Source organism: Salmo salar, chromosome ssa27 (assembly GCF_905237065.1).
Source record: "Salmo salar chromosome ssa27, Ssal_v3.1, whole genome shotgun sequence".
In the NCBI taxonomy this organism is placed as follows: domain Eukaryota; kingdom Metazoa; phylum Chordata; class Actinopteri; order Salmoniformes; family Salmonidae; genus Salmo; species Salmo salar.
Genome location: NC_059468.1, coordinates 5,562,628 through 5,700,861, shown reverse-complemented (window position 1 = coordinate 5,700,861; position 138,234 = coordinate 5,562,628). Strand labels below are relative to the sequence as shown.

At 41.5% G+C, this 138,234-nt stretch overlaps 2 protein-coding genes across 5 annotated transcripts; both read right to left on the bottom strand.

Moving 5' to 3' along the window:
• Positions 1–34,875: 34,875 nt before the first annotated feature.
• Positions 34,876–47,168, bottom strand: tomm40l (translocase of outer mitochondrial membrane 40 homolog, like). Of its 3 annotated transcripts, none has more exons than XM_045709792.1 (10): positions 47,059–47,168; positions 45,955–46,148; positions 42,610–42,677; positions 41,774–41,866; positions 41,172–41,273; positions 40,857–40,962; positions 40,634–40,756; positions 38,105–38,181; positions 37,909–38,011; positions 34,876–36,297 (listed from the first exon to the last, which is right to left on the bottom strand). In XM_045709792.1, the coding sequence occupies exons 1-10, from the start codon at positions 47,151–47,153 to the stop codon at positions 36,158–36,160; spliced, it is 1,101 nt and encodes a 366-aa protein (XP_045565748.1). In that variant the 5' UTR covers positions 47,154–47,168; the 3' UTR covers positions 34,876–36,157. The 3 variants fall into 3 exon arrangements, with proteins under 3 accessions (XP_045565748.1, XP_014032536.2, XP_045565749.1); XM_014177061.2 differs by having other exon boundaries at positions 46,971–47,106; XM_045709793.1 differs by lacking the exon at positions 47,059–47,168 and adding an exon at positions 46,816–46,970.
• A 1,019-nt stretch (positions 47,169–48,187) lies between these two features.
• LOC106588242 (probable ATP-dependent RNA helicase ddx6) lies at positions 48,188–125,307 on the bottom strand. Of its 2 annotated transcripts, XM_014177060.2 has the most exons (14): positions 124,892–125,301; positions 122,974–123,934; positions 122,729–122,792; positions 122,509–122,613; positions 121,986–122,115; positions 118,721–118,867; positions 114,394–114,488; positions 113,943–114,065; positions 105,544–105,672; positions 73,225–73,341; positions 60,212–60,275; positions 57,769–57,870; positions 57,400–57,627; positions 48,188–57,039 (listed from the first exon to the last, which is right to left on the bottom strand). In XM_014177060.2, exons 2-13 carry the CDS (start codon positions 123,159–123,161, stop codon positions 57,413–57,415), a joined length of 1,479 nt encoding a protein of 492 aa, XP_014032535.1. In that variant the 5' UTR covers positions 123,162–123,934; positions 124,892–125,301; the 3' UTR covers positions 48,188–57,039; positions 57,400–57,412. The 2 variants fall into 2 exon arrangements, 1 of the variants encoding a protein (XP_014032535.1); XR_006762482.1 differs by lacking the exon at positions 60,212–60,275 and having other exon boundaries at positions 124,892–125,307.
• Between the last annotated feature and the right edge of the window lie 12,927 nt (positions 125,308–138,234).

Below are 138,234 nucleotides of genomic sequence, written 5' to 3'. Positions count from 1 at the left end.
AATAATTTTCTACACTTGCTTGTTTTGTCACAAACTTAAATTATGCGAAGTATAAAACAAATTGCAACCAGGATATTCTGCATATTGGACATTTTCTAAAGGCGTTATGAAATATGATAGTCTTTTTGGAAATAGGGATTAACAAACCATCACCAAATTCACAGGAGTTTCACTCCTGGAGTGGATTATCTATTTAACATTGATATTAACCTTTGTCTATTTTTTTTATATATTCATATTTACACTGATTGTGCAAAACATTAAGAACACCTTCCTAATATTGAAATGTATGGATAGCCAGGGGCACTCTCCAACACTCAGACATTATTTACAAACGATGCATTTGTGTTAGTTAGCTTGCCAGATCAGAGGCAGTAGGGATGACCACGTGTTCTCTTGATAAGTGTGTGAATTGGACCATTTTCCTGTCTTGCTAAGCATTCAAAATGTAACAAGTACTTTTGGGTGTCAAGGAAAATGTATGGAGTAAAAAGTACATTATCATCTTTAGGAATGTAGTGAAGTAAAAGTTGTCAAAAATATAAATCGTAAAGTACAGACCCCATAAAACGACTTAAGTAAAAAATACTTTAAAGTACTACTTAAGTACTTTACACCACTGTTCAAATCTGTCCTGCTGCTGTTGGCAAAGTTTTCTTTGTTCTATTTTTGTAAGAGCTTTATGTACACAAACACCATGTGTGTCTCTCTTTTTATTATGTTTAACATTGGATATATTGCACATTTGATAACGCACTCTAATTGCGTCCTTTAGGGAAACGGTTAGATCTGCTTTCCAAACAGTCAATAGTTTGGTAATGGTGATTACTTAAACATCTTTGATTTCTGGAAGGTGGTTTGGCACATTATAGTAAATCGGTCATTTTTAAATGTCAAAGATTTCATTGGACATTCAGTAAGTATTACTCATTGAATCTTTAGGCACTGTGTGCACGTACAACATGAATATGAAAATGTTTGAAATGTAATTGTAACACAAAGATGTGATGAAAAATATTAGTTATTGATTCTGTGCTGGTAAGGTTTCATTCTTTAGATGTCACTGTCTCATTATCAATGCAAAATGTGTTTTGCTTTTTACTTTTGATTTACAGTAGTCTTACAATAGAAGTTCACATTAGATCAGGAGTATCTTGACTGACTTTTGTGCCGAGTTTCTCCACAGTAAGCACGTTTCCAAGCACGTTTCCATTCATGCAAGGAAAGTCATGCCATATAACAAATAATCACGACAGGTGTGGTGGAAACAAGAAGTTTGGTCGTTTGACATGGTGGGATCTTTTTGTGTCGGTACAATTTATTATGCAATGATAAACTGTGTTGTACTACGCTTACGACGTGGAAAAGCATTGTTTTTAGGCAGATTAAATCATTTATGAACTTCATGGTGGTTAAGTGATGGACGGTGATGTGCTTGATGCAAATGTCAAATATATATTACCAGTTTATTTAAATACTGGTAACCTGAAGATCGATGCTTGGCTGCCAATTATCAAAGGAAATGTTGCTATTATGTGTATCTTATATTACCTGCCAAGGTTATTATAGTAAACCTTTCTGATAAAGGCTCCTCCACTAGCGCCATGGTGCCTCCATACACAACGCTATCCGCAGTGGTAGAGTTATCTTCAGACATATTCCCTCAATAGGCTATCACAATAATATATATTTCGATATGCAACCATGAACATAGATCAATAATCGCTCCAATGCGCTGTGCTCCTTCAACAGTGTCCCTATATCATTAATCTTCACACTTCAATGAATTAGGCAGCAGAGATTGGAAATCGGATTCTATGCATTCAATCCTTGTTTGTTGTCATAGGCATAGCACGAATGATTCCAATAATCCGACATGCTGCATGCAATGATCCATTAGTCCAATTTCCAACGAGAGTTAGTTCTTACTTTTGTAGTGGCGATTCCCTATGAACTGCCACTGGCACAGGAGAGAGCCGTCCATAACACGTCCACTAAAATCAGCTTTCCAAACATTACTCTTTTGGGGTGAAGTTCCCATTTATTGCATATATAAATAGCTCCAAAACACACATTCCTATACAAAAGGTGCAGAGAGATGCATTCTATAACCTATAAAAGTGATACGGTAACAACTGTATGTACTCTCCTCTCACCTGTGCTAACCCTTCGTGCTACCTATATGCACATGAGACCCATGACCCCAACATATGTCCTCTAGTGTCCATGACCACTACATCTGTCCTCTAGTGTACATAACAAGTCAAAATAACCCTTGACAGACAACACAACTCATAAACAGGCCAAAATGGCTCTTACTATATACACTGCTCAAAAAATAAAGGGAACACTAAAATAACACATCCTAGATTGAATGAATGAAATAATCTTATTAAATACTTTTTTGTTTACATAGTTGAATGTGCTGACAACAAAATCACACAAAAATAATCAATGGAAATCCAATTTATCAACCCATGGAGGTCTGGATTTGGAGTCACACTCAAAATTAAAGTGGAAAACCACACTACAGGCTGATCCAACTTTGATGTAATGTCCTTAAAACAAGTCAAAATGAGGCTCAGTAGTGTGTGTGGCCTCCATATGCCTGTATGACCTCCCTACAATGCCTGGGCATGCTCCTGATGAGGTGGCGGATGGTCTCCTGAGGGATCTCCTCCCAGACCTGGACTAAAGCATCCGCCAACTCCTGGACAATCTGTGGTGCAACGTGGCGTTGGTGGATGGAGCGAGACATGATGTCCCGGATGTGCTCAATTGGATTCAGGTCTGGGGAACGGGCGGGCCAGTCCGTAGCATCAATGCCTTCCTCTTGCAGGAACTGCTGACACACTCCAGCCACATAAGGTCTAGCATTGTCTTGCATTAGGAGGAACCAAGAGCCAACCGCACCAGCATATGGTCTCACAAGGGGTCTGAGGATCTCATCTCGGTACCTAATGGCAGTCAGGCTACCTCTGGCGAGCACATGGAGGGCTGTGCGGCCCCCCAAAGAAATGCCACCCCACACCATGACTGACCCACCGCCAAACTGGTCATGCTGGAGGATGTTGCAGGCAGCAGAACATTCTCCATGGCGTCTCCAGACTCTGTCACGTCTGTCACGTGCTCAGTGTGAACCTGCTTTCATCTGTGAAGAGCACGGCACCAGTGGCGAATTTGCCAATCTTGGTGTTCTCTGGCAAATGCCAAACGTCCTGCACGGTGTTGGGCTGTAAGCACAACCCCCACCTGTGGACGTCGGGCCCTCATACCACCCTCATGGAGTCCATTTCTGACCGTTTGAGCAGACACATGCACATTTGTGGCCTGCTGGAGGTCATTTTGCAGGGCTCTGGCAGTGCTCTTCCTGCTCCTCCTTGCACAAAGGTGGAGGTAGCGGTCCTGCTGCTGGGTTGTTGCCCTCCTACGGCCTCCTCCACGTCTCCTGATGTACTGGCCTGTCTCCTGGTAGCGTCTCCATGCTCTGGACACTACGCTGACAGACACAGCAAACCTTCTTGCCACAGCTCGCATTGATGTGCCATCCTGGATGAGCTGCACAACCTGAGCCACTTGTGTGGGTTGTAGACTCCGTCTCATGCTACCACTAGAGTGAAAGCACCGCCAGCATTCAAAAGTGACCAAAACATCAGCCAGGAAGCATAGGAACTGAGAAGTGGTCTGTGGTCACCACCTGCAGAACCACTCCTTTATTGGGGGTGTCTTGCTAATTGCCTATAATTTCCACCTGTTGTCTATTCCATTTGCACAACAGCATGTGAAATGTATTGTCAATCAGTGTTGCTTCCTAAGTGGACAGTTTGATTTCACAGAAGTGTGATTGACTTGGAGTTACATTGTGTTGTTTAAGTGTTCCCTTTATTTTTTTGAGCAGTGTATATTTGTTTTTGTGACAAAACCATCAGTACCATAAATATAGTTATTCTGCTATGAATTGGTAAACAAACAAAGGTTGCATACTGCCACCTATAATATGTTGTTTGAACAGGCATAAAGCCAAGGTTTGGCAATTTACTTGGATGGAATTATGTGATCCTTCCTTACCCTGTAGGAAGTCCCACCCAGTTGACTTCTTCAAAATGGTTAAGTCCTCAATGTCACTGCCCATGCTAAAATGGCCTTTGGGGCCCAAGTCCTCTATCTCTGTGATGTAAACGCCTTTGGTGGGAAAATGTGCATGTTTTTTCATGCAGATTTGAGAATATTATCATGAAAATCTGTTGCCAGTTGGATGGAATGCTTATGATGACCATCATGCCATATATCCATGATCATTAACTACACGGAACAAAAATATAAACGCAACATGTAAAGTGTTCTCATGTTTCATGAGCTGACATACGCACAAAAATCTGGTTGCTCTCAAATTTTGTGCACACATTTTATTTACATCTCTGTTAGTTAGCATTTCTCCTTTGCCAACATAATCCATCCATCTGACAGGTGTGGCATATCAAAAAACTGATTAAACAGCATGATCATTACACATTGTGTTGTGTGACAAAACTGCATATTTTAGAGTGGCCTTTTATTGGCCTCAGCACTGACTGCAGGAATGTACACCAGAGCTGTTGCCAGATAATTGAATGTTAATTTCTCTACCATAAACTGCCTCTGATGTAGAAGAGAAATAATAGATAAAATATATCGGTGCTCATCGGCCATTGGACCTAAACATTACACAACAAGTTGAAAATAGCAAATTCAACAGTGAGTGGTTTGGAAGGAGTCGGTGGCTAACTGCAAGCATTGCAAAGCAATCATTAGCCTGTTATTCAGTGGAGTGGCTGTGTGGTCATAAGTCTAAGATTAAGGGGTCTCTTGTCCTAGTTTAAAATGATAAACTTTCAACATTGGCTATGCTGTCAATGAAGCATGATTTGTGCCGCACTCAAAACAACTGTCAACTTGGAACTGCAAAATCTGACTTTAGGGAGTTCAAGACAACTGGGAACTCGGGGGGAAAAACGAGCTATGACTGGGAAAATACATTTGAAATTTCATCCAACTCTGAATTGTAAATCGGGAACTCGGGCCTCTTTCTAGAGCTTCAACCTGAAGATCACTGACATCATCATGATTCAACCTCCCCCACCCCCAGTTGTCTTGAAAGCACTATAAATCCAGAGAATGCCAGACTGTGATGACAAAGTTTGATGTCAAAATTTGCCCACGAAGAACTGCCGTGCCACCTTCCTGTTCAATTGAGCACAGCACAACAATGTGAGTCCAAAAATGTATTTGTAGTTGTATTTATTATGGTTCTCCATTAGCTGCTGCCACACCTGCAGCTACTCTTCCTGCGGTCCAGCAAAATTGAGGCAGTTTATACGATTTTAAAAACATTACAATACATTCACAGATTTCACAACACACTGTGTGCCCTCAGGCCCCTACTCCACCACTACCACATATCAACAGTACTAAATCCATGTATATGTATAGTGCATATGTTATCGTGTGTGTGTGTATGCACGTGTCTGTGCCAATGTTTGTGTTGCTTCACAGTCCCAGCTGTTCCATAAGGTGTTTTTTTTTATCTGTTTTTTAAATTTAATTTTACTGCTTTTGTCAGTTACTTGATGTGGAATAGAGTTCTATGTAGTCATGGCTCTATGTAGTACTGTGTGCCTCCCATAGTCTGTTCTGGACTTGGGGACTGTGAAGAGACCTCTTGTGGCATGTCTTGCGGGGTATGCATGGGTGTCCAAGCGTTGTGCCAGTAGTTTAGACAGACAGCTCGGTGCATTCAACATGTCAATACCTCTCATAAATAAAAGTATTGATGAAGTCAATCTCTCTTCCACTTTCAGCCAGGAGAGATTGACATACATGTTATTAGCCTATAACCTGTTTTTGAGAAATGCAATCATTGAATATTGTAAGAGCATCCATTGTCTGCTTATACGCCCACTTTATTTATCCTACGGTTCTGACTTAGTGTATAGGGAGAACACTGTAAGAACAGCCCATGTTCTGAATTCTGTCGCTGCACATTTCAAAAGTGCTGAACAAATAGTTATATTAACTACGTCCATCCTAGCTCGCCCATTAATGTCTTAATCGAAATTACGGATTGTGTCTTATCCGCTTGTCGTCCCCTTATGCCATAGTTTGTACATCTCAATTGTCATTAGAAACCACATTTGTTTAAGCAAGTCAGCCATATCAGCTATGCTTTTTTAAAGGTAGTAAATGAGGCTGAATGAACTGTTTCGCTGCCAGACAAGGCTCCGCTGATAGCTAGGTGTAGCAGTGGTAAGGAGTTGGGGCTGCTGTTCGGACTCTGCTGTGGGGACAGCTTTATGTAGGCCCTAACAGTTTGTGGGCACCGTTTGTCACCGTTATAGTGCAATTAATGTAATGTTTAGTGTTGTGTAGTGGCTTTGCTGGCATGTATTCCACTTTTTTCTGCCCCACCAAGATTTACATGCTAAAATTGCCACTGCACGCTATATACACCTGGATTGTGTTCTAGTAGAGTAGTTGCCTGAGGGCACACACTTAACCTGTTATGGATAGGGGGCAGTATTTTCATGGCCGGATGAAAAACGTACCCGATTTAATCTGTTTATTACTCCTGCCCAGAAACTAGAATATGCATATAATTGTTTGATTTGGATAGAAAACATCCTACAGTTTCTAAAACTGTTTGAATGGTGTCTGTGAGTATAACAGAACTCATATGGCAGGCCAAAACCTGAGAAGATTCCAAACAGGAAGTGCCCTCTCTGACCATTTCTTGGCCTTCTTTAGCCTCTTTATTGAAAACAGAGGATCTCTGCTGTAACGTGACACTTTAAGGCTCCCATAGGCTCTCAGAAGGCGCCAGAACGTTGAATGATGACTCTGCAGTCCCTGGTTGAAAAACAGTAGCGCATTTGGATAGTGGTCGATCTGAGAACAATGAGACGGGCACGCCCGTGCATGTGAAGAGTCCATTTTACATTTTCAGTCTTTGAACGAAAACGACTTCTCCCGGTCTGAATATTATCGCTATTTTACGAGAAAAATGATTTTAAACAGCGTTTGACATGCTTTGAAGTACGGTAAGGGAATATTTTGAATTTTTTGTCACGATATGCGCCGGCGCGTCACCCTTCGGATAGTGTCTTGAACGCACGAACAAAACGCCGCTATTTGGAATCAAACCAACGTTTGTTGTAGAAGTCCTGGGAGTGCATTCTGACGAAGAACAGCAAAGGTAATCCAATTTTTCTTATAGTAAATCTGAGTTTGGTGAGTACCAAACTTGGTGGGTGTCAAAATAGCTAGCCTGTGATGGCCGGGCTATCTACTCAGAATATTGCAAAATGTGCTTTCACCGAAAAGCTATTTTAAAATCGGACACCGCGATTGCATAAAGGAGTTCTGTATCTATAATTCTTAAAATAATTATGTTTTTTGTGAACGTTTATAGTGAGTAATTTAGTAAATTCACCGGAAGTGTTCGGTGGGAATGCTAGTTCTGAACATCACATGCTAATGTAAAAAGCTGGTTTTTGATATAAATATGAACTTGATTGAACAAAACATGCATGTATTGTATAACATAGTGTCCTAGGAGTGTCATCTGATGAAGATCATCAAAGGTTAGTGCCTCATTTAGCTGTGGTTTTGGTTTTTGTGACATTATATGCTAGCTTGAAAAATGGGTGTCTGATTATTTCTGGCTGGGTACTCTGCTGACATAATCTGATGTGTTGCTTTCGTTGTAAAGCCTTTTTGAAATCGGACAGTGTGGTTCGATAAAGGAGAGTCTTGTCTTTAAAATGGTGTAAAATAGTCATGTTTGAAAAATTGAAGTTTTCGGATTTTCGAGGAATTTGTAATTCGCGCCACACCCCATCATTGGATATTGGAGCGGTGTTCCGCTAGCAGAACACCCCATCATTGGATATTGGAGCGGTGTTCCGCTAGCGGAACATCTAGATGTAAGATTAATGTATTGTGAAATCTATTGTAAAATGTATTTTAATGTTTACATTTTTTATGGACCCCAGGAAGCTGCTGCCTTGGCAGGAACTGTGTCATGGAAAAACCAGGTGTTTATAATGATTTGTACACTCAGTTTATATCAATCAGGTATGCAGGACACATATAGCCTTCATGCCTGAATTCCCCCAGGAGGCAGATCTGAGGGCAGTGTGAGCCACTGTCTCCTCCCCTAGAGGTGGTGAGGACCTGGGCTTTAAACCCCCCGTATTCTTCTTTTTCCCCAGAAGCTAGACTAAGAAGCTGAAACCACAAGTCATTATTAGTAATTATTTCTGTACAATTTCAAAGAAAAGTCTCCTTGCTCGTGAATGTAAAACGTTTTTACATTCTGCCTCAACAAACAAAATATTAACAGATATGCTTGTGATGACAATATTTTCACTCACATGAGGTATGCAATATCCACAGTCTGACGAATTCAGCGTCAGTCCTGGAACCCCTTGTTAGATTTTTTTCACCTATTTTTATGAGCCTTCATTATTTTCTTTCTTTGTAGGGCTGTGGGACCCCAAAGAACTATAATTTTTTAGACCTCACCCCAGGGGTTTGGGTAGCAGCTTGGACATTTTTTGTTGTTGATCCCAGCATTTCTGAAATGAGGACAATGTACATCTTCATAATCTGTCAATATGAATACAAAAGGCTAATTGTTTAATATCATGTCATATTATGTGAATCATCATTCCAGAATGAGGTTAGGAAGCAGAGGATTATTTTGGATATTAAATTGTCTACCCCAGGAACAAGATCAATAAACTGATAAAGAATGCTGATTCAGTTATTGGAGTTAGTTATTGGCCTGACTCCAGACTCTGGAGGTCATGACAGAGCAGAGAACCAGACAGAAACTGGAAATCTGTATAGTACATCTAATGACTGTAGGAGTACTTTTAGCAACTGGCATGGAATGCCAAAGTGCTCAACAGAAAGACTTAGGATGTTAGTTTTACCTCAAATCAAATTTATTTATATAGCCCTTCTTACATCAGCTGATATCTCAAAGTGCTGTACAGAAATCCAGCCCAAAACCCCAAACAACAAGCAATGCAGGTGTAGAAGCACGGTGGCTAGGAAAAACTCCCTAGAAAGGCCAAAACCTTGGAAGAAACCTAGAGAGGAACCAGGCTATGAGGGGTGGCCAGTCCTCTTCTGGCTGTGCAGGATGGAGATTATAACATAACATGGCCAAGATGTTCAAATGTTCATAAATGACCAGCATGGTCAAATAATAATAATCACAGTAGTTGTCGAGGGTGCAACAGGTCAGCACCTCAGGAGTAAATGTCAGTTGGCTTTTCATAGCCGATCATTGAGAGTATCTCTACCACTCCTGCGGTCTCTAGAGAGTTGAAAACAGCAGGTCTGGGACAGGTAGCACGTCCGGTGAACAGGTTAGGGTTACATAGCCGCAGGCAGAACAGTTGAAACTGGAGCAGCAGCACGGCCAGGTGGACTGGAGACAGCAAGGAGTCATCATGCCAGGTAGTCCTGAGGCATGGTCCTAGGGCTCAGGTCCTCTGAGAGAGAGAAAGAATTAGAGAGAGCATACTTAAATTCACACAAGACACAGGATAAGACAGGCGAAATACTCCAGATATAACAGACTAACCCTAGCCCCCCGACACAATCTACTGCAGCATAAATACTGGAGGCTTTGACAGGAGGGGTCAGGACCTAATGCATTAGTTCCTAATGCATACCTAATGCATTAGTTTTTTTTTATGAGCGTACTTGAGGGGTAGCCTACTTAGACTCGGTTCCTCCATGATTGTAAAATGTTGTAGGCCTATATTTTATTATATAGCTTCAATATATTGATAGCAATATATTATTATTAAGCTCCCACTTCTGCCCTACAAAGGCAAAACGCAGGAACTACGCAATTGTTTTGTGTGCAAAATCTGCCATCAAATAATTTCAGTCTAGCAGAGAGCAATTTCTGATAATCCATGATATATTCTAATCAACTGGCTTGTTCTTGTGTCAGGAAACCATTACAGCAGATCAAAGATGTGTTACAAAATTCGTAGTTACTGCGTTTTGCCTTTGTAAGCCATTCTTGCCAAAGTCATATAGTTGTTGGTTGCACAATTGCCGGGTCACATCCCTATTGCCCCTGTAGACTTGGACAGTAAGGCTTCCCAGTCTAGTCCACTGATGCTGTCCCAGCGCACAAACTAAGACTACAACAGTCATTCTGTGTTTTACCTGATTGTCAATTAAGACAGTGAGCTGTGTTGAATATCTACACTCTCAGAAAGAGAGAGTTTTATCAGATCTTAAATGGTTCAATCTGGAACCTTTTTTAGAGGGTTCCCCTACAAGCACATATGGTGCCCCAAAGCAGTGTGAATAACATCTCAATATACTGTGGACAATGTTTCACTGTCGACTACTAAGGCTCAAAGGATTTTCTATTTTTCTCTCTGATCATTCTAATGGTTGTGCAGACCAGTCATTTTTCTGTTGGACAGGCCAATAAATGAACTAGCTACACTATCACAGATCTAATTCAAATGCTAAATACAATTGTTTCTTCTATTATTATACATTATATGCAGAACAATAGTTGCACTGTAATTGTTTTTTCATAACCTCTTACATCTAGGTGTTCCGCTAGCGGAACCCCGTTCCGCCAGTGGGACCCCTAGCCAACAGCCAATGGGATCGTATGGCGCGAAATACAAAACCAACTAAAATACCAGAATTCAATTTTCTCAAACAATCAACTATTTTACACCATTTTAAAAGATAAGACTCTCGTTAATCTAACCACATTGTCCGATTTCAAAAAGGCTTGACAGCGAAAGCAAAACCGATTGTTAGGAGAGTACATAGACCAAAATAACCACACAGCCATTTTCCAAGCAAGCATATATGTCAATAAAACCCAAAATACAGCTAAATGAAGCACTAACCTTTGATGATCTTCATCAGATGACACTCCTAGGACTATGTTATACAATACATGTATGTTTTGTTCAATCAAGTTCATATTTATATCCAAAAACAGCTTTTTACATTGAGGTTCAGAAAATGTTTTTCTTAAAATGTATTCCCACCAAAAACTTCCGGTGAATTTACAAAAATACTCATCATAAACGTTGACAAAATGCATAACAATTATAGATACAGAACTCCTTTATGCAATCGCTGTGTCAGATTTTAAAATAGCTTTTCGGTAAAAGCACATTTTTCAATATTCTGAGTACCTAGCTCGCCATCACGGCGAGCTATTCAGACACCCGCCAAGTTCGCGCAACCTAGAATTAGTATTAGAAATATTGTATTACCTTTGCTGATCTTCGTCAGAATGCACTCCCATGACTGCTACTTCCACAAGAAATGTTGTTGTTTGAAATAATCCATAGTTATGTCCAAATACCTCCGTTTTGTTCGTGCGTTCAGGTCACTATCCAAAGGGTAACGCGCGAGCGCAATTCGAGACACAAAAAGTCAAAAATGTTACATTAACGTACTTAGAAGCATGTCAAACGCTGTTTAAAATCAATTTTTATGGTATTTTTTACGTAAAATTGCGATAATATTCCAACCGGACAATAGTGTATTCATTCAATGAGGAAAAGAAAAAACAGCGTGCTCGCGGGAACCCGCATATCCAATTCAACATAATTAAGTTGATTCATTATATTACAAATGACAACATGGTCAGTTCTGGTACAACGGAATCATGGCCGATTGAGTTTCACAGTCTGTCACTCATCCCACCACTTAAATAAATAATTAGCTAAAAAGTATGTCCATGTGCTTACACGATTGATATTATTGATTATCGTTTTACATAAATGATAACAACAGCGAGTAGATATTTTAACTTCTCTAGGGCCAGTGGGACGATTTCGTCCCACCTACGTAACAGCCAGTGGAATCCCGTGGCGCGTTATTCAAATACCTTAGAAATGCTATTACTTCAATTTCTCAAACATATGACTATTTTACACCATTTTAAAGACAAGACTCTTGTTAATCTAACCACACTGTCCGATTTCAAAAAGGCTTTACAACGAAAGCAAAACATTAGATTATGTCAGCAGAGTACCCAGCCAGAAATAATCAGACACCCATTTTTCAAGCTAGCATAGAATGTCACATAAACCCAAATCACAGCTAAATGCAGCACTAACCTTTGATGATCTTCATCAGATGACAATCTTAGGACATTATGTTATCCTCTCTAGGGTAGGTGGCACAAAATCGTCCCACCTACGTAACAGCCAGTGGAATCCTGTGGCACGTTATTCAAATACCTTAGAAATGCTATTACTTCAATTTCTCAAACATATGACTATTTTACACCATTTTAAAGACAAGACTCTCATTAATCTAACCACACTGTCCGATTTCAAAAAGGCTTTACAACGAAAGCAAAACATTAGATTATGTCAGCAGAGTACCCAGCCAGAAATAATCAGACACCCATTTTTCAAGCTAGCATATAATGTCACATAAACCCAAACCACAGCTAAATGTAGCACTAACCTTTGATGATCTTCATCAGATGACAACCCTAGTTATACAATACATGCATGTTTTGTTCAATCAATTTCATATTTATATCAAAAACCAGCTTTTTACATTAGCATGTGACTAGCATTCCCACCGAACACTGCCGGTGAATTTACTAAATTACTCACGATAAACGTTCACAAAAAGCATAACAATAATTTTAAGAATTATAGATACAGAACTCCTCTATGCACACGATATGTCCGATTTTAAAATAGCTTTTCGGTGAAAGCACATTTTGCAATATTCTCAGTAGATAGCCCGGCATCACAGGGCTAGCTATTTAGACACCCAGCAAGTTTAGCCCTCACCAAAGTCAGATTTACTATAAGAAAAATGTTATTACCTTTGCTGTTCTTTGTCAGAATGCACTCCCAGGACTTCTACTTCAATAACAAATGTTGGTTTGGTTCAAAATAATCCATAGTTATTTCCAAATAGCGGCGTTTTGTTCGTGCGTTCAAGACACTATCCGAAAGGGTAAAGAAGGGTGACGCGCCCGACGCGTTTCGTGACAAAAAAATTCTAAATATTCCATTACCGTACTTCGAAGCATGTCAACCGCTGTTTAAAATCCATTTTTATGCCATTTCTCTCGTAAAATAGCGATAATATTCCGCCTGGGAAATCGTGTTTTAGTACAAAGAGAGAGAAAATAAAAACATGGTGTCGCCCCGTGCACACGCCTCAGTCTGATGGTCCTCTGATAGACCACTTCCCAAAGGCGCTAAAGTTTTTCAGCCAGCGGCTGGAATTACATCATTCAGCTTTTTCCCGGGTTCTGAGAGCCTATGAGAGCCGTAGGAAGTGTCACATTACAGCAAAGATCCTAAGTTTTCAATAAACAGAGCCAAGAAGCCCAAGGAATGGTCAGAGAGGGCACTTCCTGTACAGAATCTTCTCAGGTTTTTGCCTGCCATATGAGTTCTGTTATACTCACAGACACCATTCAAACAGTTTTAGAAACTTTAGGGTGTTTTCTATCCAAAGCCAATAATTATATGCATATTCTAGTTTCTGGGCAGTAGTAATAACCAGATTAAATCGGGTACGTTTTTTATCCGGCCGTGTAAATACTGCCCCCTAGCCCTAACAGGTTCAACAGCTAGCTAAAACATGCTTCCAGGAACCAACAACAATGTTGGCCAGGGCGAATAAAGATCACTTCCAGTATACAAGATGATAACGCAATACACATAACTGATTAAAGTAGTCTAGAATTATGCGGGCTGAAATACAGAAAACATTAGATTGGTCATTTCTTATCCGATAACTTACCTCGCTTTCACTGTAAAATAGCTAGCTATGTCCAAATAAGCAGTTTTGTTTATTTGTACTAATAGCACAAACTCCAAGAGCATTGAGTTAAGGGATTCAGAAAGGGCGTGGCATTGGAGTTTGAGCTATTAGTATATAAAAACGTTGTGCTAATTTGTACATAATCTTGTTGCTTAAATAAAACCATCGGCCTATATCGAATCTCTCATTCCTCTCAAAAATGTTCGAAAAAGCTGTGGCGCAGAAACTCACTGCCTTCCTGAAGCCAAAATGTATACAAAATGCTTCAGTCTGGTTTTAGACCCCATCATAACACTAAGACTGCACTCGTGAAGGTGGTAACTTACCTTTTAATGGCATCCGACCAAGGCTATGCCCCTGTCCTCGTTCTCCTAGACCAGTGGTTCCCAAACTTTTATAGTCCTGTACTCCTTCAAAACATTCAACCTTCAGCTGCGTACCCCCTCTAGCGCCAGGGTCAGCGCACTCAAATGTTTTTTTTGTAAGCCTGCCACACACACACACACACACACACACACACACACACACACACACACACACACACACTATATGATACATTTATTAAACAAAATAATTTGTGTGAGTTTGTCACAACCCGGCTCGTGGGAAGTGACAGAGAGCTCTTATTGGACCAGGGCACAAATAATAATACAATAATAATCAATAATTTTGCTCTTTATTTAGTCATCTTACATATAAAACCTTATTTGTTCATCAAAAATGTTGAATAACTCACCACAGGTTAATGAGAAGGGTGTGCTTGAAAGGATGCACAACTCTGAAATGTTGGGTTGTATTGGAGAGAGTCTCAGTCTTAAATAGTTTTCCACACACAGTCTGTGCCTGTATTTAGTTTTCATGCTAGTGAGGACCGAGAATCCACTCTCACATAGGTACGTGGTTGCAAAGGGCATCAGTGTCTTAACAGATTTGCCAAGGCAAGAAACTGAGCACAGCCCTATCCAGAAATCTGGCAGTGGCTTCTGATTAAATTCAATTTTTACAGAACCACTTGTTGCAATTTCGATGAGGCTCTCTTGTTCAGATGTCGGTAAGTGGACTGGAGGCAGGGCATGAAAGGGATAACAAATCCAGTTGTTTGTGTCATCCGTTTCGGGAAAGTACCTGCGTAATTGCGCACCCAGCTCACTCAGGTGCGTCGCTATATCACATTTGACATTGTCCGTAAGCTTGAGTTCATTTGCACACAAAATCATACAATGATGGAAAGACCTGTGTGTTGTCCTTGTTAATGCAGACAGAAAAGAGCTCCAACTTCTTAATCATAGCCTCAATTTTGTCCCGCACATTGAATATTGTTGCGAAGAGTCCCGGTAATCCTAGATTCAGATCATTCAGGTGAGAAAAAACATGACCCAGATCGGCCAGTCGTGTGAGAAACTCGTCATCATGGAAGCGGTCAGACAAGTGAAAATTATGGTCAGTAAAGAAAACTTGCGTCTCTCAATTTAAAAAAAAAACGTGCCAATTCTTTGCCCCAGCGCACTTCTGTATGTTGTAAAAGCGTTACATGGTCGCTGCCCATATCATTGCATAATGCAGAAAATATACAAGAGTTCAGGGGCCTTGCTTTAAAGTGGCCAGTGATTGGGTCTCAATGTGGGCAGCAGCCTCTCTGAGTTATTGATTGCTGTTTAGCAGTCTGATGGCCTTGAGATAGAAGCTGTTTCTCAATCTCTCGGTACCAGCTTTGATGCACCTGTACTGACCTTACCTTCTGGATGGTAGCGGGGTGAACAGGCAGTGGCTCGGGTGGTTGTTGTCCTTCATGATCTTTTTGGCCTTCCTGTGACATCGGGTGCTGTAGGTGTCCTGGAGGGCAGGGAGTTTGCCCCCGGTGATGTGTTGTGCACCCACTGGAGAGCACTGCAGTTGTGGGCGGTGCAGTTGCCAGTACCAGGCGGTGATACAGCACGACAGGATGCTCTCAAATGTGCATCTGTAAAGTTTTGCAAGGGTTTTAGGTGACAAGCCAAATTTCAGAGGAACTTAAGACTTTCCACCTTCTCCACTACTTTCCTGTTGATGTGGATAGGGGGGTGCTCCCTCTGTGGTTTCCTAAAGTCCACGATCATCTCCTTTGTTTTGTTGAGCTTGAGTGAGAGGTTATTTTCCTGACACCACACTCCGAGAGCCCTCACCTCCTCCCTGTAGGCTGTCTCGTCGTTGTTGGTAATCAGGCCTACCACACCACTGTGGTGTCGTCTGCAAACTTGATGATTGAGTTGGAGGCGTGCATGACCATGCAGTCATGGGTGAACAGGGAGTACAGGAGGGGGCTGAGCATGCACCCTTGTGGGGCCCCAGTGTTGAGGATCAGTGAAATGGAGATGTTGTTTCCTACCCTCGCCATCTGGAGGTGGCCCATCAGGAAGTCCAGGACACAATTGCAAAGGGCGGGGTTGAGACCCAGGGCCTCAAGCCTAATGATGAGCTTGGAGGGTACTATGGTGTTGAATGCTGAGCTATAGTCAATGAACAGCATTCTTACATAGGTATTCCTCTTGTCCAGATGGGATAGGGTAGTGTGATGCGATTGCATCATCTGTGGACCTATTGGGGCGATAAGCAAATTGAAGTGGGTCTAGGGTGGCAGGTAAGGTAGAGATGATATGATCCTTGACTAGTCTCGCAAAGCACTTCATGATGACAGAAGTGAGTGCTATGGGGCAATAGTCATTAACCTCTTACATCTAGACGTTCCGCTAGCGGAACACCTGCTCCAATATCCAATGATAGGCGTGGGGCGAATTACAAATTCCTCAAAAATACAAAAACTTAAATTTTTCAAACATATGACTATTTCACAGCATTTTAAAGATAAGACTCTCAGTTATCTAACCACACTGTCCGATTTCAAAAAGGCTTTACAACGAAAGCAAAACATTAGATTATGTCAGCAGAGTACCAAGCCAGAAATAATCAGACACCCATTTTTCAAGCTGGCATATAATGTCACAAAAACCCAGAAGACAGCTAAATGCAGCACTAACCTTTGATGATCTTCATCAGATGACAACCCTAGGACATTATGTTATACAATACATGCATGTTTTGTTCAATCAAGTTCATATTTATATCAAAAACCAGCTTTTTACATTAGCATGTGACGTTCAGAACTAGCATTTTTCAAGCTAGCTAAATGCAGCACTCACCTTTGATGATCTTCATCAGATGACAACCCTAGGACATTATGTTATACAATGCATGCATGTTTTGTTCAATCAAGTTCATATTTATATCAAAAACCAGCTTTTTACATTAGCATGTGACGTTCAGAACTAGCATACCCCCCGCAAACATCCGGTGAATTTACTAAATTACTCACGATAAACGTTCACAAAAAACGTAATTATTTTAAGAATAATAGATACAGAACTCCTCTATGCACTCGATATGTTCGATTTTAAAATAGCTTTTCGGTGAAAGCACATTTTGCAATATTCTCAGTAGATAGCCCAGCCATCACGGCTAGCCATTTAGACACCGACCAAGTTTAGCCCTGACCAAACTCCGATTTACTATTACAAAAGTTTGATTACCTTTGTTGTCTTCGTCAGAATGCACTCCCAGGACTGCTAGTTCAATAACAAATGTTGGTTTGGTCCAAAATAATCCATCGTTATATCCAAATAGCGGCGTTTTGTTCGTGCGTTCTAGACACTATCCGAAGTGTAAATAAGGGTGACGAGCATGGCGCAATTCGTGACAAAATATTTCTAAATATTCCATTACCGTACTTCGAAGCATGTCAACCGCTGTTTAAAATCAATTTTTATGCCATTTTTCTCGTAAAAAAGCGATAATATTCCGACCGGGAATCTGCGTTTAGGTAAACAGACGAAAGAAAACAAAGCATTCTGTCGACGCGGGCACGCGCCTGAGTCTCACAGTACTGTAACCAGCCACTACCCAAACGCGCTACTTTTTTTCAGCCAGAGCCTGCAAAGCCACGATTCAGCTTTTTGCCGCCTTCTGAGAGCCCATTGGAGCCGTAGGAAGTGTCACGTAACAGCAGAGATCCTCTGTAATGGATAGAGATGGCAAAGAAGGCCAAGAAATGGTCAGACAGGGTACTTCCTGTACAGAATCTTCTCAGGTTTTGGCCTGCCAAATGAGTTCTGTTATACTCACAGACACCATTCAAACAGTTTTAGAAACTTGAGTGTTTTCTATCCAAAGCTAATAATTATATGCATATTCTAGTTTCTGGGCAGGAGTAATAATCAGATTAAATCGGGTACGTTTTTTTATCCGGCTGTGAAAATCCTGCCCCCTATCCATAACAGGTTAAGCACCAGCTGTCAAAGCAGCTCACCGATCACTGCACCTGTTCATAGCCATCTATCTACCTCATCCCCATACTGTATTTATTTATTCATTCATTCTGCTCCTTTTGCACCCCAGTATCTCTACTTGCACATCCATCTTTTGCACATCTACCATTCCAGTGTTTAATTGCCATATTGTAATTACTTTGCCACCATGGCCTATTTATTGCCTTAATTCCCTTATTTTACCTAATTTGCACTCACTGTATATAGACAATTTTTTTTCTACTGTATGTTTTGTTCATTCCATGTGTAACTCTGTGTTGTATGTGTCTAACTGCTATGCTTTATCTTGGCCAGGTTGCAGTTGCAAATGAGAACTTGTTCTCAACTAGCCTACCTGGTTAAATAAAAGGTAAAATAAAATAAATAAAATATATATATTTTTCACTGTAATAACTACTGTAAATTGGACAGTGCAGTTAGATTAACAAGAATGTAAGCTTTCTGCCCATGTAAGAAATGTGTATGTCTTGGAATGTTTGCTGTAACTTATGTCATTCTAGTTACATTAGCGCACGTTAGCAACAAAAGTCCCGGTATAGGGACAACGATCCCATAGAGGTGAATGAGCGAACTAAGACGGACATAGTCAATATAACTATTTGTTCAGCACTTTTGAAATGAACAGCGACATTATTCAGAAGATGGGCCGTTCTTACAGTATTCTCCCTGTACACCAAGTCAGAACCGTAGGAAAAATAAAAGGGGCATATAAGCAGACAATGAAAGCTCTTACAATATTTAATGATGACATTTCTCTAAAACAGGCTATAGGATACATGTACACCACAAAGTCATAACAGTAGGCAAAGTTATGAGGGGGAAAGGGACCAAATTATAAGGGTGTGGTACATAAGCTACTAGCAGCGTACTACACAACATACACTCAGTTTTACTATCTTAGCTACAGTATACATATCTCCCTGGCATATTACATATTTTATGCAGCAACATACAATACATTTTTGGACTCACCTTGTTGTGCTCAATTGAACAGGAAGGTGGCACACCGGTCCTTCTTGTGGGCAAATTTTGTCATCAAAGTCTGGCATTCTCTGGATTTATGGTGCTTTTAAGACAACTGGGAATGTAACAGTTGACGTCAGATTTAGACCAAAATGCAGGAGGGAAATGTGCACTCATTTTCTTTATTATAAACAGACAAGAAGGACTACCAAAACAAACACAACGACTAATCACAGGCTGGTAAGGCACAAGACTATACACAGAACAATCTCCCACAAAGTACTCAACAAACACATACGTGTGTGTGTGTATATATAGGACTCTCAATCAGAGGCAACTAGAAAACACCTGCCTCCAATTGAGTGTCCAACCCCAATTAACAAAACATAGAAATACAAAAGACTAGACAGAACATAGAACAGTGCCCAAAAACCCCCGGAATACATAAATCAAATACCCTACTAAACAAACCACCACCCCGAACCACATAAACAAATACCCTCTGCCACGTCCTGACCAAACTACAATAACAAATAACCCCTATACTGGTCAGGACGTGACAGGGAACTCGAGAAAAAAAAATAAGGTCGAATCATGATGTCAGTGATTTTCAGGTCGGAGCTCTAGAAAGAGAACCGAGTTCCCGACTTGGAATTCCGAGTTGGATGACCGTTAAAAACGTATTTTCCCAGTCTTAGCTTGTTTTTTTCCCCGTGTTCCCAGTTGTCACTAATATCTGAGATTTCCCATTTCCGAGTTTCCAGTTGTTTTGAATGCGGCAGAAGTCAATCAATCAATAAAATGTATTTATAAAGCACTTTTTACATCAGCAGATATACTGTATAGCACAAATAGACATATACTGTATAGCACAAAGTGTTATACAGAAACCCGGCCTATAACCACAAACAGCAAGCAATGCAGTTGTATAAGCACGGTGGCTAGTAAAAACTCCCTAGAAAGGTAGGAACCTAGGAAGAAACCTTGAGAGGAACAAGGCTCTGAGGGGTGGCCAGTTCTCTTCTGGCTGTGCCGGGTGGAGTTTATAAAAAGTCATGGCCATTAAGGCCAGATTGTTCTTCAAGATGTTCAAACGTTCATAGATGACCAGCAGGGTCAAATAATATTCACAGTGATTGTAGAGGGTGCGACAGGTCAGTACCGCAAAAGTAAATGTCAGTTGGCTTTTCATAGCTGAGCATTCAGAGGTCGAGACAGCAGGTGCGGTAGAGAGAGAGAGAGAGAGAGAGAGAGAGAGAGAGAGAGAGAGAGAGAGAGAGAGAGAGAAGAGAGAGAGTCGAAAACAGCAGGTCCGGGACAAGGTAGCATGTCCGGTGAACAGGTTAAGGTTCCATAGCCGCAGGCAGAACAGTTGAAACTGGAGCAGCAGCACGACCAGTTGGACTGGGGACAGACAGGAATAATCAGGCCAGGTAGTCCTGAGGCATGATCCTAGGGCTCAGGTCCTCCGGGAGGGGAGGAAGAGAGAATTAGAGGGAGAATACTCAAATTCACACAGGACACCAGATAAGACAGGAGAATTACATCAGATATAACAGACTGTCCCTACCACCCCGGCACATAGACTATTGCAGCATAGATACTGGAGGCTGAGACAAGGGTGGGTCGGGGGACACTGTGACCCCGTCTGACGATAACCCCGAACAGGGCCAACCAGGCAAGATATATCCCCACCCACTTTGCTAAAGCACAGCCCCCACACCACGAGAGGGATATCAACAGACCAACTTAATACCTTGAGACAAGGCTGAGTATAGCCCATAAAGATCTCCACCACACAAGCCTGAGGGGGGCGCAAAACCGGACAGGAAGATCACGTCTGTGACTTAACCCACTCAAGTGACGCACCGAGGGACGGCATGGAAGAGCACTAGTACGCCAGTGACTCAGCCCACATAATATAGTCAGAAGCAGAGAATCCCAGTGGAGAGAGGGGAGCCGGCCAGGCAGAGACAACAAGGGCGGTTCGTTGCCCCAGTGCCTTGCCGTTCACATTCGCACCCCTGGGCCAGACTACACTCAATCTTAGGACCTACTGAAGAGATGAGTCTTCAGTAAAGACTTAAAGGTCGAGACTGAGTCTACGTCTCTCACATGGATAGGCAGACCATTCTATAAAAATGGAGCTCTACAGGAGAAAGCCCTGCCTCCAGCTTTTTGCTTATAAATTCTATGGACAATAAGGAGACCTGCATCTTGTGATCATAGCATATGTGTAGGTATCGGAGAGATATAAGCCCATGTGATGCTTTGTAGGTTAGCAGTAAATCCTTGAAATCAGCCCTAGCCAGTGTAGAGAGTAATATGATCACATTTTGGGGTTCTGGTCAGGAGTCTAGCAGCCATGTTTAGCACTAACTGAAGTTTATTTTGTGCTTTATCCGGTTAGCCGTAGAGTAGAGCATTGCAGTAGTCTAATCTAGAAGTGACAAAAGCATGGATTAGCTTTTCTGCTTTTCTGTCTTGAGATGTTGCTTCAATATATCCACATACTTTTCCTGCCTCATGATTCCATCTATTTTGTGAAGTGCACCAGTCCCTCCTGCAGCAAAGCACCCCCACAACATGGTGCTGCCACCTCCGTGCTTCACGGTTGGGATGGTGTCTTCGGCTTGCAAGCCTCCCCCTTTTTCCTCCAAACATAACGACGGTCATTTTGGCCAAACAGTTCTATTTTTGCTTCATCAGACCAGAGGACATTTCTCCAAAAAGTACAATCGTTGTCCCCATGTACAGTTGCAAACCGTAGTCTGTCTTTTTTTATGGCGGTTTTGGAGCAGTGGCTTCTTCCTTGCTGAGCGGCCTTTCAGGTTATGTTGATATAGGACTCGTTTTACTGTGGATATAGATACTTTTGTACCTGTTTCCTCCAGCATCTTCACAAGGTCCTTTGCTGTTGTTCTGGGATTGATTTGCACTTTTCGCACCAAAGTACATTCATCTCTAGGAGACAGAATGCGTCTCCTTCCTGAGCGGTATGACAGCTGCGTGGTCCCATGGTGTTTATACTTGCGTACTATTGTTTGTACAGATGAACTTGGTACCTTCAGGCGTTTGGATATTGCTCCCAAGTATGAACCAGACTAGTGGAGGTCAACAATTATTTTTCTGAGGTCTTGGCTGATTTCTATTTCATTTTCCCATGATGTCAAGCAAAGAGGCACTGAGTTTGAAGGTAGGCCTTGAAATACATCCACAGGTACACCTCCAATTGACTCAAATGATGTCAATTAGCCTATCAGAAGCTTCTTAAGCCATGACATCCTTTTCTGGAATTTTCCAACCTGTTTAAAGGCACAGTCAACTTAGTGTATGTAAACTTCTGACCCACTGGAATTGTGATACAGTGAATTATAAGTGAAATAATCTGTCTGTAAACAATTGTTTTTAAAAATTACTTGTGTCATGCACAAAGTAATGTCCAAACCGACTTGCCAAAACTATAGTTTGCTAACAAGAAATGTGTGGAGTGGTTGACTCCAACCTAAGTGTATGTAAACTGTATATATATTTTCTAGACACATTTCATGGGAACATTGCAAGAACATTCATTTGTCCAGTTTTCTGTGTATCAGTTATCAGTTGTCAGCCTGATGGTCTCAAAGAAACGCCCCCCCCCCAAAAAAAAAAATCATAACACATCACGCCTCGTTACCAAGCCCCTGATTGGTAAATCACTAATCCATTCACAGCTCTTTTTGTCTGTTGGCAAGGTTAGGGATACTCTCACACGCAGTGCTTTTAACTTGCATATTTGACACACATGATTACATTGTGCATATTCATTTATACAGTAATTATTAATGAACATGTCTTCACCAAGGATTTGAACTCACAACAATTCAGAGCTTCCTGCTATACCACCATGTCTGTGTCAGCTTTCAGTTAATTCTACCTGATTAGACTGATTTATTTCAACAATTTAAAGACTTTCTGTATAGTTGTCTAATGTTGTCTTAATGGTACTCCTGAATCACTATGATCACTAAAACAATTTATTGAGTGTACTTGTAACAGAGCTGAAATTTACTTCAAAGTGCATTATGTGAATAAAGCTTACACCATAAAGCTGTTTTCAGGGGTTTTAGGGTTTCTTTTGGACAGGGCCTAACTATACTGGCCCAATAAGGACATGCCCTTGAGAGATCCCTTATTGACACAGTCGTTAGGGTGTTTGTCATTGGTGCTGGTGGCCTGGGTTTGAGACCTGCTAGGGGAGTAACCCTACTCTCACGTTCTTCGCAATATACACAGTGAACATAACATTAAGAACACCTTCCTAATATTGAGTTAAACCTCCCCCATTTGCCTTCAGAACAGCCTCAATTTGGCGGGAATGGAATCTACAAGGTGTTGAAAGCGTTCCACAAGGATACTGGCCCTGTCACACCCTGATCTGTTTCACCTGTCCTTGTGCTTGTCTCCACCCCCCTCCAGGTGTCGCTCATGTTCTCCATTATCCCCTGGGTACTTATACCTGTGTTTTCTGTCTGTCTGTGCCAGTTTGTTTTGTTTGTTCAAACCTACCAGCAGTTTCCCTTGCTCCTGGTTTCCCTTGCTTACCGACCTCTGCCTGACCCTGCCTGACCCTGCCTGCTCCTGCCTGACCCTGCCTGACCCTGCCTGCTGTTCAGCTGCCTTACACCCTCTCTGGATTATTGACCCCTACCAGCCTTGACCTGTCGTTTGCCTGCCTCTGTTCAAAGAATAAACTTTTGTTTCTTCAACACTGTCTGCACTTGGGTCATGTTGATTCCAATGCTTCCCACAGTTGTGTCAAGTTGGCTGGAAGTCCTTTGGGTGGTGGACCATTCTGGTATTTGTAGAACCTGCTACCATACCCCATTCAAAGGCACTTAAATCTTTTGTCTTGTCCATTCACCTCCGACTGGCACACATACACATTCCATGTCTACACTAATTGAAGTGGATTTAACAAGTAACATCAATAAGGGATCACAGCTAGGGCTGTGGCGGTCATGAAATTTTGTCAGCCGATTGTCAAGCAAATAACTGTCGGCCTCACAGTAATTGATTGTAAATTAAAATAAACACATTTAGCATCTCCTGGCTTCCAAACATCTACATTTTAAAAAGTTTAATAAATCCATGTATATAGCCTACACCTTCACAATAAATCCATTTATTTTAGACACGTCTAAAGATGCACGATATGAAGAAAATGTAGTCTATTTCAGAAGATCAAATCGGTCACATACGTGATTAGCAGATGTTATTACTGGTGTAGCGAAATGCTTGTGCTTCTAGCTCCGACAGTAATATGTAACAAATAATATCTAACAAATTACACAACATATACCCAATACACACAAGTAGGAATGAATTAAGACTATACATATGGACAAGTGATGTCAGAGCGAAATGGACTAAGATACCGTAGAATAGTATAGAATACAGTATATACAGTCGTGGCCAAAAATATTGGCACCCTTGCTCTTTTTTTCAAGTAACTCACTATTTTTCCTAAAAATACGTTGAAATTGAACTAAGTATTTGGTCTCCACAAATCTTTATTTCACTGTTAATATTACAGAACCTCTGTTTTTGATTCAGAACTTAATATATCAATTTAAATTGACAAAATTATTGACACCCTATACTTAATATTTGGTAGCACAACCTTTGGTCAAAATAACTGCAATCAAGCGCATCCTATAACCATCAATGAGCTTCCTGCACCTCTGTACAGTCAGTTTGGCCCACTCCTCTTGTGCAAACTGCTCCAGTTCTACCAGATTAGAAGGGTGCCTTCTCCTAACTGCTGTTTTCAGATCTCTCCACAAGTTTTCAATGGGATTTAGATCTGGACTCATTGATGACCACTTCAGAACAGTCCAACGTTTTGTCTTGAATCATTCCTGGGTGCTTTTTGAAGTGTGTTTGGGGTCATTGTCCTGCTGGAAGAACCATGACCTGGGTCTGACATTGCGCTCCAAAATACCTTGATATTCACCTGACTTCATGATGCCATGCACACGTTCCAGGCACAACCCCAAAACATCACTCAACCTCCATGTTTGACTGTAGGGAAGGTGTTATTTTCTTTGAAAGCTTCATTTTGTTTTCCGTAAACATAGAGATGGTGTGCTTTACCAAAAACCTCTAATTTGGTCTCATCTGTCCACAAAACATTCTCCCAGAAGTATTTTGGCATGTTCAGGTGTGTTTTGGCAAATTGCAGTCAGGCATTCTTATGTTTTTCTCTTATGTCTTTCTCTCCTGGGTCTCCTACCACATAATCCCCTTTCATTGAGTTGGCGATGGATGGTGCGAGTTGAAACTGTAGTACCTTGTGTCTGAAGGTCAGCTTGAATCTGTGTGGCAGTTGACCGAGGTGCTCTCTCCACCATTCAAACAATCCTTCGCTGCAATCTACCATCAAGTTCTCTCTTGCGGCCACGTCCAGTGAGGTTGGCTACAGTGGCATGGGCCTTTAACTTCTTGATAACATTACGTACGGTGGAAACAGGAACATCAAGGTCTCTGGAGGTGGACTTGTAGCCTTGAGATTGTCCATGCTTGGCTATAATCTTGTGTCTGACCTCAGATAATTCTCTGGTTTTCTTTCTTTTGTCCATGCTCATTGCGGTACACACAGTGATACAAAACAGGAGAATGAGTCCTTTTCTCTATTGAATACGTGATTTTTATACTGCAGGCACCTTCAACTCACCACAGTTGAGTTCAATTCCAAAGTAAATGAGAATCACCTGCTTGAAATCTAATTATTTCTAACTACTTCTAGAAGGTGCCAGTAATATTGTCATGGCCATTTTAGGATTTCTTTGGGAATTATCTAAAATGTAGTAAATTATTCCAATTTAAAAAAAAAAAAATTCAATTGCACACCGAAGCCATACATATGTGGATACCAAAATATGTTTTAATTTCAACAGTTTTCTGGAAGAATTGGTGCTTTATTTGAAAAAAGTGCAAGGGTGCCAATATTTTGGGCCACGACTGTACATATGAGATGAGTAACACAAGATATGTAAACATTATTAAGTGACTAAGATACTGTAGAGTAGTATAGAATACAGTATATACATATGAGATGAGTAATGACAGATATGTAAACATTTTTAATGTGGCTAGTGTTCCATTCCTTAAAGTGGCCAGTGATTCTTAGTCTAAGCCTATAGGCAGCAGCCTCTAATGTGCTAGTGATGGCTGTTTAACAGTCTGATGGCCTTGAGATAGAAGCTGTTTTTCAGTCTCTCGGTCCCAGCTTTGATGCACCTGTACTGACCTCGCCTTCTGGATGGTAGCGGAGTGAACAGGCAGTGGCTCGGGTGGTTGATGTCCTTGATGATCTTTTTGGCCTTCCTGTGACATCGGGTGCTGTAGGTGTCCTGGAGGGCGGGTAGTTTGCCCCCGGTTTGTGAGGGTTTTAGGTGACAAACCAAATTTCTTTAGCTTCCTGAGGTTGAAGGAGAAGGCCCTGTTGCGCCTTCTTCACCACACTGCCTGTGTGGGTGGTCCATTTCAGTTTGTCAGTGATTCTGACTAACTTCTCCAATGTGGTCCCGTCGATGCAGATAGGGGGTGCACCCTCTGCTGTTTCCTGAAGTCCACAATCATCTCCTTTGTTTGTTGACATTGAGTGAGAGGTTGTTTTCCAGGCACCACTACTCCGAGAGCCCTCACCTCCTCCCTATAGGCTGTCTCGTCATCGTTGGTAATCAAGCCTACTACTGTTGTGTGGTCTGCAAACTTAATGATTGAGTTGGAAGCGTGCTTGGCCATGCAGTCATGGGTGAACAGTGAGTACAGGAGCGGGCTGAGCACGCACCCTTGTGGGTCCCCAGTGTTGAGGATCAGCGGAGTGGAGGGGATGTTTCCTACCTTCACCACCTGGGGGTGGCACGTCAGGAACCCAGTTTCACAGGGCGGGGTTCAGACCCAGGGCCTTGAGCTTAATGATGAGCTTGGAGGGTACTATGGTGTTGAATGCTGAACTATAGTCAATAAACAGCATTGTTACATAGGTATTCCTCGTGTCCAGATAGGATAGGGCAGTGTGCATGATGATGATTCCATTGTCTGTGGATCTATTGGGGTGGTAAGCAAATTGAAGTGGGTCTAGGTTGTCAGGTAAGGTAGAGGTGATATGATCATTGACTAGTCTCTCAAAGCACTTCATGATGACAGAGGTGAGTGCTACGGGGCGATAGTCATTAAGTTCAGTTACCTGTGCATTCTTGGGTCCAGGAACAATGGTGGCCATTTTGAAGCATGTGGTGACAGCAGACTGGGATAGGGAGAGATTGAATATGCCGTGAACAAGCCAGCCAGCTGGTCTGTGCATGCTCTGATGATGCGGCTAGGGATGCCGTCTGGGCCGGAAGCCTTGCAAGGGTTAACATTTACATTACATTTAAGTCATTTAGCAGACGCTCTTATCCAGAGCGACTTACAAATTGGTGCATTCACCTTATAATATCCAGTGGAACAACCACTTTACAATAGTGCATCTAAATCTTTTAAGGGGGGGAGGGGGTTAGAAGGATTACTTTATCCTATCCCAGGTATTCCTTAAAGAGGTGGGGTTTCAGGTGTCTCCGGAAGGTGGTGATTGACTCCGCTGTCCTGGCGTCGTGAGGGAGCTTGTTCCACCATTGGGGTGCCAGAGCAGCGAACAGTTTTGACTGGGCTGAGCGGGAACTGTGCTTCGCAGTGAGTCGTCGAGCCACGGAGCAGGAGGGGAGGACCGAGCCGGCCTGGAGGATAGGGGACAGAGAAAATCAAAGGATGCAGAGAGGGAGGAGAGGAGGGTTGAGGAGGCAGAATCAGGAGATAGGTTGGAGAAGGTTTGAGCAGAGGGAAGAGATGATAGGATGGAAGAGGAGAGAGTAGCGGGAGAGAGAGAGCGAAGGTTGGGACGGCGCAATACCATTCGAGTAGGGGCAGAGTGAGAAGTGTTGGATGAGAGCGAGAGGGAAAAGGATACAAGGTAGTGGTCAGAGACTTGGAGGGGAGTTGCAATGAGATTAGTGGAAGAACAGCATCTAGTAAAGATGAGGTCAAGCGTATTGCCTGCCTTGTGAGTAGGGGGGAAGGTGAGAGGGTGAGGTCAAAAGAGGAGAGGAGTGGAAAGAAGGAGGCAGAGAGGAATGAGTCAAAGGTAGACGTGGGGAGGTTAAAGTCACCCAGAACTGTGAGAGGTGAGCCATCCTCAGGAAAGGAACTTATCAAGGCGTCAAGCTCATTGATGAACTCTCCAAGGGAACCTGGAGGGCGATAAATGATAAGGATGTTAAGCTTGAAAGGGCTGGTAACTGTGACAGCATGGAATTCAAATGAGGAGATAGACAGATGGGTCAGGGGAGAAAGAGAGAATGTCCACTTGGGAGAGATGAGGATTCCAGTGCCACCACCCCGCTGGCTCGATGCTCTAGGGGTATGCGAGAACACGTGGGCAGACGAGGAGAGAGCAGTAGAAGTAGCAGTTATCTGTGGTAATCCATGTTTCCGTCAGCGCCAGGAAGTCTAGGGACTGGAGGGTAGCATAGGCTGAGATGAACTCAGCCTTGTTGGCCGCAAGCCGGCAGTTCCAGAGGCTGCCGGAGACCTGGAACTCCACGTGGGTCGTGCGCGCTGGGACCACCAGGTTAGAGTGGCAGCGGCCACGCGGTGTGGAGCGTTTGTATGGCCTGTGCAGAGGGGAGAGAACAGGGATAGACAGACACATAGTTGACAAGCTACAGAAGAGGCTACGCTAATGCAAAGGAGATTGGAATGACAAGTGGACTACACGTCTCGAATGTTCAGAAAGTTAAGCTTACGTTGCAAAAATCTTATTGACTAAAATGACGAAAATGATACAGTACTGCTGGCTGGTGGAGTAGGCTAGCTAGCAGTGGCTGCGTTGTTGACTTTGAACGTGTAGCTGGCTAGGTAACCTCGATAGTTTCAGTACTACACCTTGTCATGATACAAAAGCAACTTTGTAGCTAGCTAACATAACACTAAACAAGACGTTCCTTTGTAGTGTATTTAGTTTCTACAATGCTGCTCGTCGGTAATAGTTGGCTGGGTTTGGAAAAATGGCGTCGCGGGGGACGGAAATAGCTGGCTAGCTAACCTCGATAATTACTAAACTACACAATTATCAAGCTATGACAAAGACAACTATGTAGCTAGCTAGCTAACACTGCACTAGTCAAATCGTTCCGTTGTAAAGTATTAGTATCTACAGCGCTGCTAGTCGGTAACGGTTGGCTAGCTAGCAGTGGGTTAATGATGACTAGGTGTGTTGACTAAGTCTGGCGTCGCGGCTGGCTAGCTAGCCTCGATAATTACTCTAAACTACACAATTATCTTAGATGCAAAGACAACTATGTAGCTGGCTAACTAACACTAACACTACACTAATCAAGTCGTTCCGTTGTAATGTAATAGTTTCTACAGTGCTGCTAGTCGGTAGAAGTTGGCTGGTTGGCTAGCTAGCAGTGTTGACTAGCTAGCTAGCAGTGATGACTACGTTAGGAGGACGAAGATAGCTAACCTCGATAATTACTCTAATTACTCTAAACTACACAATTATCTTTGATACAAAGACGGCTATGTAGCTAGCTAAGAAAAATTGCTCAGATCAAACAAATCAAACCGTTGTAATGTAATGAAGTGTAATATTACCTGTGGAGCGAAGCGTAGTGCGACTGCTCGCTCCAAACCGGAAGTTTCTGTTAACACGTTATAAATGTTTTACTCACGTCAGCCACGGAGAAGGAGAGCCCATAATCCTTGGTAGCCGGCCACGTTGGTGGCACTGTGTTATCCTCAAAGTGTGTGAAGAATGTGTTTAGCCTGTCCGGAAGCAAGACATCGGTCTCGGGGGCGTGGCTGGTTTTCCTTTTGTAGTCCGTGATTGTCTGTAGTGCTTGCCACATATGTCTCGTGTCTGAGCCCTTGAATTGCGACTCCACTTCATCTCTATACTGACTTTTAGCTTGTTTGATTGCCTTGCGGAGTGAATAACTACACTGTTTATATTCTGCCATATTCCCAGTCATCTTGCCATGGTTAATTGCTGTGGTTCACGCTTTCAGTTTTGTGCGAATGCTACCATCTATCCACGGTTTCTGGTTAGGGTAGGTTTTAATAGTCACAGTGGGTACTACATCTCCTATACACTTCCTAATAAACTCAGTCACCATATCCATGTATTCGTCTACATTATTTTCGCAAGCTACCAGGAACATATCCCAGTCCACGTGATCAAAACAATCCTGAAGCATGGATTCCTGTTTGAGTTTCTGCCTATAGGACGGGAGGAGCAAGATGGAGTCGTGGTCAGATTTGCCGAGCGGAGGGCGGGGGAGGCCCTTGTAAGCATTCTGGAAGTTTGAATAGCAATGGTTGAGAGTCTTAGCAGCGCGAGTAGTACAGTCAATATGTTGACAGAACTTCGGCAGCCTAATCCTCAGATTTGCTTTGTTAAAATTCCCAGCTACAATAAATGAACATCAGGATATGTGGTTTCCAGTTTGCATAAAGTCCAGTGAAGTTCTTTGAGGGCCGTCGTAGTATCGACTTGAGGGGGGATGTAAATGGCCGTGGCAATGATGGAGGAGAATTCTCTTTGGAGATAATGTGGTTGGCATTTGATTGTGAGATATTCAAGGTCAGGTGAACAAAGGGACTTGACTTCCTGTATGGTCCTAGAATTACACCATGAATCGTTAATCATGAAACACACCCCTCCGCTCTTCTGCTTCCCGGAGAAATATTTATTCCTGTCTGCGCGATGTACTGAGAATCCTGCTGGCTTTACCAATTCTGACAGAGTATCCAGAGGGAGCCATGTTTCACTGAAACAAAGTATGTTACTTACAGGCCCCGATGTCTCTCTGGAAAGAAATCCTTGCTCTAAGCTCATCAACTTTGTTATCCAAAGACTGAACATTAGCGAGTAATATACTTGGAAGTGGTGGGTGGTGTGTGCGCCTCCTAAGTCTAACCAGCAGGCCGCCTCGAGTGCCTCTCTGACTCAGTTACACCAGCTCTGTCAGGAGGAATGGGCCAAAATTCACCCAACGCTACCAACTACTAATCGAGTGTATGTAAACTTCTGACCCACTGGGAATGTGATGAAAGAAATAAAAGCTGAAATAAATCATTCTCTCTACTATTATTCTGACATTTCACATTCTTAAAATAAAGTGGTGAACCTAACTGAGTTAAGACAGAGAATTTTTACTAGGATTAAATGTCAGGAATTGTGAAAACTGAGTTTAAACGTATTTGGCTAAGGTATGTGTAAACTTCCGACTTCAACTGTATGAGCAATGTGCTTCATATTAGAAAAGTAGAGAAATAAATATAGTGCGCCTAGCCTATAGAAAATTAGTAAATAAAATCAATGATGAGAATAGTACAATTGATACCTGACACTGACATGGTGGCTTAGCAGGAATACCAGAGTACTGTGAACCAAGAGGTTGTGAGGACATGTTGAATAACAATTACTGTATAAATTAACTTGAACAACGTTATCATGTGTTAAGATAAAAGCACTGTATGTGTGAGTATCCCTAACCTTGCCAAAAGACAAAGAGCTATGAATGGGTCAGTGGTTCACCAATCAGGGTCTTGATTGGCTAGGCAACAGTAACAAGAAGTGATGTGTAATACATTTTTCTTTGGACACATAAATGTTCTTGCAACGTTCCCAACGTGTCTAGAACATTAATATCTTATGTTCTGAGAACATAACAATCATGTTCAGTGTATGTTTGGTGGAACGTTGATGGAATATTCTCCTAACCCACAGAAATGTTCTTGCAAAGTTCTCATGAAACGTGTCTAGAAAATGAATCTTATATTCTGAGAACACAACAATCATGTTCTGTGTATGTTTGGTGGAATGTTGATGGAATATTCTCTTAACTCTCCGAAAACTGGACACATGAATGTTCTTCGAACGTCCCATAAAAAGTGTCTAGAACATTGTTGTATATTCTGAGAATATTGTATGTTCTGCTTGACATTAAGGGAATGTTCTAACTTTAACACCAACAATGTTCTCATAAGGTTTTTGTTACATAGATAGAATGTTCCCCTAATTAACAGAAAACTGGACACTCAAAACATTAGGGGAACATTACGGGTAACATTACAAAAACGTTCTCTCCCTAGAACTGTTAGCTGGGAAGACACTAGCTGCTTCCAGGTATCTTTTTTTTTTAATCACACTGGCTACAATATCTGGGATGAGAAACAGAGTTGAATGTTTTATTCACCAATTGTCTTTTTCTCCATTAACAGCCAGTCATGAAGGTCTTAGTGCTGCTTGCGCTTGCTGTTTTCACTGGTGAGTGAAAAATATGTTTTCATTCTTCAACATGTGACTGGTATTTGTATTTTTAAAATGAAGCAAATCGATAATACTAATGTAACAGTAATGTAATATCAATGAAAGGAGTAAATGTATCTCAAATACCCTCAAGTCTAGACTGAACATTTTATAATCTTCGGTCTCTCCTACAGGGTGCAAAAATTATGTTCTGTGGCAGGACCAGTCTAAGCGGATAAGACAGTGGTGCCACACAGTCAAGTTAGTCTCAATATGTAGAAAATAACACAATATAATGGAGTTTGATAACTGTTGAGTAACAATCTACTTGTTTGTTAACCTTGTGACTTGGCTTCTATACTTACCTTTCTCTCGGTCTCTGAGTACCTATGCTGTGAACCAGTACACTGTGGCCAGGTGACTCAGGACCTGCTGGCAAAGCTTTCCCAGGAGGCCAAACAACTGAAGGATCACCTGGAGAAGGAACTGAGCACTGGCTGAAGGCCACTCTTCTCCAGAAGAGTGAAGAGCTGAAGGGAAGCCTGGAGAAGAGTATGTAGCAGCAGCAGGCTGAGCTGGGCCCCTAGCTGAAGTGAGTAGAACCTGGAGGAGTTCCAGAATACCATGATTTCCCTGACCCAGAGCTCCAAGACTGAGCTGACTCAGAGAACGCAGGAGCTCCAGCAGAATCTGGCCCCATATGGAGAGGACCTGAAGACCCAACTGTCACCAAGAAGAGCCAGTAATCAGACTGATTTTACTTGTTCTATTAGAACTGCGTACTGATTAATAATTTTCCATCAAAGTCCAAAAGGGGCAATATGTACAGTATACTGACCAAGTATTGTTTGTCTCATACATAATAAACAAACACACAGATCTCTGTTTCAACAGTTAAATACTAAGCCTAATGCAATAACATAATCAACTTAAAAATAGTATCATATCTGTTATATCAAATTTATAACACTGAACAAAAAAAAAATGAACACAACAATTTCTAAGATTTTATTGAGTTACAGTTCATATAAGGAAATCAGTCAATTGAAATAAATTCATTAGGCTGTAATCTATAGATTTCACATGACTGGGAATACAGATATGAATCTGTTGGTCACAGATAACTTAAATAAAAAAAGTAGGGGCGTGGGTCAGAAATCCAGTCAGTATCTGGTGTGACCATTTCCCTGTGGAATGATGTCCCACTTTTTCTCAGTGGCTTTGCGAATTTTCTGGATATTGGCGGGAACTGTAACACGCTGTCGTACACATGCTCAATGGGTGACGTCTGCTGACTATTCATGCCATGCAAGAACTGGGACATTTTCAGCTTCCCGGAATTGTGTACAGATCCTTGCAACATGGGGCTGTGCATTATCATGCTGAAACGTGGTGTTGGCGGCAGATGAACGGCACAGCAATGGGCCTCAGGATCTCGTCACGGTATCTCTGTGCATTCAAACTGGCAGCGATAAAATGCAATTGTGTTCGTTGTCCGTAGCTTATGCCTGCCCCACTGCCATCCCGGGGTACTCTGTTCACAATATTGACATCAGCAAACCGCTCAACTACATACATGTGGTCTGCAGTTGTGAAGGCGGTTGGACGTACAGCAAAATTCTCTAAAACGACATTGGAGGCGGCTTATGGTAGAGATAAACAGGAAATGTTCTAGTGGACATTCCTGCAGTCAGCATGCCAATTGCACACCTACTCAATACTTGAGACATCTGTGGCATTGTGTTGTGACAAAACTGCACATTTTAGAGTGGCCTTTTAGTGTCCCCAGCACAAGGTGTGCCTGTGTAATGATCATGTTTAATCAGCTTGTTGATATGCCACACCAGTCAGGTGGCTGGATTATTTTGGTAAAGAAGAAATGCTCACTAACAGGGATGTAAACACATTTGTGCACAAATTGAGAGAAATAGGCTTTTTGTGCGTATGGAACATTTCTGGGATCTTTTATTTCAGCTCATGAAATATGGGACCAACACTTTCCATGTTGCGCCTGTATTTTTGTTCAGTGTAAATGTATGTACCACTATTGTTGTTTCACATAATCAGTTACCGGACTCTCCATCTCCTGACCAATATCTACCTGTGACTCAGGACTATATTACACAAGCTGTGCAGGATTCTATCATCAATAGAATAATCACTTCTACTGTTGCCCTCTTGAAAAGGGTCTCAATTTCTTCAAGCAAACTTTCTTGCATATCAGCATATTTGTCAGTATTATGTGTGATTTAAATAAAATGAAACTCATGAACAGCATTCAGCTTATCCTCATCAATTGAAACAATTCAGGCTGTCAACGATGAGCAGAGAATTTGAAGCAATAAGAAACAAAACCAATTCTCTCCATATTTTGTAAGAAATGGCATTTATCCTTTTCCCAATAGATATATACAGGTAATATATACGATTATGAAAAAGATTTTCCTGCCCTCTGCCTCCCCAACCTAAAAAAAAAACCAACAAAAAATAAGTGAAAAGAAGCAGATAGACCATACAGCACAAAATAAATAAAAACAAACCGACCAAAACAAAACTGGACAGGCACTGACCTAAAAACAAAAGTACTATAATTTGATAGTTTCCTAACAGCAAGTGTTTTACAGAGTCCTCTTTTACTGCTGTCTGCTATGTTGGTCTCAGTACGTTAGTCTCTGAAGTATATGGCCATTGTCCAATCTCATCACCACATTGTCCTCAATCTCTGGCCCATACATTTTTACCTCAATTTTGATCATTCGATTGATTATTTTAGTCCTAAAGATGCACCTTATTTACATATCTTTGTTTAACCTTTCAATGATTATATACTACATGGTCAAAAGTATGCGGACACCTGCTCGTCGAACATCCCATTCCAAAATCATGGGCATTAATATGGAGTTTGTCCCCCCTTTGCTGCTATAACAGCCTCCACTGTTCTAGATGTTGGAACATTGGAAGCAAGTCCCCAGAGCATTCAGCCACAACAGCCTTAGGTGAGGTTGGGCACTGATGTTGGGCAATTAGGCCTGGCTCGCAGTCGGCGTTCCAATTCATCCCAAAGGTGTTCATGAAGCTCCCGACAAACAGTTATTGTGCTGAATTTGCTTCCAGAGTGTTGCAATCGAGGACAGACGATTTTCACGCGCTTCAGCACTCGGCGGTTCTGTTCTGTGAGCTTGTGTGGTCTACCACTTCATGGCTGAGCCATTGTTGCTCCTAGACATTTCCACTTCACAATAACAGCTCTAGCAGGACAGAAAGGTGACAAACTGACTTGTTGTAAATGTAGTATCCTATGACAGTGCCACGTTGAAAAAGTCACTGGGCTCTTCAGTAAGGCCATTCTACTGCCAATGTTTGTCTATGGAGATTGCATGTCTGTGTGCTCGATTTTATACACCTGTCAGCAACGGGAATGGCTGAAATAACCGAATCCACTAATTTCAAGGGGTGTCCACATACTTCTGTATATATAGTGTATATTTTAATACATTATTTAGGAAAAATGAACATTTGGAACCAACAATGAACTTCTTAGTAGTCAGATGGGGAAAAATTGAAGTGATGTGAGACTCAGTGGTGAGTCTAGGCTTTGTCTGTCCTTTCTGTGAAGATTGCCTATAGGCTTTCCCCCACTCTGGTAAGTCTAACCGATGGTGATGCCAAAACCACATTGGAACTTGTTCTTCTTATGGTTGAGGAAGGACCCCAGGACCAAAGAAAGAGGCAGAGGAAGCAGCTTCTTCTCTAGTGTGGCCCCCACCACCCAATTACTATCTATGGAGCCTGGAGTATTGGGGAGAAAAACAGAAAATTGGATAACAGTGCTTTCAGAAAATATTCATAACCCTCAACTTATTCCACATTTTGTTCTGTTAAAGGCCAAATTTAAAAATGGATGAAATATATACATTTTGCACATTTATTGAAAATGAAATACTGAAATCAAATTGACATAAGTATTAACACCCCTTTGCTATGACGCTCCAAATTGAGCTCCGGTGCATTCAAATTCCTTTGATCATCCTTGAGATGCCACTATAACTTGATTGGAGTCCACCTGTGGCCAATTCAATTGTTTGGACATGATTTAGAAATAAACATACGTGTCTATATAAGGTCCCACAGTTGACAGTGCATGTCAAAGCAGAAACTATACCATGAAGTCCAAGGAACTATCCCTAGATCTCCAAGATAGAATTGTGATCAGGCATATACATCTTGGGAAGGGTATAAATCTAAAGTATTGAAAGTTTCCAAGAGCATAGTGGCCTCCATCATTGGGAAAAAATATGGAACTATCCAGACTCTGCCAAGAGCTGTACATCCAACCAAACTGCGCAGCCAGGCAAGAGGGACCTTGGTCAGGAAGGTGAGCAAGAACCCAATGCCCACTGACAGAGCTACAGAGTTCATTAGCTGAGTTGGGAGACTATGCCAGAAGGACAGTCTCTAAAGCACTTCATCAATCTGGGCTTTATCGGAGAGTGGCCAGACGGAAGCCACTCCTGAGAAAAAGGCACATTACAGCACAACTGGAGTTTGTGAAAAGGCACATGAAAAACAGCAAAATACTCTGTGGTCTGATGAGAAACATTTAACTATTTGGCCTGAATGCAAAGCGCTATGACTGGAGAAACCCAGGCACAGCTCATCAGCCATCTAACACCATGGTGGTGGCAGTATCATCAGGCAATGGGGATGCTTTTCAGGGGCAGGGAGACTTGTAAGGATAGCGGGAACAATGAACAGAGCCAAATATAGGCAAATCCTTGATGAGAACCTGCTTCAGAGTTCAAACAACCTTCGACTGGGGCGAAGATTTACATTCCAACAGGACAACGACCCCAAATATACAGCCAAAGCAATGCTGGAATGGCTTCAGAACAAAAATGTGAAAGTCCTTGAACGGCACAGCCAAAGTCCAGACATGAATCCTATTGAAAATCTGTGGGAAGACTTGAAGATTGCTGTTCACTGCCGCTCCGCATCTAACTTAACAGAGCTTTAGAAAATCTGCCAGGAAGAAATGGGAGAAAAATCACCAAATCCAGATGTGCAAAGCTGATACAGACAACTCAAAGCTGTAATCACAGCCAATGGTTCTTCTTACAAAGTATTGACTCAGGGGTCTGAATATTTATATAAATTAGATATTTCTAAAAACATGTTTTCACTTTGTCATTATGGGGTAGTGTGTAGATGAGTGAGAAAGAAAACTACAGCCTGAATTCAGAATGGATTAAATAACAAAATGTTGAATAAGTCAAGGGGTATGAATACTTTGAAGGAACTGTATATGAAAATTCAAAAACAGCAAACAATGTAACAAAAGGCTAATATGCAGGAAAATACATATACTTTAAAAATCTGTGAACATACAAGCAGAAGCCATACCTTTGAAGAGCAAATTGGCTTTAGGCACATCGAGCTGGTAGCCAAATGATACACTGGTCTCCTGCATACGGGTGCTAGCCTCAAACTCAACACCCAACTGCAACTGTGGGATAAAAATATTGGTGATGAAGACACTAACCAACACATTGGTAAAAAGTAACAGACACAGAAGGAAACCAATGGAATTGAGCAATACCGTGTCGTTGGCTTTGTGGTAGTAGGAGGCATGTGCCCCTGCTCCCCCTAGTGTCAATGTGGCAATGAAGTTACTGCCTGAAATAGCAAGAAACACAGGTCTTAAAACGTCATAGTGTAACACACACACATCTATCCTATCCACTATGGAAAAATATAAGTTAGTGGACTATTGCTGCATTATATAAAAAATACATGTTTGTAGAGTGTCAAATTAACACATCCCTGCCAGATGTCAACTACAATAAGAACACACAAGGACCTATTCAGTGGCCAGAGAACAAAGGAAGTTGAGCAAAAGTGGAGAAGGACAACACCCTGCTGGGTGTTTGCTGTGAGTGGCCCCCCTCTAGTCTACATCAAAGCTTCTATCAGCAAAAAGGGTGGCAGGTTTGAACCAAAAGGGCACCCAGACTTCTGCCAGAGACATGGACACAACAGCGTTCTGACGAGGAGTGACCATGACTCAGCCAAGGAAGTTCTCCATTGGACAACATTACACCGCACGCAAGTGCCTCAAACTCTTATTTCCTCAAGCAAACAGCATTAACGGACTGAAAAAACAGGCACACACCTGTCTATATAAGGTCCCACAGTTGAAAGTGCATGTCAGAGAAAAAGCCAAGCCACGAGGTCGAAGGAATTGTCCGTAGAGCTACCAGATAGGATTGTGTTGAGGCACAGATCTGGGGAAGGACACCAAAAAATGTCTGCAGCATTGAAGGTCACCAAAGAACACAGTGGCCTCCATCATTCTTAAATGGAAGAAGTTTGGAACCACCAAGACTCTTCCTAGAACTGGCTGCTCGGCCAAACTGAGCAAATGGGGGAGAAGGGCCTTGGTCAGTGAGGTGACCAAGAACCTGATGGTCACTGACAGAGCTCATCTCTGTCGAGATGGTTGTCCTTCTGGAAGATTCTCCCATCTCTGCAGCACTCCACCAATCAGGCCCTTATGGTAGAGTGTCCAGACGGAAGCCACTCCTCAGTAAAAGGCACATGACAGCCGCTTCAAGTTTTCCAAAAAGCACCTAAAGGACTCTGACCATGAGAAACAAGATTCTCAGTTCTGATGAAAGCAAGATTGAAGGCTTTGGCCTGAATGCTAACCGTCACGTCTGGGGGAAACCTGGCACCATCCCTACTGTGAAGCATGGTGGTGGCAGCATCATGCTGTGGAATGTTTTTCAGCAGCAGGGACTGGGAGACTAGTCAGGATCGAGGCAAAGATGAACAGAGCAAAGTACAGAGAAATCCTTGATGAAAACCTGCTCCAGAGCGGGGGCGAAGGTTCACCTTCCAACAGGACAACAACCCAAAGCACACAGCCAAGACAATGCAGGAGTGGCTTCGGGACAAGTGTCAATGTCCTTGATTGGCCCAGCCAGAGTCCGGACTTGAACTTGATCTAACATCTTTGGAGAGGCCTGAAAATAGCTGTGCAGTGACACTCCCCATCCAACCTGACAGAGCTTGAGAGGATCTGCAGATAAAAGTGGGAGAAACTACCCAAATACAGGTGCGCCAAGCTTGTAGCGTCATACCCAAGAAGACTCAAGGCTGTAACTGCTACCAAAGGTGCTTCAGAGTATTGAGTAAAGGGTCTGAATACTTATGTAAATGTAATGGATTTTTTTTAATTTTGAATACATTTGCAAACATTTCTAAAAACGTGTTTTTGTTTTGTCATTGTGTGTCAATTGATGACGATAAAAACAACAATGTAATCAATTTTAGAATAAGGCTGTAACGTAACAAAATGTGGAAAAAGTCAACGGGTCTGAATAGTCACAGAACAATGCAGACGATGAATGGGGGCTGACCCAACCCCAGGAACTATTCCATCACCTAAGCCAATCACAGCACTCCTGACAGGAGGGCTCACCTCTTCCTGTCCAGAAGGGCTCACCTCTCACTGTTCGGTTTTACGAACCACAAAACAATCCAAGGACGCCCCATGCGGGGACCTTGTGGAATTCTGTGGCCTACTGAAATTCTTAATTTTGGACTCTGCTTGCATGGAGAGTTCTCTGAAGACTGTCCCAGACAGATGTGTAAGAGTTTTCCAGCTCAACCTCACCTTCTCCCTGATTTGATGTGAGCGTGTCATCTGTAGGCTTCAATCTGTTACTTTATATTTTAAGTAAGTGTCTTGTTTCTGTTCTTTGAATCACATGCTATAAATAGGTTAGAGAAACTCCCATATACTTTTCTTAGTCATCTATCAAATGTTGCCAACTCCACTATTCATTCATCCTGTACATTTGTTTTATCCTGGCTATTTCTAAATAAGTCCTTTGTTTTGAAAAGATATCTACTGTCTCCAAGCATACATTGCCTTGTCATTTTAACTTAATTGCCTTCAGAATTATAAGTTGTTAACTATTTTATAGTTTCTTGCTGATATATAGTAATAAGTGTACACAGTCCCTTACATGGTTTAGAATACACATTAACTCCTGAAATCGAAAGGGTGGCGCAGAGACTGGGTTGTTCCCATACTTCAGTGTGACTGTGGCCAATGCCTCACCTGTGTATCTGCCAGCTAGAGACATGACTGTGCCTTCCTCTCCTGGCCTGCGATGGTAAACCAGCTCCCCTCCCAAAGCCAGGGATGGGGTTATGGACTGGATGTAGTGTGCTACAATAATACCTGAAAGATGAAGTAGTAAGAGAAAATGATAAGCTTAAGATAAAGTTACAGTTGGTGGTACATTTCAGTATTACAAAATACCTCCCTTCACAAAGCTTACCAGAGCCTACAAGGACATCTGGGTTGCCCAGGGTAACAGCAGCAGTGAAGTCCTCTCCTCGGACCTCACAATCTCCTTGCCAGTTCACAAACTTTTGCTGCTGCGTCTGATGGCAGGACACACATTGATAAACATGTTATCAATCAGTCTGATGTAGTAACTCAAATGGGCTATACACTTCGGAGGCTTGGTGACAGTGTAAGGTCCAGGCGTTGAAGCTCTACTTCAAAGTATTGTTTATTATCACCTAATTTCAACTGCCAAGGTTAATGGCAGACTAAACAAAAACTCCCATAGAAAACCAAATATCTGTACCTGGAAGGCTAGTTTGGACCGGACTCTGTTGGAGATCTGGTGAATGACCTGGGCATTGAGGCTGCCGCTGTTGTCCATGTCTCCCACCATGACTGGGAAGGACTGCAGACAGTAAACAATAGTTACAAAGTACAGGTAAAACTTGTCCAGAATAAGCTAATTTCACAAATACCAGCAACAATAACTGTAATATAGTTGTAATTCATGACTGGTAGTGTGTGTGAACTTGACTGTATAAAAAATATATACTTTGGGATTTTGGCAATGAGGCTCTTTATCTACTTCCCCAGAGTCAGATGAACTCACAGACACCATTTCTGTGGTAGCATGCTAGTAGATGCCCATAGACTTCCAGTCATTGCGCTAACACTAGTGAGCATTGGCTCACGAAACTACATTCTGGACACAGCGACATAAAAATGGTATTCACCAGTTCTTCCGACTCTAGAGAAGTAGTTAAAAGGCCTCATTGGCAAAATCCCGAAGCACCCCTTTAAGCACCCAAATGAAGGGTGACAACTTTATATAGCTGTAGTGTGTACAGGGCTAATGTATCAAACAAATCTTCAGGTTGTGGTATTAGCTAATTGGCTCAGACTCACCTCTGCTGGACCCATCTGCTTAGTTCCCACATAGGTGGCACCGAACCTGTAACTGGAATCGCCTAGGGTGCTGAGCATTACTGTGTGATTCACCTGATGGGGTCGATCAGAGGGAGGACAACATTTCATGTTTCTGTCAGCAATGCTCCTCAAGCAAACATCTGTGTGTTGTGTAAAATGAAAAGACAAAAGCTTCCCACGAGCTTGGTTGTTCTCTTATTTGGTTACGAGCGCAAGACCAGAACTAATCTTAACACCGTATTATCAAAGTTCCTAAACCCAGAGGCTCAACATCGCAAGACTTCAGGGAACGCTTCCGAAGCAGACTCGGCAGACCAGACCGGGGTTTGAGAAGTCAATGAGAGAAGAGAAATTCTTCCTTAGTTAATTTTCTCAAACTAAATGCAAAACCTAAATTCAAACCAATGTCTTAATAAGTAGCTGAACATGTTATTACTCCAACCTCATGAAAGTGACAAACTGACATTTATATTTGTCAAAAACAACTATGTCGAAGGAGTGCCTTTGATTTGACTGCCTGCACATGCGCAGTTTGGCGCGAGACAACCGTTAGACCCGACAGCGTGTTTCTGAGCATGAACTTAGCTAGCCAACGTCGCCATGACATTCCCTACAAGCGTGATGGGGAGAGTTCTATTGGAGAAGCAGTTTCTACACATCTTCAAACTAAACCATCTTTGGTTGTATACTCGAAATTATTTGCCAGGGCAGATCTATCTCTAGATGGAATGAAGAAATGAGGCTCAGGATCATCAAAGGCCATTCACAACATCATTTTACCAGTAGAAAATAGAGATGTAGTGACCTTTACTAACCTGGAAGTGATTACTCAGGCCCTTGTTTACGATTAGTCTTACACCCTCCATCTGCATGGGGAACACCTCTGGAAAGACAGATAGATAGAAAGGGGAACTGATTAAGTTTACGTGTAGGCCTACGACATCAAGACACAGAATCATTAAAAAGGAGTGGTTCACCATTTTGTTATTTATGTATATTGTGTGTTATAGAAAGGGTCCAGACACCCGTTTCTGCGATTTCACTTGGTTGAGAAACTAACCTCACTTCCTCATTCTGCATTACGGGGGTGCTGGAAAAACAAAAACACCCAATAGTGATGCAGGTCTTTAGATGTTGTACACATGAAACTGTGCAATTCCAAACTTTACCCGCAACGTTATGTTCCATATTGTGTGACTCGAGCGCTTTCCCCTACCAGCTGTGCTGTGAGGGCTACACGGAGAGGGAGCACAGCTGCTAAGAGAAACCATCACAAATATTTAATAATGTTGCAGATAAAGTTCAAAATTACACAATTTCATGTGTACAACATCTAAAGACCTGCAGCACTATACTGACAGCTTTGCTCTTTCTAAAATGTGTTTGGGGCCTTCGTTCGTGTTTTTCCAGAGCCCACATACTGCAGAACGAGCAATAAGGAAGTCTATTGTGGGTGCGTTAAGTTTCTCAAAACCAAGTGAAAAAGCTACACAAAAATGATAATAAAAGTGCCTGGACCCTTCTATCACATGCCATTTATGTCAACAATATAGATGTGGTTCTAGAAAAAAGTGAACCAATCCTTTAACACTAGAACTGCCTGGCCTTTCAGCCTATAAGTACCTGTTAGAGAATGTTGCCGGGCATCACCTTCAGCATATGCATATCAACCGGCAAAGTGCAGCAAACATATGCACCAACACTTGATAAAGGATTCATTGCATATAGAAATACACATACATAAAAAGTTGATGGTAGAATTATACAAAACATCCTTGACCAAGTCGTAGAAAAAAAAAAGACCTATGGCCTATTTTTGTTTCCCTCATAATAAAAACAGCGTAATCCATTTGACCATCTTTATTTGTAGATTCCATTAGTAATAGGGTCATAGTAATTAATAACATCCAGGTACAGCTTCTTTTGGCATAGTAGAAACTAAAAGGATAATATCATAACCAGCCAGGTGAAATGATTTGCTGTATTCCTAAACAAAAGCACCAGTGCATTCATTTTAATGGATGAATTGTATAAATAAATATTTGTGGAAATATATTAATGCCAAGATATAAAAACTAATTTGTTGATTGTATCATACACTGTATTGTGCCCTTACATATGAATATTGCTCCCGAGTGGCGCAGCGGTCCAAGGCACTGCACCTCAGCGCTAGAGGCGTCACTACAGACCCTGGTTCGATCACGGGCTGTATCATGGTCTCCCGGAAAAAGTACACCCCATAGACCAAAATGACTCTACATCCATTGTCTTTCAGCCGTATGCGCCGCGGACATACAAGACTGCAATAAATGCTTTGAGTTCATCCATAGACATGTTCCACCTATTTCCTTTTCTGTGAGCATGAGCAACAGTACAATCTGATGTGCTGCAACATCTGCATGTCACATCAACTCATCTCTACCCAAGCCGTGCCATCCCTCCCAGACTCCTGTCTCACCTGGCTCTGTTCTGGTTTTTCTGCAGCGAGGCCCAGGCATTGGAGGCTTGAAGTCAACATCAGAATCAGATGAAGACTCTTAAAATCAGTAACATCTGACAGTTGCAATGCTGTCAGTGAGTCCATTCATTTGAGTCGGCTTGCCATTGTGAACTACATACATTGTATTTTGTACTCAGTGTCTGATTTGACTCTGAGGGGAAATTATATACAATTTCCAGCCTTCCATTATAAAACAATTAGACCCCCAACAACTCCTATAATTTTATCAAAATTACACTATTGTTCTAAATTCAGTCATCCTCTTCACGCTCATCATTCAGTTACTTTAAGTCACATGCAACATTATCAGTTTCTATCGCCCATTGACGAAAGAATAGCATATTTAAAATGTTACGTTTATTACGTTAGTAGTTTTTGCTTAGCAGCCAGAGCAATGCTGTAGCGTGAGTGGTCATGTGCTGAATGCATGGACAGCGCTGATATTCCTAGAAAAAGTAACATTTGGAAATACAGCTGCGCCTCTTGAATTAGGAGTTATCTGATAAAGGTAAGTGTAACTGAAACTGCAGAATATGCTCTCCGATACAATATAGTAATCCAAATGTTGTACCCGCATGTGACTCTAAAGGAGGATTTGATAAAGTGATGCTCCTTTCACTGCATCTGTAAATTACAAGCATGTACAATTTGACAAATGATAGGCCTAATATTGTCACTCATCAGGTTATTGTCAATTGAATCTTGTCTATAGGCTAACTCTTATTATGTGTGAAATTAGTTTTAGTATAGTTTGAATGGGCCAGCTGTGCATGCTCACTTGCATTGTTTGTTTCCCGCTCATAAAATTGGTTGGAGTTAAGGATAGGCTTAACACAAATTCATTACACCATTGTTGTTCTAAATTAAATCAACCTCTTCACCTTCCTTATCATTCAGTTAGGCCTCATTTAAATTTCATTGTGAAGTAATGTGCACAATTATCGCCCATTCGTCATTAATTCAGTGGGCTGGTATCGTTTGCTTTGCTGGATAGAGTCATGGATATGTTTTGCAGTAGGCCTTCAGAACAATACAACATGTAGCATGTTTTCACTTCCCTTTCAATAAATGTGATTAAATCGAGTTATAGTATATAAAAGTCCCATAACAGCTTATTTTTACAAAGTAAAACATGAGAATAGTATCAACCCCCAAGGCGCGCTGTGAAATTATTTGCTGCTGATAAATGCGCATAAAAAAAAAAACATTACACTATTGTCTTTCTAAATTAAATCAACCTCCTTATCATTCAGTTAGGCCTAATTTAAATTCAATTGTGAAGTAAGGTGCACAATTATCGCCCATTCATCCATTTGTCATTCATTCAGTGAGCAAAGAGAGACATCAGATTAGTGCCTGGCTGGATACCAACATCCTACAGCACATTGTTTTGGCAGGTTAAGCTGGGAATAGGTGAGAGAAAAAAAAAGAAACTGGTAAAAAAAAGGCTCTAAATACTTCTCTGTGATTTCAAAATTCTGACAAATGAGCAGTGTCAAATACAAACATTTTGGAAAAGTCAGGGAAGGAGCAGGACATTTTTATTATTTATAAAATAAATGTCAGTGGCCGTTGGCCTACATTTGCACTATTCAATTCACAGATCTCATCTTCATGGTGGAGGACTTTCTCTAGATATTTCATGGACTAATCTGTTTACCTTTGCACTTGCGGTGGCACTCCTCAAACGTGCCAGGGTTGGGCAGAGGGCCTTCTGCCTCCACCTGCTGACTGGGTGCCGCATTGCCTGAAGGCAGTACAGGTGATACTGGGGGCATTGAGAAGCCTGGGCCACCAGGACTACCACCAGCAGGAGCCGGGTTGGGGGAGCTGGCTGCCAAAACACTGCCCATTCTGTGAGAGGAGATGATAGGATGAGACAGGGGTGGAGGTAGAAAAGGGGGAAGATATGTGACGGTTTGTTGGAAGATGCTTGGTGTATTCGGGGGCGGTTAGCTATCTCTGGGCAGTTGACCAGTAGGGGTGATAGAAAACTGGTACCGGAAGAGATGGGGCTGTTTGTCAAAGACAACAAAAGCGCACCACTTGTTTACATGTCAGCATAGATTACATTGTAGAGTTCAATTTACAGAGGAAACGCCTATAAATTACAATTGTGGCCTAGTCATGAATGCTGATCATGAGTTTTATAACATATCCCCAAAGATTGAGTTGGATCATTAGATATTTACATAGAAAGCATGTTAATTAGATACATAGCTAGTTGGCACAGCTGGCATTTACGAAATGGTCATCATTGAATGGGAAGCTCAAAAACCATGCCAGCAATGAAAGGTTTCTTGAAGTAGTTACCATCTCACCCAGTACTATGGTGCTGAATTGTGATTATTTCTGGCTATTAGTGACAGCTAGCAAGTTAAATAATTCAATCGGCTAACATGCATCTAGATGGCCAACCCGTTAGCTAGTCTGTAACTAGTAGTTAGCTAACGAATGATGTAGGAGGTATGTTGTAAAACGACGGCAATGAAACGCTAGCTAGCTAGCTGCATAAGCTCACCACATCTACTATATCCTGATGTTCTTACAGAAAACACGGATGAAACACCTTATCGGAATAATTAAAAGCCTAATTCACAAGATCCTCAGCAACGCAAAAACTACAATATTTAGGCTGTCTATTTTCAATGAAACCTCGCTAAAATTGCTACTCACGTTGTGATTTCCAGAGGACGATGCAACACCCGGCAGTAACGTAAGACCTCAAAATGCCATGCGTCATAACTAAGACCCGCCTACTTACTTGAGGTACCACTTGGATTGGGCAAATGAGCCCACTTCTGAACAACTTGTGGCAGATATACGTGTCAATCTCAGCGTAAACAACCAGCACTGCATCACTGAGGTATAAGAAAACTCAAGCGTGATAATTCGAAGGCATGGTTTTGTTATTTCGACCACACCTCCACTTGTAGCCAACTGGTTATTAGACGATTCAGTCACAAGAGAACTGCAATAAGATTGGACAAATGCAATATCTGCCTTATCCAACCAATGCTTGCTGATAGATTGCAAAATGGACTATTTTTCTGATTTGGAAAAGACAGCAAGGTTCTCAAGGGCTGAAGGTGGGGTCATCACTGTTTGGAGGCTGCTGATTGGTGGACAAGGGGAGTCATTGCGGTTGGTTGCAGTTCAGGGATGTAAAATAAAAAAGTGCTGCCTGTGAAGGTCAGTGACAGCATGAGGGTCTTGGGTCAAATTCATAAAAACTAATGGAATAGCTCCTACACCACTTTTTCCACAGGGCCGGATTACCACATGCTCTGGGATCCCCGACCTCCAGAGGTTGGGGCCCTTCTGGTGGGGGTGGGGGGGTCAGACAGCATATGATAGCAAAATGTATAGAATTGCAGAAAATTTGCTTTAAAACTGCAAAATTCTCTCTCAACCTAATAGCAAATTGTTAACAAAAGAATAAGATGTGCTATAAAAAAAATGTAGAATTGCAGACAATTTGCTTTAAAACATGACAAAATGTGTGGAATAGCATTATAAAACTGGACATTTTACTCTGCACCATTACGAAATGAGTGGACTTAACTTGCAACAATTCTCAACCACTAACAAACACATCAATGTTGTGGGTGTGTGCTTTGTGCTGACACACGTCCGTCAATATCTATGGAAGCTTTACCTTTCAGTTAGAATAATGGCCTGAGCAGTCACTAACTTTACACTTGCCTACCTGGTTAAATAAAGGTGAAATAAAAATAAACATCGCTCTGGATAAGAGAATCTGCTTAATTTGAATGTAAGAATGTAGGCCTAAACACCTGAGTGCAGACAGCTATGTGTAAAAGCATCACAAAAGCACACAACCTGGCATGTACACAAGCCTTCAAAGATAGGAACAATGAAAAACACCACACTTTCAATTGAGTTCATTTTTATTACATTTTATAACCCCCTGTATTAATTCCAATGTCATTAAAGTACAGTTTAAGACTCTGATAGAAGTAGATAATTGAAGTATGCTTCTTGTATTGGTTGTGTTTCTAGGGTTACCGAGGGGGGAGGTGTAATTAGCCAAATTGACATAGTTGCATTTTAAATTGAAATATTGTAAGCAAATTAATGGTGCAACTTTACCCATCGACTTTCTCTATAATCAGATCAAGCATACATGTATGCTCCAATATAGTGGCTGACTACGGCTGTCTAATTTGTAAGACAAACTACCTCGTCAAAGTTTCAGTGTTAAGACCTCCGTTTGTAATTCTCACTCTACATGGGGCTGAACAGTTTTGAAAATAACAAATGAGAAAGTAAAAGGAATAGCCACCAAGGTGTGTACATTCCCACATACAGTGCCTTCAGAAAGTGTTCACACCCCTTGACTTTTCCCACATTTTGTGAAAAGCTGAATTGTCTTGAGTCAATAAGTATTCAAACCCCTTTGTTATGACAAGCCAAAATAAGTTTTGGAGTAAAAAGGTGCTTAAGTTTCATGGACACACTGTGTGCAACAGTGTTTAACATGATTTTTAATGACTACCTCATCTCTGTACCTCACACGTATATTTATCCCACAGTCAAGCTGTCAATTTCAAACACAGATTCAACCACAAAAACCGGCGAGGTTTTCAAATGCCTCTCAAAGAAGGGCACCTAAAGCAGACACTGAATATCCCTTTGAGGATGGTGAAGTTTTAATTACACTTGTGGTTGAATCTGTGTTTGAAATTGACAGCTTGACTGGGGCATAAATATACGTGTGAGGTACAGAGATGAGGTAGTCATTAAAAAATCATGTCAAACACTATTGCACACAGTGTGTCCATGAAACTTAAGCACATTTTTACTCTATTTTGGATTGTCATAACAAAGGGGTTTGAATACTTATTGACTCAAGACAATTCAGACACTGAATATCCCTTTGAGGATGGTGAAGTTATTAATTACACTTTGGATGGTGTATTAATACACCCAGTCACTACAAAGATACAGGCGTCCTTCCTAACTCAGTTGCCAGAGAGGAAGGAAACCGCTCAGGGATTTCACCATGAGGCTAATGGTTACTTTAAAACAGTTACATAGTTTAATGGCTGTGATAAGAGAAAACTGGAGGATGGATCAACAACATTGTAGTTACTCCACAATACTAACGCAATTGACAGAATGATAAGGAAGACTGTACAGAATAATAATATTCCAAAATATGCATCCTGTTTGCAACAAAGCACTAAATAATACTGCAAAAAATGTGGCAATGCAATTCACTTTTTGTCCTGAATACAAAGTGTTATGTTTGGGGAAAATCCAACGCAAACATTACTGAGTACCACTCTCCATATTTTCAAGCATAGTGGTGGCTGCATCATGTTATAGGTAAGCTTGTAATCATTATGGACTGGGGAGTTTCTCAGGATAAAAAGGAAATGGAATTGAGCTAAACACAGACAAAATCCTAAAGGAAAAGCTGGCTCAGTCTGCTTTTCACCAGTCACTGGAAGATGAATTCACATTTCAGCAGGGCAATAACCTAAAAGACAAGGCCAAATCTACACTGGAGTTACTTACCAAGAAGAAAGTGAATGTTCCTGAGTGGCCGAGTTATCGTTTTGACTTAAAATCTACTTGATAACTATGACAAGACCTGAAAATGGTTGTCTAGCAATGATCAAGAGCTTGAAGAATTTTGAAAAGAATAAATGGGTAAATGTTGTACAATCCAGGTGTGGAAAGCTCTTAGACTGACCTAGAAAGACTCACAGTTGTATTCGCTGCCAAAGGTGCTTCTACAAAGTATTGATTCAGGGGTGTGAATACTTATGTAAATTAGATATTTATGCATTTCATTTTCAATAAATTTGAAAACATTTAAAGAAAAACATGTTTTCACTTTGTCATTATGGGGTATTGTGTGTAGATGGGAGAGAAAGAAATCTATTTAATCCATTTTGAATTCAGGCTGTAACAACAAAAATGTGGAATAAGTCAAGGGGTATGAATACTTTCTGAAGGCACTATACAATAACTACAGAAAACACAGGACAACTGAATTCTGAAATGGCTTCTCCCCCTTAATGACCACAGAAAATGTTTTACTCACGTATGTGACAAATTTAACCGCGGCTATGTTTAAAAATTCCAAACAAGTAATTTAGCAAATTAGAATTTTAGTACCAGTCATTCATCCAGTTTCCAGGAACAGAATACACACTTTTCTTTCCAGCTCTTGCAGAATTCAGTCTCTCAGTTTATTGAATGTAGAGTCTCTGCATGTAAGAGGAGTCTGAATTAGAGAAGCACAACACAGTCATGCATGCAATTCAGAATTTGTTCAACTGGAGATACATTTGAGGCTTCGCTGTATTAGCTCTATTGCAATTTGGGAATCAGGGGTATTCTGGTTTCAAAATGATCTGTACCAGTTTATTTTCTCCAAACCCCATGTTGCAATACCATAATTCTTGTTTGCTTAATTGTATTATACCCCAAACCCCTTCTACCTTTCCCCACCATAGACCATATAGGCTAGCTCTTACTTGTGTTCTTAAGGGTATGAACATGATTACCTTTTCCAAACATCTTGGAGTTAACGACAAGTGAACCTTCCCTCCCCCACTTGTACTCAATCATTCACACAGTCACAACTTGACTCAATGGCCAAGAGCACGCACACACAGATCCACACAGGATTAGACAGTGACATACACTGACTTGGCCAGTTTATTAGGTACACTACACTGCTCACGAAAATGGTTAGCTCCTACAGACAACGAGTCACGTGGCCGTGGCTTGCCATATATAGGCAATATAGCATATACAGTCATTGACGCATTCAGTTACTGGTCAACTGAACGTTAGAATGGGCAAAATGAGTGACCTAAGCATCTGAGCGTGTTATGATCATCAGTGCCAAGCACGCCAGTTCCAGTATTTCAAAATGTCCGGCTTCCTGGGCTTCTCATGCAAGACAGTGTCTAGGGTTTACCAAGAATGGTGTGACAAACAAAAAACATCCAGCCAGGGACAGTCCTCTTGGCGAAAACAGCTCGTTGATGAGAGGTCGATGTTGAATGGCAAGAATCATGCAAGCTAACAGGCAGGCAAATAACGGCGTAGTACAACAGTGGTGTGCAGAATGGCATCTCTAAAAGAACAACTTGTCGATTCTTGTCACGGATGGGCTATTGCAGCAGACGACCACACCGGGTTCCACTCCTATCAGCTAAAAACAAGAAGCGGCTCCAGTGGGCACACGATCACCAACACTGGACATTTGAGGAGTGGAAAAACATTGCCTGGTCCGACGAATCCTGGTTCCTGTTGCGTCATGCTGATGGCAGAGTCAGGATTTGGTGTAAGCAAGTCCATGGCCCCATCCTGCCTGGTGTCAACGGTACAGGCTGATGGTGGTGGTGTAATGGTTTGGGGAATGTTTTCCTGCCACACATTAGGTCCCTTGATAGGAATTGAGCAATGTTTCCATGCCCCAAATAATTCAGGCTGTTCTGGAGGCAAAGGGGGATCTGACCAGATACTAGATGGGTGTACCTAATAAACTGAATATACAGACATTTACCCACTGACATAGACTGAATATTCCATCTGAATATCCCTTTGAGGATGGTGAACATTGCCTGTTTTCTAGTCCCCTTTGTGACCACTGATCGCAAAGAACAGTATGTGAAAGGAATTTGAAAAACTCTGCCTTGGGCTAGTTTGGGGTTTACACTATATGGCTAGTGTTGACCTATTCTGTCTTTGCACAGTATGGGTCACAAAGTAGACCAGAAAACAGGCTAGGGACAACAGCCATACGAATATTAAGACATTGTATGTCACTCACAGACAAACAAGCACACAGAAACATTCACAATTGCATACAGAAATTCACATTCAGCCAATTGAACACCCTACCAAACAATCTTACAGAACAGCCATTCATATACAGACACACAGGCAATCACATTCATACCAACAAACAAATGAGACGGGACACTAACTTACTCTTAAAACACACCAACCAACCTTGTTTCTCACACACCAAGTTTCTCTCTATGACACACACACACACACACACACACACACACACACACACAACACTTACTGACAGTCACTCACGCAAAGCACACAAAATGCCATGACGTGACATTACACTTTTTTGGTTTCGGTTCAATATAAATCCTGAAAGTCAGTATTTAAAATTAAAAAAAATAAAAAAAATCTAATATTCAAAACTACCTCCACCATGAAGCAAATTCATATTTTTTTTGTTATTGTAAACGAATTGTGAACACAACGAATCATTTACAAACCAATTTCCTCAAAATGATAGCAACCACCTCGTAAAAAGATTGACCTAGATAACCAGTATGACTGTGCTCGGATAGCATTCTCTCCAGTACTTAAAATAAGCAAACTAATGGTCAAAATATAATACTTTTTTTGTACTTTGGGAGAAAAATTACAAATGTGTTGAGTTTCAGATCTGTTGCAAACCATATTGGTTGGTCCACTGTTGTGCTGGAGTTCTTAAGTACCAGAGAGAAGAAAAGATTCAAGATGACTCGCAAACCCACACAAACCCAGTGCCCCAAACCCTGCTCTGCCCCCCTCCCTGCTTAGCAAGCATTGTCAAAAATAATTTCAAAGAGAAGCAAAAAAAATATCACATATTTTTCTCTGCTTTCATCATCAGCTAAACATTTGTAGCAGGACCAAAAAAAAGATCACAGCTGCCAGTTTGAAGATGCTACAATTTGCTTTCAAATATAATTCTGATGTGAGCCAACCCACCCCACACACAAGAATAGTCCCTCAGCTTTTCACAATCATAACAAAACTGTACGACCGACCCCCCCCCAAAAAAAACTCTGGGTTTTCCCAACCTAATGAATAGCAGAGATAACAAATGAGAGTTCTGCCAAGTTCTCAGCTCTGTATGTATCATATCAAAATACCCTCCCTTCTCCCTTGGAGCCAGGCTGAGGAACATCACCCAAGAGCTCTGAGGTTTTTAAAATAAAAGCTTGGTTTCTTGTTACTTAGTTTTTAGTCTAAATATACTATATTTTGTACCAATTGGCTGCATGTACCATCGGGCTGCACAGTACATATTGGCAATTAATACATTCACAACACTTTGGAGATACATTTTTACATTTGAGTCATTTAGATTGATTCAAATTAGACCCTAAACCGCATACCCACAAAACTGTACCAACATGAAATGTCTACCTCTAAAAAACATATTATATTACTTTGAGGGACCCTCACATTGAGGAAGAAAAAGCAGGTCTTAAAAATATGTTGAACCATGTTGTTTTGTACAAAGAAAACGTCAAGATTGCCTCTAGGGCTATTCAGGCCAATGTTAGAGGGCCTTTTTTACTGAATAATGGGTTTGTTTCCTTGTGTTTTGCTTTTCATATTTTGTGTTTGCTTTTCGTGTATTGTGTAATAGATTTGTATATACAGTGGGGAGAACAAGTATTTGATACACTGCCGATTTTGCAGGTTTTCCTACTTACAAAGCATGTAGAGGTCTGTAATTTTTATCATAGGTACACTTCAACTGTGAGAAACGGAATCTAAAACAAAAATCCAGAAAATCACATTGTATGATTTTTAAGTAATTCATTTGTATTTTATTGCATGACATAAGTATTTGATCACCTACCAACCAGTAAGAATTCCGGCTCTCACAGACCTGTTAGTTTTTCTTTAAGAAGCCCTCCTATTCTCCACTCATTACCTGTAGTGTACCTATGATAAAAATTACTGACCTCTACATGCTTAGTAAGTAGGAAAACCTGCCAAATCGACAGTGTATCAAATACTTGTTCTCCCCACTGTAGATATTTATAGTGTAATTGTTGTTTATTGAGGTGTTCATGAAGGGCTCATATGTGAAAGAGACAGTGGTTAAAAAAAAAGATCCCATGCTGATCTTAATCTCCAACAACACCTTGTGCGTCTTTCAGAAATTGGATGCATATGACTGATCAGATTGTAAATTCTACCTGTTCTTTCCATAGCTGCAGATATATGGGCCTATTTCCTATATAGTGCACTACTTTATGGGTCCTGGTCAAAAGTAGTGTACTTTACAGGGATTAGGGTGATATTTTGACACATAATCACATCACCACCGCAACATAAGTATGAAACCTCAGAAAATAGTTTTACTAGTAAAATGCTACACAAGCTCAGTAATTGGATGCTACTGTGACTTGTGTTTTCATGAACTGCTCCTGTACTGGTCTGAGATCGTTTATATATAGGGGAATTTTTGTCCGGTGCTATATTAGCTTGATAGTAGGCTACCATCCACAGTTTTTACAATGGGCCCAGTCTTATATCATATTATATTATTCACATGATTGATTATTCATAGTGACAGAAACAGTCACGTTGCGTCTAAGTAAAAGCTGCCCTTTTTTATTGCAAAGTTTACATTAAAAGTACTTTCGCATTCTAGATGATGGCAGTCAGAGTTTGAGCCTTGGTTATTGAGCATCTAGAACATGAACAAGATTCCCTAGAAGGAGAGTGCACAATGAACGTTCTACTTGCATAATGGAATTCTGAATCAACCAATGTTACAATTCAGCTTAATTGTGTTTGCATTCTGTCTGTTGTGTGAGAGAAAGACAGATGGATGAACTGATAAGAGCGCATGTGGGAGAGTAATTAAGGCACTTGAGTGACAAAAGGCATGTGAATGTAAGCGGGCAAGATGGCTAGTGTGAATGAGCCAATATAAAAGGGTCCATCTTGTCTCTACAATGGAGGAAGACCGGTTTAAATGTGTGAACGCGTTTGGGCCTTGTGTCCCTGGCAACCGCTTTGGTCCCGCCCACAAAGGGTAAAGAAAAAGGAATCTCTTGTTGAAATGCATTCATTTTAGTGTTAAATGGCTAAAAGTGTTTTATTTTAATATAATCATGAATTCTATCTATAACTGAGTTGATGTCTGATGTGTGAGCCTCCATGTTGAATAACCCCCCCCCCCCCACTAATTTCAAGCTACGTATCACATGCAGTGAAATACTAGTAATTCAATACAACTGCATGGATGATGGTGTCGTGTACCACTGTAAAAACATACGTTTGTTGGTTTTCTATCTAGTGTGAGTGGGAACACTACCACAGGCGTTTGCATCTCTGTAATTTGAGATAAACAAAAAATGTATTTTGTCTATGCATCGCATGTATACCGAGGTAACTCTAGCTACAGTAGCCTGAGGCAAGGCACAAGCAGTGTTACTTTTAATCAGCAGAAATATTGTTGAAAAAAAAATAACATTACTTTGTGTGCAATTCAAAGACCTGAGCCAGCTAGTTGTCATCGATAACAAATCAGGTTTGAATAACGTACCGTAAACATTTATTTTACGGTTGGGACGGACTGCACCTCTGAAAGTGTACATGACTCAAGCTGCTCATTTTGAACGTGACCACTTTCAAGCAACCTAAAGCCATCAATCTATGTAGCTATTTTCCAATACAGGCATTATTTTGATAACCCAGCTAACTATACACACTGAGTGTACAAAACATTAGGAACACCTGCTCTTTCCATGACAGACTGACCAGGTGAATTCAGGTGAGAGGTACTGTATGATCCCTTATTGGATGTCACCTTCAATCAGTGTAGATGAAGGGGAGGAGACGGTTAATGAATGATTTTTAAGCTTTGAGACAATTGATACATGAATTGTGTATGTGTGTCATTCAGAGGGTGAATGAGCAAGACAAAAGATTTAAGTCCCTTTGAACAGAGTATGGTAGTAGGTGCCAGGCGCACCGGTTTGAGTGTGTGAAGAACTGAATCGCTGCTGGGTTTGTCTCACTCAACAGTTTCCCGTGTGTATCAAGGATGGTCCAGCACCTAAAGGACCTACCAGCCAACTTGACACAACTGTGGGAAGCATTGGAGTCAACATGAACCAGAATACCTGTGGAACGCTTTCGAAACCCGACGAATTGAGGCTGTTCTGAGGGCAAAATGGGGTGCAACGTAATATTAGGAAGGTGTTCCTAATGTTTTGTACACTCAGTGTATGTAGTACAGAAGATAAATTATTTAAGTCGAAGTTGGATATTAGTATCCAAAGGATTTATAATCCAACCATTTGTGAATTTATTAATAAGTTTAAAACCTACAAATATAGTATCTTAACTCCAATCAAAAATGCATGTAAGTGAATGAGCTTTCCAACATTCTGAAGCTTTCTTTACCCTTAGTGGTTGTTGCTAAGGTTAACAATAGGCCTCATGTCATTGATGACACAAACCTGTCCTCCTCCAAAGCTGGCCGTAAAAGTGGACGACATATTCGGCTGGAAACAATACAACTTCATCAATATTTTGCAATGATCTTACTTTTTTAAAGACATTGTTCCTCACCTATCTTGGAAGTTTTTCAGCTGATATGTTACCTTCCAATACCAGGATACAATCCAAAAAACATTAGCCTACATGTCTTAAGCCAAAAAAGGACTGATTGATCTCATTCAGTGTGCATTGGGCAAGCTACCTTTGGTGCAAAACAACATGGTTAAACCAATTTAAATAAAGAAATGCAGGCAGCTCTTAATGAAATAACAAGGGGGAATAAGAACAGAACATACAAATCAGCAAAAAGTAAACTCGACCTTAACATCCATGTGCCAGGTTTTGAAGGTTGAGATAAGAGAAGTTGAAGAGGTGCCTGAAGCCTGTGTGCAAGAGCCGAACGTTGTGCAAAAGCCAGGTATGTCCTATTGTCCTGGATGGAAGATAAGGTGGCAAGGATTAAAAAGATGGGTCTCACACTTCATTCACATCACAAGATGGGTTCCCAATTTGAAATATCCCTTATCCCCTTGTGTAGATCCACAATTATTTGATAGACGTAAGAAATATGGTAATGAGCCATATTGCCTTCTAAGGAATTTACCAAATTGCTTACGACCCTTTCAGATCTCAGTTAGGGTCGACCTAAAATATTAGGCATTCTCACTGGCATGTCCGACTGATATGTATAATATGCCCATATAAGCAATAAAGTACTGGGTCCATCTTGTCTTCTGAGGAATTTTACATATTGCTAGAAAGGCTCAGTAGCATGTCAGAGTGAATGACTCACCAGTTGAGGGGTTCTAGGGCTCCTCCTGTTGGCAGCCTGTCTCCTTCAGCTCCTCCTCCACCTCGCAGTCTAGGTTGGCGGTGTGGAACTCGGCCACGTACAGGTTCTTGTCGATACTGCCAGGGATGGGCTTGATGTCGGTGACCAGCTGGTCCTCGATGGACTTCAGGTTGAAGCGGTCCTCAGAGGTGATCAGGTTGATGGCCAGGCCCAGGTGACCAAACCTCCCTGAGAGAGACAATACCACAGAGGGATGGAATGTACATGTTGCCAGGATGTAAAACAGAGCATTCAGATATTAAAAGTTGATAAAAAGCATTGACATAATACCACAAGAAGCACATAAACAACACAAGAAAGTTTCCATACCTGATCTTCCGATGCGATGCAGGTATGTCTCGGCGTTCTTGGGGAAGTCGAAGTTGATGACAACATTGACGGCTTGGATGTCAATACCTCTGGTGAACAGATCTGTTTCAAACAGTAAACCAGAAAACAGTCAAATCAACTGTACTACATACCCAAGTAAAATCTGATATGACCAAACAAAATATACAGACAATTCATATGGACACTCAGTGCTTTACATAAAGAAATGTCATTGGTAGCACTGGTGTTCCCAACTTATAAAAGTTTAAGAGCACAACATAACATTTAGGAGCACCAGAGCATCCATTGAACCCCCCCATTGAATGAACTGTTACTATTTAAAAATGGAACACTAGTGACTTTAATAATGTTTACATCCTGCTTTACTCATTTCATATGTATATACTGTATTCTATTTTAGTCAATGCCACTCAGACATTGGTCGTCCTAATATTTATACATTTCTTCATTCCATTCTTTTACTTTTAGATGTGTGTGTATTGTTGTGAATTGTTAGATACTACTGCACTGTTGGAGCTAGGAACACAAGCATTTAGTTAGATACTACCGTACTGTCGGAGCTAGGAACACAAGCATTTAGTTAGATACTACTGCACTGTTGGAGCTAGGAACACAAGCATTTAGTTAGATACTACTGTACTGTTGGAGCTAGGAACACTAGCATTTAGTTAGATACTACTGTACTGTTGGAGCTAGGAACACAAGCATTTAGTTAGATACTACTGCACTGTTGGAGCTAGGAACACAAGCATTTAGTTAGATACTACTGTACTGTTGGAGCTAGGAACACAAGCATTTAGTTAGATATTACTGCACTGTTGGAGCTAGGAACACAAGCATTTAGTTAGATACTACCGCACTGTTGGAGCTAGGAACACTAGCATTTAGTTAGATACTACTGTACTGTTGGAGCTAGGAACACAAGCATTTAGTTAGATACTACTGCACTGTTGGAGCTAGGAACACAAGCATTTAGTTAGATACTACTGCACTGTTGGAGCTAGGAACACAAGCATTTAGTTAGATACTACTGCACTGTTGGAGCTAGGAACACAAGCATTTAGTTAGATACTACTGTACTGTTGGAGCTAGGAACACTAGCATTTAGTTAGATACTACCGCACTGTTGGAGCTAGGAACACAAGCATTTTGCAACACCCGCAATAACATCTGCTAAATATGTGTATGTGACCAATAAATTTGATTTGTTACCCAAAAATATGGTATATATTTAAATGTAGACTTTTATTCATTTTAGCATTTTACTCAAGAAAGAGTTTATACAAACACAAGTACATGGTTCCCCTTTCATATTGAAATCAAGAAGAAGAAAAATAAGGAGAAATAAACATGTTTACCGCTGTGCAATGTCACATGCATCCCTATCAATGAAGACTAGGTTTGGCCAAATTTTATTGCAGATTTTCTAAAATTGAAACTGGTTCTGGAAGTATTCTAATGATGATTATCAGGTTGCATAAACATGATTAGTGCATTCCCCTCACAATTTTGGCCTTCAAATTTGTTTTCTAAACTAAATAAAGAGAATAGGTTGCTGCTACTGGTCAGAGTCTGGGAGGCAGGCTGCCTCTGCCTGGGGAGAGAAACAGGGTTGCTTGAGCCTACTGCCTGAGGTTCAGAGAAACAGCCATGTCTAATTCTGTAGCCTACTACAAACCAGATATTTTAATGTTTATACTACTCAAAATTGAGCCGAATATGACTGTTACCAATTATCACTGGTTTTGAGAAATAGCGCTCACACACGAGATGCACATCTTGTCACTTCGCAATAGAAACTTTCTCCATTTGAAAAAGAATCCTTTTCAATATAATTATTATTTGTGCTTGAATGAATTTACCATGTTAAATTTGACTGCACAATTTTATTTGTTCCAAGTTAACAAACCCGCAAATATGTGGGCTAAGAAAAGAGGAGAGAGAGCGAGTCTTACGCTACTTTTTTTTACGCAAGTCTTACGCAACTTTTTTTTCTTCACAAATCACGGCCTCTGAGGACCGGATCAAACCAAAAACATAATTGGAGTTGAGGGGGGTTCAATCATAAAATAAGGTATCACTGTGTGGTGTAGGCCTAAAGCCATAGAAAGCCAGTAGCTGCCTGCGCTTTACGTTTATAAATAATTTCCAATCAATCAAACGCATCACGGTATATTATTGAGGGGGCACATAACCCGCAAGTTATGTGCCTGGGTACGACCATGAAACTAATGAATATGTGATTGCTTTTTCTCAGAAAAAACGGTAGAGCGAAGCCTCTAATCTTTACAAAAATTATCTGGTGGATTTTTCTTTTTAGGCGCACTGGTGCTCCCAAATTAATATTCCAGGTCGCACAGCTAAATATTTAGAAGCACATTCGACCAAAATGGTTGCACTTTAGAGCCCTGTGGACACGTACCGGTGCAGACAAGATTTCTGCAGAGTCCATTTCTGAAGTCGTGGAACACACGGTTTCTGTACTCCTGTGAGGATTAAAAGAACACTGCATGAGAGCACTGAACACACAACCTCAGAAAAGCATCTCATGGCTCCCATACACTGACTAGCACAAACTCATATAGTCTCCTCTCTGGTCAGGTTTTTTCTTATAGGACAAATAACATGAATCTGAATCATCATTAAATCTGGTATGGTTTGTAGACCCACTAAACATGTCAATAATAATAATGGGTTGGAACCGGTCTAGGGAACAGAACCAAAAACTGGAAAATATTTTTTTCCAGGAACAGAATCAGAAGCACGAACTAAAGTAATCTATACTGTTCTGGAACAGAACTGTTATTTTAAAACCATGGGAACTGGTTAACAACATTATTTTAAGTTGCGGTAATTTTTTCCCAGTCAAACAAAAAACAAAGCACTTATGCAAAGCCCTCACTCTGTCACTCAGAAACTTATTCCAGTGTCTGCCTGACAGAAAATCTTTGCCAGTGTGTAGGCAATCCTCTGTAGGTACAATTCTGTGGGCCTAATTATGATAATTGTCATAACAACAAGGTGCACAGTGCTTCAAGCTAAGCCTTCTCCTGTATCGCCTCTCGCTCTCTCCCCACCTGCCAAATGTCAGTTGCATCTCTAATCTGTCCAATGCATGTAAATAGCTTGCCCGCTCCATAGCAAGCTGCTCTATTCGCACTGATTGGTGAAGTAATTAATGTCGAGCAACAATGCCTTCAGAAAGTATCCCCCCCCGACTTTTTCCAAATGTTGTTGTGTTACAGCCTGAATTTAAAATGTATTAAATTGTTATTTTTTTCATCACTGGCCTACACACAATACCCCATAATATCAAAGTGGATTTTTAAAATTTTTTTTTTTTTACAAATTCATTAAAAATGAAAAGCTGAAATGTCTTGAGTCAATTAGTATTCAACCCCTTTGTTATGGCAACCCTAAATAAGTTCAGGTTTAAACATCTGCTTAACACGTCACATAATAAGTTGCATGGACTCACTCTGTGTGCAATAATAATGTTTAGCATAATTTTTGAATGACTACCTCACCTCTGTATCCCACACATACAATTATCTGTAAGGTCCGCAAGAGGTTGGTGGCACCATAATTTACAGAAATACATCAAAACACATGTGATTGATACCATTCCATTTGCCCCATTCCAGCCATTATTATGAGCTGTCCTCCCCTCAGCAGCCTCCACTGGTAAGGTCCCCCAGTCGAACAGTAAATGTCAAATACAGATTCAACCAAAGAGCGAGGCACCTATTGGTAGATACATTTTTTGTTGTTGTTTAAAGCAGACATTGAATATTCCTTTGAACATGGTGAAGTTATTAATTTCCCTTTGGATTTTGTATTAATACACCCAATCACTACAACGATACAGGCATCCTTCCTAACTCCTTTGCCAGAAAGGAAGGAAACTGCTCAGGGGTTTCACCATGAGGCCAATGGTGACTTTAAAACAGTTACAGTTTAATGGCTGTGATAGGAGAAAACTGAGAATGGATCAAAGATATTGTAGTTACTCCACAATACGAATCTAATTGACAGAGTAAAAGGGAAGTCTGTACAGAATATTCCAAAACATGCATCCTGTTTGCAACAAGCACTAAAGTAATACTACAAAAAATGTGGAAATGCAATTCACTTTTTGTCCTGAATGTTTGGGGAAAATCAAATGCAAACATTACTGTGTACCACTTTCCATATTTTCAAGCATAGTGGTGGCTGCATCATGTTATAGGTATACTTGTAATCATTAAGGACTGGGGAGTTTCTCAGGATAAAAAGGAAACGGAATGGAGCTAAACACAGACAAAATCCTAAAGGAAAAGATGGCTCAGTCTGCTTTTCACCAGTCACTGGAAGATGAATTCACATTTCAGCAGGGCAATAACCTAAAACACAAGGCCAAATCTACACTGGAGTTACTTACCAAGAAGACAGTGAATGTTCCTGTGGCCGAGTTACAGTTTTGACTTAAATCTGGTTGTCTAGTAATTGTTCAACAACCAATTTTATCATCATTTTCAATACATACATTAGCAGAAATAAAAGATTAAAAAACATTTTCACTTAGTCATTATGGGGTCTTGTGTGTAGATGGTTGGGAAAATTTCAGTTTTAATCCATTTTGAATTTAGGCTGTAACAACAAAATGTGGAATATGTCGAGGGGTTTAGTTTAATTTATTTGCACCAAAGAAAACAAGTGACAAAACAGATAAAAAAAGATATATAACAAATAAAATGTGCAGGTGCAGTTGGAAGCCCAGTGGCAAATTATGAAAAACACACCACAAAAAAAGCAATATACAATATGTCATGACTCTCTCTTTGGTGAGAATCAAAGGTGCTGACAGATAGCCAAACTCTCTCTCTCGGGGGAGTTGGCCTGGTTTTATGGACTTTCTCTCTCTTGCACTGCAGTATGGAGAAGTTAAAAATCCCTTTGTTGTAACAGAGACAGACTTTGCCAAAACTTCACACATCAAACAATGAACATTGGGACAATATGTTTCAATATCCAAATGTTGGGAATTATGACAGATGTAATATGGAAATTAATGTCTATTTTGTGATGTCATTAAAATGATCAGAAAGACTGTATAACATGATAACTGTAACTCTGAAAGTGTACACGTCCTCATGATCAGGTTTGCATCTAAAATAAATGATTAAGTATAAGAATACTTTTGAAAAGATAGAAATGTGATTTTACCCTTCTAAATGAGATAATGGCTTTTCATATAAACCTGGGCCAAGTCGGTAACCACGCCCATGTGAGCACAGACATTGTTTCAACATGACGGAACCGGTTTTCCGACCAGAGTGCATAAAAGGACTCGCTGAAAAATTAACATAATAGACCATACAGCGTGGAACGGTGGCTACACGGTTTAAAATGGTTTAAAACTACCAGACCAGAAAATGGTAAAACCCTCTGAAACTTTCGACGAGTGAAGGTGAAGACTAGACTACACATTCACAGCCTGCAGCTGTATATGTAAAATAGTCTAGGAAACTCAACCAAAGACGAGAGGCAAAGAACAGTTTCCTCTCACCATCATGAGGTATCTATTCTAACAAACATAGGGAAATACAGATGCCTCTCACCACTGTGTGGGACCTCTGATGTATCCATTCTAACGAACACTCCAGAACAAAAGAAGCCTACAACTAAGAAGGACAACCAGAGACTTACATCGAAACACTTCCCATAGACGGATCGAATTCAACAGAGAGATGACAAAGACATCCACGCGTAAATATATACATCGCAATTATTTTAGAATGAGCGGTTGTTCATGTGCAAAGTATTCATTTCGAATCCCACCGCACCTTCTCCGCTATGCAATCTGGTTTCAGAGCTGGTCATGGGTGCACCTCAGCCACGCTCAAGGTCCTAAACGACATCGTAACCGCCATCGATAAGAAACAATACTGTGCTGCCGTATTCATTGACCTGGCCAAAGCTTTCGACTCTGTCAATCACCACATCCTCATCGGCAGACTCAATAGCCTTGGTTTCTCAAACGATTGCGTCGCCTGGTTCACCAACTACTTCTCTGATAGAGTTCAGTGTGTCAAATCCAAGGGCCTGTTGTCCGGACCTCTGGCAGTCTCTATGGGGGTGCCACAGGGTTCAATTCTCAGGCTGACTCTTTTCTCTGTATACATCAATGATGTTGCTCTCACTGCTGGTGATTCTCTGATCCACCTCTACGCAGACGACACCATTCTGTATACCTCTGGCCCTTCTTTGGACACTGTGTTAACAACCCTCCAGATGAGCTTCAATGCCATACAACTCTCCTTCCGTGGCCTCCAACTGCTCCTAAATACAAGTAAAACTAAATGCATGCTCTTCAACCGATCGCTGCCTGCAGCTGCCCGCCTGTCCAGCATCACTACTCTGGACGGTTCTGACTTAGAATATGTGGACAACTACAAATACCTAGGTGTCTGGTTAGACTGTAAACTCTCCTTCCAGACTCACATCAAACATCTCCAATCCAAAGTTAAATCTAGAATTGGCTTCCTATTTTGCAACAAAGCATCCTTCACTCATGCTGCTAAACATATCCTCGTAAAACTGACCATCCTACCGATCCTCGACTTCGGCGATGTCATTTACAAAATAGCCTCCAATACCCTACTCAACAAACTGGATATCTCTCTGGTCACCCCCAAAGCCAATTCCTCTTTTGGCCGTCTCTCCTTCCAGTTCTCTGCTGCCAATGATTGGAACGAACTACAAAAATCTCTGAAACTGGAAACACTTATCTCCCTCACTAGCTTTAAGCACCAGCTGTCAGAGCAGCTCACAGATCACTGCACCTGTACATAGTCCATCTATAATTTAGCCCAAACAACTACCTCTTCCCCTACTGTATTTATTTGTAAAAAATTTTTTTGCTCCTTTGCACCCCATTATTTCTATTTCTACTTTGCACTTTCTTCTACTACAAATCTACCATTCCAGTGTTTTACTTGCTATATTGTATTTACTTTGCCACCATGGCCTTTTTTTGCCTTTACCTCCCTTATCTCACCTCATTTGCTCACATTGTATATAGACGTATTTTTTTCTACTAAAATAAATTCATATTCCCATGAGTATATCTTCCACATGTATGTACGATAAGTCCACTATCTTTGTCTCTCCTGCTCTTTATCTTTCCCCACCCCCTTTCCATTGTGTAACAAGCCGTCATATCACGTTAGTCCACCTGGGGTCAACACAAAACATGAAACATAATACATATTTACATAATACAGAATATTACTAGACGGTTCTGACTTAGAATATGTGAACAACTACAAATACCTAGGTGTCTGGTTAGACTGTAAACTCTCCTTCCAGACTCACATCAAACATCTCCAATCCAAAGTTAAATCTAAAATTGGCTTCCTATTTCGCAATAAAGAATTTCTCACTCATGCTGCCAAACATACCCTCGTAAAACTGACCATTCTACCGATCCTCGACTTCGGCGATGTCATTTACAAAATAGCCTCCAATACCCTACTCAATAAACTGGATGCAGTCTATCACAGTGCCATCCGTTTTGTCACCAAAGCTCCATATACTACCCACCACTGCGACCTGTACGCTCTCGTTGGCTGGGCCTCGCTTCATACTCGTCGCCAAACCCACTGGCTCCAGGTCATCTTCAAGACCCTGCTAGGTAAAGTTCCCCCTTATCTCAGCTCGCTGGTCACCATAGCAGCACCCACCTGTAGCACGCGCTCCAGCAGGTATATCTCTCTGGTCACCCCCAAAGCCAATTCCTCCTTCGGCCACCTCTCCTTCCAGTTCTCTGCTGCCAATGATTGGAACGAACTACAAAAATCTCTAAAACTGGAAACACTTATCTCCCTCACTAGCTTTAAGCACCAGCTGTCAGAGCAGCTCACGGATTACTGCACCTGTACATAGCCCATCTATAATTTAGCCCAAACAACTACCTCTTCCCCTACTGTATTTATTTATTTTGCTCCTTTGCACCCCATTATTTCTAATTCTACTTTGCACTTTCTTCCACTGCAAATCTACCATTCCAATGTTTTACTTGCTATATTGTATTTACTTTGCCACCATGGCCTTTTTTGCCTTTACCTCCCTTATCTCACCTCATTTGCTCACTTTGTATATAGACTTATTTTTCTACTATATTATTGACTGCATGTTTGTTTTACTCGCATGTGTAACTCTGTGTGGTTGTATGTGTCAAACTGCTTGCTTTATCTTGGCCAGGTCGCAATTGTAAATGAGAACTTGTTCTCAACTTGCCTACCTTGTTAAATAAAGGTGAAATAAAATAAATAAATAAAATTAGACAAGAACAACTCAAGGACAGAACTACATACATTTTTAAAAGGCACACGTAGCCTACATATCAATGCATACACACAAACTATCTAGGTCAAATAGGGAAGAGGCGTTGTGCCGCAGCATGTTGCTTTATCTGTTTTTTGAAACCAGGTTTGCTGTTCATTTTAGCAATATGAGATGGAAGGAAGAGCCATACAATAATGGCTCTATATAATACTTTACGCTTTCTTGAATTTGTTCTGGATTTGGAGACTATGAAAAGACCCCTGGTGGCACTGGTCGTATAACTGTGTGTGTCAGAGCTGTGTGTAAGTTGACTATGCAAACAATTTGGGATTTTCAACACATTAATGTTTCTTAAAAAAAGAAGTCTTAGCCAAGAGAGACTGGCATGCATAGTATTTACAGTTGAAGTCGGAAGTTTACATACATCTTAGCCAAATACATTTAAACTCAGTTTTTCACAATTCCTGATATTTAATCCTAGTAAAAATTCCCTGTCTTAGGTCAGTTAGGATCACCACTTAATTTTAAGAATGTGAAATGTCATTATAATAGTAGAGAGAATGATTTCTTTCAGCTTTTATTTCTTTCATCACATTCCCAGTGAGTCAGAAGTTTACATACACTCAATTAGTATTTGGTAGCATTGCCTTTAAATTGTTTAACTTGGGTCAAACATTTCGGGTAGCCTTCCACAAGCTTCCCACAATAAGTTGGGTGAATTTTGGTCCATTCCTCCTGACAGAGCTGGTGTAACTTAGTCAGGTTTGTTGGCCTCCTTGCTCACACACGCCGTTTCAGTTCTGCCAACAAATGTTCTATAAAATGGAGGTCAGGGCTTTGTGATGGCGACTCCAATACCTTGACTTTGTTGTCCTTAAGCCATTTTGCCACAACTTTGGAAGTATGACTGGGGTCATTGTCCATTTGGAAGTGAAACTCAGTTTTGTAAGTGAAATAATCTGTCTGTAAACAATTGTTGGAAAATTGACTGTGCCTTTAAACAGCTTGGAAAATTCCAGAAAAGGATGTCATGGCTTTAGAAGCTTCTGATAGGCTAATTGACATCATTTGAGTCAATTGGAGGTTTACCTGTGGATGTATTTCAAGGCCTACCTTCAAACTCAGTGCCTCTTTGCTTGACATTATGGGAAAATCAAAAGAAATCAGCCAAGACCTCAGAAAAAGAATTGCAAATCTTTGTTAGGGGTTTCAGTGACTTCATTAGCTGTGGTTGCTGATGTGTATATAGTTGAATCATCAGAATACATGGACACACATGCTTTGCTTAATGCCAGTGGCAGGTCATTGATAAAAATAGAAATGAGTAGAGGGCCTAGAGAGCTGCCCTGTGGTACACCACACTGTACATGTTTGACATGAGAAAAGCTTCCATTAAATAAATAATTAAGCCAATGTGTGTATCACTGACTCATCACTTAGGCTAAGGTTCTTGTGGATTAAGATATTTGCGAAGTTCAGAATGAGACTGATATGAGGAAATGATTGATTGATAACTGGTATATCGATATATTCTTGAGTTAATTTGGGAAACTGTAACTCATTAACCTGTTATGGCTAGGGGGCAGTATTTTCACGGCCGGATAAAAAACGTACCTAATTTAATCTGATTATTACTCCTGCGCAGAAACTAGAATATGCATATAATTATTAGCTTTGGATAGAAAACACTCCAAAGTTTCTAAAACTGTTTGAATGGTGTCTGTGAGTATAACAGAACTCATTTGGTAGGCCAAAACCTGAGAAGATTCTGTACAGGAAGTACCCTGTCTGACCATTTCTTGGCCTTCTTGATTATCTCTATCCAATACAGGGGATCTCTGCTGTTACGTGACACTTCCTACGGCTCCCATGGGCTCTCAGAAGGCGGCAAAAAGCTGAATGATATCGAGGCAGCCCCTGGCTGAAAAACATTAGCACGTTTGGATAGTGGCCAGTCACAGTACTATGAGACTCAGGCTCGTGCACGAGGGGATCCCATGCTTTTATTTTCTCTCTCTTTTGTACGTAAACACGCTTTCCCGGTCGGAATATTATCGCTTTTTTACGAGAAAAATGGCATAAAAATTGATTTTAAACAGCGGTTGACATGCTTCGAAGTACGGTAATGGAATATTTAGAATTTTTTTGTCACAAAATGCGTCGTGCGCGTGACCCTTATTTACACTTCGGATAGTGTCTTGAACGCACGAACAAAACGCCGCTATTTGGATATAACAATGGATTATTTGGGACCAAACCAACATTTGTTATTGAAGTAGCAGTCCTGGGAGTGCATTCTGACGAAGAACACCAAAGGTAATCAAACTTTTCTAATAGTAAATCGGAGTTTGGTCAGGGCTAAACTTGGTGGGTGTCTAAATAGCTAGCCGTGATGGCTGGGCTACTCAGAATATTCAGAATATTGCAAAATGTGCTTTCACCGAAAAGCTATTTTAAAATCGGACACCTCGATTGCACAAAGGAGTTCTGTATCTGTAATTCTTAAAATAATTGTTATGTTTTTTGTGAACGTTTATCTTGAGTAATTTAGTAAATTCACAGGAGGTTTGCGGGGGGTATGCTAGTTCTGAACGTCACATGCTAATGTAAAAAGCTGGTTTTTGATATAAATATGAACTTGATTGAACAAAACATGCATGTATTGTATAACATAATGTCCTAGGTGTGTCATCTGATGAAGATCATCAAAGGTTAGTGCTGCATTTAGCCGTGGTTTTGTTTTTTGTGACATTATATGCTAGCTTGAAAAATGGGTGTCTGATTATTTCTGGCTGGGTACTCTGCTGACATAATCTAATGTTTTGCTTTCGCTGTAAAGCCTTTTTGAAATCGGACAGTGTGGTTAGATAAAGGAGAGTCTTGTCTTTAAAATGCTGTAAAATAGTCATATGTTTGAAAAATTTAAGTTTTGGTATTTTTGAGGAATTTGTAATTCGCGCCACGCGTATCATTGGATATTGGAGCAGGTGTTCCGCTAGCGGAACGTCTAGATGTAAGAGGTTAAATAAACTTTTCCCATGATGCCCCAAATTACTAATGAATTTGTTGCATGATTAATTTAACCGAGTAATAATTAAACGTAGGAGGTAATTAAGTACAAAAAAAGTAAAAAAAAAAAAAGATAAAACCTACTATTCATAAATTAATTGATCAGTAATCACGAGAAAAAAATGGTTTTGTTTAAATGTGTGTGCACGTGTGTGTGAGAGATAGGCTATACGGATGATATTACTGAGCAGTTTGTTTCATCAGGCTGACCCCCAGTCTGTCCGTAGAGCTCCGAGACAGGACTGTGTTGAGGCACAGATCTTGGGAAGGATACCAAAATATTTATTTGGCATTTAAGGTCCCCAAGAACACAGTGACCTCCATCATTCTTAAATGGAAGAAGTTTGGAACCACTAATACCCTTCCTAGAACTGGCTACGCGGCCAAACTGAGCAATCGGGGGAGAAGGCCCTTGCTCAGTGAGGTGACCAAGAACCCCATGGCCACTCTGACATCGTACCGCTGTGGAGATGGGAACCTTCCAGAAGGACAACCATCTTTGCAACACTCCACCAATCAGGCCAGACAGAAGCATCACGTCTGGAAGAAACCTGGCACCATACCTACGGTGAACCATGCTGTGGGGATGTTTTTCAGCGGCAGGGACTGGTAGACTAGTCAGGTTTGAGGGAAAGATGAGCGGAGCAAAGTACAGAGAGATCCTTGATGAAAACCTGCTCCAGAGCCCTCAGGACCTCAGACTAAGGCGAAGGTTCACCTTCCAACAGAATAATGACCCTAAGCACAAAGCCAAGTCAACACAGCAGTGGCTTCGGGACAAGTCTCAATGTCCTTGAGTGGCCCAGCCAGAGCCCGGACTTGAACCCGATCTAACATCTGTGGAGAAACCTGAAAATAGCTGTGCAGCGATGCTCCCCATCCAACCTGACAGAGCTTTAGAGGATCTGCCGTGAAGAATGGGAGGAACTTCCCAAATACAGGTGTGCCAAACCTGTAGCGTCACACCCAAGAAGGCTCGAGGCTGTAATCGCTGCCAAAGGTGCTTCAACAAAGTACTGAGTAAACGGTATGACTACTTATGTAAATGCTATATTTCATTTTTATGTATTTTTCGCAAACATTTCTAAAACCTGTATTTGTTTTATCATTATGGGGTATTGTGTGTAGATTGATGAGGGAAAAAAAAGATTTAATAAATTTTAGAATAAGGCAGTAACATAACAAAATGTGGAAAAAGTCAAGGGGTCTGAATACTTTCTGGATACACAGTAGATTGGGGACAACAAAGGTCCAATTATTGAACGCTGTGGCATGTCACAGAATATCTTGGCCCTGGTAGATGCACAGCCGTTTGCATAAACAAATTGTTCTCTATCATAAACATAATTATATAACCAATTATATGTATAATCATGAAAACCATAGTATTGCAATCTAGAAAGTAATATTTCATGATCAACCGTGTCAAACGCTTTGGATACATCTTAAAAGATGTCAAGAGAGTATTCATAGTTGTTTAGGGCTGTAAATATTTTATCCACAAGTTGCAAAAGAGCCATATGTATGGAGTAGTTTTTACGAAAACCATATTTTAGCTCATATAGAATACAGTGTTGATTTAAATGTTTCAATATTCTCATAGACACATTTTTCAAGGATTCTGTAAAAAACATGGTAGTACAGATATTGGGCGATCATTTGTAAAATATGAAATATTTAGGAACATTACGAGTTTGCGAGGCTCATTAATTGAGGAAGACACTGATTTCACCAAAAAGGCCCCAATCTCATCATGACCTGCTGCTGATCTTAAAGCGCTCACAATTAATTTAGTTAAATATTCTACATCTACTGCTACTTATCAATACTATCTGTTCATTTCCAATGGCCAAAGAGAAGTGGAAAATTGGAAAGTGGTCAGAAATGTCAGTATAAAGTATACCCGTATTAGCCACATTATTAAAATAATTTGTAAAAATATGATCAATAAGGGTGGCAGACGAACTGGTCAGTCTGTGGTCTTATAGATGAGGGGACACAGATAGATGGAGTATAAAGTATTCAACAAGTCAGATGAACTGGTCACTCTGTGGTCTTATAGATGAGTGGATACAGATAGATGGAGTATAAAGTATTCAACAAGTCAGATGAACTGGTCACTCTGTGGTCTTATAGATGAGGGGACACAGATAGATGGAGTATAAAGTATTCAACAAGTCAGATGAACTGGTCACTCTGTGGTCTTATAGATGAGTGAATACAGATAGATGGAGTATAAAGTATTCAACAAGTCAGATGAACTGGTCACTCTGTGGTCTTATAGATGAGGGGATACAGATAAACGGGTCAGTCTGTGGTCTTACAGATGAGGGAATACAGATAGCTGGAGTATAAAGTATTCAACAAGTCAGATGTCATTGAGTGGTTCTCTTCAATAAGTTTATGTTGTAATCATCCAATAGAAAACCAATTGGATCTTCATTATTAATCAAATCCAAGGTAGATGCAAGGACAAATTAAACTCCCAATATTGGAATCGGGTAGATGGATGCAATACCACTTTACCACTCAAAAATGAACAGGAGAGAATTTGTATGAAAAGAGATTCAACATCAATGTAATCAGATGTAAGTGCAAGATACTTTATGAACAGAAATGGACACTCCTCCTCCCACTTTATGTTGTACAGTGGTGAACAGCATTAGGAGACATGTCATAAGGCTCTTCAGTCAACCATGCTTCTGAAAGGGCAACAATGCAATTATTCATGATAGAGAGAAGACAGATAATGAACAAAGTGGTCATGATTTTTAGGAAGACCGCGAACGTTCAAATGAAAGGTAGAAAATAAGCTTGTCTTGGAATTAGATCGACTGTTATACAGGTTGTTACATCTTTTAACATGATAGTAATCACAAGTGATCATCATCTCTGGTAAAATTCAGGAAATTTGAATCAGGATCAACACAATCATTATATTTATTGTTTGCTTCATTAATATAGAAATTGGTTAAAGACCATGTTATCAGGGTTCATATCCTGCCCAAATAAGAGAGATACACAGTCGGAATCATCCAATGAGTGGAACGGAAACATAGAAGTGCATGCTTCACATGTCCAACACAACCACACATTTGTGATAGTTTTATCAATAGGGATGCACTTCCTATGGAATGCACATTGACACAGTCCACATAACACCACTGAAGACTTCAGAGGGTTATGACATTTAGAGCAATGTGTGTTTTAGGTCATGAGGTTAGGTGAAACACGTGTGTGTGTGGGTGGTGTAAGAATATTTTGAAGATAAATACACAATGCAAAGGATGAGAGGACTAAAGGTTAGGAGGACTAAAGGTCAAGAGAGTACTAACGATCAACAGGGAATTATCAATGGAAATAGTTGCTTTTCAGTTCAACATCTGTTTAGAATCTGTGTAGGAATGTCAGTCCTGGACTCCTAGCTACATGTGCCACGTTTTCATTGGTCTGAATCGGCTGTACTGGAGCAAGATACTTGTTATTTGGCCATATTTTACTGCAAAAAAGTCTAATTGGTCAACCACAGGCTAGGGCTGGGAGTTATAAATTACACCCTGTCAGTTTGTTCTGTGGAGAGAATCCCTGAGGACAGGGAAGAAATGACCATCTACTTCCAAGCATGATTTGTCCTCTTTGAATAAACCTATTTTCCTCCCCCTGATTTGCTTTGGGGTCTGTGATATTGAAGAATAACATCAACTGCCAACAGTGGGAATTAATACATATGTGTCTGTGGGTGGGTGCGTGAATACTTTCTGAAGGCACAGTAAATGTAAAAAAAGAAAAATATTTCAGAGGTATAAAAAAGGAACATAAAGGAACGATATAAACCGTTATTTATTTTTTGTACGAACCCGTTCAGAACTTTAATTTTCTGGTCGGAACAGTGGAACGGAACAACAACAAAAATCTGTTCAGAACAAAAACGATTGGAAAATAATTTTAGTTCCAACCCGATAATAATGTTTAACCTCTTTTCAGGAGGATGCAGATTTTTCTCTTGTAGGACAATAAGCGTGAATCTAAATGGCTCACCTGCATCATCTTGGCGTGGATGTAGAAGCAGGAGTAGCCCAACTGGGTGATCTTCTTGGCTAGCAGCTCAACTCTCTGGGTGGAGTTACAGAAGATGATGGACTGATTGATCTGCAGCTGTGAAAAACAAACCACAAGGGAAAGGAAATGATAAAACTAACAAACAATAACAAATGCACTTTATATCTCGGTTTTTATATCTCGGATCCGAATCCCCCCCGGACTAAAGAAGCTTATGCGCATGTGCGGAACACCTTCTACACGTGTTTATTCTCCACGCATTCTCTGCTCTACTAGTCTGACTACCAGTCACTTTAGCTAACATTCCATTTGTCACAAGTCTAATAAATACATTTAATATAGCCTAAACCAACACAATAAATCCATTATTAAAGAAACATGATATGAAGAAAATGTATCCTATTTCAGAGGAATAGAATAGCATATTCTGAGTTGTCCTTACAGTGAGGGAAAAAAGTATTTGATCCCCTGCTGATTTTGTACGTTTGCCCACTGACAAAGAAATGATCAGTCTATAATTTTAATGGTAGGTTTATTTGAACAGTGAGAGACAGAATAACAACAACAAAAAATCCAGAAAAACGCATGTCAAAAATGTTATAAATTGATTTGCATTTTAATGAGGGAAATAAGTATTTGACCCCTCTGCAAAACATGACTTGGTACTTGGTGGCAAAACCCTTGTTGGCAATCACAGAGGTCAGACGTTTCTTGTAGTTGGCCACCAGGTTTGCACAGATCTCAGGAGGGATTTTGTCCCACTCCTCTTTGCAGATCTTCTCCAAGTCATTAAGGTTTTGAGGCTAACGTTTGGCAACTCGAAACCTTCAGCTCCCTCCACAGATTTTCTATGGGATTAAGGTCTGGAGACTGGCTGGGCCATTCCAGGACCTTAATGTGCTTCTTCATGAGCCACTCCTTTGTTGCCTTGGCCATGTGTTTTGGGTCATTGTCATGCTGGAATACCCATCCACGACCCATTTTCAATGCCCTGGCTGAGGGAAGGAGGTTCTCACCCAAGATTTGACAGTACATGGCCCCATCCATCATCCCTTTGATGCAGTGAAGTTGTCCTGTCCCCTTAGCTAAAAAACACCCCCAAAGCATTATGTTTCCACCTCCATGTTTGACGGTGGGGATGGTGTTCTTGGGTTCATAGGCAGCATTCCTACTCCTCCAAACACGACGAGATGAGTTGATGCCAAAGAGCTCCATTTTGGTCTCATCTGACCATAACACTTTCACACAGTTGTCCTCTGAAACATTCAGATGTTCATTGGCAAACTTCAGACGGGCATGTATATGTGCTTTCTTGAGCAGGGGGACCTTGCGGGCGCTGCAGGATTTCAAACCTTCACGGCGTAGTGTGTTACCAATTGTTTTCTTGGTGACTATGGTCCCAGCTGCCTTGAGATCATTGACAAAATTCTCCCGTGTAGTTCTGGGCTGATTCCTCACCATTCTCATGATCATTGCAACTCCACGAGGTGAGATCTTGCATGGAGCCCCAGGCCGAGGGAGATTGACAGCTCTTTTGGGTTTCTTCCATTTGCGAATAATCGCACCAACTGTTGTCACATTCTCACCAAGCTGCTTGGCGATGGTCTTGTAGCCCATTCCAGCCTTGTGTAGGTCTACAATCTTGTCCCTGACATCCTTGGAGAGCTCTTTGGTCTTGGCCATGGTGGAGAGTTTGGAATCTGATTGATTGATTGCTTCTGTGGACAGGTGTCTTTTATACAGGTAACAAACTAAGATTAGGAGCACTCCCTTTAAGAGTGTGCTCCTAATCTCAGCTCGTTACTTGAATAAAAGACACCTGGGAGCCAGAAATGTTTCTGATTGAGTGTGGGTCAAATATTTATTTCCCTCATTAAAATGCAAATCAATTTATAACATTTTTAACATGCATTTTTCTGGATTTTTTTGTTGTTATTCTGTCTCTCACTGTTCAAATAAACCTACCATTAAAATTATAGACTGATAATATCTTTGTCAGTGTGCAAACGTACAAAATCAGCAGGGGATCAAATACAGTGAGGGAAAAAAGTATCTGTATCCTCATCCTCCTTCAGTAACTCTGTTATGTCTAGTTCTAGTTCTATATCTGTATCCTCCTTCAGAAACTCTTATGTCTGGTTCTAGATCTGTATCCTCCTTCAGTAACTCTGTTATGTCTGGTTCTACATCTGTATCCTCCTTCGGTAAACTCTGTTATGTCTGGTTCTACATCTGTATCCTCCTTCAGTAACTCTGTTAGGTCTGGTTCTATATCTGTATCCTCCTTCAGTAACTCTGTTAGGTCTGGTTCTATATCCTCATCCTCCTTCAGTAACTCTGTTATGTCTGGTTCTACATCTGTATCCTCCTTCAGTAAACTCTGTTATGTCTGTGTCTATATCTGTATCCTCCTTCAGTAACTCTGTTAGGTCTGGTTCTATATCTGTATCCTCCTTCAGTAACTCTTATGTCTGGCTCTATATCTGTATCCTCCTTCAGTAACTATGTGATGTCTGGGTCTATATCCTCATCCTCCTTCAGTAACTCTGCTATGTCTGGTTCTATATCTGTATCCTCCTTCAGTAACTCTGTTATGTCTGGGTCTATATCTGCATCCTCCTTCAGTAACTCTGTTATGTCTGGTTCTATATCTGCGTCCTCATCCTCCTTCAGTAACTCTGTTATGTCTGTGTCTATATCTGTATCCTCCTTCAGTAAACTCTGTTATGTCTGGGTCTATATCCTCATCCTCCTTCAGTAACTCTGTTATGTCTGGGTCTATATCCTCATCCTCCTTCAGTAACTCTGTTATGTCTGGGTCTATATCTGTATCCTCCTTCAGTAAACTCTGTTATGTCTGCTTCTATATCTGTATCCTCCTTCAGTAACTCTGTTATGTCTGGGTCTATATCTGTATCCTCCTTCAGTAACTCTGTTATGTCTGTGTCTATATCTGTATCCTCCTTCAGTAACTCTGTTAGGTCTGGTTCTATATCTGTATCCTCCTTCAGTAACTCTGTTATGTCTGGGTCTATATCTGTATCCTCCTTCAGTAACTCTGTTATGTCTGGGTCTATATCTGCATCCTCCTTCAGTAACTCTGTTATGTCTGGTTCTATATCTGCGTCCTCATCCTCCTTCAGTAACTCTGTTATGTCTGGGTCTATATCTGTATCCTCATCCTCCTTCAGAAACTCTGTTATGTCTGTGTCTATATCTGTATCCTCCTTCAGTAAACTCTGTTATGTCTGTGTCTATATCCTCATCCTCCTTCAGTAACTCTGTTATGTCTGGGTCTATATCTGTATCCTCCTTCAGTAAACTCTGTTATGTCTGCTTCTATATCTGTATCCTCCTTCAGTAACTCTGTTATGTCTGGGTCTATATCTGTATCCTCCTTCAGTAACTCTGTTATGTCTGGGTCTATATCTGCATCCTCCTTCAGTAACTCTGTTATGTCTGGTTCTATATCTGCGTCCTCATCCTCCTTCAGTAACTCTGTTATGTCTGGGTCTATATCTGTATCCTCATCCTCCTTCAGTAACTCTGTTATGTCTGGGTCTATATCTGTATCCTCATTCTCCTTCAGTAACTCTGTTTTGTCTGGGTCTATATCTGTATCCTCCTTCAGTAACTCTGTTATGTCTGCTTCTATATCTGTATCCTCCTTCAGTGACTCTGTTATGTCTGGGTCTATATCTGTATCCTCCTTCAGTAACTCTGTTATGTCTGGGTCTTTATCTGTATCCTCCTTCAGTAAACTCTGTTATGTCTGCTTCTACATCTGTATCCTCCTTCAGTAACTCTGTGATGTCTGGTTCTATATCTGCGTATGCTCTTCTAATCTTTGCAGCACTCTCTACTGACTGTAGCTCTCTCTGAATCACTGCAACTAAAGTGGGGGGGAATGTACTTATGTCTGTCGACATTACAGTCATAACTGCATATCTAAATATCAGCATGTTACCTTTTGTAAATATTAGCATATCAGCATGTATTTACTTCATGCAAAGCTACTTTCTCACATATCACATTAGGCTACAGCCCTTTGACACTGTAGGCCTATGTGACAGTCTCATAGTATAGTTATGTTTTCCTATTCACTTTTAATACATTTGCTGGAGCAAGGAAATAATTATTATTTATACACAGCAAGTCACTTGACAATAATGGTCTACTCTCCCTTTTTATTTTACCTGTCATTTTCCTGTCATGTCGCAGGAATCCCTGGGACTTTGCTTATTTTCTTTAGAGCTGCATAACCAAGTCCAAGTTTGTGGGCTAGAAGAACCATCCTCACATTTATATCAAATGCCACATCTCCCCTGGAGCACTCCTGCAGCCTGGAGGAAGTGTAAACACTCCTCCTAAATTCATCACGATCACCTTCACAGTCTGCAAATTCTACCATGACAGAATTACAGAATCACTGGTTGGTGGGGTCTACGGTGATTTTCAGTCCAATGTTGAGACACTTAAGGCAAATTAAATCATGTACAAATTGGTTTATTTGTGACGTGGAATAAAAGCCACTGTTGGCTGTCTGCTGTCTGGATGATCGCTGCTAGTTGTTATCTTAATCTCAACTAATTTGCGTCTCGACGTGCTGCTGCCGGCTACCTCCTTTTCCTCCTCTACTTGTACTGCCACTGCCTCGATCGGCTGATCAGACACATTTTTTCTTTCATTCACTGCTTTTTTCGCATTGGCTGACTATTTCTATTCACATACTGTAGGTATAATTCTTCAAGAATTTCTAATTTTGTCTCTCTTTCGTGGATTCTTTGTGGGAGATATTTTCAAACAAGGAAAATGCGTTTGACAGAAATGCCTTCTTGAACATGTGAACTTTCATGTGCCTTAATAACAAGCTTGTATGCCATCTGTAAATACAAATAAAATTGTGAAATTACGAGCCTAGTTGGTTTAGCCACAGAAAAGACAGCGGCAGGTAGCCTAGTGGTTAGAGCATTGGGCCAGTAACCGAAAGGTTGCTGGATTGAATCCCCAAGCTGACAAGGTAAAAATCTCTTGTTCTGCCCCTGAACAAGGCAGTTAACCCACTGTTCCCCGGGAGGCCGTCATTGTAAATAAGAATTTGTTCTTAACTGACTTGCCTAGTTAAATAAACGTTACATTTTATTAAAAAATAAAACCTTCCCGCTAGCCATGATTGGCTGAGATAATGAGTGGGCTAGACATGCCGAGAGATGAGTTTGGATTGGTCTGCCATATAGCATGCTTCTGTCTATTTGAGCTGGTCAGTATGTGTAGGTAATCCTGTCTAAAGCTGCTTTTTTTAATGTATCGTGTAGTAAAACGGATGCTCACCACTTTCTGGAGGACCGTGTTTTGAAATCAGTGAATTCGAGTATGATAGCTAAGGAGATGGAGAAAACAGTCTCCGGATAACATCTTCAAACTAAGGGCAACCATGGCATCCGACAGGAAACGCGTCCACCCATGAATAATGTATACAGGTAAGATAGTCGAGCCAGCTACATTTTCAAATATTACACGTTTCTAATTGTGACAGAAGGTGGTTCAATTTCAAGTTAAAATGTGCTGTTAGCTGGCTGGCTCGCTAGCTAACGTTACGTGTATGATCTTATTATTCGTATCTCAGAGCCATTTGCTTGGCGAGTTATAGCCTAATGTAGCTAGCTAACATTGAACCTGGTTGTTTAGCTACATGCAGATTCATGCAGGGTAGTAACTTCATGAGTTGGGATTACGGATCATTGTTTACCTAGCTAGCTAGCTACATGTCTGAAGAAAAGACTCCACTATTCAAGTAACCACTTCAGGTGCGTTTGTAAATTCAGTCTGGCCATCTACTGTAATTTCCGGACTATTAAGCGCACCTGAATATAAGCCGCACCCACTGAATTAATTTTTTTTTTTACATTTTGAACATAAATAAGCCGCACATGTCTATAAGCCGCAGGTGCCTACTGGTACATTGAAACAAATTACACAGGCTTTAACCTGTTATGGCTAGGGGCAGTATTTTCACGGCCGGATAAAAAACGTACCCGATTTAATCTGATTATTACTCCTGCCCAGAAACTAGAATATGCATATAATTATTAGCTTTGGATAGAAAACACTCCAAAGTTTCTAAAACTGTTTGAATGGTGTCTGTGAGTATAACATAACTCATTTGGCAGGCCAAAACCTGAGAAGATTCTGTACAGGAAGTACCCTGTCTGACTATTTCTTGGCCTTCTTGATTATCTCTATCCAATACAGGGGATCTCTGCTGTTACGTGACACTTCCTACGGCTCCCATGGGCTCTCAGAAGGCGGCAAAAAGCTGAATCGTGGCTTTGCAGGCTCTGGCTGAAAAAAAGTAGCGCGTTTGGATAGTGGCCGGTCACAGTACTATGAAACTCAGGCTCGTGCACGAGGGGATCCCATGCTTTTATTTTCTCTCTCTTTGTACGTATACACGCTTCCCGGTCAGAATATTATCGCTTTTTTACGAGAAAAATTGCATAAAAATTGATTTTAAACAGCGGTTGACATGCTTCTAAGTACGGTAATGGAATATTTAGAATTTTTTTGTCACGAAATGCGTCGTGCGCGTGACCCTTATTTACACTTCGGATAGTGTCTTGAACGCACGAACAAAACGCCGTTATTTGGATATAAGTATGGATTATTTTGAACCAAACCAACATTTGTTATTGAAGTAGCAGTCCTGGGAGTGCATTCTGACGAAGAACACCAAAGGTAATAAAACTTTTCTAATAGTAAATCGGAGTTTGGTCAGGGCTAAACTTGGTGGGTGTCAAAATAGCTAGCCGTGATGGCTGGGCTATCTACTCAGAATATTGCAAAATGTGCTTTCACCGAAAAGCTATTTTAAAATCGGACACCTCGATTGCACAAAGGAGTTCTGTATCTATAATTCTTAAAATAATTGTTATGTTTTTTGTGAACGTTTATCGTGAGTAATTTAGTAAATTCACCGGAAGTGTTCGGTGGGAATGCTAGTTCTGAACGTCACATGCTAATGTAAAAAGCTGGTTTTTGATATAAATATGAACTTCATATGAATAAAACATGCATGTATTGTATAACAATGTCCTAGGCGTGTCATCTGATGAAGATCATCAAAGGTTAGTGCTGCATTTAGCTGTGGTTTTGTTTTTTGTGACATTATATGCTAGCTTGAAAAATGGGTGTCTGATTATTTCTGGCTGGGTACTCTGCTGACATAATCTAATGTTTTGCTTTCACTGTAAAGCCTTTTTGAAATCGGACAGTGTGGTTAGATAAAGGAGAGTCTTGTCTTTAAAATGCTGTAAAATAGGCATATGTTTGAAAAATTGAAGTTTTTGTATTTTTGAGGAATTTGTAATTCGCGCCACGCCTTTCATTGGATATTGGAGCAGGTGTTCCGCTAGCGGAACGTCTAGATGTAAGAGGTTAACGAAACACGGCTTGTAACAAAAATAAATAGGCTTTAACGAAACATGGCTTGTAACAAAAATAAATAGGCTTTAACGAAACACGGCTTGTAACAAAAAATAAAAAATTAGCTGTAAGCTTTAGAGTCAATTCCTCACGCTGCTGTTTCCAACGTCTTATCATCAACTCATTAAGACCAAGCTCCCGTGCAGCAGCTCTATTTCCTTTTCCAACAGCCAGATCAATCGCCTTCAACTTGAAAGCTGCATCATATGCATTTCTCCGTGTCTTTGCCATGATGAGGGTGACAAAATGACTACCGTAATCAGAATGATGGGAAGTTTGAGAGCGCTCGATTTAATCTAAACAGTAAACAAAAAAGTTGTTTGACCGTAACCCGTTCGGCAATTTCATTGGTTAAGGAAAGCTTCATGCCGCCAAAAAACTGAGCACGTCACAGAATGTGTTTTTTGGAGAAAAAAAAATTGAAAGCGGGAAAAGTCCATATATTAGCCGCGTCATTGTTTAAAAGCAGAATGACTTACTTTCCCATTGTTCCTCAACTGTAGTGTATGATATACCATTTTGTAGCTCTGAGTCTCTACTTTTATCCATTGTAAAAAACACAATTTTCAAATTTTGATACTTAAGACCGATTTGAGCCAGTCGGCCACATATGATTCAACATGGACAGTTTTAAAAATAGTTCTACATAAAACATGCTACCAAGAAAGAAATGTATGGTAGGTATAGTTGACTGAGTTGGAGTATACATTATGCCGATTTATGTGTACATCTTATGAAAGTATGGAAGTTATAGTTGCAAATATCCCAAAATCTGAAAATTGACAGATGTTACAAAATTGTGATTTTGCTTCCACGTAGCATGTTTTAGTTTCCTTTACAATAAACTGGATTAGTTAGGCCTTTAGAATATTGCAAAACATATCCTTGAGTCAGCCTGCCCATCGAAACTACACCGAATTTATACCGAAACTAATTTCACACATAAGAGTTAGCCTATAGACAAGATTAAATTGACAATCTGATGAGTGACAATAGTATTAGCTGTCAAATTGAACATTGAGAGATACAGGGAAAGGAGCATCACTTTATGAAATCCTCCTTCAGTCACATGCAGGTAAACATTTTTATTTCGTTACATTATCAGAAAGAGCACATTCTGCAGTGTCTATAACAATCACCTTTGTCAAATAACTCAACATTCAAGATCTATTTCCAAATGTAACTTTTCCCAAGAATATCCATGCTGTCCATGCATTCAGTGCAGCAGTATTGCTCTGGCAACTAAGCAAAAACCAGTAACAAAATAAAAATATGTTCATCAATGGCTGAATGGCCGATAGAAATTGACAATAGTGCATTTGACTTCAATTAACTGAATGGTGAGGGTGAAGAGAGTGATTGAATTTGATTGATCTGAATGGCGAGGGTGAAGATTGAATTTAGAAGAATAGTGTGATGAAGAATGGGTCTATTTATTTTATTATGAAAGGCTGGAAATGGTATATAATCTCCCTATAAGAGAGTCAAATCAGACACAGAGTACAACATACAACTTGTGTAGTTCACAATGGCAAGCCAAACTAAAACAGTGCCACACAACGCAGAAGAGCTCAGTTTTGACGTTTTGAAAAGTTTGTTGTTTTGAAAGTGTATTGGAAAGTTCTTAGTAGCTAGCAAACTTTTTTGTTTGGATCCCTCGATGCACTTGGCATCAGTTTCTGGGACTGCTAGCCTCTGTCCAGTGATCCTGCAGACCAAGGACAGGTCTGAGGAGCTATTTGGCATTGCAGCTAGCCGCATATCAAGCTAGCGGGGTTTTCTTGAGGGCTTGAACGCAGCCAGCGACGAGGTTAGCCATTGTGGCTGGGACTGCAGATTGTCCCGGCTTTGTGCCTGTCTAGATCCCTGTTGGTTGTTGTTTCAATCTTCCCTGTGACCTGCCCTGTCTGGAACGGCGAGGAGTAACAGCGTAACCTACGTTGCTAGCTACCATGACAAAGACCAAAGCCGGCGGGAGTACCGTTGAGAACAGTGGTGTCTATCACACCTGAAGGTCATTTTTAAACGAACAAAAATACTTCTACAAGTAGTTGTTAACCTGTTGGGGATAGGGGGCAGTATTTACACGGCCGGATAAAAAAACGTACCCGATTTAATCTGGTTACTACTCCTGCCCAGTAACTAGAATATGCATATAATTATTGGCTTTGGATAGAAAACACCCTAAAGTCTCTAAAACTGTTTGAATGGTGTCTGTGAGTATAACAGAACTCATATGGCAGGCAAAAACCTGAGAAGATTCTGACCAGGAAGTGGCCTGTCTGACAAGTTGTTGTTCATCTTGGCTCTTTTTATTGAAGACTGAGGATCTTTGCTGTAACGTGACACTTCCTACGGCTCCCATAGGCTCTCAGAACCCGGGAAAAAGCTGAATGACGTAATTCAAGGCCCAGGCTGAAACACACTAGCGCATTTGGCAAGTGCTCTATCAGAGGGCCTTTAGACTGAGGCTCGTGCATGAGGGGATAGCATGCTTTTACTTTCTCTCTCGTTGAATGTAAACAGGCTTTGCCGGTCGGAATATTATCGCTTTTTTATGAGAAAAGTGGCATAAAAATTGATTTTAAACAGCGGTTGACATGCTTCGAAGTAGGGTAATGGAATATTTAGAATTTTTTTGTCACGAATTGCGCCATGCTCGTAACCCTTATTTACCCTTTCGGATAGTGTCTTGAACGCACGAACAAAACGCTGCTATGTGGATATAACAAAGGATTATTTGGGACCAAACCAACATTTGTTATTGAAGTAGAAGTCCTGGGAGTGCATTCTGACGAAGACAGCAAAGGTAATAACATTTTTCTTATAGTAAATCTGACTTTGGTGAATGCTAAACTTGCTGGGTGTCTAAATAGCTAGCCCTGTGATGCCGGGCTATCTACTTAGAATGTTGCAAAATGTGCTTTCACCGAAAAGCTATTTTAAAATCGGACATATCGAGTGCATAGAGGAGTTCTGTATCTATAATTCTTAAAATAATTGTTATGTTTTTTGTGAACGTTTATCGTGAGTAATTTAGTAAATTCACCGGAAGTGTTCGGTGGGAATGCTAGTCACATGCTAGTCACCTGCTAATGTAAAAAGCTGGTTTTTGATATAAATATGAACTTGATTGAACTGACATGCATGTATTGTATAACATAATGTCCTAAGATTGTCATCTGATGAAGATCATCAAAGGTTAGTGCTGCATTTAGCTGTGGTTTGGGTTTATTTGACATTATATGCTAGCTTGAAAAATGGGTGTCTGATTATTTCTGGCTGGGTACTCTGCTGACATAATCTAATGTTTTGCTTTCGTTGTAAAGCCTTTTTGAAATCGGACAGTGTGGTTAGATTAACGAGAGTCTTGTCTTTAAAATGCTGTAAAATAGTCATATGTTTGAGAAATTGAAGTAATAGCATTTCTAAGGTATTTGAATATCGCGCCACGGGATTACACTGGCTGTTGAGTAGGTGGGACGCTTGCCCATAGAGGTTAAAACAAGAAAATAGCTTCAAGTGTTTTGTCAAAATACCGGTGGAATCAACTAATAAAAGAATGGACAACCTGACCAGAGAGGTCCAGGACCTGAAGAACAGTTTGCAGTTCTCCCAGGGTCAGCTTGATGAGTTGAAACAGGAGAACGGCAAGATGACAGGAATCTGTAAGTCATTGAGAGAGGACATCAGTCCTGTGTGTGAAATCAATGATAAAAACGATGGACAATCAAGGCGGAACAACATGGTTGTGGACGGAATTGCAGAATCTCCGCGAGACCTAGACAGAGTCTGAGGACAAAGTGAGGAAAATGATCTCTGATAAATTGAAGATGGACCACAGGAAGATTGAGGTGGACCACGCCACCAGGACTGGAAAACCCACCACCGGCCCAGGTGACATGACCAGGCTGATAGTGGTCAAGTTCCTGACAACAAGGCTCATTGTCCACCCTCCCTCCCTCCCAGTAGCCTGGAGGGGATGAGAGGAAAGCCTATGGGTTTGTAGCTTCAACCCCGCAGCACACACACACACACACACACACACACACACCAAATGATTAATGGACTGTTGAATTAATATTTTTTTCTCTTGCTTTGTTTGCTCTTTTCAGTATTATGTCTATCTCTGATAAGCTACCCAGGAAAGGGCTGAAAATAGCCCATATTAATACAAGTAGCCTTAGAAATAAGGTTCATGAAATCAATAACTAGCTAACATCAGACAACATACATATATTAGCCATTTCTGTGACTCATTTGATGATATATCCTTGTATTGCTACTGCTGTAACATCTATAGAAGACAAATGCTTATGTGTGTGTGTATATATATATATATATATATATATAAACAGAGCCATATTCCTGTAATGCTTAGAGAAGATCTTATATCAAGTGTTATTGAAGTGTTGTGGTTGAAGGTTTACGTGGCACATCTAAAGACTTTTCTTTTGGGGAGTTGCTATACGCCACCAAGTGGTAACAGTCAGTATCTAAATAATGTGTGTGAAATGCTTCACAGCATATGTGATGCAAACAGAGAGGTCTACTTTCTTGGGGACCTGAATATTGACTGGTTTTCATCAAGATGTCCGCTCAACAGGATGCTTTTTACTGTAACCAGTGTTTACAAACACTTCAGAAACAAGACCATCAACATGTTTACAGATACTGTAGAACTTTGTGCTAAAGCTGTATTCGTAAACATTGTTCACAATATGTGCAGTTTTCACAATATAGTGGCTATATGCAGGAAAGCCAAAATTCTAACAGCAGTGCCTAAAATAGTATATAAGACATCATAAAAAAGAAGGGCACTCAACATGTACTGCACTGACACAAATGCATGACGATTGGTTGAAAGAAATTGATGAGAAGATTGTGGGAGCTATACTGTTAGATTTCAGTGCAGCCCTTGATATTATTGACCATAAGCGTTTGTTGAAATAAAATACAGTTTACATACACCTTAGCCAAATACATTTAACCTCCGTTTTTCACAATTCCTCACATTTAATCCTAGTAAAAATGTGCCGTCTTAGGTCAGTTAGGATCACCACTTTATTTTAAGAATGTGAAATGTCAGAAAAATAGTAGAGAATGATTTATTTCAGCTTTTATTTCTTTCATCACATTCCCAGTGGGTCAGAAGATTACATACACTGAATTAGTACTGGTAGCATTGCCTTTCAATTTACTTGGGTCAAACGTTTTGGGTAGCCTTCTACAACCTTCCCACAATAAGTTGGGTGAATTTTGGCCCATTCCTCCTGACAGAGCTGGTGATACTGAGCCAGGTTTGTAGGCCTCCTTGCTTGCACACGCCGTTTCAGTTCAGCCCACACATTTTCTACAGGATTGAGGTCAGGGCTTTGTGATGGCCACTCCAATACCTTGACTTTGTTGTCCTTAAGCCATTTTGCTACAACATTGGAAGTATGCTTGGGGTCATTGTCCATTTGGAATACCCATTTTTCGACCAAGCTTTAACTTCCTGACTGATGTCTTGAGATGTTGCTCAATATATCCACATAATTTTCCTACCTCATGATGCCATCTATTTTGTGAAGTGCACAGGTCCCTACTACAGCAAAGCACCCCCACCACATGATGCTGCCACCCCCGTGCTTCAAGGTTGGGATAGTGTTCTTCAGCTTGCAAGCCTCCCCTTTTTCCTCCAAGCATAATGATGGTCACTATGGCCAAACAGTTCTATTTTTGTTTCATCAGACCAGAGGACATTTCTCAAAAAAATGCAATCTTTGTCCCCATGTGCAGTTGCAAACCGTAGTCTGGCTTTTTTATCGCGGTTTTGGAGCAGTGGCTTCTTCCTTGCTGAGTGGCCTTTCAGGTTATGTCGATATAGGACTTGTTTTACTGTGGATATAGATACTTTTGTACCGGTTTCCTCCAGCATCTTCACAAGGTCCATTGCTGTTGTTCTGGGATTGATTTGCACTTTTCGCACCAAAGTACGTTCATCTCTAGGAGACAGAACTCGTCTCCTTCCTGAGCGGTATGACGGCTGCGTGGTCCCATGGTGTTTATACTTGCGTACTATTACTTGTACAGATGAACGTGGTACCTTCAGGCGTTTGGAAATTGCTCCCAAGAATGAACCAGACTTACGGAGGTGTACAATTGTTTTCTGAGGTCTTGGCTGATTTCTTTTGATTTTCCCATGAGGCACTGTGTTTGAAGGTAGGCCTTGAAATACATCCACAGGTACACCTCCAATTGACTCAAATTATGTCAATTAGCCTATCAGAAGCTTCTAAAGCCATGACATCCTTTTCTGGAATTTTTCAAGCTGTTTAAAAGGCACAGTCAACTTAGTGTATGTAAACTTCTGACTCACTGGAATTGTGATACATTGAATTATAAGTGAAATAATCTGTCTGTAAACAATTGTTGGAAATATGACTTGTGTCATGCACAAAGTAGATGTCCTAACCGACTTGCCAAAACTATACTTTGTTAACAAGAAATACATGGAGTGAATGAAAAACAAGTTTTATTGACTCCAACCTAAGTGTATGTCAACTTCTGACTTCAACTGTATCTGTTATGGCTTTTCAACCTCAGCTCTGAATCCACGATATGGCAATCTAATAAAAAAGGTTTTTCTTTAATGGAAGCTTCTCTAATGTCAAACATGTAAAGTGTGCTGTATTGCAGGGCAGCTCTCTAGGCCCTCTACCGTTTTCTATTTTTACCAATGATCTGCCACTAGCATTAAACAAAACATGTGTCCATGTATGCTGATGATTCAACCAAAAACATCAGCAACCACAGAAAATGAAGTCACTGAAACCCTTAAAGAGTTGCAGTCTGTTTTGGAATGGGTGGCCAGGAATAAACTGGTCCTGAACATCTCTAGAACTAAGCGCATTGTATTTGGTACAAATCATTCCCTAAGTTGTAGACCTCAGCTGAATCTGGTAATGAATGGTGTGGCTGTTGAACAAGTTCAAGAGAATAAATTACTTAACGTTACCTTAGATTGTAAACTGTCATGGTCAAAACATATAGACTCAACGGTTGTAAAGATGGGGAGAGGTCTGTCCGTAATAAAGCGATGCTCTGTTTAACACCACACTCCAAAAAGCAAGTTCTGCAGGCTCTAGTTTTGTCTAATCTTGATTATTGTCCAGTCGTGTGGTCCAGTGCTGCAAGGAAAGACCTAGTTAAGCTGCAGCTGGCCCAGAACAGAGCGGCAGGTCTTGCTCTTCATTGTAATCAGAGGGCTGATATAAATACTATGCATGCCGGTCTCTTTTAGCTAAGAGTTGAGGAGAGACTGACTGCGTCACTTCTTTTTATAAGAAACATTGTGTTGAAACTCCCAAATTGTTTGCATAGTCAACTTACACAGCTCTGACACACACACACACACACACACACACACACACACACCACCAGGGGTCTTTTCAGTCCCCAAATCCAGAACAAATTCAAGAAAGTGTACAGTATTATATAGAGCCATTATTGCATGGAACTCCGTTCCATCTCATATTGTGCAAATAAACAGCAAACCTGGTTAAAAAAAAAAGATGAAAAAAAAAAGGTTTAAAACAGATAAAGCAACACCTCACGGCAAAACTCCCTCTCCCCTATTTGACTTAGCTTGTGTGTATGCATTGATATGTAGGCTAAGTGTGCCTTTTTTTATTTTTTTATTATGTAGTTCTGTCCTTAAGCTGTTCATCTATTAATGTTCTGTATTATGTCATGTATTGTGTGGACCCCAGGAAGAGTAGCTGCTTCTTTTGCAACAGCTAAAGAGTTCCTAATAAAATACCCAAAATAACAAAAATGAATGGACTCACTGACAGCATTGCACATGTTGCAGAATTTAGTTGAGTTGGACAATCGGATATTGAGCTTGAAATCGACGATGCTGATGAAGAGTCGTCATCTGATTCTGATATTGACTTTGAGGCTCCGCCAATGAAAACTGTGTGCAGTGCAAGCCATTTGTTTGTGGGGATTGCTCACACAAAGCTCCGAAGCGTAAAGAGAAGACAAAATTGTTTCATGCGTAAAGGCATGGGTATTTGGGCACAATACAGTGTCTGATACAATCAACAAATTACTGTTTTTATCTTGTCAAATATATTTCGACAAATATTTCTTTACGCAATTCCTTTACAATTGTTCATGCACTGATGCTTTTGTTAAGGAAAACGGCAAATCATTTCACCTAAGCACCTTGCTATTTATATTATTACATTTTTCATTTCTACTCTGTCAAAAGAAGCTGTAACAGCGCTTTTTTAATTACTATGACTATAATTAATGGAATCTACAAATAAAGTTGATGAAATGGACTACAATGTTTTATTGTAAACAGAAAAGAAAATAGAATATTGGATATACAGAATTATAGAAAACATATCCTTGATTTTTCTTTGTCACAAATATCTTTCTGCAATTAATCCTTTACAATAGTTTAGGCACTCGATAGATATCTAAGTGTTGGTGCTTATGTTTGCGCACCTTGTGGGTTGATTAAGTTGGACATTCTCTAGCGGGTACTTATATACTGAAAGGCAGTTCTAGTGTTAAGGTAAGAAAACATATACAGTACCAGTCAAAAGTTTGGACACAACTACTCATTCAAGGGTTTTTCTAGATTTTTTTTATACATTGTAGAATAATAGTGAATACATCAAAACTATGAAATAACACGCAAAGAATTATGTAGAAACCCCCAAAAAAGTGTTCAATCAAAATGTATTTTTTATTTGAGATTCTTCAAAGTAGCCACCCTTTGCCTTGACAGCTTTGTACACACTTGGCATTCTCTCAACCAGCTTCATGAGGTAGTCACCTGGAATGCATTTCAATGAACAGGTGTGCCTTGTTAAAAGTTAATTTGTCAAATTTATTTCCTACTTAATGCGTTTGCTCTGATCAGTTGTGTTGTGACAAGGTAGGGGTGGTATACAGAGGGTAGCCCTATTTGGTAAAAGACCAAGTCCATATAGTCCATCATTACTTTAAGACATGAAGGTCAGTCAATCGGAAAATTTCAAGAACTTCGAAAGTTTCTTCAAGTGCAGTCGCAAAAACCATTAAGCGCTATGATGAAACTGGCTCTTATGAGGGCCACCACAAGAAAAGGATGACCCAGAGTTACCTCTGCTGCAGAGAATAAGTTAATTTCTCTTTGCTTATTTGAGCTGTTCTTGCCAGAATATGGACTTGGTCTTTTACCAAATAGGGCTACCCTCTGTATACCACCCCTACCTAACGCATTAAGGAGGAATGCAATTCCAAAAATCTACTTTTAACAAGGCACATCTGTTAATTGAAATGCATTCCAGGTAACTACCTCATGAAGCTGGTTGAAAGAATGCCAAGAGTGTGAAAAGCTGTCAAGGCAAAATAATCTCAAATCGAAAATATATTTTGATTTGTTTAACACTTTCTTGGTTACTACATGATTCCATGTGTGTTATTTCATAGTTTTGATGTCTTCACTATTATTCCACAATGTAGAAAATCTAAAAATAAAGAAAAACCCTTGAATGAGTAGGTGTACAAACTTTAGACTGGTACTGTATGTATGCATGTATATATTTTCTTTAAACAGTGATTTTGGCCTTACTGCTATTAGCCCATAAAAACACATTGAATAACAGCTTCATACATGAATAAACAGTCCCACCAAAAAAATCTGAAGGAAGTTTGTTCTATAGTGTCTGTCCTATATCTGAGGAATATAAGATCAGTAGTGTCTGTCCTATATCTGAGGAATATAAGATCAGTAGTGTCTGTCCTATATCTGAGGAATATAAGATCAGTAGTGTCTGTCCTATATCTGAGGAATAAAAGATCAGTAGTGTCTGTCCTATATCTGAGGAATGTAAGATCAGAAAACGATTACAATTTTGACATGTATTTAACCCCTTATTTCATAAATACAGTGCAGTCGGAAAGTATTCAGACCCCTTGACTTTTCCCACATTGTTACGTTACAGCCTTATTCTAAAACGGATCAAATAACAAAAACTCAAATCAACACACAATACCCCATAATGACAAAGCGAAAACAGGTTTAGACATTTTTGCTAATTTATAAAAATGTAAATACCTTATTTACATAAGTATTCAGACCCTTTGCTATGAGACTAAATTGAACTCAGGTGCATCCTGTTTCCAATTATCATCCTTGAGAAGTTGAGACAACTTGGAGTCCACCTGTGGTAAATTCAAATGATTGGACATGTGGAAAAGCACACACACACCTGTCTATATAGGGTCCCACAGTTGACAGTGCATGTCAGAGCAAAAAACAAGCCTTGCGGTCGAAGGAATTGTCCGAAGAGCTCTGAGATGAGACTGTGTCAAGGCACAGAAACAATTCTGCAGCATTCAAGGTCCCCAAGAACACAGTGGCCTCCATCATTCTTAAATGCAACAAGTTTGGAACCACCAAGAATCTTCCTAGAGCTGGCCGCACGGCCAAACTAAGCAAATCGGGAGAGAAGGGCCATGGTCAGGGAGGTGACCAAGAACCCGATGGTCACTCTGACAGAGCTCCAGAGTTCCTCTGTGGAGATGGGAAAACCTTCCAGAAGGACAACCATCTCTGTAGCACTCCACCAATCAGGCCTTTATGGTAGAATGGCCAGAGGGAAGATACTCCTCAGTAAAAGGCACAACAGCCCACTTGGAGTTTGCCAAAAGGCACCTAAAGGACTCTGACCACGAGAAACAAGATTCTCTGGTCTGATGGAACCAAGATTAAACTATTTGGCCTGAATGTCAAGCATCACGTCTGGAGGTAACATGGCACCATTCCTATGGTGAGGAATGGTGGTGGCAGCAGCATGCTGTGGGGATTTTACTCAGCGGCAGGGACTAGTCAGGATCGAGGGAGATATCCTTGATGGGCCGGGCCCTACAGTATGGACGTGGTAGTTGTGGTCAGCAGCTGTGGTTCAATAGTTGTAGTCAGTAGTTGTGGTCAATAGTGGTGTGGTTAATTAGCTGTGGTCAGTAGTTGTGAGGTTGTTGTCAATAGTTGTGGTCAATAGTTGTGTGGTTAATTAGTTGTGGCTCGGCAGTTGCGTGCTTGTGGTCAACAGTTTTGGTCAGCCGCGGCCAGCCGTGGGTGCGGTCGGCCAGCCGTGGGTGCGGTCAGCCGTGGGTGCGGTTTTGCTCAGTATTTTTGTGGTTGCGAACAGTAGTTTGTGGTTTAGTATTTGTCAGTAGAATTCAGTAGTTGTGTAGCAGGTTATTTGGGCCCAACAGTATGGACATGTCAGTACTTGTGTCTTGTGGTCAGTTGTGTGGTTCAGTAGATATCTGGTTAAGTGGTTCAGTACTTGTGTTGTGGTTAGCAGTGGTGTTCAGCAGCTGTGTGGTTGTGGTTAGCAGTGGTGGTCAGCAGCAGCTGTGTGGTTAGCAGTGGTGGTCAGCAGCAGCTGTGTGGTCAGCAGCAGCTGTGTGGTTAGCAGTGGTGGTCAGCAGCAGCTGTGTGGTTAGCAGTGGTGGTCAGCAGCAGCTGTGTGGTTAGCAGTGGTGGTCAGCAGCAGCTGTGTGGTTAGCAGTGGTGGTCAGCAGCAGCTGTGTGGTTAGCAGTGGTGGTCAGCAGCAGCTGTGTGTTAGCAGTGGTCAGCAGCAGCTGTGTGGTTAGCAGTGGTGGTCAGCAGCAGCTGTGTGGTTAGCAGTGGTGGTCAGCAGCAGCTGGTCGGCCGGCCGGCCGTGGGTGCGGTCGGCCGGCCGTGGGTGCGGTCAGCCGGCCGTGGGTGCGGTCAGCCGGCCGTGGGTGCGGTTTTGCTCAGTATTTTTGTGGTTGCGAACAGTATTTTGTGGTTGCGAACAGTAGTTTGTGGTTTAGTATTTGTCAGTAGAGTTCAGTAGTTGTGCAACAGGTTATTTGGGCCCTACAGTATGGACATGTCAGTACTTGTGTTGTGGTTAGTAGCGGTGGTCAGCAGCTCTGTGGTTAGTAGCGGTGGTCAGCAGCTCTGTGGTTGTGGTTAGTAGTGGTGGCCAGCAGTTGTATGGTTAGTAGCGGTGGCAAGCAGCTGTGTGGTTGTGGTTAGTAGCGGTGGTCAGCAGCTGTGTGGTTGTGGTTAAGAGTGGTCAGCAGCTGTGTGGTTGGCAGTGGTGGTCAGCAGCAGCTGGTCGGCCAGCCGTGGGTGTGGTCAGCTGTGGGTGCGGTCAGCCAGCCGTGGGTGCGGTCAGCCAGCCGTGGGTGCGGTTTTGCTCAGTATTTTTGTGGTTGCGAACAGTAGTTTGTGGTTTAGTATTTGTCAGTAGAGTTCAGTAGTTGTATAGCAGGTTATTTGGGCCCTACAGTATGGACATGTCAGCAGTTGTGTGGTTAGTAGCGGTGGTCAGCAGTTGTGTGGTTAGTAGCGGTGGTCAGCAGCTGTGTGGTTGTGGTGGTCAGCAGCTGTGTGGTTGTGGTGGTCAGCCGTGGTGCGGTCAGCCGTGGTGCGGTTGTGCTCAGTATTTTTGTGGTTGCGAACAGTAGTTTGTGGTTTAGTAGTTTGTCAGTAGAGTTCAGTAATTGTGTAGCAGGTTATTTGGGCCCTACAGTATGGGCATGTCAGTACTTGTGTCTTGTAGTCAGTAGCTGTGTGGTTGTGGTTAGTAGTGGTGGTCAGCAGCTGTGTGGTTAGTAGTGGTGGTCAGCAGTTGTGTGGTTAGTAGTGGTCAGCAGTTGTGTGGTTGTGGTTAGTAGCGGTGGTCAGCAGTTGTGTGGTTAGTAGCGGTGGCAAGCAGCTGTGTGGTTGTGGTTAGTAGCGGTGGTCAGCAGCTGTGTGGTTGTGGTTAAGAGTGGTCAGCAGCTGTGTGGTTGGCAGTGGTGGTCAGCAGCAGCTGGTCGGCCAGCCGTGGGTGTGGTCAGCTGTGGGTGCGGTCAGCCAGCCGTGGTCAGCAGTTGTGTGGTTGTGGTTAGTAGTGGTGGTCAGCATCTGTGTGGTTAGTAGTGGTGGTCAGCAGCTGTGTGGTTGTGGTTAGTAGTGGTGGTCAGTAGTTGTGTGGTTGTGGTGGTCAGCAGTTGTGTGGTTGCGGTTAGTTGTGGTGGTCAGCAGGTGTGTGCATGTGGTCAATTAGTTGTGTGATTGTAGTATAGTAGTTGTGGTCAGTACTCTGGTTGGTAACTTCCGGCGCCGACAGAGATGGCCGCTTCGCGTTCCCAGGAAACTAGGCAGTATTTCGTTTTTTTACGTGTTATTTCTTACTTTGTTACCCCAGGTAATATTAGGTTTTATTACATACAGTCGGGAGGAACTGTTGGATATAAGAGCAACGTCAACTCACCAACATTACGACCAGGAATACGACTTTCCCGAAGCGGATCCTCTGTTTTTCCCACCACCCAGGACAATGGATCAGATCCCAGCCAGCCGATGACCCAAAACAACGACGCCGTAGAAGGGGCAGACGGAGCGGTCTTCTGGTCAGGTTCTGTAGACGGGCACATTGGCGAGTAGTATGCTCGGGAGCGGTGCGCAATGTCCAGTCTCTTGAGAACGTAGCCTTCCAGAGAGACATCAAAGACTAACGTTCTTTGTTTCACGGAAACATGGCTCACTCGAGACACGCTATCGGAGTCGGTATAGCCAGCCGGTTTCTTCACGCATCGCGCCGACAGAAACAAGCATCTTTCTGGTAAGAAGAAGGGCGGGGGTGTATGCCTTATGATTAACGAGACGTGGTGTGATCATAACAACATACAGGAACTCAAGTCCTTCTGTTCACCTGACATAGAATTCCTCACAATCAAATGCTGACCGCATTATCTACCTAGAGAATTCTCTTCGATTATAATCACAGCCGCATACATCCCCCCAAGCAGACACAGATGGCCCTGAACGAACTTCATTTCACTCTATGTAAACTGGAAACCACATATCCTGAGGCTGCATTTATTGTAGCTGGGAATTTTAACAAGGCTAATCTGAAAACAAGGCTCCCTAAATTCTATCAGCATATTGATTGCGCTACCAGGGCTGGCAAAACCCTAGATCATTGCTACTCTAACTTCCGAGACGCATATAAGGCCCTCCCCCGCCCTCCTTTCGGAAAAGCTGACCACGACTCCATTTTGTTGCTTCCAGCCTATAGACAGAAACTAAAACAGGAAGCTCCCGCACTCAGGTCTGTTCAACGCTGGTCCGACCAATCGGATTCCACGCTTCAAGATTGACCCTGGGTCTCGACCCCGCCCTGTGCAACTGGATCCTAGACTTCCTGATGGGCCGTCCCCAGGTGGTGAGGGTAGGTAACAACATCTCCACCCCGCTGATCCTCAACACTGGGGGCAAGGGTGCATTCTCAGCCCCCTCCTGTACTCCCTGTTCACCCATGACTGCGTGGCCATGCACGCCTCTAACTCAATCAAGTTTGCAGATGACACTACAGTGGTAGGCTTGATTACCAACAACAACGAGACGGCCTACAGGGAGGAGGTAAGGGCCCTCGGAGTGTGGTGTCAGGAAAATAACCTCACACTCAACATCAACAAAACAAAAAGGGGATGATCGTGGACTTCAGGAAACAGCAGAGGGAGCAGCCCCCTATCCACATCGACGGGACAGTAGTGGAGAGGGTAGAAAGTTAAGTTCCTCGGCGTACACATCACGGACAAACTGAAATGGTCCAACCACACAGACAGCGTGGTGAAGAAGGCGCAGCTTATAAAACAGCTTCTATCACTAGCATCACTAGCCACTGTATCACTAGCCACTTTAAACAATGCCACTTCATATAATGTTTACATACCCTACATTACTCATCTCATATGTATATACTGTACTCTACACCATCTAGCCATCTTGATGTAATGCATCACTAGCCACTTTAAACAATGCCACTTTATATAATGTTTACATATCCTACATTACTCATCTCATATGTATATACTGTACTCTATACCATCCACTGCATCTTGCCTATGCCGTTCTATACCATCACTCGTTCATATATATTTTTTTTATGTACATATTCTTATTCATTCCTTTACACTTGTGTGTATAAGGTAATTGTTGTGAAATTGTTAGGTTAGATTACTCGTTCGATATTACTGCATTGTCGGAACTAGAAGCACAAGCATTTTGCTACACTCGCATTAACATCTGCTAACCATGTGTACGTGACAAATAACATTTGATTTGATTTTTACTGGTAGTCAGTAGTTGTGGTGATGTGGTCAATTAGTTGTGTGATTGTAGTATAGTAGTTGTGGTCAGTACTCTGGATGTGGTTGGTACTGGTAGTCAGTAGTTGTGGTCAGTATTTTTGTGGTTGTGGACAGTAGTTTGTGGTTAGTAGGTGTGTGGTTATTAGTTGTGGTCAGTAGTTGTGTTGCAGGTTCTTTAGGCCCTACAGTATGGACGTGGTCAGTAGTTGTGTATTTGTAAGGCAGCAGCTAGTCTTCCTGTGGTCCAGCTAAATTAAGGCAGTTATAGAATTTTAAAAACATTACAATACATTCACAACAGATTTTATTTGACCCTGCTGGTCATCTATGAACATTTGAATATCTTGGCCACGTTCTGTTATAATCTCCACCTGGCACAGCCAGAAGAGGACTGGCCACCCCTCAGTCTGGTTCCTCTCTAGGTTTCCTCCTAGGTTCTGGCCTTTCTAGGGAGTTTTTCCTAGCCACCATGCTTCTACACCTGCATTGCTTGCTGTTTGGGGTTTTAGGCTGGGTTTCTGTACAGCCCTTTGTGACATCAGCTGATGTGAGAAGGGCTTTATAAATACATTTGATTGATTGATTTCACAATATGTTATTGTGTGTGTATGCATGCTTCTCTTCACAGTCCCCGCTGTTCCATAAGGTGTTTTATCCGTTTTTAAATCACATTTTACTGCTTGCATGAGTTACTTGATGTGGAATAGAGTTCCATGTAGTCATGGCTCTATGTAGTACTGTGCGCCTCCCATAGTCTGTTCTGGACTGTGAAGAGACCACTGGCGGCATATTGTGTGTTCAGTAGTTGTGTGGTTATGGTCAGTAGTTGAGTTGGTAAGTAGTGTTGTGGTCAGTAGGGTTTGTAAGTAGGTCTGTGGTTCAGTAGGGTTTGTAAGTAGGTCTGTGGTTCAGTAGGGTTTGTAAGTAGGTCTGTGGTTCAGTAGATGTGTGGTTGTGCTCGGTAGTAGTGCTCAGTAGCAGTGGTCAGTATTTGTGGTTTATTCATTTGTGTCAGTAGTTGTGTGTGTTGCAGATTCTTTTGGCCTTACAGTATTGTTATGATGTGCCCCTTTTGGGTGAGGATCATAGCCCCCTCTCTCTCCCGCCACAGGTTTATGACGGTCGTAAATACCGAAACTCCTTTCCCCACTCTGCCAAAATGAAAGTTGAGAATCCCTTAGTTACCACAGAGAAATACTTTGCAGTATGGTAACCTCAAAAAGGTTGAATAATGTAACCAGTTGAAATTGTCAGTGGGTACTTAAACAATCATGTCAAATTCCTTACTAATTTGTAATGTAACTACCACAGCAGAACATCATAACTGTTTCTCTGAATGTGTATATTTCTCAGTTATCAGATTTACATCTAAATATTGTGGAACGTATATGATTAAATATGAAACTATTTGTGAGAAGATGAAACGTGATGTTAGCCTTCTCAATGAGAAAATGTTTTTTCATATAAAGTTTAACTAGTCAGTGACCACACCCCGTGAGCACAGACATTTACATCAGCATCATGGAACGCCCCCTTTTCTACTCCAGTATAAAAACCACTTCCAGCTAAATTTACATTAGACCAGAAAACATGGAAGCTGTCGCTACATGTTGAAATGGTTGGCAACTCTACCAAAAGGACAAGACCAGAGAACGTGGAGATCATCCCCACACTGAAATAGTTAAGACATCTACAAACTAAAGACCAATTATTCAGGCTGCAGCTGTTTAAATACTTTAGTCTGGTAAACGCATTTGATCTAAGAACAATGGTACTCGGAAAGATCCATTCTCAAGAACATTTCCGAATGGTACTCTGATGTATACATTATAACAAGCTACAACTACAAAAGACTTTAATCTCTGGTGGACAAACCAGAGACTTTCTGTCGACAATCTATCCAGCAGACGGACCGGCGATCACAGAGGGACACACTCATAAAATATGTACTGTACATTGGATTTCTAAAATCCAAATGAGCGGTTGTTAGGGTGCTAAATTTCCATATTTACGATGAACGTATTCAACTGTATGTATGTAGTGGGTTCATTCTGTTCTCCCGCTCTTTCTTATCGGTCCCCACCCCTTTACTTTGTCTACCAAGACGTCATTTCAGTTTCGTCCACTAGGGACTTTTTCTTTGTATCATGTTAGTCAATGTATGGCCTACTGTGTGTGTGTTTATGTAATTCTGTGATTTGATTAGTTAGTTAGTAAATAATTATACAAATTGGTTTATCGCTGATTCATGATTTATGTTAGGGTTTGTGTAGATATCCAAGGGTTTTCGACGTTCAGGAATGAGACTGATGAGGTAATAATACATTAATAAGACTAACTGATAAGATAAAATAGTTATAGTCGGGAAATTGCAACTCTATAAACATTTTCCTGTGGTGCCCCGACTTCCTAGTTAACCTGTTGGGTCTAGGGGGCAGCATTTGCACGTCTGGATAAAAAAAATGTACCCGATTTAATCTGGTTACTAATCCTACCCAGTAACTAGAATATGCATATACTTATTATATATGGATAGAAAACACTCTAAAGTTTCCAAAACTGTTTGAATGGTGTCTGTGAGTATAACAGAACTCATTTGGCAGGCAAAACCCTGAGACATTTTCTGACAGGAAGTGGATACCTGATGTGTTGTATTGAGTTTAAACCTATCCCATTGAAAAACACAGGGGTTTAGGAATATTTTGGCACTTCCTATTGCTTCCACTAGATGTCACCAGCCTTTACAAAGTGTTTTGAGTCTTCTGGAGGGAGATCTGACCGAACAAGAGCCATGGAACGGTGATGTCCCATTAGACACCTGGCGCGCTACTTCATGTTGGGTACCCTCGTTCCAATACGTTATAAAAGGCTATGCATTCGTCCACCTTGAATATTATTCATGTTCTGGTTAAAAAGGCCCTAATGATTTATGCTATACAACGTTTGACATGTTTGAACGAACGGAAATATATTTTTTCCCCTCGTTCATGACGGAAGTCCGGCTGGCTTACATCATGTGCTAACGAGACGGAGATTTTTGGACATAAATGATGAGCTTTTTTGAACAAAACTACATTCGTTATGGACCTGTGATACCTGGAAGTGACATCTGATGAAGAGAATCAAAGGTAATGGATTATTTACATAGTATTTTCGATTTTAGATCTCCCCAACATGACGTCTAGTCTGTATCGCAACGCGTATTTTTCTGGGCACAGTGCTCAGATTATTGCAAAGTGTGATTTCCCAGTAAGGTTATTTTTAAATCTGGCAAGTTGATTGCGTTCAAAAGATGTAAATCTATAATTCTTTAAATGACAATATAATATTTTACCAATGTTTTCTAATTTTAATTATTTAATTTGTGACGCTGACTTGACTGCCGGTTATTGGAGGGAAACGATTTCCTCAACATCAATGCCATAGTAAAACGCTGTTTTTGTATATAAATATGAACTTGATAGAACTAAAAATGCATGCATTGTCTAACATAATGTCCTAGGAGTGTCATCTGATGGAGATTGTAAAAGGTTAGTGTATCATTTTAGCTGGTTTTATGGTTTTGGTGACCCTGTCTTTGACTTGACAAAACATTACACACAACTCTTGTAAATGTACTGTCCTAACATACTCTAAATTTATGCTTTCGCCGTAAAACCTTTTTGAAATCGTAAAACGTGGTTAGATTAAGGAGATGTTTATCTTTCAAATGGTGTAACATAGTTGTATTTTTGAAAAATTTGAATTTTGACATTTATTTGGATTCAAATTTGCCGCTCTTGAAATGCACCTGCTGTTGATGGAGTGCACCACGGGTGGCACGCTAGCGTCCCACCTAGCCCCAAGAGGTTAATTACTATTCCGTGATTCATTTAATCACGGAATAGTTACACAGAGAATTGATCTGATAATATAACAGTCTTCACATTTAATGAGAGCAAACGCTACTACAGCATGGACGTGGTCAGTAGTTGTGTGGTTCATTAGTTGTGGGTCAGTAGTTGCGCGCGTGGGCCAGCAGTTGTGTGGTTGTGGTCAGTAGCTGTGTGGTTGTGGTCAGTAGCTGTGTGGTTGTGGTCAGTAGCTGTGTTCAGTAACTGTGGGGTTGTGTTCAGTAGTTGAAGTCAGTAGTGGTCAGCAGTTGTGTGCATGGGGCGGTAGGTAGCCTAATGGTTAGAGTGTTGGGCCAGTAACCGAAAGGTTGCTAGATCGAATCCCCAAGCTGACAAAAATCTATCGTTCTGCCCCTGAACAAGGCAACTAACCCACTGTTCCTAGACCATCATTGTAAATAAGAATTTGTTCTTAACTGACCTGCCTAGTTAAATAAAGGTTATATAAAAAATGTGTTCAACTATTTGTGTGATTGTGGTTCAGGAGTTGTGTGGTTGTGGTCAGTAATGGTAGTCAGTTGTGTTATGGTCAGTAGTTCTGTGGGTCATTATTTGTGGTCAGTAGTTGTGGAGTTCAGTAATTGGGTCATTCGGTAGTTGTGGTCAGTAATTGTGGTTAGTGGTTGTGTCGTAGTTGTGCGTTTCAGTAGTTGTGGTCAGTAATTGTGGTCAGTAGTTGTGGTCAGTAGTTGGGTGGTTGTGGTCAGTAGTCGTGTCATAGTTGTGCGTTTCAGTAGTTGTGTGGTTAGTAGTTGTACATTTCAGTAGTTGTGTGGTTCTGGTCAGTAGATGTGTGGTTAAGGTCAGTAGTTGTATTCAGTAGTTTTGGTAGTTATTTGGTTATTAGCTGTGGTCAGTATTTTTGTTGTGGTTTAGTAGCTTTAGTTAGTAGTGATCAGTAGTTGTGTGATTGTGTTGCAGATTCTTTAGCCCTACAGCATGGACGTGGTCAGTAATTGTGTGTTCAGTAGTTGTGGTTATGGTCAGGAGCTGTGTTGGTCAGGAGCTGTGGCGTCAGGAGCTTTTTTTAATGTATTTTTAATTTCACCTTTATTTAACCAGGTAGGCCAGTTGAGAACAAGTTCTCATTTACAATTGCGACCTGGCCAAGATAAAGCAAAGCAGCGCGAGAAAAAAAACAGAATTACACATGGGATAAACAAAAGTACAGTCAATAACACAATACAAAAATCTATATACAGTGTGTGCAAATGGAGTAAGGCAAGGCAATAAACTGGCCATAGTAGCAAAGTAATTACAATTTAGAAAATGAACACTGGAGTGATAGATGTGCAGATGATGATGATATGCAAGTAGAAATACTGGTGTGCAAAAGAGCAAAAAAGTAAATAAAAACAATATGGGATGAGGTAGGTAGTTGGATGGGCTATTTACAGATGGGCTGTGTACAGCTACACCGATCGGTAAGCTGCTCAGCTGTGGTATCACCAGTTGTGTGGTTAATAGTTGTGGTCAGTAGTTGTGTTCTTGTGGTCAATTAGTTGTGGTCAGCAGTTGTGTGGTCAGCAGTTGTGTGGTCAATTAGTTGTGCGGTCAGCAGTTGTGTGGTCAATTAGTTGTGCGGTCAGCAGTTGTGTGGTCAATTAGTTGTGCGGTCAATTAGTTGTGTGGTCAATTAGTTGTGCGGTCAATTAGTTGTGCGGTCAATTAGTTGTGCGGTCAATTAGTTGTGGTCAGCAGTTGTGCGGTCAATTAGTTGTGGTCAGCAGTTGTGCGGTCAATTAGTTGTGGTCAGCAGTTGTGCGGTCAATTAGTTGTGGTCAGCAGTTGTGCGGTCAATTAGTTGTGCTCTCTCTAATTCGCTCTTTCTTTCTCTCTCTCTCTCAGAGGACCTGAGCCCTAGGACCATGCCTCAGGACAACCTGGCATGATGACTCCTTGCTGTCCCCAGTCCACCTGGCCATGCTGCTGCTCCAGTTTTAACTGTTCTGCCTGCGGCTATGGAACCCTAACCTGTTCACTGGACGTGCTACCCGTCCCAGACCTGCTGTTTTCAACTCTCTAGAGACAGCAGGAGCGGTAGAGATACTCTCAATGAGCAGCTATGAAAAGCCAACTGACATTTACTCTTGAGGTGCTGACTTGTTGCACCCTCGACAACTACTGTGATTATTATTATTATTATTATTATTATTATTATTATTATTATACCATGCTGGTCATTTATGAACATTTGAACATCTTGGCCATGTTCTGTTATAATCTCCACCCGGCACAGCCAGAAGAGGACTGGCCACCCCCCTCATAGCCTGGTTCCACTAGGTTTCTTCCTAGGTTTTGGCCTTTCTAGGGAGTTTTTCCTAGCCACCGTGCTTCTACACCTGCATTACTTGCTGTTTGTGGTTTTAGGCTGGGTTTCTGTACAGCACTTTGAGATATCAGCTGATGTAAGAAGGGCTATATAAATACATTTGATTTGATTTAAGTGGTCAGCAGTTATGTGGTCAATAGTTGTGGTCAGCAGTTAGTTGTGGTCAGCAGTTAGTTGTGGTCAGCAGTTAGTTGTGGTCAGCAGTTAGTTGTGGTCAATAGTTCTGTGGTCAGTAGTGTTGTAGTCTTGTGGTCAGTATTTTTGGTCAGTAGTGGTCAGCAGTTGTGTAGTTCAGTACTTGTGTGCTTGTAGTCATTCGTTTTATTCAGTAGTTGTGTGGTTGTGGTCAATTAGTTGAGTGATTTTGGTTCAGTAGTTGCGTGGTTGTCGGTCCGTAGTAATTGTGGTCAGTAGTTGAGTGATTGTGTGTTCAGTAGCTGTGGTCAGTTGTGTGGTTGTGGTCATTAGTTGTGTGGTTCAGTAGTTGTGTGGTGGTCAGTAGGTGTGTGGTTGTGCTCAGTAGTTGTGAGGTTGTGCTCAGTAGCGGTGTGGATCAGTAGATGTGGTCAGTAGTCGTGTAGTTCTGGTCAGCAGTGCTCGTTATCAATAGTTATATTTGTGGTCGTTATCAATAGTGGTTTAGTAATTTTAGTCAGTAGTAGTGTTGCAGGTTCTTTGGGCCCTACATTATGGACGTGGTCAGTAGTTGTGTCGTCAGTAGGTTTGAGTTTCACTATGTGCTCTCCAACCGTGTTCCAGGGGTCCTAGATCTATAGGCTGTTTGGAGTAATTTTGCCACTCTAGTTGCGATATAAACCTTATTAAAACATACAGGCCTATGGGCTAGGCTATATGATGTGTGCGACTATGATTTGAAAAAGTAAAAAAAAAAAAAAAAGGTATGTGCCGTTTCTTGCCATAGGAGGCTGCACACTGGGAATCATTCACAAATGAAATTAAATAATTCACTAGTGATAACATTGTCACCCATCACACTATTGTCAATTTAATCTTGTCTTTAAATATACCGTCGTGGCCAAAAGTTGAGAATGACACAAATATGAATTATCAAAGTCTGCTGCCTCAGTTTGTATGATGGCAATTTGCATATACTCCATAATGTTATGAAGAGTGATCAGATGAATTGCAATTAATAGCAAAGTCCCTCTTTGCCATGCAAATGAACTGAATCGCCCAAAAACATTTCCACTGCATTTCAGCCCTGCCACAAAAGGACCAGCTGACATGTCAGTGATTCTCTCGTTAACACAGGTTTGAGTGTTCACTCTGTCATGCTGATTGAGTTCGAATAACAGACTGGAAGCTTCAAAAGGAGGGTGGTGCTTGGGATCATTGTTCTTCCTCTGTCAACCATGGTTACCTGCAAGAAAACACGTGCCGTCATCATTGCTTTGCATAAAAAGGGCTTCACAGACAAGGATATTGCTGCCAGTAAGATTGCACCTAAATCAACCATTTATCGGATCATCAAGAACTTCAAGGAGAGTGGTTCCATTGTTGTGAAGGCGGCTTCAGGGCGCCCAAGAAAGTCCAGCAAGCGCCAGGACCGTCTCCTAAAGTTGATTCAGCTGCGGGATCGGGGAACCACCAGTACAGAGCGTGCTCAGGAATGGCAGCAGGCAGGTGTGAGTGCATCTGCACACAGTGAGGCGAAGACTTTTGGAGGATGGCCTGGTGTCAAGAAGGGCAGCAAAGAAGCCACTTCTCTCCAAGAAAAACATCAGGGACAGACTGATATTCTGCAAAAGGTACAGGGATTGGACTCCTGAGGACTGGGGTAAAGTCATTTTCTCTGATGAATCCCCTTTCCGATTGTTTGGGGCATTCGGAAAAAAGCTTGTCCGGAGAAGACAAGGTGAGCGCTACCATCAGTCCTGTGTCATGCCAACAGTAAAGCATCCTGAGACCATTCATGCGTGGGGTTGCTTCTCAGCCAAAGGAGTGGGCTCACTCACAATTTTGCCTAAGAACACAACCATGAATAAAGAACGGTACCAACACATCCTCCGAGAGCAACTTCTCCCAACCATCCAGGAACAGTTTGGTGACAAACAATGCCTTTTCCAGCATGATGGAGCACCTTACCATAAGGAAAAAGTGATAACTAAGTGGCTCAGGGAACAAAACATCGATATTTTGGGTCCATGGCCAGGAAACTCCAGACCTTAATCCCATTGATAACTTGTGGTCAATCCTCAAGAGGTGGGTGGTCAAACAAAAACTCATTAATTCTGACAAACTCCAAGCATTGATTATGCAAGAATGGGCTGCCATCAGTCAGGATGTGGCCCAGAAGTTAATTGACAGCATGCCAGGGCAGATTGCAGAGGTCTTGAAAAAGAAGGGTCAACACTGCAGATATTGACTCTTTGCTTCAACTTCATGTAATTGTCAATAAAAGCCTTTGACACTTATGAAATGCTTGTAATTAAACTTCAATATTCCATAGTAACATCTGACAAAAATATCTAAAGACACTGAAGCAGCAAACTTTGAAAATTAATATTTGTGTCCTTCTCAAAACTTTTGGCCACAACTGTGAAATTAGTTTTGATTTAGAATGGACCATTATCAGGCACCTGGTGGAACAGGGGCAGGTGAACAATAGCACGTCATCCATATGGACTTAAATAGCGAATCAAGGATGCTTTTCCTACGGGTAACTTTCATGCCAGGCAGGTAGGCTACCCCTGTGATAAAGCAAAGCACTTAATATTAGGACATTTGAGAAATAAATATAGCAGGCCTAGCCTATAGAAATGTTGCGCAACATGAGCACTCATTAAGTGTTTTCTTTGACTTTGGATTGCAATTGATTGTCTCAGTGATTATATGGACAATAGAGCGCTGCATACAAGCCATTAGCGACTGGCAGTTATAGCAAGTTCGGTAGGCTACTAAGGACCATCAGTGGCATGAGAGCGCAGTTTTGGAGAAGCCTAGTTACCGTGACTAAACGGGTCACATGGGATTTGACTGTGGTCATGACTCGTGTCCACTGGCGTGGCAGTAATACGGTCACCATTACAGCCCTAGTTGGTATGTAGATGCTACGACTTTTCACTGGTTAAACTTGAAGAATTATCATTCACGATTGACAGTGAGAAATGTGAAGGAGACCATAAAATGTGTGGGTAAAGTAGAGGTAAAGAAAATGCATGTGATCCGAACACGTGCAGAAGCTTCGGGACCTTTAGTCCTGGGGAAAAAAGGTATGGGAAAAGTCCGGATCTGCAGCCACGGCCTTAGATGTTTGTCGAACTCATTACTACCGATGGTAATAAAGGCTGCCTGTAAAGGCTTTGTGGTACACTAATCTGTGCCCACATACCAGACTACATGTACATTCACATAAAAAATAAAAAAAGAGTGTGTATGTGTTCAACGTTTTCAAGGCTTACCCGCGAGAAGAGCGTGTTGAGACAGTGGACTTTTTGTCTCTCAGTGACGTAGGCGTAGTACTGGGTGATGCCCTTCAGAGTCAGCTCCTCCATCAGGTTGATCTCATAGGGCTTCTGCAGGTGCTTGGCCTGGTGGAGAAGGAACAGAAAGGGAGGAGAGAATGATGACAGAAAGGGGGACAAGAAAAGAGAAAAAAGGAGGAGAGAAGGTTATTGAAGTGCCTGAGTAAATCAATGCTAGGATAACTACACGTGTGCATGGGCGCACACACACGGCTAGACCCTTGCAGCAACTTAAGATGAAACGGACAGTAAAACACCACATAGCCCAAGCTAAGGACAACTACAAAAAGAGAGTGGAAAATATGTTCCACACAGGGAATCTCAGGCAGGCCTGGCAAACCTTATTGGGCAAGTCAAGAAGAAAACCCAAGGGAAAAACAAAAGGACGAGGAATAGTTTGTCAATGAACTCAAAACTTTTTACTGTCGTTTTGATAATCACGACTTCTCCACTGTAACAGAAAGCCTGAGGGAACAACCAGGCTTTGGATGGAGCAAACCGCCGAGGTGGTGGTGAGACGAGTCTTCAAGAGAATCATATCCAATAAAGCGACCCGGAGCAGACAAAAATCAAAAGGACAGCTACTGAAGGAATGCGTAGACGAGCTGGCAGACATCTTCTGGGCTCTCTTTAACACTACAACCGCGTGGTCTTCCAGCCTTTAAGTACTTGCTAGAGAACGTTGCCATGTGTCCCCTTCAGCATATATATCAGACACATATCAACTCGCAAGGTGCGCAAACATGAACACCAACGCTTGATAAATAGTGCGTAAACTATTGTCAAGGATAAATTGCATGAATAAATGAGGAAATAAACAAAAATGTAATGTATTTGTTTAGATTGTATAATTATGCAAAACATATCCTTGACAAAACATAGGCCTATAGCTGATTTTTCATTTCCCTTGCAATGAAAACATTAGTGCAATCCATTTGACCAACTTTATTTGTAGTAATTAGTTATAGTAATTAATAAAAAGTCCAGTTATAGCTTCTTTCGACAAAGTTGAAACTAAAAAGATTAATAATATAACCAGCCAGATGCACGGTTGAAATGATTTGCCGTATTCCTAAACGAAACCCCCAGTGCATGAACAATTGTAAAGGATGAATTGCATAAATACATTTGTGGAAATATATTCATGACAAAACAATGATTTGTTGATTGTATTGGAAACGGTCTTGTGTCCTTATATGCATGCATTTAGCATGAAACGATGTCTTCTCTTTATGCTTCTGGCCCACAGTCAGCACACCGCTTCGTGGCTGTGTGAGCAAGTCCCACAAACAAAATCTGTTGCACTGCAGTTTTCACGGGCCTCATTTCGTGAGCAGCTGCCGCAGGTGTGGCAGAATCTCTCTGAAGCGTTTGAGTGGCATGGTCTCTCGGAAAAAGTCCACCCCATACAGCGCATTCGGAAAGTATTCAGACCCCTTGATTTTTTCCCCCCACATTGTGCTACGTTACAGCCTTATTTTAAAATGTATTAATTTGTGTTTTATTCTATCAATCTACACACAATACCACATAATCAAACAAAAACAGGACAAGAATTTTTTGCAAATGTATTAAAACTGAAATTACATTTAATTAAGTATTCATTTTGTTGAAGCAACTTTGGCAGTGAATACAGCCGAGTCTAATTGGGTAGGACAATACAAGCTTGGCACACCTATATTTGGGGAGCTTCTCCCATTCTTCCCCGCAGATCTTCTCAAGCTCTGTTAGGTTGGATGGGGAGCGTCGCTGCACAGCTATTTTCAGGTCTCTCCAGAGATGTTCGATCGGGTTCAAGTCCGGGTCACTCAAGGACATTGAGACTTGTCACAAAGCCACTCCTGCGTTGTTTTGGCTATGTACATAGGGTCATTGTCCTGTTGGAAGGTGAACCATTGCCCCAGTCTGGAGCAGGTTTTCACCTCTGTGCTTTTCTCTGTTCATCTTTAACTCGATCCGGACTAGTTTCCCAGTCCCTGCCGCTGAAAAGCATCCCCACAGCATGATGCCACCACCGTGCTTAACCGTAGTGACGGTATTGGCCATGTGATGAGCAGTGCCTGGATTCCTCCAGACGTGACTTCTGGCATTCAGACCAAGGAGTTTAATCTCAGTTTCATCAGACCAGAAAATCTTGTTTCTCATGGTCTGAGTCCTTTAGGTGCCTTTTGGCAAACTCCAAGCAGGCTGTCATGTGCCTTTTAAAATGGGGAGTGGCTTCCATCTGGCCACTACCATGAAGGCCTGATTGCTGGAATGCTAAAGTTGTCCTTCTGGAAGGTTCTGCCATCTCCAGAGAGGAACTCTGGAGCTATGCCAGAGTGACCATAAGGTTCATGGTCACCTGCCTGACCAAGGCCCTTCTCTCCCGATTGCTCAGTTTGGCCAGGCGGCCAGTTCTAGGAAGAGTCTTGGTGGTTCCAAACTTCTTCCATTTAAGAATGATGGAGGCCACTGTGTTCTTGGGGACCTTTAATGCTGCAGAAATGTTTTGGTACCTTTCCCCAGATCTGTGCCTTGACACAATCCTGTCTCGGAGCTCTACGGACATTTTTTTCGACCTCATGGCTTGGTTTTTGAACTGACATGCACTGTCAACTGTGGGACCGTATATAGACCTTATATGGCTCTGTTCTGGTTTTTCTGCAGCAAAGCTCAGGCATCAGAGGTGGAGGCTCGAAGTCAACATCAGAGTCAGATGAACACTTCATCAGCAACGTCGATTTCAAGCTCAATATCCGATCCTCCGACTCATTATATAGAAGTCAAAATATTTTACCTGCATATGACTCTGAAGTGATACTCCTTTCACTGCATCTGTAAATTACAAGCTGCGCCCATCTCTTCATGTACAATTTGACAACTGATAGGCCTAATATTGTCAGATTAAATTGTCAATCTTGTCTAACTCGAGTGTGAAATGAGTTTAGGTGTAGTTGATGGGCCAGCTTTGCAGGTTGAATGGCATCATTTGTTTCCAACTCACAAAATTGTATAGTCAAGGATATGTTTTGCATTATTCTAAAAGCCTACTGCAACACCTAACATGTTTTTGTTTACAGTAAATAAAACATTCTGTAATAGCTTATTTTTACAAAGTAAAACGTAAATGACAATGGCATCAACCTGCATAGTCAAAGTTCAATTGTGAAGTAAGGTACACAATTGTTGCCCATTCATCATTCATTCAGTGAAGAGAGAGACATATTAGCGCCTGGCTGGGTACCAACATCCTACAGCACATTGTTTTGGCAGGTTAAGTTGGGAATAGGTTTTCAAAAAAAAGCAACTTTTATTTTTTTTAAAGGTAAAAAGGCTCTAAACACTTATGTTTGTGATTTAAAAATTCTGACAAATGAGTAGTGTAAAATAAACAAACTTTTCCTAAAATGTTTGTATCTATTTTTTTTTACAAAATCTAACAGTGGCTGTTGGCCTATGCCGGTTCTAGTGTTAACAGCGCCTTCTCAGAACACATGGTTCCCTCATTGGAAGACCTGAAATCCGACCAGTTCCAATGAACAATCCAGCAGAGCTGAATGACTATCATCCTGTGGTGTCAAAGTCAGTCGTTGTGAAGTGCCTTGAGCGCTTGATATTCAAGTTTCAGGTCTCATGTGGATGGAGCTCTTGGCCCAATGCGGTTTGCATACAGGAAGAACAGTGGAGGATGCAGTCCTGACGTTGGACTACATGGACAACACACTCTTAATGCAAACACTCAGAACATCAATAAAAGAATACCAATAACTGAATGTCAACACCACAATACTCTCCAACTCCCTGTGGCTCAATTGGTAGAGCGTGGTGTTTGCAATGCGAGCATGGTATGTGCAACGCCAGGGTTGTGGGTTCGATTCCCACGGGGGGCCAGTACAAAAAAAAAAAAAAGGTGAAATGTATGTATTCACTACTGTAAGTCGCTCTGGATAAGAGCGTCTGCTAAAATGTAAATGTATGTAAATGTACACTGAACAAAAATATAAAACGCAACATGTCAAGTGTTGGTCCCATGTTTTGGGCTCTCGAGTGGCACAGCGGGGTAAGGCACTGCATCTCAATGGTAGAGGAGTCACTACCCACCCTGGTTCGATTCCAGGCTGTATCACAACCGGCCGTGATTGGGAGTCCCATAGGGCGGCGCACAATTGACCCAGCGTCGTCCGGGTTTGGCCAGTGTAGGCAGTCATTGTAAATAACAATTTGTTCTTAACTGACTTGCCTAGTTAAATAAAAGGTAAAAAAATATATACATTTCAGAAGCTGAAATTAGATACCAGAAATGTTCCATATGCACCAACAGCTTATTTCATTCAAATGTTGTTCACAAATTTGTTTACAATCCTGTTAGTGAGCATTTCTCCATTGCCAAGATAAATCAATCCACCTGACAGGTGTGGCATATCAAGAAGCTGATTAAACAGCATGAGCATTCCATAGGTGCACCTTGTGCTGGGTACAATAAAAGGCCACTCTACAATGTACAGTTGTCACACAACACCATGTCACAGATGTCTCAAGTTAAGGGAGCGTGCACTTGGCAGGATGACTGCAAGAAAGTCCAAAAAAGCTGTGGCCAGAGAATTGAATGTTAATTTCTCTACCATAAGCGACTCAAACGTCATTTTAGAGAATGTCGCAGTACGTCCAACCGGCCTCACAACCTCTGACTATGTGCAACCACACCAGCCCAGGACCTCCACATCTGGCTTCTTTACTTGCAAGGTACTCTGTCTGGGTGGCTGATCTCAGTTGATGAAACTGTGTGTTTGCACAACCAAAGAATTTCTGGACAAACTGTCAGAAACGATCTCAGGGAAGCTCAACTGCATGCTCGTTGTCCTCACCAGGGTCTTGACCTGACTGCAGTTCGGAATCTTAACCAACTTCAGAGGGCAAATGTTCACCTTCGATGACCACTGGCAGCTGGAGTAGTGTGCTCTTCACAGATAAGTCCCGGTATCAATTGTACATGGCGGTTGGCAGATAGCATGTATGGTGTTGTGTGGGTGAGCAGTTTGCTGGTGTCAACGTTGTGAACAGAGTGCCCCATGGTGGCGGTGGGGTTATGGTATGGGCAGGCATAAGCTACGGACAACAAACACAATTGCATTTTATCGATGGCAATTTTAACGCAGAGATACCGTGACGGGATCCTGAGGCCCATTGTGCCATTCATCCGCCACCATCACCTCATGTTTGCGCATGTCACAAGTCAGACTTCCAGGAATTGTGTACATGGCTTGTATGGCTGTAAACTGAAAATGTCCCAGTTCTTCCATGGCCAGCATACTCACCAGACATGTCACCCATTGAGTATGTTTGGGATGCTCTGGATCGACGTGTATGACAGAGTGTTCCAGTTCACGCCAATGTCCTGCAATTTTGCACAGCCATTGGTTCTGATCCACGCCCCTACATAAAAAAAAAATCTTAAAAGTATTTGTGACCAACAGATGCATATCTGTATTCCCAGTCATGTTTAGTCCATAGATTATGACCTAATGAATTTATTTAAATGTGAACTGAAACCAGGTCCTGAAATTAACACCCGCCACCTGCGGGTAGATCGTGGAATTAGCGGGAGATACAGTTGAAGTCAGAAGTTAACCTCTCTAGGGTAGGGGGCAGTATTTGCACGGCCGGATAAAAAACGTACCCGATTTAATCTGGTTATTACTCCTGCCCAGAAACTAGAATATGCATATAATTGTTTGATTTGGATAGAAAACACCCTAAAGTTTCTAAAACTGTTTGAATGGTGTCTGTGAGTATAACAGAACTCATTTGGCAGGCAAAAACCTGAGAAGATTCCAAACAGGAAGTGCCCTATGACCATTTCTTGGCCTTCTACACTCTCTTTATTGAAAACTGAGGATCTCTGCTGTAACGTGACACTTCCTACGGCTCCCATAGGCTCTCAGAAGGTGGCAGAACGTTGAATGATGACTTTGCAGGCCATGGCTGAAAAACAGTAGCGCATTTGGTAAGTGGTCGATCAGAGAACAATGAGACGGGGGCGCGCGTGAAGACTATTTAACACCATTTTAAAGACAAGACTCTCCTTTATCTAACCACATTGTCCGATTTCAAAAAGGCTTTACAACGAAAGCAAAACATTAGATTATGTCAGCAGAGTACCCAGCCAGAAATAATCAGACACCCAGTTTTCAAGCTAGCATATAATGTCACAAAAACCCAAACCACAGCTAAATGCAGCACTAACCTTTGATGATCTTCATCAGATGACAACCCTAGGACATTATGTTATACAATACATGCATGTTTTGTTCAATCAAGTTCATATTTATATCAAAAACCAGCTTTTTACATTAGCATGTGACTAGCATGTGACTAGCATTCCCACCGAACACTGCCGGTGAATTTACTAAATTACTCACGATAAACGTTCACAAAAAATATAATTATTTTAAGAATTATAGATACAGAACTCCTTTATGCAATCGCTATGTCCGATTTTTAAAATAGCTTTTCGGTGAAAGCACATTTTGCAATATTCTGAGTAGATAGCCTGGCCATCATGGCTAGCTATTTTGACACCCACCAAGTTTGGTACTCACCAAACTCAGATTTACTATAAGAAAAATTGGATTACCTTTGCTGTTCTTCATCAGAATGCACTCCCAGGACTTCTACTTCAATAACAAATGTTGGTTTGGTTCCAAATAATCCATAGTTATATCCAAATAGCGGCGTTTTGTCCGTGCGTTCAAGACACTATCCGAAGGGTAAAGAAGGGTGAAGCGCCCGGCGCGTTTCGTGACAAAACATTTCAAAATATTCCATTACCGTACTTCGAAGCATGTCAAACGCTGTTTAAAATCAATTTTTATGCGATTTTTCTCGTAAAAAAGCGATAATATTCCGACCGGGAAACCCTGTTTTCGTTCAAAGACGAAAAAATAAAAACATGGAGTCGTCTCGTGCACGCGCCCCCAGTCTCATTGTTCTCAGATCGACCACTATCCAAATGCGCTCCTGTTTTTCAGCCATGGCCTGCAAAGTCATCATTCAACGTTCTGGCGCCTTCTGAGAGCCTATGGGAGCCGTAGGAAGTGTCACGTTACAGCAGAGATCCTCAGTTTTCAATAAAGAGAGTGTAGAAGGCCAAGAAATGGTCATAGGGCACTTCCTGTTTGGAATCTTCTCAGGTTTTTGCCTGCCAAATGAGTTCTGTTATACTCACAGACACCATTCAAACAGTTTTAGAAACTTTGGAGTGTTTTCTATCCAAAGCTAATAATTATATGCATATTCTAGTTTCTGGGCAGGAGTAATAATTAGATTAAATCGGGTACCTTTTTATTTATTTTATTTATTTTTTCGGACGTGAAAATACTGCCCCCTATCGATAACAAGTTAACACTTTTTTGGTTACTACATGATTCCATGTGTGTTATTTCATAGTTGTTATGTCTTCACTATTATTCACAATGCAGAAAATAGTAAAAAATAAAGAAACTGAGTAGGTGTCCAAACTTTTGACTGGTACTGTAAATGCTACAGTAGCAGTTTAAAGTATTTCCACCATTTTGTTTCATAACTGGTAAATTAAATCAAAGCACTATTTTGTTCACAAGCTAGGTTGTTTTCTATGCTTGAGTTTCAACTGCTGGGGAAGAGATGACAACGCTTCTACTTGTCAGGATCAATCTCACAGGCACAAACATGACTTGAATCGCGAACCTCCCGTATTTAAAGGGGCAGGTGAACATTTGTCTCATCTGTCATATTTTGATTTAAAGACTCGGGTCACAATAAATTAAATTAAACAATATACTACTTCTTACTAGTAATACATTTATTGTTTTAGGAACTTTAAAGAATCATCCTTTTTCTTGGTGTTATTTTAGAGTGGCTGGAGGACAAAAAAAAAACAAATGTGACTGACTAACTCTTCGAATGGATTTGGCATTTATGTTTGTGTTTAATGTACTACACCTGCCATTTAGAGAGTGTGCTGACTTTCAGTTTCCTGGCCTGGTACGGTGGGCTGTCAGTGGCTAATAAGGGTAACCTCAAGCAGACTGTGAACCTGGGGTCGAAGTTCTGTGGGCTGCAGTGCAGGGAGCTTCAGGGCCTCTGATAAATGGGCAAGGGAGAAGGCCAAGCGCATCAGATGACCCCACACACAATCTTGCCCAATGTTTTGAGCTGCTGCTCTCCGGAAGGAGATCAAGGGTAACACTGTTCAGCAAGAATAGCAGCATTTTTCATGCAAATGGACAATAACGTATATTTTATCGTTACGGAATAGCAGAACAGAACGGCCTGTTGGTGATACCACATGGCTGCCAACATGTGGCACTACTCACCATGAACTTCTGCACGCTGATGGGGAAGGTGGCAGAGTAGAGTAGGATCTGACGGCCCTTGGCCAGGAAGCTGATGATATCCTCGATAAGCACTACAAAGTCCTGAGACAGCAGCTTGTCCGCCTGAGAAGAGAAAACATTCAAATGGAGCATTAGCAGAGTCACACAATACTCAAAAAAAAAAGTGTTTTAATCGTGTATTTCTATTAAATTTGCTACTACTGGTATGAAATTGACATTTGGTGCTGGTTGCCGGGGAAATGCTACATGTAGCGCCTTTAACCTCTTTGGTAGGTTGATGAACCAGACGAGATTTGAAGGCCCTGATGAAGAATAGTGAGTGGCTCGTAACAAAATAGATCAAGAGGACTGATTCGCTAGAGTCATCTACAGTAGTTGATTACAGTCAGGGGTTGATGGACTCAAGTACCACATGTATTTACACACTAACCTCATCCATCACCATCATTTGGACTCTATCCACTTTGGCCACGCCCTTCTTTATCAAGTCTAGGATCCTGCCGGGTGTGGCTATGACCACATGCACTGAGAAAGAATCAGAAACACCACCATTACAGATGTGGCATTGTGTACAGCCTTGAGGTTTTGTGAATTGTTTGTAGTGTACAGTGTGGTCCGAAATGATTGACACCCTTGATGAAGACGAGCAAAAATGAGAATCAAATAAATCATTCAAATACGCACCTACGCTATATACAGTTGAAGTTGGAAGTTTAAATACATTTTTCACAATTCCTGACATTTAATCCTAGTAAAAATTCCCCTTCTTAGGTCAGTTAGGATCACCACTTTATTTTAGGAATGTGAAATGTCAGCATAATAGTAGAGAATTATTTCTTTCAACTTTTATTTCTTTCATCACATTCCCAGTGGGTCAGAAGTTTACATACATTCAATTTGTATTTGGTAGCATTGCCTTCAAATTGTTTAACATGGGTCAAACATTTTGGGGAGCCTTCCACAAGTTTCCCACAATAAGTTGGGTGAATTTTGGCCCATTCCTCCTGACAGAGCTGGTGTAACTGAGTCAGGTTTGTAGGCCTCCTTGCTTGCACATGCTGTTTCAGTTCTGCACACAGATTCTCTATAGGATTGATGTCAGGGCTTTATGATGGCCACTCCAATACCTTGACTTTGTTGTCCTTAAGCCACAACTTTGGAAGACTCATTTACGACGAAGCTTTAACTTCCTGACTGATGTCTTGAGATGTTACTTCAATATGTCCACATCATTTTCCTCCTCATGATGCTATTTTGTGAAGTACACCAGTCCCTCCTGCAACAAAGCACCCCCACAACATGATGCTGCCACCCCTGTGCTTCACGGTTGGGATGGTGTTCTTCAGCTTGCAAGCCTCCCCCTTTTTCCTTCAAGGGTCCCATTTTTCCATCAAACATAATGATGGTCATTATGGCCAAACAGTTCTATTTTTGATTCATCCGACCAGAGGACATTTCTCCAAAAAGTACGATCTTTGTCCCCATGTACAGTTGCAAACCGTAGTCTGGCTTTTTTAAATGGAGGCTTTGGAGCAGTGGCTTCTTCCTTGCTGAGCGACCTTTCAGGTTATGTTGATATAGGACTTGTTTTACTGTGGATCTAGATACTTTGTTACCCGTTTCCTCCAGCATCTACACAAAGTCCTTTGCTGTTGTTCTGGGATTGATTTGCACTTTTCGCACCAAAGTACGTTCATCTCGAGGAGACAGAAAGCGTCTCCTTCCTGAGCGGTATGACGGCTGCGTGGTCCCATGGTGTTTATACTTGCGTACTATTGTTTGTACAGATGAACGTGGTACCTTCAGGCATTTGGAAATTGCTCCCAAGGATGAACCAGACTTGTGGAGGTGTAAAAAAAAATTTGAGGTCTTGGCTGATTTCTTTTGATTTTCCCATGATATCAAGCAAAGAGGCACTGAGTTTGTAGGTAGGCCTTGAAATACCTCCACAGGTACACCTCCAAGCTTCTGAAGCCATGACATTATTTTCTGGAATTTTCCAAGCTGTTTAAAAGGCACAGCCAACTTAGTGTATGTAAACTTCTGACCCACTGGAATTGTGATACAGTGAATTATAAGTAATAATCTGTCGGTAAACAATTGTTGGAAAAATTACTTGTGTCATGCACAAAGAAGATGTCCTAACCGACTTGCCAAAACTATAGTTTGTTAACAAGAAATTTGTGGAGTGGTTGAAAAACTAGATTTAATGACTCCAACCTAAGTGCATGTTAACTTCCGATTTCAACTGTACACACAGCGCATTCGTAAGTACTCAGACACTTTTCCCAAATTGTGTTACAGCCTTATTCTAAAATTGATTCCATTTCCCCCCCCAATCAACCTCTACACAATATCCCATAATGACAAAGCAAAAACAGGTGAAGAAATGTTTGCAAATGTATAAAAAAAATTAAAATAATGAAATATTCCATTTACATAAGTATTCAGACCTTTTACTCAGTACTTTGTTGAAGCACCTTTGCCAGCGATTACAGCGTTGAGTCTTCTTGGGTATGATGCTACAAGCTTAGCACACCTGTATTTGGGGAATTTCTCCCATTTTTCTCTGCAAATCCTCTCAAGCTCTGTTAGGTTGGAAAAGGAACGTCGCTGCACAGCTATTTTTAGGTCTCTCCAGAGATGTTCGATCTGGTCCAAGTACGGGCTCTGGCTGGGCCACTCAAGGACATTGAGACTTGTCCCGAAGGCACTCGTGCGTTGTCTTGGCTTTGTGCTTAGGGTCGTTGTCCTGTTGGAAGGTGAACCTTCGCCCCAGTCCGAGGCCCTGAGTGCTCTGGAGCAGCTTTTCAGCAAGGATCTCTGTACTATGCTCCATTCAAAATGTTTTGGTACCTTTACCCAGATCAATGCCTCGGAGCTCTACGGATAATTCCTTCAACCTTATGGATAAGTTTTTGCTGACATGCACGGTCAACCGTGGGACCTTCTATAGACAGGTGTGTGTCTTTTCAAATAATGTCCAATAAAATGATTTTACCACAGGTGGACTCCTATCAAGTGGTAGAAACATCAAGGATGATCAATGGAAAGAGGATGCACGTGAGCTCAATTTTTAGCCTCATAGCAAAGGGTCTGAACACTTATCTTACACAAACAACTGTTCAATTGTTTGGGGTCACTTAGAAATGTCCTTGTTTTTTTTTAAAGAAAAGCAAATTTTTTGTCCATTAAAATAATAGCAAATTGATCAGAAATACAGTGTAGACATTGTTAATGTTGTAAAGGACTATAGTAGCTGGAAAAGGGTGATTTTTAATGGAATATCTACATTGGCAACCACCACTCCTGTGTTCAGTTATGAACTTAGGACACTAAAGAGGCCTTTCTACTGACTCTGAATAACACCAAAAGAAAGATGCCCAGGGTCCCTGCTCATCTGCGTGAACGTGCCTTAGCCATGCTGCAAGGAGGCATGAGGACTGCAGATGTGGCCAGGGCAAAAAATGACAAGGTCCGTACTATGAGACGCCTAAGACAGCGCTACAGGGAGACAGGATGGACAGCTGATCATCCTTGCAGTGGCAGACCACGTGTAACACCTGTACAGGATCGGTACATCCGAACATCACACTTGCGAGACAGGTACAGGATGGCAACAACAACTGCCCGAGTTACACCAGGAACGCACAATCCGTCCATCAGTACTCAGACTGTCCGCAATAGGCTGAGAGAGGCTGGACTGATGGCTTGCTGGCCTGTTGTAAGGCTGGTCCAGACATCACCGGCAACAACGTCGCCTATTGGCACAAACCCACCGTCGCCGGACCAGACAGGACTGGCAAAAAGTGCTCTTCACTGACGAGTCGCGGTTTTGTCTCACCAGGGGTGATGGTCAGATTTGCGTTTATCGTCGAAGGAATGAGCACTACACCAAGGCCTGTACTCTGGAGCGGGATCGATTTGGAGGTGGAGGGTCCGTCATGGTCTGGGGCGGTGTGTCACAGCATCATCGGACTGAGCTTGTCGTCATTGCATCGTCGGAGGGTGAGGGCTAGGGCCATTGCCCCCAGAAATGTCCGGGAACTTGCAGGTGCCTTGGTGGAAGAGTGGGGCAACATCTCACAGCAAGACCTGGCAAATCTGGTGCAGTCCATGAGGAGGAGATGCACTGCAGTACTTAATGCAGCTGGTGGCCACACTAAGATACTGGCTGTTACTTTTGATTTTGACCCCACATTATTCAGAACAACATTATTCCATTTGTTAGTCACACGTCTGTGGAACTTGTTCAGTCTTTGTCTCAGTTGTTGAATCTTAAGTTCATACAAATATTTACACATGTTAAGTTTGCTGAAAATAAACACAGTTGACAGAAATGACTTTTCTTTTTTTGCTGAGTTTAGATATTCCATTAAAAAAAATATATATTAAAAAAAAAACCAAAAAAAATTGTTTCAATTTACATTAGTCATTTACAACATTAAGTGTCTACACTGTACTTCTGATCAATTTAATGTTATTTTAATGGATTTTTTTTACTTCTCTTTCAAAAACAAGGACATTTCTAAGTGACCTCAACTTTTGAAAGGTAGTATACACACACACACACAAACATTTCTAAAAACCTATTTTGGCTTTGTCATTGTGGAGTACTGTGTGTAGATTAACGCTGTAACGTAACAAAACGTGGAAAATGTCAAGGGGTCTGAATACTTTCCAAATGCACTGTATTTATCGCAAGGTTCCATTGTTGGCATTAGTAACTGAATGTGATGCTGCTGTTGGGTAATTACCAGTCTCGTCCAGGCGCATGATGTCATCTCGCAGGTTGGTGCCGCCCGTGGTGGCCATGACCTTCACGCCGCCCAGGTGCTTACTGATCTGGATACTGATCTGGCTAACCTGCAGGGCCAGCTCACGAGTGGGCACCATCACAATGGCTTGGGAGAGGGGGAGAGGTATAGATAGGTCAAGTGTAAGACAATGTGGTTTGACAGAGTAGTAGGAGTATGGCTTCAGACAGCGACCATTTAGTCACATTCTGCAACCCTTTGACTTGACTGTGTGAGTTAAACTGTCCAGTCAATGTTCCCTCTAAGCACCAGACTGAACTTCACTCAACTTTCTAGACTTTTCCCCATTAACACTATCAACATACCAAAACAAAATGAACTATGCAATACCAAACATGCAAAACTAACTAGGCAAGACATTTTGATGTAGGCAGAACGCATCGGAGTATGATTTTATTGCATTGACAGACTCAGGCTGTACTCTACACAGACCGGTGCGGTATAACCATCAGAGCTGCACTAGGCCTATATGCAAATAGACCATTGCCATATATGGATCTCTGCCATTTACCTTGAACTGTTTACAGCATGAGCAGTCGTGAATGGATGTGCTTGTTTTGAGATGTGGCCACGTGTACACATTTTGTTAATATTATCTATTAGTTAGTTATTAGCCCAGTTACAGATATTTGTAGTCAACAATAGGGGAGTGATGGCTTCCTACAAGAGCACAAAACATGTACATTTCTAGACATCTTTGAAAAGTGAGGCAGGTAAAGAGCTTTTTTGTCTTAAAGGGGCAGTGCTGTATTTTCAGACAGGCTTGAATAAGGTAAGTAGCCAATAGGCAGATGGTAGCATAATTTGTCTGATTCTCTGTAATAATGGTATGGGAAAAATAATGCATTTCATTTTGTAAAGTGGTTTCCTGAATCAAACAACATTTTCAGTCACATTGTCTGAAGGACAAGTGGAAAAACAGGTTAATGTCAAGCCGTGGCATTTTTTTTTTTTTAACCAAAGTCTCATAGAATGTAGGCCAACATTGAACACCACACATTTGCTGCTAATGTAGGCTGAATGATAGAACAGTTATTTCCATGTTAAAATGTTATGGGATGCATTTTCTCCATTGTTTTTGATGGTAGACCATTCTGGTAGGCCTAAATTATGATCAAAAACACAAAGTAGCCTACTTGGCCAGCCTCAATGTTCACAGTAAACACGTGCTGAAGTTGAACAGAATTTTCGCAATGTTACAAGTTTGCACTCAGCAGACCTGAAATTTGCTCAGTGCTGAAATTCTTTTGAGGGAACATTGTGTCCAGTGCTCCCATATTTCATTGAAATATGACCTAGAATTACTTACAATGGTAATTAGGTATGTTGAAAAGAATATTTTCTGTGTTGGAATGGTCCCAGACCTGCTGGAACCCTGACCTATTCACCGGACGTGCGACCTGTCCCAGACCTGCTGTTTTCAACTCTCTAGAGACAGCAGGAGCGGTAGAGATACTCTCAAAGATCGGCTATGAAAATCCAACTGACACTTACTCTTGTGTCAGTTGCACCCTCGACAACTACTGTGATTATTATTATTTGACCATGCTGGTCATTTATGAACATTTGAACATCTAGGCCATGTGCTGTTATAATCTCCACCCGGCACAGCCAGAAGAGGACTGGCCACCCCTCATAGCCTGGTTCCTCTCTAGGTTTCTTCCTAGGTTTTGGCCTTTCTAGGGAGTTTTTCCTAGCCACCGTGTTTCTACACCTGCATTGCTTGCTGTTTGGGGTTTTAGGCTGGGTTTCTGTACAGCACTTTGAGATATCAGCTGATGTAAGAAGGCCTATATAAATAAATTTGATTTGATCATACCCCAAGTCATAAAAAAGTAATAATACAAGTATCCTGCTGATTGGCCAGCTCATCCTCCTCAGGAGTATGACATTTATTTATTTTATTTAACTAGGCAAGTCAGTTAAGAACAAATGATCATTTACAATGACGGCCTACCCCGGACGACACTGGGCCAATTGTGCGCCACTCTATGGTACTCCCAATCACGGGCAGTTCAGCCTGGAATCGAACCTGCCTCTAGCACTGAGATGCAGTGTCTTAGACCGCTGAGCCACTTGGGAGCCATGATACTCCATGAAGAAATAGCAAGCATTTTTGAAACTGTCTGTTTAATAAAAAATAAAATCTCCTCAAACTTGTATAAGTATTTGTTTCTCTCCAATGTATGCTTTGGCCACAAATATGAATACAGGATGAGTCAACAACACTATCTGGGTATGACTTAACAGAATACGAACTTTTGAAGTTAGGTTCACTAGACAGTTACTGTAAATGTCTTATTGGTCGGTGAGAGCTGCCCATTCTACAAGGTCACCTCTTTCAAACAGGTCAAGCAGTAAGTGCATTATGCTCATGATTCCTGTAATGACAGTGTCTGCCCTGACGCTCTGCCTGTTTCCCTGGGGCCCGCTGCTGTGATGATCAACCCACTCTCCCTACCTCTCCCACTTTGCTCTAGGGGAAAAAAATACATTTTGATTGTATAACATTTAAAACTACAATTGCAGGAAAATATACTTGTAACAGTTGAAGAGAGGAGGTTTTCCGATTTCTGTAGGTATATTTTTTATTTTTCAACTCTCAATTTTTAGCTCTATAATAACTATTTTACCACCAAGATATTTGATATAGCTTTGGGATATGGTGTGTGCGAAATGCACATTGGCCATTACGAGAGCATGGGCCTGATTGGGTAGTAGGCTACGACTGCAAAGTTATTTTTAGGACATTAAAATGTACTGTTAAGCTTAATATGGCTACTACCAGTATATTATATTATTATACTACCAGGTATTATATTAAGTTAGCTATCTAGCTAATGTGTTTTGAGTTTACACTTACTCATGTGGTGAATTGGACCCAAATAAAACATGCCTATAATTAGTGCACACAAATTCATCTATATTTTAACAGTAAAATGTAACAATAGCCTAATTGTCAACCCAAAATGCATGACAATAATTGGATTAGGTTCTACATCAAAATATCTTGAATCACGCATTCCTGCTTAAACATATTAGATGAAACATAACTTGAATACCTTTTCAGTAGTCACTTTTTAATAAACACTTTAATAAAGCACTGTGAATGACATAAGACCATTACAAACGTTTCCTATTGTTGTAGTAGAGACCAGTCGAGTATAAAAGGAGAGAAAGAGTAATGTGAAGAGCCTTGACTCACCCTGTATATAGTCCTTCTTCAGGTCTATTCTCTCCAGCATGGGGATGAGGTAGGCCCCACTCTTCCCTGTTCCATTCTTGGCTCGGGCCAGGATGTCTCGTCCTGACAGGGCTATGGGAATGCTCTCCTCCTGAAAGTGACAAACTCTGGTTTTATGGAATTTTATCAAAAAAGATCTAACTATAACTATGACAAACTACAAAAGCTAAGTCCAAAGACTTCAGTTATAACTCAGACGCAGTCCGGGATCTTAAGCTCAACAAATTTGCAACATATTGTACACATTTTTTTGGGAGGTAACATATCACACGAAATGGATGACATAGTAAACACAAAAAAAAAAGGGACCCATTTTGGCTCGAGCACCACTTTCAAAACTACTGATTGAAATTATACTAAAGTTCTGGAGCATCTTTATAGGTTATAGGCATCAGAATCAGGAGCCAATTTACAGCAAGGGAATCCCCCAGTTTCAACAGGTGATCTTTGGGCAGAGATGCTCCGCTCCCAGTGAGTGTCGTACCTGGATAGGGGAGGGCTTCTCCCAGCCCATCTCAAAGATGCCCATCAGGAGCTCCCGTTTCAGACAGTAGTCCTCAAACTCATTCCCCTTAGTGGACGTTACATCCTGGGAGACAGCGAGAAAGAGGTTAGACAACAGAAGTAACAGACTTGATTAAAATGACACCAGGAAAATCCATTTGAGCTCTTGAAAAAGCATGCTGCAATGTACCATGACTTACAGAGGTTCTGACCCTGGTGTCTTTGGGAGGGAGCTGTAGGCTCTTTTTCCAGTCATCTCCAAACCTGACAGAGCAGAAGAGAGCAATTAAAAGAACACTTGCACACAGTCACTACTGATTTCTAAAACAAAATCTACTGGGTCATCACTTCTAAAACCTGGTATGAAGGTATAATAAACTATATGAGCAGAACACAATTGTTTCAGTCACTGGGTGAAACAGGGGTGTGAGAGAGAAATGTGTACCTAATCCCAGTTCCCTCCTGGGCAGCACCCGCTTTCTGGGATGCACCTGTGGCCTCGTCTGACAGAGAGCCCAGGACGAGGGGTCCTGATTGGGGAGAAGCCAGTTTAGGCGGCCCCCTAAGCTGCCCGTTCTGCTTGTTCAGTCCCATGACGACAGGACCAAGGTTCTCTGTTCTGGCAGCTGCCATTTTCGCTTTCTTGTTTTTATTCTCAAAATATTAATATTTTCTACCCCTGTTTTTTTGCCCCCTTAAAAAGCCTCTTCAAAAGTAGATGAGTCTAATAAAGCATTAACAAATATCTAGTTTTTTGTCTAAAGCTTTTTCAACAGAAGTCTATTTGTAGTTTTTACATATACGTGCAGTTCGGTCCCCTTCAACAGAGTTTACTGCCGTGTGAAAAAAAATAGTATTTATACAAGAGCTCTCCCAAATGAAGAGATATATGCATTCAAATGCATAAATATACTGCACCTGCACACAATATAGAACATATTTGAACAAGAATCAAGGCGTTTAATTCCTGCAATAGAATTGCTAAGACAATTTGAAGCGGGGGAATAGCATCTGTAATATAATCTTTGTTCAAACGTTACATTTATATGTTTTTATTTCCTTGTTTTGCGTCAAGTCCATTTGAATTGCTCAACATCGATGTCCTTTGTACAAATATTTCTTCAAAATAATATGGTCCTTATTGTTCAACATTTGTTTTCCACTCTGTCTGTATATGTCCATCCACGTGTTGAAGTAGTTTCCTGATGTTGAAAATCAAACAAGGGTAACTGTAGTCCAAAAGCAACGCAGCTTTAAGCTCCCCTTGGGCTCCTTTCAGTCTGTCCCCTCTGCTCCAGGTGAGTCTCCCCCCTCTCTCAGCTCTTCTGTCAAAGTGTGTAGCTGTGTGTGTGAGAGTGGGGGTGTATTCAGCTCATTTCATATGCAGCAACTCAAACCTGTGCCACCTGACAGGAAGAAGGAGAATTTGATTTTAGAAGTCAGAGTGAATACTACATAAGCCCTAGTCTTGCTTTAAAACCATATAATACAATGTAGAATAGATGCCCAAATGTTCTATTCAAATCCCCAACTACATCATGTCAAAAATGTACTTGGCTAACAGGCACAAGGTTAAATTGCTTTTCAAGTGTTGGCTTGGTGGATCAGTCTGTAGTATATTCCAACAAGCGCATGCAGTATGAGACCAGGCAACAGGAGAGTAACGTTAGGCTATAATGTCAACAATGTGGGACTCAGTTACTTTATAGTCGTAATCACGTTCACAGTTTGAAGTTACTTTGAGGAAATTAGCAAACGTTAGCTAGAAGCACCTGAACTTAAATGAAAGTTAATTGCAAATATATGGACAACAAACACGCCACTGTCTTTAGCTAGCTAACATTAACTAACAACACGGATGTCCTTATCGGCCAAATAAAGGTAAAAAGCCAGCTAATGTTTTCAGTCAGTTGTTAGCTAACTTACCTCAATTGTGCCAACTGCAAAAAGTGATTCAAACCTAACTAATAGCGATTTGATGCTACAAAAGGCCATTCATCTTGCCAACTCGAGAGGAAGATATTTAGTAAGCCAGTTAACTTATATTACTAGCTATCTAATGACGTTAGCCACTTATAGCTTTGACATAAACATGCAAGTCGGCTAGTAAGTTACGTTAGCTAGCTATCTGAATAATTTAAATACTCATTTAGTAAGCTATCTAGGTATCGTTACATCACTGATGAAAAGGGTTATTATAAACTAGCTAGTCAGATTAGTTAACTTGGATGGCTTGTGCATTGGGTTGTCGTTTTCCATGTCTGAATGTTAGCTGGCTGGCTAAATTATCTAGCTGACAAGCTAACGTCGACTTTATCAAATCTGTATAATGCAAATTGAATATAACTCCACGAAGCACTCACCTTCCTCTTACTTTGATGTTATATATCATAAATGTTTGCGGCAAATCAATTACTTATGTTACTATTAGATTAAATTCACTCCAAATAAAACGCTAATTCAACATGGTCTCTTCTTCATCGTCGCCTTCTTCTTCTATGATATCATGGCGGTCCACAAACAAACGTTTAAAGTGCATGCCGCCACCTACTGTGCTGGAATGTCGATCAATCATGATCTGCCCAATTATGTACTACCAGGAAAATAACATTCTAAACCAAATAAATCCCTAACACCACCAATTACAGCACTTAACCTTCACATTGCTTCTACATTCATTCCGGTCCTTGAACCTCATCCTCCCACTCCATGTCATCAGATGATCTGACATCCGCACTACTCGCCACGATTTCCGACATCCTACTTAAGACATGACTCTATCCCAGGGCTCTCCTACCCTGTTGTTGTTGTTGTTGTTCTTGTTGATCTTCTTCTTCTTCTTCTTCTTCTTCTTATATGAGGTTTAACGGCAGTTGGCATCCAATATGTTGCGTTACCGCCACCTACTAGACTGGAGTACAACACCCTTGTACTTTGCTTGAAAAATAAAGAAACAAATACCCTACCATCTAACACTACACTCACACACAATTTTTTTTTTACGTAAAATAAAATAAAAAATAATATAAAAATAACACCACCTTATTCCACTATTTAAATCTATTTAGTCCTACCTCATGCCAATAACCTGAAAGGATGGAACATCACCACTTAACACACCCTGTAACTCTTCTGATGCCAAGACTCGCACACCCAAATAATTCTCTGCAGCTGCCACCACAACCTCAATTTTCTACGACTTACATCCCTGCAGTACAGCTCACCATGCTTCTACATCTGCACTGCATTGATAGTGCACAACTTCTTTACCCATGTCCCTATTAGCATAATAACAATCAAAACAATCAATTCATAAAACATGAATTGTTCCGATTAGCATACTAAAACTTACTCAAATCAATCAGTCAGTCTTAAAAATCATTCAGCTTCCAAATCATAATTAAAACCCAACGAATTATCCTACCAAAATGTAGAATGACATTGCTCAGTGATTCACATTGGATCTATCACTCAAAATAAACACCCTCAACGTAACACACATCAACACTGGGCGAATGTACATTTATATTAACATACAATATATTCACCTTATAATTAACCCAATTAACTATCTCATCAGGGTTATAAATACAGATCACTATCTCAATGCATTATTAGCCTAAATTACTATAAATGTAGCAGTGTGTAAACCTCCTCAATCAACCTGATACCCCAACTAACAATTTCAGTCTAAATCAATTACGGGCACTATTGACCAACCCCCTCCCTTTCCCGGTAATCTTCTGGCATTTCTTCATTTTTCTTCTTCAGATAGCTTCACAGTTCAAAGTGTATGGCCCATGACAATGTCCCAATTTCAATGTCTCACCTGAACCCCACCACAACTCCTACCATGTGTAACGTCCTGACCATAGTAAGATGTTATTTTCTATGGTAGAGTATGTCAGGGCGTGACAGGGGGTGTTTTTCTATGTTTTCTATTTCTATGTTCATTTTCTAGTTTTGCATTTCTATGTTGGTTTTGTTTGGTATGATCTCCAATTACAGGCAGCTGGTCCTTGTTGTCTCTAATTGGAGATCATACTTAAGTAGGGGTTTTTCCACCTGGGTTTTGTGGGAGATTAATTCTGTGTGTGTGTGTGTGTGTGTGTGTGTGTGTGTGTGTGTGTGTGTGTGTGTGTGTGTGTGTGTGTGTGTGTGTGTGTGTGTGTGTGTGTGTGTGTGTGTGTGTGTGTGTGTGTGTGTGTGTGTACCCTTTAGGATACCTTGACAAATGGGAAACCCACTAAACCAAATGAAATAGAACAGTCACAATAAATCAGACATAGTATTTAAAAAACACATACAAATATTCATAACAAGTGTGTTGTGTGTGGGTGCCTGCAAACAATATGGCAAAAACAAACAAAAATGTCCAGGCCTTATTTAATTTGGTAGTTTATGGCCTAATCTGGATACCTTTACACTAACTACACTGCAGAATTTCACTCACTGCTCTCCCAAAGAGAGAACAAATGAATACCCCATTCTACAGGAAAAGAAACTGTCAAGTCCTGACCAGTAAAGGGGTCATTTTGTTATTGTAGTATGGTCAGGACGTGGCAGGGGTGTGTTTGTTTTGTGTTGTTGGGATTTTTGGGTACTGTTCTATGTCATGTATTTCTATGTTTGTATTTCTAGTTCTATTTCTATGTTCAGGGTTTTGGTTTGGCCTTCAATTGGAGGCAGCTGTTCTTCGTTGCCTCTAATTGGAGACCATATTTAAGTAGGGGTTTTCAGCTTGTGTTTTGTGTGTGGTTGTTTCCATGTATAGTCATAGTACCTTACAGGACTGTTTTTCGTCGATGTTTTGTTTGTGTTTTGTATCCTCTTAATATATAAGAAGATGAGCATTCACATACCCGCTGCATTTTGGTCCACTCAATACGACGATTGTTACAGAAACTGTACATTTCTTTAGCATTCAATATACTAATATCATAATCAGCAAGCCAAAGGTTTTAAACTACAAACAAAACACAATAATAATAAGACCACTGTACTCCCTCAAATCGTTTGTTTTAATATACCCCAACGTTATGTGTGCTTAATTTAGCATGCGCTACCCTTTGACACGGCAACATGTACAGTTGAAGTCGAAGTTTACATACACTTAGGTTGGAGTCATTAAAACTCGTTTTTCAACCACTCCACAAATTTCTTGTTAACAAACTCTAGTTTTGGCAAGTCAGTTAAGACATCTACTTTGTGCGTGACACAAGTCATTTTTACAACAATTGTTTACAGACAGATTATTTCACTTATAATTCACTGTATCACAATTCCTGTGGGTCAGAAGTTTACATAAACTAAGTTGACTGTGCCTTTAAACAGCTTGGAAAATTCAAGAAAATGATGTCATGGCTTTAGAAGCTCCTGATAGGCTAATTGACATCATTTGAGTCAATTGGAGGTGTACCTGTGGATGTATTTCAAGGCCTACCTTCAAACTCAGTGCCTCTTTGCTTGACATCATGGGAAAATCTAAAGAAATCAGCCAAGACCTCAGAAAAAAAGTTGTAGACCTCCACAAGTCTGGTGCATCCTTGGGAACGATTTCCAAATGCCTGAAGGTACCACGTTCATCTGTACAAACAATAGTACGCAAGTATAAACACCATGGGACCACGCAGCCGTCACACCGCTCAGGAAGGAGACGCGTTATGTCTCCTAGAGATGAACGTACTTTGGTGCGAAAAATGCAAATCAATCACAGAACAACAGCAAAGGACCTTGTGAAGATGCTGGAGGAAACAGGTACAAAGTATCTATATCCACAGTAAAACGAGTCCTATATCGACATAACCTGAAAGGCCGCTCAGCAAAGAAGATGCCACTGCTCCAAAACCTCCATAAAAAAGCCAGACTACGGTTTGTATCTGCACATGGGGACAAAGATCATACTTTTTGGAGAAATATCTTCTGGTCTGACGAAACAAAAATAGAACTGTTTGGCCATAATGACCGTCATTATGTTTGGAGGAAAAAGGGGGAAGCTTGCAAGCTGAAGAACACCCTCTCAACCGTGAAGCACGGGGGTGGCAGCATCCTGTTGTGGGGGTGCTTTGCAGCAGGAGGGACTGGTGCACTTCACAAAATAGATGGCATCATGAGGCAGGAAAAGAATGTTGATATACTGAAACAACATCTCAAGACATCAGTCAGGAAGTTAAAGCTTGGTCGCAAATGGGTCTTCCGAATGGACAATGACCCCAAGCATTCTTCCAAAGTTATGACAAAATGGCTTAAGGACAACCAAGTCAAGATACTGGAGTGGCCATCACAAAGCCCTGACCTCAATCCTATAGAACATTTGTGGGCAGAACTGAAAAAGCGTGTGCGAGCAAGGAGGCCTACAAACCTGTCTCAGTTACACCAGCTCTGTCAGGAGGAATGGGCCAAAATTCACCCAACTTGTTGTGGGAAGCTTGTGGAAGGCTACCCAAAACGTTTGACCCAAGTTAAACAATTTAAAGGCAATGCTACCAAATACTAATTGAGTGTATGTAAACTTCTGGCCCACTGGGGATGTGATGAAAGAATTAAAAGCTGACATAAATCATTCTCTCTACTGTTATTCTGACATTTCACATTCTTAAAATAAAGTGGTGATCCTAACTACCCTAAGACAGGGAATTTTTACTGGGATTAAATGTCAGGAATTGTGAAAAACAGAGTTTAAATGTATTTGGCTAAGGTGTATGTAAACTTCCCGACTTCAACTGTATCTCGCCACTGAGTCTAACAATTCACTACCATATCATATTATATGACTGGTCTCTCTTTTCCATAACCATGTAAAATTATCCTGGTATCGTTACTAGACCAATGTCCAACGACATATTTAATAGCTGTTTCACATTAGATTGTTCCTGTTACCCCTCGAAATGTAATACTTTTTTCTGTCACAAATGTAGTCAATTTCTCAGAGTAAGGAATCAGTGATATTTGATCCTAGGCATCTATTAAAAAGTTGTTTGAGACGTGGTCTCCTACGTCTCCCTTAACATACATTCTGTAGTGGACTTCCATCAGTCTTGGAAGAAAGAATACAACTCAAGACACATCAGATAATACAGTGTTCCATTAAGTTGAAACGACACCGTATAAAATAAACAATAAACAAACCCATAAACCCTTTCCGGTAATCTAATAATTTCAGCCTGTTGCATTCATTTAGTAAAAATATAAACCTTTTGTTTAACAAACCTAGAAACTTCAAAAAGTTGGTGTTGCCTCATCAGTGTAATAATCAAAACTAACTGCAATCCACTTTAATGACCGGACACTGTTCCACGTAATGGAAACAGATTATAATGTTAGAATACATTAACTTCCTGCTCAAATTCACTGGTGTTACCTAAACTATAAAACCCAGCAACAGTAATCAGATATTATCAAAGATTGTTTCCGATTCAACTATTCAGACTACTGCAAATGTCCCACTGCGTCCCTCACAGCCCGATATAGACCAATGAGCATGACTCGCTTTCACCAGCGGACTAAAACATGGCATTAGTAGTCTATCCAAAAACCAGCAATAATTAATGGGATTAAGGTCTGGAAAGTTTCCTGGCCATGGACCCAAAATATTGATGTTTTGTTCCCCAAGTCACTTAGTTATCACTTTTGCCTTATGACAAGGTGCTCCATCATGCTGGAAAAGGCATTGTTCGTCACCAAACTGTTCCTGGATGGTTGGGAGAAGTTGCTCTCGGAGGATGTGTTGGTACCATTCTTTATTCATGGCTGTGTTCTTAGGCAAAATTGTGAGTGAGACCACTCCCTTGGCTGAGAAGCAACCCCAAACATGAATGGTCTCAGGATGCTTTACTGTTGGCATGACACAGGACTGATGGTGGTACTCACCTTGTCTTCTCCGGACAAGTTTTTTTTTCCGAATGCCCCAAACAATCGGAAAGGGGATTCATCAGAGAAAATGACTTTACCCCAGTCCTCAGCAGTCCAATCCCTGTACCTTTTGCAGAATATCAGTCTGTCCCTGATGTTTTTCTTGGAGAGAAGTGGATTCTTTGCTGCCCTTCTTGACACCAGGCCATCCTCCAAAAGTGTTTGCCTCACTGTGCATGCAGATGCACTCACACCTGCCTGCTGCCATTCCTGAGCAAGCTCTGTACTGGTGATGCCCCGATCCCACAGCTGAATCAACTTTAGGAGACGGTCCTGGCACTTGTTGGACTTTTTTGGGCGCCCTGAAGCCTTCTTCACAATAATTGAACCACTCTCCTTGAAGTTCTTGATGATCCGATAAATGGTTGATTTAGGTGCAATCTTACTGGCAGCAATATCCTTGCCTGTGAAGCCCTTTTTGTGCAAAGCAATGATGACGCCACGTGTTTCCTTGCAGGTAACCATGATTGACAGAGGAAGAAAAATGATTCCAAGCACCACCCTCCTTTTGAAGCTTCCAGTCTGTTATTCGAACTCAATCAGCATGACAGAGTGATCTCCAGCCTTGTCCTCGTCAACACTCACACCTGTATTGACGAGAGAATCACATTTTTTTCTTTTTTTTTTACTGACATGATGTCGGCTGGTCCTTTTGTGGCAGGGCTGAAATGCAGTGGAAATGTTTTTGGGGGATTCTTTTCATTTGCATGGCAAAGAAGGAGTTTGCAAATAATTGCAATTAATCCGATCACTCTTCATAACATTCTTGAGTATATGCAAATTATCATCATACAAACTGAGGCAGCAGACTTATTGAAAATGTATATTTGTGTCATTCTCAAAACTTTTGGCCACGACTGTAAGTTAAAAAAACATTAACATGCAGTGGACGGGCTCTTTTGAAAATATTAATACACAATTAATTATGAGAATATTTATTTGAAGATTACAATTTTAATGGTTTGGCATTATAATAATTAGTTTTAAAATATATTTTGAAATTTCATGGATAAAATTAGCATCATGTTTTCTGTTAGAGAATGGAGAGGAGGAAGACTGGATAGGAAGAAGAGTGAAAGAAAGAGAGGAGGAAAGGTAAAGATATGATTACAGAGCCTGCCAATTTCTTATTCTAAACAATGTTTTTGAGATAAAATACAAAAATGAGGCAAGCAATGGGAATCTGTTAACCAAAGTATTTTATCTAGTAGTGTACTATTTATTATTAAAGATTGGAGAAGACGGAGAAGGAAAAATTAAGGGAGTAAAAAGCGTGAAGCTGTCACGACTCCTGCCGAAGTTGGTTCCTCTCCTTGTTCGGGCGGCGTTCAGCGGTCGACCTCACCGGTCTTCTAGCCATCGCCGATCCACCTTTCATTTTCCATTTCTTTTGTCTTGTTTTCCCGCACACCTGGTTTACATTCCCCCACCAGCACAACTGGGGTCTCCACTACTCGCCCCCCTGCACCCGGTCCCAGTGGGATTCGTCTCGCCCTTCCCCGGGAGTACGATGGAACGGCTGCACGCTGCAGCTGGATCTATACCTGGCAACCATCCACCTGGCTCCTTCGGGTCATGAGAGAGGGTGTCCGCCCTCGTCTCGTGCCTCTCGGAGAAGCCCTGGAGTGGGCCAACGCCGTGTGGGGAGAAGGAGATGTAGCGCTGGACCATTTCCAGGATTTCAGTCTTCGACCTCCCGCCAGAGGGTAGAGCGGCGGGTGAACGTCTCTTCCATCTGAGGCAGAGGACGAGGAGCGCCGAGGAGTTCGCGATGGACTTTCGGACCCTGGCCGCCGGCGCGGGATGGAACGACAGGGCCCTGATCAACCACTATCGCTGCAGTTTGCTCACCTTCTTTTTGGAGAAGGCGAGAGCCAAATCGGAATATTCGGGGGGAATGCGTACAGTGGAGACCTGATCTGGACCTTCCACCATAGTAGCACCAACGGAAACCCCTAAACACCTCCCCGAGCACTCTCGCAACCACCCTGTGAGAGCCCTGGCTGGGATAGGAGCCGTGCTCTCTCAGCGCTCGGGTACGCCAATGAAGCTCCGCCCCTGTGCCTTCTTCTCGAAGAAGCTCAGCCCGGTGGAGCGAAACTATGATGTGGGGGACTGGGAGCTGTTGGCTGTTGTCAAGGCCCGTTTTGTTTTCACCCTTTCATACAGACCAGGTTCCCAGAATGTCAAGGCAGACGCACTGTCCCAGCTGTATAACACAGAGGAGCGGCCCATGGATCCCACCCCCATACTCCCGGCCTCCTGCCTGGTGGCACCGGTAGTATGGGAGTTATTTGCAGAGCCCGCTCCCCTCCAGTGTCCCGCTGGGCGTCTGTACGTTCCGTCTGCTGTCCGTGACCGGCTGATCTATTGGGCTCACACGTCACCCTCCTCTGGTCATCCAGTATTGGTCGGACAGTGCGCTGTTTGAGTGGGAAGTACTGGTAGCCCACCTTGGCCAAGGACGTGAGGGTTTATGTTTCCCCCTGCTCGGTGTGCACTCAGTGTAAGGCTCCTAGGCACCTGCACAGAGGTAAGTTACACCCCTTACCCATTCCACAATGGCCATGGTCTCACCTGTCGATAGATTTTCTCACAGATCTCCCCCCTCACAGGGTAACACCACAATCCTGGTCGTTGTGGACCGTTTCTCCAAGTCCTGCCGTCTCCTTCCTTTGCCCGGTCTCCCTACGACCCTACAGACTGCGGAGGCCTTGTTCACTCACGTCTTCCAGCACTACGGGGTGCCTGAGGATATAGTGTCTGACCGAGGTCCCCAGTTCACGTCGAGGGTCTGGAGAGCATTCATGGAGCGTCTGGGGGTCTCGATCAGCCTTACCTCAGGTTTTCACCCTGAGAGTAACGGGCAGGTGGAGAGAGTTAACCAGGATGTGGGTAGGTTTCTGCGGTCTTATTGCCAGGACCGGCTGTGGGAGTGGGCGGCGTTCGTGCCCTGGGCAGAGATGGCCCAGAACTCGCTTCGCCACTCCTCTACTAACCTCTCCCCTTTCCAGTGCGGGGGTATCAGCCGGTTCTGGCTCCTTGGCACCAGAGTCAGACCGAGGCTCCTGCAGAGGACGACTGGTTCCGGCGCGCGGAGGAGACATGGGACGCAGCCCATGTTCACCTTCAGCACGCTGTGCTGCGCCAGAAAGCCAGCGCAGACCGTCACCGCAGTGAGGACCGGGTCTGGCACTCGACCCGAAACTTGCCCCTCTGCCTGCCCTGTCGGAAGCTGGGTCCGCGGATTGTGGGGCCGTTTAAAGTCCTAACGAGACTGAACGAGGTGTGTTACAGGTTACAGCTCCCCCCGATTACCGTATTAACCCCTCGTTCCATATGTCTCTCCTCAGGCCAGTGGTGGCTGGTCCGCTCCAGGAGTCTGACGTGCGGGAGGTTCCTCCGCCCCCTCTGGACATCGAGGGGGCCACGGCGTACCCCGTTCGCTCCATACTGGATTCGAGGAATCTGGCGGGAGGGCCTTCAGTACCTTGTGGAGTAGGATGGGTACGGTCCGGAGAAGAGATGCTGGGTTCCGGTGGAGGACGTGTTGGACCCTTCAATGCTGCGGGAGTTCCACCGTCTCCATCAAGATCACCCTGCACCTCGCCCTCCGGGTCGTCCACATGGCCGGTGTCGGCATGCTGCTGGAGCCACGCGTCAAGGGGGGGGTACTGTCACGACTTCTGCCGCCTTGTTCGGGCGGCATTCGGCGGTCAACGCCACCGGTCCTCTAGCCATCGCCGATCCACCTTTCATTTTCCATTTGTTTTGTCTTGTTTTCCCGCACACCTGGTTTACATCCCCTCATTACTTGACATGCATATAACGCTCTGTACCCCCCCATGTCTGTGTGTGGAATTGTTTGTTGTAAGTGTATTGGCACTTCAGACTGGTTTGCCACGGTTATTTTCAATCCGTATTTTGTTGTTCTGTGTGCAGTTTGTGTTGCTTCATTGAGCAGCACCGGTTGTTACCCAGTTTTGCTCTCCTGCGCCTGACTTCCCTGCAGCCAGTTACACATCTCTTACAGTAGAAGCGAGGATAGTGTGGAAGACTGAGGTGGAAAGGTAAAGAGAAGGAAGGAAGAAAGAGCAGGAAGACGAGTGAAGAAAAGAGGAGGAGAAAGATTGGAGGAGAAGAACAAGTTAAGAGAGTAAGAAGAGTGAAGAAGAGCAGACAGAGGAGGTACAATGGCTCTTTCCAAGAAACGGAAATGCCATTTTAATGACAACATGATGAGAGAATTTCCATTTATATGCTCAGGTCAAGACAATAGAATGGTTAACTGCACCCTTTGTAATTCCTCTTTTTCAATTGGCAGCTGGGGAAGAACGGCAGTGGTAGAACATCAACAGACGAAAAAGCATAAAGCCTCTCTGATTGCCCGTGTTGGTATCCCCTCTGTCACCACATTCTTCAAGAAGGTAGAGCCTTCCCAAGAAGAATATGACTTAGCTGTGCAGGAGAGTGTCTTTGCATACCACACTATGTGACACAATCATAGTTACTGATCTATGGACTGCACAGCACAACTGACACAGAAGCTTTATGAGCCAAAGTTTACATGTGCTAGGACAAAATGTGAAGCCATAGTGAGTAACGTGTTAGCACCATGGGCATCTACTTTGGTAACACAGGACCTAGACCAGGTTGAATTTGTGTCCCTGTCCATTGATACGTCCAATCATGGACATATAAAGCTGCTGCCAATAGTAGTCAGATATTGTAAGATATATGATGGCAACACATCTGTGGAAACAAAACTGCTTGATTTTGTTGAATTGAAAGGAGAAACAGCAGAGGAAATTGCAGCTGAGTTCCTGGTGGTCATCCAAAAATGTAACCAGGAAAACAAAGTCGTGGCATTCTCTGCCGACAACAAATACCAACTTTGGAGGACTGAATAGGCTGGGGAGAGTCAATGTCCATACCAAAGTTAAAAATGCTCTGCAGCGGGAGGTGATCGGCTTAGGTTGTCCTAGCCACATCATTCATAACACAGCCAGAACAGCTTTGGTTATGATTCCCCTTGATCTTTGGATATTTTCACCATCAGAGTAGAAAGACTGAAGAGCTTTTGAAAGTTTGTTGGCCAGGAGTACAATAACATTTTAGGACACAGCAATGTTTGCTGGCTGTCCAGCGAAATGTATGTGCCATTGAAATCCTTTTTTCTTTCTGAAGACAAATGCCCTGTTGTCCTGCGAACAATGTTCGAAGATCCACTGACTGAACTTTGGCTGGCCTTTGTCCATGGAAACTTGATTGTATTCAGTGACATGATCAAGATGCTTGAAGTCCAGGACCGCTGTGCTGTGGAGTCAGCTGCAATTCTGAGAAACATTGAGTCAAAATTGACTGCAAGACGTGATGACAACTTCATTCCAGTTTTGGTCAGAGGACTTCTGAGAGAGCTAGAGGAAAATGGAGCAATAACTAAAGAGGGCTTTCTCAAAACATCCCAATCTTTCTTCTCTACGGCTGCGAACTACTTGCAAGCATGGGGAAAGCACACAGATAATCTAAAAGATTTACATTGTCTCCTTTTGAAAAGGAAACCTCAGCGTGAAGAGATCCAGAAGGCAGCAGGCACACTGCAGGAAATATGCCCCAATGTGACCATCAATAAGGATGCGTTGATGGTCATTAAACATTAAACATAAAAAAAAAAAAAAAAAAATACAGCAAGAGTCGCAGCACCGAATGAAGAAATAAAACAGCACTAAAATGTGTATTGGTTAGAGTTCCTAAAGGGGGATCGCTTGAAGAATGGAAAACATCTGAGACACCGCTCAGTCAGAGATGGAGCACGGTGGTTACCCACTTCAAAGAGAACGACATCCCACACACTAACCTGGCTAGATTAGCGTCTGTTGTCATGTGCTTACCTGGAAGTAATGCACCAGTCGAGAGAGTGTTCTCCCAATTGAATGATATATGGACAGCAGCAAGAAATAGGTTCACTGTTCCTACCATCAAGGCCATGCTTATTGTGAAGACAAACTTCAACCTCCCCTGCCAGGAGTTCACGGAGAAGCTGGCCAAAGACAGAGAAATCCTGAAGAAAATACATTCTTCTGAGAAATATACAGATTAGGTTGGTATAAGTATATTATGTAGTTACCAATCTCATCATCATCTTATTTCTTTATGTTGTTAAGTATTTCACATATACTATTGTCTCTGTTTTTTCAATTTTGCTCATGTTCTCTTCTGCTCTTATTCTACCCAGACTACCAGGACCACTGAATGGCTGTTCAGATGGGACAGTTCTGTCTTGTCTGTAGTGTTTCTGTAATATAGTTGTTTTCTCTATCACAGTGAGCCTGTTAGACTAAATACATTAATCCGGAATTGTCCCCCTTTTTTATTTCATAGATAATAACATTAGATATTTTAATGATAAATTGACCGCCGAACTGGAAATGTCCCTGGTTTTCATTTCTTAAATCTGCTCACCTTATGTTACAATGATGGTGTACAAAAATCAAAACATTACTTATGAAAGCTAAGTTTAGAGTTTCAGCAATTCTGTATAGGACATGTTGGCAATGTAAACAATTATAATTGGCATATTTTGGGGCTTATATTGACACACCTCTAAAAAGCCTCTTTGCCTCCAGGGACATAGGAATGAGGAAGATACCAATAGATTTATTTTGTCTGAGAGATGTTTAAGTCTTTAACATACTATATACTACATTATTAATGAGTATATACTACATACTATATACTATTAGTTCATTTTAGTATACTGTAAACCAATGGTATCGTTTCAGTTGAGCGTACTAGAGCTTTGCCTGTCTACCGGAAGTTGATGCTGTTGCTATGCAACCTCTTACTAGCTTGTTAGCATAACAAATGACTAGCTAAACATTTTACGATTTTGGTTGTGTTTGTAAATTCAATCTGGAGTGCCAGACTGTGCTCTGAGCATTCGTAAATCCAGAAATCCAGAGCGTTGTCAGATTGTCTGTTCATAAATTTGGAGTGTTCAGAGCGCACACTGGATGCTCTGACCGAGGAGTAGGGTTCGGCAGTCAAGCACCCAAGCTAACTGCCTAACGTTGGCTAGCTACTTTCAGACATAAATGAGACTGAGAGAACACCTCACTCTGACCATTTTACTTGCCCTAGCAGAGCTGGTTAGGCAGTTTTCATGTTATGTAGAGCGTTGGTGACTGTAACTGTGCTGCTGGCAACAGGCTGTGTAAGGGATATTTGGGGTGGCAGGTAGCCTAGTGGTTAGAGTGTTGGGCCAGTAACCGTAAGGTTGCTAGATTGAATCCCTGAGCTGACAAGGTTAAAAATCTGTTGTTCTGCCGCTGAATAAGGCAGTTAACCCACTGTTCCTAGGCTGTCATTGTAAAAAAAAAGTGTTCTTAACTGACTTGCCTAGTTAAATAAATGTACTGCCTTTTAAAAAAAACAGCTGCAATGGCTGACTTGCTTAAAAAAATGTGGCTTCTACTGACAATTGAGATGTACAAAACTATGGCATAAAGGGACGACAAGCGGAGAAGAATGAGCGAGCGACGACTGACGTAGTCAATATAACTATTTGTTCAGCACATATAACACTATTTGACGCGTTAAATAAGCTTTAAATTTGACACTTCAAATAATACAATTCTATAATAGAATGTTGTGTGTGCTGAATTTGCACATGCAAGCCAAGCGCCATTACTTCTATCAGTGGCACTGTCAAAGCTGTACAAAAAAAGTTGGCAAACAAGCACACACCGGCCACGAACGATGTGTTTACAATACCACGTTGGTGAAAATAGACAAA

What these genes read in the sequence shown, in the direction of transcription:
- tomm40l (XM_045709792.1), bottom strand. Translation starts at nt 47,153, where the DNA reads ATGCAGTGCTGGTTGTTTACGCTGAGATTGACACGTATATCTGCCACA. An exon ending in CAATCCAAGTGGTACCTCAA is followed by an intron (nt 46,149 to 47,058) that starts GTAAGTAGGCGG and finishes CTCCTCTCACAG; the next exon opens with AATGGGCAGTGTTTTGGCAG. An exon ending in AGCCAATTTGCTCTTCAAAG is followed by an intron (nt 36,298 to 37,908) that starts GTATGGCTTCTG and finishes CCAATACTCCAG; the next exon opens with GCTCCATAGATAGTAATTGG.
- LOC106588242 (XM_014177060.2), bottom strand. Translation starts at nt 123,161, where the DNA reads ATGGCAGCTGCCAGAACAGAGAACCTTGGTCCTGTCGTCATGGGACTG. An exon ending in AGAAGCCCTCCCCTATCCAG is followed by an intron (nt 122,116 to 122,508) that starts GTACGACACTCA and finishes TGTCACTTTCAG; the next exon opens with GAGGAGAGCATTCCCATAGC. An exon ending in AAATGATGGTGATGGATGAG is followed by an intron (nt 114,066 to 114,393) that starts GTTAGTGTGTAA and finishes TTCTCTTCTCAG; the next exon opens with GCGGACAAGCTGCTGTCTCA.